Source organism: Arachis ipaensis, chromosome B1, assembly GCF_059453495.1.
Source record: "Arachis ipaensis isolate K30076 ecotype BB chromosome B1, ASM5945349v1, whole genome shotgun sequence".
NCBI classification, from domain to species: domain Eukaryota; kingdom Viridiplantae; phylum Streptophyta; class Magnoliopsida; order Fabales; family Fabaceae; genus Arachis; species Arachis ipaensis.
The window spans coordinates 9,830,997-9,966,136 of NC_142436.1; the positions used below are offsets into that span (position 1 = coordinate 9,830,997).

At 34.3% G+C, this 135,140-nt stretch overlaps 5 protein-coding genes, 1 long non-coding RNA gene and 1 pseudogene across 9 annotated transcripts; 6 read left to right on the forward strand and 1 right to left on the reverse strand.

The window, feature by feature from the left end:
• The first annotated feature begins 15,136 nt into the window (after nucleotides 1-15,136).
• On the forward strand, nucleotides 15,137-15,688 carry LOC148575683 (uncharacterized). Its single transcript, XM_088502493.1, has one exon. It carries the CDS (start codon nucleotides 15,137-15,139, stop codon nucleotides 15,686-15,688), a length of 552 nt encoding a protein of 183 aa, XP_088358619.1.
• A 2,649-nt stretch (nucleotides 15,689-18,337) lies between these two features.
• SVL1 (SHV3-like 1) lies at nucleotides 18,338-27,239 on the reverse strand. Its single transcript, XM_016326196.3, has 9 exons — nucleotides 26,880-27,239; nucleotides 24,901-25,194; nucleotides 23,718-23,833; nucleotides 23,133-23,634; nucleotides 22,184-22,222; nucleotides 21,787-22,071; nucleotides 21,302-21,447; nucleotides 19,184-19,670; nucleotides 18,338-19,031 (listed from the first exon to the last, which is right to left on the reverse strand). Exons 1-9 carry the CDS (start codon nucleotides 26,989-26,991, stop codon nucleotides 18,730-18,732), a joined length of 2,283 nt encoding a protein of 760 aa, XP_016181682.1. The 5' UTR covers nucleotides 26,992-27,239; the 3' UTR covers nucleotides 18,338-18,729.
• A 16,403-nt stretch (nucleotides 27,240-43,642) lies between these two features.
• Nucleotides 43,643-44,668, forward strand: LOC107646044 (uncharacterized; annotated as a pseudogene).
• Nucleotides 44,669-73,122: 28,454 nt separating this feature from the next.
• On the forward strand, nucleotides 73,123-73,456 carry LOC107623654 (uncharacterized). The gene is made up of 3 exons (XR_002358303.2): nucleotides 73,123-73,147; nucleotides 73,239-73,335; nucleotides 73,427-73,456. It is a non-coding gene; the product is annotated as an uncharacterized LOC107623654 (long non-coding RNA).
• A 13,287-nt stretch (nucleotides 73,457-86,743) lies between these two features.
• LOC107623572 (oxygen-evolving enhancer protein 1, chloroplastic) lies at nucleotides 86,744-88,340 on the forward strand. Its single transcript, XM_016325926.3, has 2 exons — nucleotides 86,744-87,166; nucleotides 87,403-88,340. The coding sequence occupies exons 1-2, from the start codon at nucleotides 86,924-86,926 to the stop codon at nucleotides 88,159-88,161; spliced, it is 1,002 nt and encodes a 333-aa protein (XP_016181412.1). The 5' UTR covers nucleotides 86,744-86,923; the 3' UTR covers nucleotides 88,162-88,340.
• Nucleotides 88,341-90,028: 1,688 nt separating this feature from the next.
• Nucleotides 90,029-96,212, forward strand: NHX3 (Na+/H+ (sodium hydrogen) exchanger 3). 4 transcript variants are annotated; one of them, XM_016325671.3, is made up of 14 exons: nucleotides 90,029-90,433; nucleotides 90,778-90,896; nucleotides 91,126-91,223; nucleotides 91,340-91,408; nucleotides 91,996-92,042; nucleotides 92,141-92,332; nucleotides 93,175-93,221; nucleotides 93,329-93,395; nucleotides 94,458-94,558; nucleotides 94,633-94,734; nucleotides 94,918-95,065; nucleotides 95,162-95,224; nucleotides 95,335-95,418; nucleotides 95,777-96,212. In XM_016325671.3, the coding sequence occupies exons 1-14, from the start codon at nucleotides 90,281-90,283 to the stop codon at nucleotides 96,062-96,064; spliced, it is 1,578 nt and encodes a 525-aa protein (XP_016181157.1). In that variant the 5' UTR covers nucleotides 90,029-90,280; the 3' UTR covers nucleotides 96,065-96,212. The 4 variants fall into 4 exon arrangements, with proteins under 4 accessions (XP_016181157.1, XP_020972884.1, XP_016181230.1 ...); XM_021117225.2 differs by having other exon boundaries at nucleotides 92,029-92,042; XM_016325744.3 differs by having other exon boundaries at nucleotides 91,340-91,399.
• A 12,192-nt stretch (nucleotides 96,213-108,404) lies between these two features.
• LOC107623315 (proteasome subunit alpha type-6) lies at nucleotides 108,405-113,271 on the forward strand. The gene is made up of 9 exons (XM_016325556.3): nucleotides 108,405-108,721; nucleotides 109,458-109,552; nucleotides 109,634-109,715; nucleotides 110,001-110,097; nucleotides 110,468-110,526; nucleotides 110,683-110,765; nucleotides 111,819-111,914; nucleotides 112,524-112,583; nucleotides 112,942-113,271. The coding sequence occupies exons 1-9, from the start codon at nucleotides 108,646-108,648 to the stop codon at nucleotides 113,032-113,034; spliced, it is 741 nt and encodes a 246-aa protein (XP_016181042.1). The 5' UTR covers nucleotides 108,405-108,645; the 3' UTR covers nucleotides 113,035-113,271.
• The last annotated feature ends 21,869 nt before the right edge of the window (nucleotides 113,272-135,140 follow it).

Here is a 135,140-nt window from a genome sequence, read left to right on the forward strand (position 1 = left end):
TCCCGAGAGTTGTGCCAAAGTTGTGCCAGTTTTGTGCTTGGGGCGCAAGAGTACCCACGCGTATACGTGGCTGACGCGTGCGCGTCGTTTGGCTAATTTTCAATCCGCGCGTTCGCGCGTATGACGCTTGCGCGTCGATGAGTTTTAAGGCCATCCACGCATGCGCGTGGAGTGCGCGTACGCGTGGACCTGTTTTCATCCCAAAGTTGATTTTTGAGTTTTAAAAGCCAAATTTCATACTTCTAAGCCTCCGATCTCACCACGTATGTCTTAAATCATTATGATATGCCTAGCATGAGAAAAAGGGCTAGTGAATGTGGTAACTTGCGAGTGAAGTAAGGGGAAAAATGAATGATCATTGAGGATCAAAGATGATTATGTGAGATGCGGAGGATGGCGGTGGAAGTGCTTGTTGTGCCATGGGCCGAAGGGCCGTAATTGTTAATGAATTGGCTGGTTATGGATTTAACCATGAGCCGGATGGCTAGATTATTACCGTGTTACGGCGGAGCCATGATTATGGCTAAGTATAAATGCATATATGCTGTTGAATGAATTGTGAATGTTTGCACTTCCACCATCGGAGATGAGGGTTTCCCTGGGTAGTAGCAGTGGCTAGCCACCACGTGCTCCAGGTTGAGACTCGAAGCTCTGTTAACCCAATGTCGTAAGTGTGGCCGGGCACTGTGAAAGGCCCGGATGAGCTCGCCCCCGTAAATATTCACCAGTGAGGGTGATGGATATGGATCATGATTATGATCATGTTTATGACGAGTATAACTCGAGTTGGAGATGCGCGACAGAGGGTCAGTCCAATGGTTAGCTACCAGGACTTGTCGGGTTGGCTCTATAACCGACAGATGATATCATCAGCCACTAGGGACAGGCATGCATCATAAGCATACTACATGAATTGTTTGAGATTGCCTATTTGACTGCATATTACTTGCTATTTGTCTAAATGTCTTAATTGTTCTTATTTGTAAATCTCTTGTCTGATATAACTGTGTTTGCTATATTATACTCCTGCTGGTGGTTGGGAGGTCTGAAGGAATTGGAAAGGGAAGTATTAGTTAGACTGAAGAATCTTTAGTCAGTTGCCACTTACGGTTTAGCTTGTTTATAAGCTTTGATATTATCTGGAGGAAGTTCTAGGATTGCCTTCGGCTTTCCTCTATTATTATGTATTATATATGTGAAAGCTGTTACCGTGCTGGGGACCTCTGGTTCTCACCCATGCGGATTTTGTGGTTTTCAGATGCAGGACGCGAGGCTTCTCGTTGAGGCATGCTGGAGACTTCTGGATTAGCGAAGATCCTTTGTTCTCGGGACTCTGTTTTGGGATATATATTTTGTTTAGATACTTTTATCTCCACTAAATAATACAAACTGTGATGACTCCTTCTAGAGGGGGATTTTGGAGATTAGATTTCTGTATTTGTGTCCCTTTGGGTTTCCTTTGGGGTTTCCCTTATTTTATTATATGTATATATTGCTATGCTCGAACCGGTTATCTTCGCCGCCGGATTTTGAGTCTTGATATTCCTGTTTTTGATACTCTTTATATATACGATCTTGCCTTAGCTTATCCTTTGCTCGTTGTGTTAGTGATCGGAGTGTTGCGCTTTCGAGTTGCGGTTTTTGTCTACCCCTTTTTCTACAAGGCTCCTAGTTATAATCAATCATTCATACTACTATACGTACTAAATTTTTGTTTTAGAGGTCGTAATACCTTGCCATCTCTGAATTATGACTTAAGCATAAGTCTCTGTATGGTAGGGTGTTACACCTTTGATGTATCTAAGGATCCTGTTAACAATATTCCAATGCTCTTTACCCAGATCTGTCATAAATCAATTTACCACTGCAACTGCTTGAGCAATATCTGATCTTGTACAGATCATAACATACATAAGGCTTCCCATTGCTGATGTATATGGTACTCGAGATATTTCCATCCTCTCTACTTCACTATTAGGGTACATACTTGATGATAATTTAAAATTCATAGGAAGTGGGGTTGAAATTGGATTATATTCTTGCATTTTGAAGCGTTGCAAGATCTTCTTCAAATAATTCTTTTGCGATAGCCAAATCTTCCTATTCCTTTTGTCTTGGTGATTTGCATCCCTAAAATCTTGTTTGCTAGTCCCAAGTCTTTCATATCAAACTCTCTAACCAACTGTACCTTCAATTCTTGGATTTGATATTTGTTGGGCCCACCATCAATATACCATCCACATATAACAGTAGAATAATGAAATTATTATCACCAGACCTCTTGTAGTAGGTACAATGATCTTAACTAAGTATGTTGTATCCAAGGCTAGTAATGAAAGAATCAAATATCTTGTACCAACACCTTGACACCTACTTTAGACCGTATAGAGATTTAGTTAACTTGCAAATCAAGTTTTTTTTCTTGTTCTTCAAAACCTTCTAGTTGGAGCATATATATCTCTTCTTCAAGTTTTCCATGAAAAAAAGCAGTCTTTATATTTAGTTACTCAAGTGTAAATCAAATGCAGCACACATAGTCAAAACTACTTTAATAGTAGTTAGTCTCACCACTTGAGAAAATATTTCATTGAAGTCAACACATTCTTTCTGAGCATATCATTTGACAATCAATCTTGCACGATATCGTTCCACCTGATCATTACTATATCGCTTGATCTTGTAAACTCATTTGTTACCAATGACTTTCCGACCTACTGGATGTGTAACAAGTTGCCAATATGGTTCTTATGTAATGCCTTAATTTCTTCTTGCATTGCTGTCATCCACATAGATCGACGAACTTCTATGTCATTAGCCTCTGCTTCTTGTTCTTTGTGCTCTAGTTCTATTTCAGAAAGATCACCTTCTCTGCATTTTTAATTTCATCTATTTGAACAGTGGTTATTTCTTTAATAGTGCTATCATTTTCTTGTTCTCTTTAGAATTCATCTTCTACAAATATTACATCTTTGCTGACAACTATCTTGCAAGCAGTGAGATCCCACATGCAATATCCCTTAACTCTGTCAGCATAACCTAAGAATATGTATTTTCTAGACTTTGGGTCCAACTTTATTCTTTTTTGAAAATTGTACATTACATACACAGGACAACCAAATATATGTAAAGAAGGATAATTAGGTGACTTACCTTGTCACATCTCTATTGGTGTCTTCAATTCAATTGCAGTTGATAGTTACTGATTTATCACATAACATGCAATTTTATAGCTTCTTCCAAAAAAGACTTAGCTAAACCTCCAGTTTGCAACATAGCTCGTATCCTTTCTAAGAGAGTCCTATTCATTCAGTCTGCTACACCATTTTGTTGAGGCGTATATGAAACTGCGAATTGCCGTTGAATACCTACTTGCTTGCAAAATGTTAGAAAGTCACCATTAATATATTCTTCTCTATTATCTATCCTTAAATACTTGATCTTCTTTCCAGATTCAAGTTCCAACTTTTCTTTGAACTCTTTAAACATCGCAAACACGTCTGATTTCTTATTAATTGGGTACACTCATAGCCTCCTAGAATAATCATCAATAAATGATACAAGATATTTTTCTCTTCCTAGGGACATCTCTGACAATTTTCACACATCAAAATGAATCAAATCCAATATGTGCCTACTCCAAGCAGTTGATCTACCAAACGTCAATCTATGTTGCTTGCTTGTAACGCAGTACTTACAAAACGGTAAGTTTACCGATTTGAACCCGGAAATGAGATTACGCTCCACAAAGATCTTCATGCCTCGTTCTGACATGTGGCCTAGTTTGCGATGCCATATCATCGTCATTTCTTCTTGACTTGCTGAAGCAACTGATACCTCTACCTCTTGCATAGTATCTCCCATAAGCATGTAAAGATTTGCAGCAATCTTTTCTGCTTTTATTACCACAAGAGCACCTTTAACAACTTTCAAGATTCCACCTTTAATATGGGTCTTGCAACCAAGTTTATCCAGTTGCCAAATCGACAAAAAATTCTTCTTCAAGTCTTTCACATGTCTTACCCCTTGAAGTGAACGAATAGAACCATCATTATTTTCACAGTACCTATTCCAATAATTTCTAAGGCATGATCATTTTCCATAAATACAGATCCTTCAAAGACAGGTTCATATGTACAAAACCAATCACAATGAGGAGTCATGTGCCAGGTTGCTCCTAAATCAACAATCCGAACATTAGTGAGCCGTTTGCTGTCTTTAAAACCAATTGTTGCTTCGACATACAAGATTTCTCCATCATCATAGGTACTCACAATACATCATTGAGAACTTGATCTTTATGGAACCTTTGCTATACTCTTCTTATTCTGACAATCTTTCTTGAAGTGCCTGCTCTTGCCACAATTGTAACATTTAAATTGCTTCTTTCTTTGTGATTTTGGTCTACTTTGGCTCCCACTGGAACCACGCTCCATTGATCTCCCTCTCATCATCAATAACGCCTTTGTTTGCTTTGAGCTCTCTAACCTATCTTCCTTATTCTTGTTGTGAAGAGTACAAAGTCTTCTCTTCAAGAATATCTTGTTGTGAAGTGACTTGACTTCATATAATTTGGTGAGAGCATCCCAAATTTCTTTAGCTGTTATTTTTTCTGCTACACTTGACAAGACTGAAGCATCTAGTGCTAAGTGTAAGTTCGCAATGGCATTGTCATCCATCTCCTTCCATTTTTCATCTATAATCCCAATGGGTCTACTTTCAATTGCTGCCGCGCAATTGTCTTTCTTCGTAATTGCTTTTATTTTCAATTTTCATAAGAAAAAATTACTCTAACGAAATTTCAGAATCTCATACTTTACTACCATTTTTTTATACACGGTAACTCGCAACAGAAGAAAAAATTATTAATAAGCATCCTTTGGCTCTGCTATCACTGTTAGGTACCAGACAAATGTCGCAGCAAAATATAGAGATGAAAAAATTAGAAATTTGTATAGAATAACTTTATTTGAGAATTACAATTTCTCTCTATCACAAAAATATTACAATAACACTCTTTCTTGATAAAAGGAGAATACACCTCTCTCTCTAAATATAGCCGAAAACATCTCAAAGAAAAATCTCTCTATGTAACTCTATGCTGCTATTATTCTTGTTGGATGAATTGATTGAAATGAATTAAGAAAAAATTCAATTTATAGGTGAGTCTTTTCAATATAAAACATCTGTCAATTAAAGATATATAATTCTTTTTCTTTCAACCATTAAAATTCTATAATTCTAAAATAAGATTATTTATTACCTTTCATTTTATTTAGTTATTATTTATTTATTTTCTAAAATTAGTCTTACTAATTTTCACAGAATGTATAAGTACTGAACATATCTTCTATACAGATTGGATATTCCATTGATATAATAATTAATTTGAGTTAATAGTCAAAATTGTCCCTAAAAGATACCCCGATCTCCATTTTGGTCCTCGAAAGACAAAATTAATCGAAATCGTCCCCGAAAGATACACGACTTGGTCACGTTAGTCCTTCCGTCATTTGGATGATGACGTGTCACGTTAAGTGCCACGTGGCATAATGACGTGGTGTGTTAATGCCACGTGTCACAAGATGATTGGTTGACGTGTCAGATAAGTGACACGTGGCGTGCCACATGTCACTTGACACGTAAAAAAGTTATTTATAATCAAAATAGTCCTTGAAAGTTCTGACGTAAGTCATTTTCATCCCTAAAATTTTAAAAGTTAATCAAATTAGTCCTTATATATATATTTTTTATTTTTTCTTGATAATATTAAATTTAAAATATTTTTTGATACTACTAATTTTAATAGAAATGTAATTGACAAACAAAAAATTAGTAATTGTATCTTTTCTTCTTAAAAATTTTTTCAACAAAATTATCTCTCTCTTTTAATTCTTCTCAAAATCTCTCTTATTCTTTTCTATTCTAAAACATTTTTCTTACATTATTACATTTTGCTGGAATATATATATATACTCAAAATTGAAATGTATGTATTTATTAACCTAAACAAAGTTATATGCTCAAAATCAAAATTTATGTATGTTAACCTAAATAAAGTTATACCACTATTTTTTTCTACTACATCTTTTTTTTTTTCCATTACGGTATTACTTACATATAGAATGTAATAGTAGTGATATTAAAAGTCAAAATTCAAGAAGATCCACAAATTTTGCTTCAATTTCAAACTTTACAAAATATTAAAAATTTGTTGCTTAATTATTATTATTATTATTATTATTATTATTATTATATATGCTAAACGAATTGCTTCTTAAGCGTACTACATGCAAAGATTATAATAAATTTTTGTGCGTTTCATATATTTGAGATAGATTATATAATTTTTCTTTTAATATCACAACCATTACATCCTATATGTAAGTAATACCGTAATTGGAAAAAAAAGATGTAGAAAAAAAATAGTGGTATAACTTTGTTTAGGTTAACATACATAAATTTTGATTTTGAGCATATAGCTTTGTTTAGGTTAATAAATACATACATTTCAATTTTGAGTATATATATATATATATACATATTCCAACAAAAATGTAACAATGTAAGAAAAAAGTTTTAGAATAGAAAAGAATAAGAGAGATTTTGAGAAGAATTAAAGGAGAGAGATAATTTTATTGAAAAAATTTTTAAGAAGAAAAGATACAATTACTAATTTTTTGTTTGTCAATTACATTTCTATTGAAATTAGTAGTATCAAAAAATATTTCAAATTTAATATTATCAAGAAAAAATAAAAAAATTATATAAGGACTAATTTGATTAATTTTTAAAATTTTAGTGATGAAAATGACTTATGTCTTAACTTTCAAGGACTATTTTGATTATAAATAACTTTTTTAAATGTCAAGTAACACGTGGCATGCCAGATGTCACTAATCTGACGTCAACCAATCATCTTGTGACACGTGGCATTATCCCACCATGTCATCATGCCACGTGGTACTTAACGTGACACGTCAACATCCAACTGATGGAAGGACTAACGTGACCAAGTCGTGTATCTTTCAGGAACAATTTCGATTAATTTTGTCTTTTGAGGATCAAAATGAAGATCGGGTTATCTTTTAGGGACGATTTTGACTATTAACTCTAATTAATTTGGTTAAGAAATTGTATCGAGAATTCGAGATAGAATTTGTGTGAGAAATTAACTTTATGATTATAAAACTCAAAAACCAAATTAATTAAAGATTGAAAATCCAAAGACCAAATTAATTATATCTATTTCATTTAGGTGTTTGCTTCGGTACGATGATAAATTTATACGTATCGTACAATAAAAATATGGATAAATTAAAATATGACACGTGGATTATATTTTCTACGTCAGTAATTAATTTTCTTTCTTTAAATTTATATCATATCAATACATTTACTAAACTATCCTTATAGACGGTTAATGTATTGATGCAAAATTGAATCGAGCCATATATTTAGATGATAGAAAACTTTATTTGATGTGATTGGGTAATTGGAGAGGAACTTGTTAGTACCTTTGATGAATAGGTTCTAAAATGTTTGTTTTGTTTCTGGTTGGCAGGTTTGGAAAGCAGGTAGTGAAGATCCCATCATTCATGGTCAGGGTTGATTCCCAGAATTTAGAAAATATGTTGGGATTTCCTGAAACTAACTTAGTTGTATCACCATGTTTATTGTAAACTTGTCAAGTGAATCCAATTCTTTCATGACATGTTTTATTCGTTGTTTTAAGTGAAAATATATTCCTTCTAAAAGATAGACATTGTAGATACAACTTTCTTTTGTTATTTCCTTTGACTTTTTGAGTCAAACGTAAGATACTATCCCATATAAACTTGAGTTTGGATACTATTGAATATGTTTGGATTCAATAACAGATATTTTGCATATCAGCACCAATACATTTGTTACCTCTTCTTCCTTTGGTCCTATGTATGTATTACAAATAAATTTTGGTTATTTAGTAAAAAAGTAACAAGTTTGTTTCATATTTCGATCTACTTTGATATTCTTTTTCCGGTGGTTCTAAATCTTGACAAACATAATTATGTAAATATAGTTTTTTTTTAGGTAAACGCTACCATGCCCTCTCTAAAATAAAGGGTAAATTACCCCCTGTGATATATATAGTGTTTATAATTATAATTAAGTTGAATATTAACTATAATAATTAGGTATATCTTCTCTACTTTTCTTTCTCTCTCGTGATTATTTAAATTTAGTTTAGCACCACAAATTTATGGTGGTGGTGGTGGTTGTCACTGCCGGAGAAATCTCTTTGTGGTAAACTCACAAACCCATCAACAAGATGTATACGTATTCAGCTCGTTACACGTGGCAATATTTGTGCTACCGAGGTACGGAGAATCTCTGCTACATAAACACAACTCCTTCCCAACCTCAGCGTACATCCACTGGGTCTCCTCCACCCTCTTCTGTATGGTGATAACATTCTCGGAGTTCACTATCCGCAAAACTTTTGTCCCATGAAAGTGATTAAATTCTTGTGCATAATTGTCACCTCATCTTGCGAATCCTATTGTTTGCAATTGAATTCGATTTGATCACCACCTTATCGACAACAATGTTTTTAATCTCATGAGAATCCAAATGTGCCATCCCTTGAAACTTGTATTTGATATCATCAACAACAATGTCTTTAACTGTGTTTATGACTTGAAGATCTGAAAAATCTTTTCAAATGTCTTTATGACTTCTATCATCACGGACTATAAGCTCTCCTCTACCTTTAAGTGCATCAATTGCATTCATAAAGATCTCTTCCACTTCATAAAACTCATCTGGTGAATCACTTTCAATATATATATCATAAGGGGTAATTTACCCTTTATTTTAGAGAGGATATGATAGAATTCACTTTTTTTTATTACTCAGTAAGATCAATTGAAAAACCAAAATACTAACTATAACAACCAATATAAGTGATACATCATAGCATTCAACTAAACTAAGCTCTAACCACTCTTATATTCAACTAAATTACTTAATGGAAAAAATAAAATAAATTCTATTAACATGAATCCTTTTTTGTGACAACTTAACATGTATTATACTTTAATAATAATAATAATGTACACTGAATTTCCAAAGAAATTTGTCTTCCTTTAGATAAAAGTTTACGCTAATGTACCTAAAAGAAGAAGAGCAGTTTATGTTTAACATTGAACTTGGTATAGGAAGAGAAGTTCTATACTTCTATAGCTATTGAATAGATTTCCACATACAATATCAAATGTTGAATACTTGTCACACCATGATATTCTAAAAACTAAATATTTCTATGTACACATTTGGGTGTGATGTAAGCCTAAAACCTAGCTAGCATATGTTCAAGGTTTGAAGATTAAGACTTGTTGGGTTCAGTGCGTCGCTTTGGGTACAAAGAACCTATAGCAGGCACTTCAGAATGTGTAGATACGATTGCTGAAAGAGGTTGAAAGTTGGTGTTCCCAACAAACTAATAGAGAGCTCATTTCAAATTGCAAAGGGTGTACTTGAGAGCTTTTGTCCAGTTTTCCTGCTTATTGAAGCTTTGAGTGATGGAATAGTTTTTCACTTTGTCATTATCAATCCTGCAAATCAGCCCAAAAATCTGTCATTTGTTAAATACCACAAACTAACAAGTATACCTAATACTGGAAATAAACAAACAAAACAAAAAATAAATAAGAATGGCATGAATCGTCGAAATATGAATAATTGGATGTATGTCATTAAGCCCTACGTGAAAGAAACAGTGAAGCTTTACTTTACAATGAAGCAACTTTTGACCCATGTGAAAGTTTATTCTATTTTACAGTCAACTTTGGGCTCTCCAGTAAAGAAGAAATTTGTTTGGATAAAATTTAATGCAAGAGCCAACGCCCAAATGTAAAGGTCTTGAAAAGGCAAACCTTCAGAGAAATTTCAAGAACTATTATTAGTAAAAAACTCAGCTCACGAACTATTTATGGATAAGAAAAATTTATCAATTACTAAACATGTGATTTAGAGATCTGATATGAAGGCATGTAAAGAATTGTTCATGAATACCAGTCCACACCAAAGCACAAACATAGTAAAGCTTAGCTCATCCCCATTCTACAGTGCACTGTCTATATTTTTGTATTTAATAAAGAAAGGGAAGAGCAGAGATGGAAATCCAACCTGGATATGCACCAGAAGATATTATGGACACAGAGCAGGCTTAGTTTGGTTCTTTCCTCTTTGCGAAAAAGACTCGAAGAGCTGTAAATCTCATGTATTTGTTCAAAAGCAACATAAATTCCATCAGCTATGACTAATTAAACATGTTCATGGATATCATAAGTTATGCCTTGAGTCACATCAGATTAGCGAAAATGAACCCTTGGGTATTATTCCCTCCATAATTCTTCATCAACATACTTAGCAAAAGACATGAAAAGTAATTCAAAAAGATTTAAATTTGATGACACCAACACCAAATTTCTCTTCATTCGATAATTAAGAGTAATGATGATCTAAATGTGAAACAGTGGAAGGTAAATTTTTAGGCATTTGAACTCACTACAATTAATATGTATCAGTATTATATGCGATAGTACTTACTTGTATGGAAGTTTGAAACATTTCTCAGGTGGGATATTATCTTTTTGATCTTTGGACTTGGCAAATTTTGCAAAATCCTTGAGGCATGCCAAAAACAATGTCATTTTTTTTGTCTAGCGTGTACTCCAGAACAAGTTCACTGGACCGAACCTGCAAAATCAAGGATATATTGCAATTGAGGATCCAAAGCAGTTGGTTTATATAGATATAATATAACACAATAAAATCAACTAACAAATTAAAGCCTTGGTAATTATTCATGGAAATTAAAGATCAATAATTCTTAGCTACAATATATTCCACCAAGTCAATCACTACAAGTCTACAAGCTAAGTCAATAACAGTTTTTCATTGGTGCTCTGTACATTGCAAAAATATAGAAAGTTAATATTGAATCACCAAATAAAACACTGAATTATTTGAATCACCAAATAAAATACTGAATTATTTACTTCAATTTAAATGCCATGAAATGAACTAGGTATATTTGTTACACACCTTTGGAAACTACCATGTTACACAGAGAGTGGCAACTGCAGGGAGGAATGGAGGAAGGCACGACGCTGGAGAGCGATACGGGGTTGCTGCTACGTGGAGGACGATACGATGGCTGCACTGCACGGAGGGCGACATAAGGCTGTTGATGCGTGGAGAACGACAAGGCGGTTGCTGGTGCGTGCTGCTATTGCGTGAAGTGTGAAGAACGACGGAGAAAGAGCACGACTGCGAGGAAGGGAGAGGGTGAGGTGCTGCTGTCCGGGGAGGAGATTAGGGGAGAGGTTGTACTTTATTGGTAGATTGGTATTCAATTATGAAGAATTATGAATAGGATACCAGATATTAGATTAGGGTTCATGAAAAACTATTTTAGTATATGAATAATTAAATATATTTTAGTTTTAATTTTTAAATTGGTTTAAATTTAAAAATATAGAACTAAAGTTAATTGAATTTTGAATAAATTAAAAGGATTAAAGTAAATTTTGTCCAATATAAAAAAAGGATATTTAAGTTTTTTTTTAATAGTAAATAAAACATATTTTTTTATTTTTATTAAAGTATGAGGATAGTTTAATAAATGTATTGATATGATATATATTTAAAGAAAGAAAAATTAATTACTGACGTGGAAAATATAATCCACGTGTCGTGTTTTAATTTGTCTATATTTTTATTATATCGATATCTATAAATTTATCATCGTACCAAAACAAACACCTTTTATTTATTGTTATACGATCTCGTTACATTACCAACAGTATATCTGCCAACTTCTGCCAACTCTTATTTATAACTGTGTTTTATAAAAGTGTCTTCGTGGATGTGTCTAATAAAAATGTCTTTTTTTTGTTGTGTTTAATAGAAGAGTCTTTATAGATATATTTTCTGGATGTGTCTCTTTATATATGTATTTAAAATATAATAATTAATTATTGTTGGCAATAAGTTGGCAGATAATATATTAGTACCCTATACTTTTCTAATGTTATAATGTATGGTAATACTTAAGAATTAAGATATTGAATGCTAATAACCGTTGTTATCATCACTATGAGGTATTTTGAATGCTAATAACCATGGAAAATTTTGCTTTCTTGACTAGATAGACAGACCACAATCGAAAGAAGGTATGGATATATGATTATGCTTGCAATTTTGCATACACCAATGGTGAAAGATTGATCAAAACGGTAAATTTGTAATAACCTCTCTATGTGATCTATGATGTGTGTAATATTTGTATTAGTTTTTGCTACAGCTTATGAGAGATTGATTAGCAAAAATATCTTACACGCACTATGTTAAACTTGATATATGATGTATTAAAATAATCTAATAGGGCTCATCTAAGAGTATATCTTTATATATATATAGTATAAATCTAATAAAATTATGGGTTAAGTATGATTTTGATCTTTAATATAGAGGTCAAAAATTTATTTTATTTTTGGCCTTTTTTCGCTACAAAATGGTCCTGAAGGTTCCAGTTTGTTTTAAAATCGTCATTTGTGCCAAAAAATAAATTTTAAAGACAAGTTTGCCCTTGTTGGTTTATTTCCCTTCATGTCATTCCCGTGAAATCATTTCACCTTCCTCAAATAAGTCAGTCTTTGAGAAAACAATCGGTCTCTGAAATGTTTGTATCAAACCCTATGAAAGCGTTCCTATGAGAACGATCTAGGCTAGTGGTTGAAGGCCGTTCATTGTTGGTAGTTCGAGTGAGGTTGTTGAAGACCTTCTTGCATTGGTCACTTGCCTTCGTTGTTGCAGATAGCCCTTTTTGAGGTAAGCTTTTTATCCATGCAATGTTACCTTCGTTTATGCATCTAACTGGTGTAGGGTTTAATCTAGGCTGCGTGAACCTCTGTACAAGGCTAGGTTGTTTTTGTTTTCCTTGTTATTTGGTTTAGTAACGTATTGTGTTGAATAATAGGGTTGTTTGAGTAGAAGATGGTGCTCTTTAACACGAGGGTGCATCATGGGGTGCATTCGGATATGAGAACGGTGTCTTGAAGTATTTGAAGGGTCAAGCAACAGTCATCGAAGACATTGACGGCGATCGGCGGTCTATGTTTGAGGCATACGAGAAGCTGAGGCAGTTTGGATACTTGAAGTCCACCATCGCAGCGTTATGGTACAAAGATCCAAATGCGGATGATTCTGAGAGTAACTTGAAGTTGTTGAAAGGTGACTCGTATGCAATTGAGATGTGCAACATAGCCGAGTTGAGGGGCTTCGTTAACTTATTTGTGGTGCATGAGGTTGGAGATGCCGATGGATTTTCGGAAGTTGGTTATATTGATGTGGGGGGAGATACTGGGAGCTTCGAAAGTGAAGAACCTAATGGTGGTGGTCTTGAGATAGTGGTATTTGAAGGAGACCAAAAGAAGACTGATGTTGTTGGCGATACGGTGGAAACCGAATGTCAAAATAAGGGTGTTGGAGAGGAGTTAGGCTAGGAAGGACAGATTGGAGGCGGTGATCATGAAAGTAGTAGTGAATACAGTGATGACCTAACATACTTTCCATCTAATGACGAGGGAGATAGTGCCAAAGACATCCACTTCACTGACAGTGAGGAGAAGTATGACTATGATAGTGGATTTGGTGAAGAAAATTATGTGCCAAAGGACTCTATTGTGGACAAGGGTAAGAGGGTTGTGACAAGTGATTTGGAGGATGAGGAAGCAGCAAATAGTGATGACTTGGAGAACGATCACATGATTGGAGGACATGACTTGGTGGCTGATGATGCAGAGGAGGATGCTGATTGTGAAGGGCTAAGGTTTCCAGTCCATAAACCTGAAAAAGACATGAGAAACTACAATTGGAAGGTGGGAACACTTTATGAATCTAGGCAACAATTTAAGGACATCGTGGCAGCCTATGCAGTTCAGAAAACTAGGACTATTAAGTTTAAGAAGTGTGACTTGGTAAGGGTCCGGACTGTTTGTCAAAAAGACTGTCCCTTTTGGCTGTATGCACACAGGGTTGGAGAGGAATCAACATGACAGCTAAGAAGCATGAATTTGCAACATACCTGCATGCAGACACACAGGGTTGGAATAATACATTCCAAATGGCTAGGCAACTAGTTTAAGAAGAAAGTGGAATCCAATCCAAGAATCAAGGTAAAAGATCTCGTGGCAAAGGCACACAAAAAGTGGAATCTGACCGTGACTAGGGCAATTGAAACGAAGACCAAGCAAGAGGCATTGAGCCAAATCCAGGGTGCATTTAGGGAGCAATACAAGAGGATTAACTATTACTGTGGTGAGCTACTAAGAACAAATCCAATACCATCAGTGTACCTGAAAGTGATTCGATCCCCATATTTTACTCAGGAGAGACAGAATCCAAATTTAATGAATTACTGTGTCTTTCAAAGATTGTATGTCTACTTTGATGCATGCAAGAAAAGCTTCCAGCACTGCAAACCGTTTATTAGATTAGACAGATGCTTCTTAAAAACTCCTCAAGGAGGACAACTGTTGACTGCAATTGGAAGAGACCCAAATGAGCAGATTCTTCCAATTGCTTATGCAGTTGTGGAAGGCGAGACAAAGGACTCTTGAGTCTGGTTTCTGCGTCATCTTGCCAAGGATTTAGGTCCAGAGAAGATTGGAAAATACACATTTATGTTTGATCAGCAGAAGGTAATGTTACATTTTACACTAAGCTTGTGCTTAAACAAATATAGGTAAGCCTAAATGAAATAATGATTTATGTGCTAATCAAATTCATGCTCACATTCTGGTCATAGGGTTTATTGCCGGCATTTGAAGAGATTATACCAAGGGTGGACAACAGATTCTACGTCAGGCATCTCTATAACAATTTCAGGAAGAAATTTTTGGGTTTAGAGTTGAAGAAAAGAATATGGAGGTGTGCTAAGGTAAGTCATTGGAAGGATTGGGAGAAGGAAATGAAATGTCTGCGAGTTGTCAATGAGGGGGCATTTTGACATCTGAAGGGCATTCCACCCAGGTTTTGGTCCCGTTTCAGGTTTACTTTTCATTCAAAATGTGACACCCTTGTTAATAATATGAGTGAAAGTTTCAATACTGTCATAGTAGAGGAAAGAGAAAAACCTATTATTACCATGTTAGAAGATATTAGGGTGTATCTGATGATTAGATGGGTTGCCAATAGAGATAGGATTCACACTTATCAGGAAAACATTATGCCACTAATTAGGAAGAAATTGAAGAAACGGGCAAGCTTAGCTAGGGACTGGAGGCCATACTGGTTAGCTGATAGTAAATATGAGGTTATGTGTGGATTGGATAAATTTGTTGTGGATCTGGCTGCTGCTGAGTGTTCTTGCAGGAAGTGGCAAATGAGTGGCATTCCATGTCCTCATGCCATCAGCTGCATCAGCTTTAAAGGACTTGATTTGGAGTCCTATGTGGACGATTGCTATAAGAAGGATGCTTACCTGAAGTGCTACCAGGAGGTGATACACCCTGTTAATGGACCGGATCTATGGGAGAGAACTCAGTATGATGATGTCATGCCACCTCCCTATAGGAGGCCAAGCCACAGACATGTGAAGAAGAGAAAACGAGGGCCTGCAGATAAGGAGAACAGAAGCTAGAATCACCTATCACAGAGGGGTCAAATTCAAAGATGCTCCAACTGTGGTGCAGTGGGACACAAAAAGGGGCTGTACAAAGCCTAAAAAGAAGGTATGTAACATTATGTTCTAGGGTTTACTTCATATTATGCTTTCTATTTATTTCACTACTTGGTTATGTATATAACTCTCTGTATAATTGTCATTTCCTTGATAGGCCTAAACCTCAACACAACAAGAAGGGGGAGCTAAAAAAAGAGGGAAGAAGGATACATCCAAGCTGGCCCTTGGTCAAACAGTTCGAATAGGAAGAAAGAGAAATATTTCAGCATCACTACCCAACCTTCCAGCAACTCAGCCCAAGAAACCAGTAGCTAAGCCCAAGAAACCAGTACCTCAGCCCAAGAATGTATCCACTCAGCCCATCACTCAAGCCCAGTCCATTCCAAAAGCACCTTCAACCCAATCATTGGCCAAGAACAAGGGTGCAACAGCAGCAACCTTCTTTAGCAAGAAACCGTCACTGAGCCAGCCATCTGAGAGGAAGATGTATTTTCTATCATCCAAAGTGGTGCAGCACATGTTCCTCTACAAAAGCTGAAGTTGATGGCCAAATTACCTCCAAGTCAATGGGGGACTCTTTAGATATTGCTTGTTATGCTCTTTTGTTATCAATGTCTTATTGATATGGAAACAAAGTTTAGTTTTAGAACAATGCTTTATAAACACTAGTTTGATGTCTGTATTTTGGTATTAGGTGTTTCAGCACACTTTGTTGAGTACTATTTTTTGTTTCAGTGGCATGACATCCATTGTAATCTATGTTATCCTCTTAGACTTATGGAAACCAACATCTGATTTGTGTTTGTTTTAACTTCTCTTCAATTGAAACAAGCCATTAGGTCAATACTGAATTCATAAATCTCATTCATGCGTATTGTACTTTACTGCACTTCTTTATTAAGATTGCCAATTAAAACATCACACCTGATACACCATTAACCAGGTTCATATCAGATACTCCATTAAACATCACTTTCATTCATTAATTCAAACAGGTTCACACATGATACACCATTAAACCATTGTAACATCACAAATTATCCTCAAACTTTAACCCTACAACACAACAAATATCCTAAAGTTCCCTAGCTAAATCATCTATAATTTAGGTGCATTCCATATGGTTGCTTTAACTTATATAGATTCTGCAGCAATAAGAACAAAAACCCAATCCAACCAACAATCCCTAATGTAGCAACAATCTTAAGCTTCCGTTCAACATCCTTCAATCTTGATTTTAAGTTTGTAATCTTCCTCTTGGTTCTTGCAATTTCAATCTCCTGCTGAGCTCCTCCAAGTTCCGGATTTGCCCAACGGAAAAAATCACAACCATCCTAAACCTGATAAAAGCCAAAAAGATAGATGAAAAACCCCCAAATTCACAGACCCAGAATCGAAAACGAGGAAGAACAACATACCTCATAGTATACGCAGCCCCAAAATTTTCGTCCCAGCTTACGTGGATGAAATTCACAAAATTGGCATCTTGCCATATCCGCATAGCAACTCCTTCGCATGTGAACGAAATCGTGCAGCTCTTGAACTCTGGGAAGCCATGGACGCTGTTTGTTGAACCCTAGCACTACTGCACTCCGTTGAGCTTCCGAAGAAGACGCTCGTGTTGTCCACTCCACACACTGCACCCTTATTTAGTTTCATTATTTATCTATTTATTGTTTTCTTTATTATTATTATTATTATTATTATTATTAATTAATTAATTAATTAATATTAGAGTAAAATATACTTTTCGTCCCTAAAGTTTGGCAAAAGTTTCAAAAATACCCTTAAGTTTTATTTCGTTTCAATTTTATTTCAAAAGTTTTCGATTTGCATCAAATATACCCTTAATGGCTAAATTTTCAAAAAATTTAAAACCAATCTAACAATAATGCATGAAAATTATGCTTGATTTGCTTGTGTTGAAGGTTGTTCTTATGAAATTGTTGTTGAATTAGTCTTAAATTTTTTGAAAAATTAGCCATCATGGGTATATTTGATGCAAATCGAAAATTTTTGAGACAAAATTAAAACAAAATAAAACTTAAAGGTATTTTTAAAATTTTTGTCAAATTTCAGGGACAAAAAGTATACTTTACCCTTAATATTATATTTGTTAAAAAGGGTGTAATGGAGACTAATGAACTAAGGGGTCTCGAACGATTTTAAAACAAACTGAAACCTTTAGGACCATTTTGTAGCGAAAAAAAAGCCGAAAACAAAATAAATTTTCAGCCTCTACGTTAGGGACCAAAATCGTACTTAACCCTAAAATTATCGATATAATATTATGCTACAATCTATAATATTAGGTTCTCTTGACGCATGATGTACCAATTCATCATTGCAATGTCCTTGATTAGAATACTCATTGAATTAAAAATATACCCGAGGATCAACAATTATGTTAGATGACATGATGAAAACCATCATTCTCCCCACCATATGAAGTGTTACCATGATTATATGGTTTTCTACTAAAGAAGTATTTGCTAATGTAAATAGCGGGGGATCAAAAAAGAGAGTAGAAAATCATCTAATATTTTAACAGCTAGGAAGCTAATAATAATTTCCAGAAAACACAATTTGGACATGATGCCATGCTTGTTTATCTGACGACAAACACAATCCATAAATATATAATAATGGTTACAACTTACAGCAGAAGATACAAAAGGCTCACCTAAAAAGATATGTACCCCTCATGATGGTCCATAGAATTAAACCAGGAAGAATAGATTGAGGAACTGGGAATGCACATAACTAGTGCTACAACAGTTAAGGGAAAGAATTTACTACTAGAAAAATAATTCTGGATTACTCATATGGGGTCTGAATTCTGAAGTCAAAACAGCTTCATGCTACTTAATCCAGAAAGAGATGGGCAAAAACTAGGGGCTATAATAACAAGCACAATCAGCTCTTTCTTCTTCTTTTCTTCCCTTTTTTTTCCCTCAATTTTTGTTTTGTTTGATTTTTCGTGGGAAGTTGCTCAAACCTCAAAGCAGAAGACAAGCTACAAGCACAGCCAAAGGGGACAAAAGGAAGGAGATGGTGACCTTAACCTGCGCATTTTTCGGTGACTGAGCTGCTGAATTGTTTCCAGCAGAAGATCCAGATGGTGTTGGTGATGGGGAAGCAGAAGGCAAAGGTGGTTCTTTCACTTCAGATTCTTTCAGAGGAGGGAGTGGAGCTGAAGCCGGTGGCAAGTAATCTTTGGTAACAGCTTGTAGAAGACCACCTATTTGAACAGGTAGCATGTAAACAGGCATGTTGTCACCCATAGTCAAGCATTTGTTTCCTGCAATAGGAAGAAGAATAAATCATATCAGTATATCAAATATGAGATTTTGCAGAGCTGAATTTTACACCTATGAAACTGGACCAGTACATAACATGGAACATTGGATCCGCTAGTTCCAAGAAAAAGAAACATGTTTTATATGAACTTACTTCTGTATCTGTCAGCTGTTTTTGGGAAATCTGTGATGACTCCATCAACTAATCCTTCCTGAACAAATGTATTGATTTCCACAGTTGGATCCGAGAAGAAATCCCATGCCTGAGATACGAACTCATTGCTAAATGTTTGTGCATAGACGGAGAGATTGGCATGATGGAGAGTTGTTACAATATTCGTAGAGACAGTAAGGAAGAGATCAGAATTGGTAGGATACACAGATTTCTTCTGGAGAACTACAGAATTTGCAAAGCTTTTGATGTCGTTTACTGCCGAAACAACAGCATCACCAACTAGCTCATCGATTTCGTAGACACGTTCATAATTTGTTTTCCCTTTAAATTTCATTAGTACAGAACTATTGGTGGACTGAATCATAACCCTTGGGGCCCCAGTTTTATCATAACCAGCTTTGCTCAAAGTGTTCATGACAGCATCAGTCACACTCAAATCTTCTTTCTCTGCAAGATAGGCAGCATTCTGACAAAAGTAGAGAACAGCATAATGTTAGCAGACTTTAAGTTTCTACTTGGATGCTAATTGAACAAAGTAATGCAAGACAATTTTCATCTTTTCCTGTTCTTATTTCCCTCACAGCTTCACATCTTTTAAAGCAATACAGTGCAATATGTAAAATTGATTATTAAATTAATAGGTGAAAGTTCTCATCTCTCAGTTTCTCACTTTCTCTATTGATGTACTGATACTAAAACGGAAAACTATAACTATGAACATAATTGAAATGGCATCTCTTAAAATTTCAATCAGCAATGCTTTTAATTATCCAAATTTTAGCACAATTACCAATTGAGGAACAACAATAATAAGACAGAAAGCATTTCTCTAAGATTTCACTTGAAATATTATTTGAACATGAATGTGACAATTTTGTATTTTCTGTTCTCTTACTGTGGCATGAATAAACCAATCCAATCTCCAAGACATAATCCTATTTAAATCTGTCTACCTTTGCCATTTAAGAGTCAAAAAGCTATTTGCAAAATAACTGAATCATATATTCTTGTGAATATCTTAGAAGTGATGCTTGAGACTTATGGATGTGAACTATTCTTCCCTTCCTTTATCCCTTTCATAAGATATTCTCTTAACTAGACACCTTAATTGAAGAGTGAGTAACTGTAAACTGTTCTCCTATTAACCCCAAAAGTTGCCGTTTGCAGGTAAAGAAAAGCACCCTTAACCACATGTAACTTCTTAGGAATGGAAATCCTGCATAAAATATTTAGCAACTTCTATATGTTTGGAGAAAACATCTACTAAACACACACACCGTGGGAGAAAAGCTACTTTGACTAACATTATTTCTCATCAAGGAATCTTGAAAAGGCTTACATAAACACACATCATCCAGGCACTTCATGTGTGATCCATTCATGTAAGAATCCAATATTTGGTCATATGTTATGTAATTACAGAACATAGTAAAGACCGCATTTACATTGATTTTGCGTTTACAAAATTACCAATTGCAACATCATTCGCGTACTTGAGATGTTGCCCCTCATTTTTGCCATAATAAGTAGAACTGTAAATAAAACAATGGTTACCTTTTAGTGTTTGATATTTATTTGATCTCATTTAATGATGTTTTTCTATAGTGCATGCCTATAGCAACAAGGGAAAAAAACATCTGTGGTTGCATTTGATGCTAGTCAGATCTACTTCTATAATTTTGATCTCATTTTTATCCAATTCATTAGACATTTGGAAGATAGGGAGTCTTGGAGCAACGGTTGAGTTGTCTCCATGTGACCTCAAGGTCATGGGTTCAAGCTGTGGAAACAGCCATTGATATAATTATCAGGTTAAACTACGTATATTACACCCTTTGGGTGCGGCCCATCCTCGGACCCTGCGTTACGTGGGATACTTGTGCACCAGGCTGCCCTTTTATTACACATTTGGAAGTAGTTTCAAAATATTAGCAACAATTTTTTACTCTCTTCTCAGTGCACTTTGGTGTGTACAAGGATGATACTGAGGTCACTCGTTAATCATAAGATCCATCACAATGTTGAAATGATTTAGCAGATATGACCAGGTAATGGAATGAGCTGTAAACAGAAATTGCAGGCATGAGCATAACGTACCTCAATGATGATCACGACACTCGATAGGGAAGTCTTGTTTCTGGCCAAGTCCAAGAAATCTGACAGACTTAAAAAGTTGATATTGCTCTTGTCATATTTTGGGTTCCGGAATAATTTGAATTTAGAATAAGGGCTTGATATTGAGGCTGCAAGAAAAATAAAAGAAAGAAAAACACTAATATCATATACTTGTCCACAAAAATTAAATATATCCACAGCAGGCAATGGACAACAAAAACAAATAAGGAGAGTCTTTTTAGTAGCTATAAAAAGAACTTAAGATGAGTAACAGGCTTGCAGCAAGATTCGATATGGCCCATGCAGCCTTAAAGCATGCCTTATAAGACATATCTGTAACATTACAGAATATTTAAGTCTTTTTTTTTCTTCTTAAAGTATGATATGTTTGTTTTGAGTTTATATATACCTCTTTCTATATGAATCCTCACTAAATTGAATAAAGCATATCTGACTATTTGACTTACGGGTCAAGGTTTGTATATCTTCCCATGTCAAGCTAAAGGTAAATATGCCACTGCCAGATTTGATCTCTGGAATAGACTTGGCAAGACGAGCGAACCGTGTTTGAGCGACTGTTGTGCTCTCTATAAGATCAGCAGAGCTTAAGCAAAACGGTGTTCCATCCTTTGACATTTGAACAGGACAGTCAATGACATCTGCCCCATCCGATATAGCCTTTTCATATGCCTTGTTGGTGCAACCGGGATAATCTCCGCTTGCTCCACATTTTGAAATGACTGTGGTGTTAACTGAAGAATGGGCAAAATGGGAGAAGTAAATCATCAATGATGGAACAGCAAGGAAAAAGGGTAATGAAAAATATAAGAATACATGTCAATGAAGCATAAGATAGAAATGTACTTGTCTTTTTAGCATTGGCGCCTAGGAGAGCAAAGCAGCCTGCTCACAAAAGAAGATAATTCAGTACATACTCAAATAGAGGTCGAGTGAGAAGTGCTTAAGTGCGGAATCCACATACAACTTAAATCAATTATATACAAATTTTGGGCGCAGAAACGTAGTAAAACAACAAGACAGAATTTCAACATGGGGAAATGATGAACAGCAAGAACTCGAGCAAAACATAAAGATTTCTGTTCCTCTTTATTTCTGTTAATGCGGCATGGAAAATGAACATAATGATGATTTTGCAATGTTTGCTTAAAGTATGCAGTTGAAACCTGCCTAAAGGAGTGTAGTCTAAATTGAATGTTGAGTCAAAGATTGAAGAAGAAGAAAGTTAATAAAAATTCTACTAGTGTTATTTCTTTGAATTGCACATGATAATATGATATAAATCTCAGTTGGATCATCTTGGAATCTGCCGATGTATATAGACCGATAAAATATATCCATACCAATTATTTTATGCTTAAGGTAAACCAGGTTATAGAGGAATCAATATTAAGGAAGCTGTCTCTGAATTCCGCCATCATACATCATGAGGCATGGTGATCACATTATAAATCCTAGGTCCTAGGCTTAACGGATGCATGGACATTCAGACAATAAAAAATTTGATAAATTAAAAATGCATGAAATGAAATTTCAATTGCTACACTGTCCAAGAAAAAATGATAGAATTTAGCCAGAATTTTCCAAAGCCGAAGGGTGATTTATAGATAAGTCAAAGTCACAGGCACCACTCATCTATCAAATAGTCAATCAGATGACAACTCATTCAGCCAAAAATATTTTAACATATGCAACATCTCAGTGGAAAAAATATTAGGTAAACAAGATTTGATCAGTTCAAAGGCATTATATGTATGCAAGGCGACACAACAAAAATGATGAAGACACAACTCACCTACAGCTTCAGCTGGTGTTATGGGGAAGTCAGACAACACACCATCAACAGAGAAGTCTCCATTGTCAATGAATTGGAGGTACTCTGCTAGAGGGTCATAACTGTAATTAAAGGCAGACGGAACATCATTCACAAAATTCGATGCAAACACTTCCAGCCCCGCTTTATGTGCATCAGCAACCAAAGAGGTATGAGGTTGTAGATAAAGGTTTCCGTCTACAGGCCATATGTAATCCTTGGGAACAAGAATTCCCGAAGCAAATGTCTTGATAAATGTTAGATTCTTTAAGTAAGAACCATAAGTCTGATTGGTCGATGGATCTACAACATCTTTATCCATAAACCTGAAGACCAGTTTTGTAGTCTTTGCATTAAAGCGCGAAACTATACCTCTCAGAAAACCAGCTTCAGGTGATGAGATATAACTGACAATAACTCTTTTAGAAACAGTAAGTACAAAGTTTCTCATGCTCAAATTGTGCTGTGTATAGAATGCATCATGCTGCAAAATGTCAATTATACAAAACTTAGTTTCAGGACTAACACCCAGACAGAATGACAAAAGTGTACTATGCCTCAATTTACCTGAATATTCAACCACAGGGCCGGTGGCTTTGTTTCTTTAACTAACTCGTCGACAGTTAAAATAGAAAACAGATTACCATCAAAGTCGTTAGTTCTGGAGTAAACTCCTTGAACCACTGTCCAGAAACCAAAACAATTGTCAGCAATATATATGCATCTATCTATCTATAAATATTATATGAATAGTCAACACTCCATAAAGCAAGCGAAGAGAGCAAGAAGTTCAACAACAGCTGATCAGGAAAACTGATTTAATTATGCTGGCGCAACACAACACAGCATCTAAGTGACACAATTTAATTAATGATCACTGCCTGAATCTTTAGTAATTGTTTTGAAGAACAAAGTCAAAAATACCAATTTATTAATAATTACTGTACAACTCATTTCAGCTCAAGCTTGTCAAAAAATCAGCTATTGCTACATATCCTTGACCCATGTCCCATACTCCCATACCTAAAGTATAATGAGAAGATATAACTTTACACATAAGCCTAAGCGTCTAGAAAATTTCAATCACCAAGAAACAATATCCCCTTCTAGCCTTTTTTTCAAGGAAGACATTAATGGTCATGTACCAGTTATAACTAGGAGACATGTCTTGTTACAGTTTGTTCCACTTTGCATAGGTTAGTTTTTCAATAATTTGATAATATGATTACCAAGTACACTATAGGTTTAGCTTATGAGGTGTTTCATTTGGATTTAATAGCAAGTTACTAAACTAATAAGGCAATAAGTTTTCTATCTCATAGGTAAAGTCTAGAATTGTTCCTCCCTCTACATGGTGTACTCTAGGATAACTAAAGGCTAAAAGAGTTTGAAAGTGGAGATACAATAGCCTAGTTTCTGAATGTTTTCAGCACTATCTTCAAGGTCCTGAAGTCCAATAATCCCAAATCTTCCTAAGTTTGTTCTTCTTCACTTCGTTCCACCATAATCTGAAGTGTTGGCTATGGCAATTTTCAAAAATATCATAAATTGAAATCTCGTAAAAACTTCCCAGAGTTACATGCTTATATCGATTAAAGACCACTATATCTTGCAACCTCACATCATCAATCAATTAACATCTTCCCTGCTTGATCTACTAGATCTTAACATTAGTAACTAAATAGAAGGGTATGACTTCAAATTAGTATATCAATTATTAAGAATCGAATTAATATTTAAAGTTACTTACAAAAAACACTGGCAAGATCCTTGAGATTGTAATCCACAGAAAAGTATCCACGGACTGGTGCACCGTTAACTAGGTAGGTTTGACTTTTGTTTTGAAAAGCTTGAGCAATGTTTGTAGCATTATCAAGTTTGATATCCGGAATGCAAATCCCAAATGAATCTTTTGTTAGTTGAACATCACACCATGCAATGTAATTATTCCCGGATGTTTGTCCTACCAGACTATAGGCTGCATAGCTGGAATCAGGAAACACTCCCGAAAAACCACCACGTGCTATGACCACTGGTGGACTTCCTGCAATATAACAGTACAAGTAAGTTGCAAGAAACAAACTACAGAATTGAAATTTCTACTATGCTGGTGGGCAGAGCTGCCAGATCCCACCCACCATATCTACCTACCACTTCTCAATTTGTGAAGTTCTTTCCATTGCTTACTAAATTGGATCTTTTATCCATAGAAAAAAGTATCTAGCATATCTCTATCTCTTCATTTTTTTTTTTTACTTCTATATTCTATATTCTATGAAGTTTTTTTGTTTGCCACAGCTGATAAAAATCGTAGTTTTGAACGATATATATGTACAAAGCCTTTTTTTCTATAATGAAGATAGTCGCACGTAATGACAGATCATATGGCCATATTATTAGAAGCTTCGGGTAAAAACGGATTTCGTTCGAGTGCCCAAAACTAATATTCTAAAACTTTTGTATGTTCTCCGTTACTTGTGTGAATAAGGTCTATGTTATAAAGTATATAACTTCGATCATTGGGATCGATTTCCAGTCGACAGCTTATTTTTTGCCGATCATTTATGATTATGTTACGAATTTCTCTTGTTTTTTCTCTCTTAATTTGGTTACTCATAATTTTTCTGTTATTAATTTATATATAGGCGTAGGCCAATCTGGGTTGAAAATCCTGAATTGTAAATTTTGCAAAATGTGTCCCAGAAAATTAATCTGATAGAAAACAGGATACAAACTTCATAAGTTTTGATTAATCCCATGCAAAGTAAAGTAAATTGATCCATTTTCAATTACACCAACTTCTTTCCCGAACCATCACTTCCCTACTCAACTCAAGAAAGCATCAAACCTACGATGCACACATATTCCAAAATGAGGAGTGCTAGGGAGCTAGCAGATTTTGTGATTTGTAGCCATCAATTAGCCATCAATAGAGTTTTTAATGATGTAAGATTACATCTAATAGTGTGAGATTACTCACTTTTCTTTTGATGGTTAAGTGCTGGCCAAATTCTAATAAAAGTGCTGGTTCTCTAGACTTTCTCTTCCAAAATTGATGGCGTATTCGTATTATATACATTTATATCAACTATCCCACTATATACATCAAAATTCAGTGACTCAAAAAATTCAGTATTAACACACTAATTTTTTCCTTAATAAATTTTTTTACAATCTTATCCTTGTCAAAATAATCACTAAAAATAGCAAACATTTACCCCCCCCCCCTATCTCTCTCTGAAGATTTGATTGTAACAGTTATAGTTATAATTTTTTTTTTTTACTATAATTTTGTAACATTTTATAACTTTGCAATACATCTTTCTGCATAAGCATCTTTTCTTACCCAAAAAAAGAAATCTATCTTATTTGCACATTTATGACATCCAACTACTATTTTGTAAGCACCATCAAGCGCTACAAAATCTCAGCTTCAATTGTTAAATATCCGTTTTTCCCGCACCAAAATGAAAAAGTAAAAATAAATTGAGAAATAATTAAAAAAAAGGAAAATCGTATTCATGAATTGAACAGATCCTCGTTTCGGTAACCGAACAAACACAGTAACACCTTCCCAACAAAGCTCAAAAATGTTGCTACAAATTAACATTTCGATTTTCGAGTAAGCTAAGCTAAGGTAACTCTCTAAACAGCACCAAGAACACGTGCGTCTTCAGCTTAATTTCTTAAATTAAAAGAAAAAAAAAGTAGTGAAAGAGAGAGACTCACCGGTGAGTGTCTTCCATGCGTTTGTTTTAGATCCCTGAGCAGAAGCCAGAGCAAACAATGAGCAAAAGAGAAGCAGAGAGAGCGCGTGATCAACGGCGCGTGGCTTCCACATTCCGACGAATTTTCAGTCTCCGATTAAGTCCCGGCCGCACTAGCCGGAATTTAAAAACTAAAAAAAAAATATTATATATATAAAACAAAAAACAACACAAAATGAAGTGTGCGGTTCTCGGGAACTGCGTGAGTTAGATATAGTGCTAGTTGCACAATGGCTTTAGAGAGAGAGAGAGAGAGAGAGAGAGAGAGTTCGGTTGGTATTGCATAGAAGCTTTACAAGCTGGCTTTTCTTCTATATTTGATTATGAGTCATTATATTTTTTTTATTTATAGGCGGAATTATTTGACCTCTATTATGTACGAAAGTAACATTAGTTAATTTCAATTATGGTAGTTATATATTAAAATTAGTTATTAATATTATTAATTTAAAATATATATAAAAGTTTTGTTGTTGGATAGATATTTTTTTTTTTTTAGTTAATTGTGATTTGGATGCCGTTGTTTGTTGTTGCTACATTAAAGTTCTCTTAAAGTCTATTTTTATTTCCATTTTAGAAGGGAGTAGGTGAGGTACATAAAAAGTTTTCACTTTAACATGTTCTTTGAATAGAGAAATTTAGACGAGAAAGTGGGGGAAAAAATTATTTATACTTCTGAAATTTTTTTAAATATTTTAATCATTTTAAAAGTTAATTATAATTAATATATATTATAATATTTTAAACATATTTAAAATACTTCTAATTTTCTTTTTTTAAAAACGGTTTAAACAGTTAAACTTTAAAATAAGAAAAACATGTGTCAGTTGAAATTGAAGTTCAATATTTAAAAAATTTCGAGTTTAAATTTTAAGAATGCCAAAAAACACAAACTAAAAGGATTTACTATTTAGTAATTATAATCAAATTGAGTGGATTAATCAAATTCTTCCTATAAAATTTGAATGTCACCCCCCCCCCACCCAAAAAAATGAGTAAGTAATAATATAACTAAAAACAATTATATTATATTTATACAAAAAATTAGTTTTATATATAAAATATTTGTTAAAATATTAAATAACTATTGAAAATATATAAAATAACACATATATAAATATGCAATATCTGAATTTTAATATATAATTTTTTAATTTAAATTTTTATAAACTCAGCAATATTCGACTTAACTATAGAGCATACTTAAAATCGCTTAAGAGAAATAACCAATGGAAAAAATCCAGGGAGGGAAAAAGAACTTAAGGCACCTAAGCAAAGCAACTATCAAATACATATCTTTTGCAAATAATTTAATAAAACTCAACAAATAATGTAATAGAAATATTTTGCAAGAATATTTTCACTTTAAAAATATTAAATGAATACATACCTTCACAAAAAAATTAGTGTGCGTTTACCTTATATTTTTTTCTTCTGTTTCTGCTTTTCAGTATTTTCTTTTTTAAAAATTTTATGAATAAGAAAGAATAATAAAAATAATTAAATTCTCTTTTTATTTTTATTTTATAAAATCCTAAAAATAAATTATATTAAAAATAAAAAATATAAATATAAACTAAACACGTTCTACATTCTTCTTCTTTTGTTTTGTTTCAAAAATTTTTCTCCCAAATATATATATCTTAAGTACAGGATGTTGATTAATTTTCAAACGAATATAATATTTAATAACCACACATGTAAAAATTGAAATGATAAATAATGAACAATTATGTATTAATTCTTATCATATATAATAAATAACTATGTTTAAGTAATATCTATTATGCAGAGACACTGACACTGATACGGAACACGACACGACACAGAACACGTCGACATGCAAATTTTAAAATCTTGCATGATACGAGGACACGCATACATATAAAATATAAAGTATTTTTTAGATAAATTATAATGATATTTTGATATTTTATTGATAATAAAATATAAATTAAAATTTTTAATTATTTTTAATATCTTATTTTAATTATATCAAGTATTTAAAATATTTTTTTGTTTTAATAAATAATAATATATACTATATCTAAATTTATTTTAAGAATATATGTTAAGAATAAGACTGGACACGCTGACATATGATGGTATTTAGGTGTGTCCAGAGAAGAATTTTTTATTTTTTATTAAGACACGGTTGGATACAACAGACACGCGTGTCGGACGAGTGTCAGTGAGTGTCGTATCCAAAATGTGTCCGAAATGTGTCCGACATGCAGACACGACTGTTTCATAGAGTAATATACACTAAAAATCAATCTTTAAACTAGTCATTTGTATAGAATATAAATTAAAATATAAATATATATTAAAAAATAAAATAAAAATGTATATTTATATTATACACAAATATATACTAATTTATTTTTTATATGGACATTGTGTTCTTGTAGAACGAAATATTATATTTATGTAAATTGTGTAACACATGAAAACTACTCACGAAAATTCATGTCTGAAAATTTATTTATAAGTAGAATGAATTACCCAAAAACATCATATCACAAGCAAAATTACTCATTACATATTTTATTCTTTTATAAGAGATTCAATACTTCATTCTAGCATTTAGAAATAGAAAGAAAGGACAATTTATTTATTTATGCAACAAATGGTCATCAAGAAAATGCGTTTTTTTTTAATTAAAATTGTGGAACAAATTATCGTGATTCAACAACAAGAGAAGAAAATATTTATCAGAAACATATTTATTTGTACCTCCAAATAAAAAGTATTTCTTTTATATGATTAACTATAGTTGTCATAAGTTAGTCGTTAGACCTTTCAAAATTAATTTTGAATATAACATAATGTCTGTTTCTTCCCCGTCTGAGTTGACTTCAAGTCTAGTGTTTTTTTGTGTATAAACTATAATGTAACGTGGTCTCTACTTGTATACCTTTCTTTTCTTTTCTTTTTTTTCCTATTCCATTAAAATGTCATTATTCTTGAAAATGAGATAAATGTAAAATAATATATGCTACTTATCGGTTTTAATTTATATATTTTATTAAAAAAAGTTTATCATTAATGATTAATATATATATATATATATATATATATATATATATATAGTAAACCTATGTACACAGTTCATCCTTAAGTAATCATTTACATACATTAATTTTTATTTTTTTGTGTTATTTTTTTTTTTACGATCTTCTTCAATCTGACAGGATAAGAACTATTCATCGCGAATTCAAATTCTATTTAAAGATTGGTCGCTTGTTCAATGAGTTGCTGCATATATAAGACAGGATTCGAATTTCTAACACTTATTTAAACAGACTAATGAATTAACTAATACACCAACCTAACTTGATTATCAAATAAATATATTATCAAATATTAATTCTATATTATAGGTTTTGGCCCCCGGGATATGGAATTCGGGAGAAATTTTAAATAAATTTTTACCAAAAAAAAAAAATCATCTGTGACTGTGTATTAATTATTTATATATTTAAATAAAGCAATAAGCAAGGAATATTCTTCGAAGCAGCCTTAAAGAAAATTAAATGTGTTGTTTACATAATCATAGAGAATTAGTTCAACTGTTCATAAAAAAATAAAAATAATAATAATAATTAAAAAATAAAAATTAGTCCAACTCTCCAATGCCATTACTAAACCGCTACGAAAAGTCCAGAATGGAAGTTGATCACAAAAAATGCAGAATTTTCTATGAAAGTAGTATATATCCACTTAAAATATGTTTGGCGTTTATTGTTTTTATTAAGCTATAATATTCAAATTTATTTATATTTTTCTACATGAATGAATGAATAACTTAAAGAAAGAAAACAAAATTGGATGAGCGATTTCTCGGTGGACTCCGTCAACGAGCTGAGGTGATGAGCAAAAGAGTAAAGACTAAAGAGTAAATAAAATAGTTATTGTTTTGACTTTTGACTGATGCAAGGAAACGTGTGCTTCAAATGTAATAATACAAACCGTAATATTATGGTGACAAATAATAATCAATTTAAATTTATTTTATTTAATATTTATTTATTATAAATATATTAAATAAAATTAAAAATAATAAATTTTAATAATTTTTATTAATATTTTTTGTTATTAAATATTTTCATAATACAAATATTGTAGTTGTATTGTATTTAGTTAGCAGTAAACTAATTTAATATAATATTATATGTACACTAATCATCAATTACTAAAACAGTTATTATATATATAGTTCTATTAAAATGTAATAGTACAAAGTATTTTTTAAATTATTAATAAATATAAATAAAAATAAAATTGATCTTCTGTTTTTAAATAAAATAAAAAAATAAATATTTTCTTAAACAAGATATTTCAGCTTTATTTTCTAAAATACGATTTTTTTTTTGTAATAAAGGCAAGTTCGCTGTACCCCGCACGAACTCTATAATTTATATAGAGTTCGACACACCTTCGGAACTATATGATAGGTTTTCACGATAAAAGCATGTCTGTTGGAGAGTAGATCATAAAAGCATAATATTCTTGTTTATTTTCTTTCTCTTGCTGTTGACATTTTCTCTACGATGTCAAAGAATCTATTGTTATCCATTCATCACGATGGTGAAATAGTGTATGACGAAGAAGGTTCTATCGTTTTTAGATCGGGGCAACCAATAATTACCTATATGACACTGGAGGTCGACAGTTTAACAGCTTTGAAAAATTTGATATTGTACTCCGTCGGGCAACAGAGACAAAAAGGGTGAAGAAAATTTACTACAAATATCCGACCGAAGTAGATGGCAGTTTGTTTTATAAAAGATATATTACAGTTGTATTGTTTCTGTCATTATTATATTTATCAGACCACGGTTGTGAGAAATATTTTTATTGTCTTGAATTAGGTATCGTTTGCGCGACGACGAGGACGTACGGCTTATAAGGTCGTGGCACAACCGATGGACAAATGTTCATCTGTTGGAATTATTAGTGTATCTTGTTGAGGTGGGTAGCCGAGGATCATCTGCAGATACTGTCGATGATAGTCCGTTGAGTGGAGCTGTTAGACGAACTATCAGAAAGACTATGGTGGATCTAAATATGCCACCTGAGGGTAGTCAGGAGGGGTCTAATGTTGAAGTTCGTAATGTTGACTTAATGGACGACGGTGTTGAAAGTCATGATGGTTCTGCTATCAGAGATCCGATGATGGAGGAGTATGAAGTTAACCCCGATGACGGAGACGATGCTGATGAAGAACCACCTGAAATTCCTGATGATGGTGACGAGGAAGAAGGGATGAACTACTACAGTGACACACAGATTGCTCTAACACAGCCTGCCATTTCTCGACCATATGACCGACCGGATCATTTCACGAAGTTGAATCTCGATGCAATGACTTTGGATTGGTCATTTACTCAGGGAGGCCCTGAAGAGGATCCAAGTAACGAGTTTGAGGTTGGACAACAATTTAAGAACAAGGAAGAAGTCATGTTGGCTGTTAAGCAGTGCAGCATCAAGACGACTGCGGATTACAAAATAGTAGAGAGTGACCAGTTGAGGTACAATGCACTTCGGACCCGGTTGTAATTGGAGCATACTCATATCATATCGCCGAAAGCAAAAAAAGTGGGAGTTAGGAGATACAGTGGGCCTCATGCTTGCATGCAAACTTCGATGGGACAAGACCATAGTAGGTTGGATTCGAAGGTGATTGCGCAACACATTTTTTCGATGGTCAAAGCCGATCCAACAATCAGTGTCAGGGTTCTCCAAGGAGGTGTGGAGAATCACTTTGGTTACAAGACATCCTACAAAAAGGTTTGGCTTGCAAAACAGAGAGTCATTGCTAGAATATATGGCAATTGGGAAGAGTCGTACAATGAGCTTCCTGGTCGGAATGTGCTGCAGGGCACCGAACTGATGTACTACCCTGTCCACCTGATGCCACTCGACAATAACAAAGCAAATCAGCGGACATACAACACCGCCGAGGCCTCTACCTCAGCTATCGCCGGTGGAACTAGACCAATCAACTGTGGATTAGCATACGGCGTCCAGTCAACCTGTTCACAAAAAGCATATAAATGACGACATTCAAATTTCAAATCAAACAGGTATTTAAGTAAATTAAACTTAAATATGTAAAACTTAAATATTTATCACTTACATTTAGCATCCCGATTCCGTTCAGCGTACGCCTATAATGCCTAAGTCTGCTCTCGCCTCTGGCATTGTCCGGTCGGTACTGAACCCACTTGCAATGCCAACCACAATATTATTTTATCGCTCAGTTTAATTAACTAAGTAATAACAATATGAAAGGTTATTATAAGTATTTATAATACCTCTCCATTAGGGGAAATTAACAAGTATCAAAACCGTCGGGCCGTAGTAGCGGAATATGATGATAAGCCAAGGACAGCAGCAAGCTGACGCACCCACCCAAATTACACTAACCATGCTCCGTGACCCAGCACATCTGGCGGTACAGCCATGCCAGCACAGCCGAGCCCCACAATAACGGGCCACACAACTCGAGGTCCTCCAGTACGGGGAGCCACCTGATGTGCACCCGAGAGTCAGATGCATCTGGAAATAGGAGACCCCCTATCAAATGCATGATGTACCCTCTCGTGTACCTCATCAGGCGCTCCTCTGTGGTGTCCTGCTCCAGCTCTCCACAAACCGTGTTGTGGAACCAAGTGAGATTCACAGTCCACTTCGTTTGAAACTGTCTGTCATCTGGACCGGGAACAACACCCAGAATCTGCTCATATAACTCCTCAATGATGCGTCCCTGATGGTGCTGCTCCTACCCACCAATGCATCCACTCACAGGATCACCGTCGATCCTGAGTCCCAGCTGATAGGCCACGTCCTGCAGGGTGATAGTCATCTCCCCGTACAGTAAATGAAACGTGTGGGACTCATGCCTCCACCTTGTCTGAGATATGGCCTAATCTGCTCCAACGGCTGTGTCATCAAATTCCGCCTGGTGCGCAATATCTGAGGAGCCTACCAAACGGAAACAAAAAATAAGAAAAAACCGGAACCTTGAATATATAAAATAACAAGTTCACTGTTTATTAATTACAATAAGATAAAAAAATAGTTAAAAAAGTGTACCACTCGATCAAGCCTGCCAGCAATGTGCTCAGCGTGATTCAACATGTACATCTCACTCTTATAACCCAATAACTGCTGTTGCATCTAACACACAATCTAGTAAAACAAAATCACACACTGGGTCAATTCTTTTTATGTTAACTAAATTAATAAAAAAAAATATTCACATCCAAAATAGCTTAAAAACTTAGTAAATAAGTAATTAAACCCTAAATTTTACTAATCAAATTTGTTTAGTCCAACTTAACCTAATTAATTATTCAACTAATTACCTTCTGATTCACAACTTAAACTAATTATTCTCACTAAACTTGCTAACAATTTACTTTGTTATACTAATTAACATATTATAGACAATAAACAACAACTATACTTAAAAATAATAACATAAAAAATTTAACTAATATAAAAACAGTTAACAGTAAGTCTAACTAACATGTAAACAGTAAATCTGTAACTCTAACTAACATGCAACCCATAACTAATTATTTTATCTAACATGAAAAGAGTCACTCTAACTAAGCTAAAAAAAATTAACTCTAACTAGGGCTGGCAATGGGTAGGATAGGTAGGGTTTGGACCCTACCCTAACCCTACCCGCAGGTTAAAAATTTTATTAAAATTCTACCCTACCCTATCCGCGGGTTGAGAATCTCTCAACCCTAACCCTACCCGCATCCTAAAATTCTAAACCCTATCCTACCCGCAGAAATATCAATTTTTTTCAAAGTAAATATAAAATTCAATCATTTCAAATTTTATACATATTAATAACATAAAAAATAAAAAACTAATGCTCTAAATTACTAAATTAACTAACTAGTTTTAGTGGTTGCTCATTTATTATAAGTCATTACATAAAGGAGATTGTGGGTTCAACTCTCACTTCTTTCACTATATACCTAATTTTTATAAAATATGTTACATATGAGGTGCGGGTAGGGTAGGGTATGATACACCCTAAACCCGTATTCTACCCTATCCTACCCGCAGGCATACCCAGACCGTAGTCTATCCTAAGTAGGGTAGCCTACCCTATCCGAACGGGTTGGATCGGGTTGGATACCCGTAGGTAGGGTATGAATTGCCAGCCCTAATTCTAACTAACCTATTATTTATTGACTTAGAACTGAGAATATCGTCTGCAATGAACTTCACTAGCGTCAAACCGACAAAAAAAAAGACGACCAAAATGAATTTGGAAGAGAGATTGAAATTGGCGAATTGGAAGAGAGATTGGAATCCGCGAAGTTGCAGAAATATTTATTTTTTTATTTTATTTAAAAAAATCCTCTGTTTTTTATCTCCAAATTAATTGAAATGTCCTCCTATTATATTGGTTTTGTAATAATATGACAAGGTTTTACATAAAATTTCTGTTAACGTCATTAATTAGGCAACAAAGGAAGGACCTAAGTTGATTCAAAATTTAAAATTAGAGAATTGATTGATCAATTTAAACATTAAATATCAGCTTGATAATTAGGTAAAAATTAAAAGATGAATTTAAGTATTTAACGGTTAACAGCATGATTAAATAACCAGCAGCATACGAAGTCTCTCACACAGATAGTGGTGGGTCATATGAGTGTGGAGCACAATCGCATGCAATTGGATAACAGGCTAGCAGCTATGGTCTGTGATAATATGCAAACTGTGGGGTCCACCATACGCTATGGTGTGTGGGCCATCATTTGATTGGTGTATTTGTGGGCCCTCCACTTGGTGTTAGTTAGTTAACTCAACGCGCAAATCCATAAGCACTTTTTGTTTATATATTGAAATGGCAATCTTACTTTTTTGGTTAAATTACACAGTTAATTCCTATACTTTTAGTGAAATTATAAATTGATCCTTATACTTTAAAAGTTTGTAATTGAGTCCCTAAAGATAATTAAAATTTGTAATTTAGTTCCCGCCATTCAAAAAGTATTTGATTTAACAGAATATTCTCAACATATTCTCTATTTTAAACATGTGAACTGCACATGTTTGTAATAGGGATCAATTTGCAACTTTAGTAAAAGTATGAGGACCAACATTGTAATTTAACCATTTGAAAATGACCAAAAACTTCTTAGACTATCTGAATCCACCCTACCCCTCCCCATCTCTCTCACTCTCACTTTCTCACTTTCCAAAATGGCACTCAAACCTCAACGCTCTCTGTCTCTCACCTCGGCTCACCATCGTCGTGCCTCTTGCCTCCATCACCGCGCCGAATTCACTAATAAATTGAGTTGCTATTTTTGTGTTGATTTGTTGCTATTTTTTTTTTAGACATTAAATTGTTCTCTTTGAGCATGCTTGGGATTGGAATTGTTCTCTTTCATTTATCGTCAGTGTTCAGTATTGGATTGGAAGAGAAGAAAAAGTTGTCGAAAGAGAGAGGCGAGATGGAAAAAGGAGGCGAGACCCGACTCGTGAGCACAAATATGGTGGATCCGGCATAGCGACGGTGAACCGAGGTGAGAGATAGAGAGCGGTGGGGTTCGGGTATCGTTTTAGAAAGTAAGAAAGTGAGAGTGAGAGAGTTGGGGGGGGACGGAGTAGGTTCAGATAGCCTAGAGAGATTTTGGTCACTTCAAATGATTAAATTACACAGTTGGTCCTCATACTTTCACTAAAATTACAAATTGGTCCTTATTGTCAAACATGTGCAGTTCACATGTTTAAAATAGAGAATATTCTGAAAATATTCTGTTAAATCAAACACTTTTTGAACGGCGGGGACTAAATTACAAATTTTAATTCTCTTTAGGAACCCAATTATAAACTTTTAAAGTGTAGGGACTAATTTATAATTTTATTGAAAGTGTAGAGACCAACTGTGTAATTTAACCTAATTTTTTTTAAATATTGATAGTTGATGTGTTATTCTCAAATATAAAATTGTTTAATTAGATAAATAAAAATTAGATTGTCTAATTTATTAAAAATACAGAAATTGAATCATTTGATTGATAACAATATAAAAATTAGACCGTTTAATTTATATTAAAAAAATTAAAAAATTTAAAATACAGAAAAAAAATATATTAAAATATATCATTATTTTTACTCTTGATTTATGTATTTTTTATAATTTTAAAAAATATAAAAAATTATAATATTAAAATATATCATTATTTTTATTTTTATACTAAAAAATAGAACCATAGAAAAGAGAATGGTATTTTAAATAAAAATAAAAAAAATGATAATAAAAAATAAGATAGAGAGATATTAATTATTTAAATAAATACTAACAATTTAAATTTTATTTTATATATAATAATTTATTCATCTACGATAAATTTTTAAGTAAAACTCAAAATATATAATAAATTAATTTTTAGTTTGTCAAATTAAAAGATGCCTGTATATACATGTTGAGTTGATTTTGATTCTAATGGAAAATGAGAGAATGAAGGGGTCACATACTTGGTACTTACATAGTGTATGACTGTGTGCTAGATCCTTAGACCTAGTCAATGGAGGAACAACACAAAACACATAGTACCTTTCTTCCTTTAATTTATTTTGTCATAGCCGTTGTCAACTATTTTTCTTCCTTCTTCATTTGACCGATTCTTCGCCTTCTTTTAATTCACAATTTTTAAATCTACATTTAATTAGTTTATCACTTTATCTTTTTGAGATGTGTAATTTTAAATAGATATTAAATCTTATTAATAATTTGGTCATTATAATTCGATAATAACAAACTATAATTTAAAAATTAAATAAAAAAATATTAAAATTCAGTCGTTATACTTATGATTAGAGATGATAACGGGACACGTAGGAACGAATTTTGTGGGTATTCGTCCCGTTCCTATTTGCCCTTATAATTATTAAATCCAACAAATAAAATTAAATTTTAAAAATTATATAACCATCATTTATATACATAACATAAATTAAAATAAAAATTTAAATATGATATAATATTATTAATTATTTTATATATATTATATAGGGGCGGATAGGGGCGAGTTTAACCAAAACCCAACTCTGTCCCGCCCCGAACGGATAGAGGCGGGGTAGGTACCCGCGTGTTTGGATAGTGTTGCCATCTCTACTTATGATTCAGTCATTACAACTAGTTCGTTATGAATTATTCGATATCTGTTATTTATTGTTCGAAGAAAAAAGTCAAACAAATAGATATTGATCCATTACTTATAATTTGGTCAATGAAATCTATATCTCGTCCCAAAAAAAGTTATAACTCAACTCATAACTCAAAACACACGATAACACTCACCACAACAATATTATTATGACTCCATCACACGTCATCCCTGACAACTCAGTGAAATAATCAAAATCGTAACTGCATTGTGGTTCTCATCACAACCGTAATTTATGGTTCGCTAACCAAACATATTCAAAATTGCTTAGTCTCTATTGAGCCTGTATAAGGTAACATCAATCAAGGTAAAGGACATCTAAAAACCAAACACTTAAGTCATTTTTACTCTCTTCTTTAAATTATTACTGACTTGAATATCAGACACTATAAGAAAATTGTCAGATATCATCAAATTTACTGGTGGATTTATCAAAAAAATTCGTCGATAATCTGTTTACCATCGGAATAAATCTGACGGTATAAATCTCGCCGGTAATTATTTACCGGCGAATTTTTTTATCTGTCGCTAATTACCATAAAAAAATTTTTGCCGATAACTTTTATCGTCGAATTTCTCTCTCTATAAATCTGACAGTAATATGTTATTTACTAATAACTAAATTAATAATTATTGGCAGATTTATCCGACGGTAAATTCATCGATTAACTTAAATTTTTTTTTTTTTAATTTCACTCATCATCATCCTCCTTCTACAGCAAAAGAGAACAAAAGCATATATAACTAATACCAACCAATCAAACAAGTAAAAAAGATAAAATTAAAGTACAAAACAAAAAACGTATAATAACTAGCTGCACTATATAATAAGATAATAACTCTCATAATCTGTAACCAAAAAGAAAAATTAAGTATATATCCACATTATGACTAGAAACTTGTCTTAAAATATTGTTTGCACACTAATAAAGTCAATTAAAAATCTTTTATGTTCAATAAAAGATAATCCATATATCATATCTTATTACTCTTGATGGCCTATGCACTTAACTTAATAAACTTAATCTAAATTAAAATTCTACTCACTACCAGCTAAATCAACATATAAATTTGTTCACATTTTTTCGAGCATTAAGATTTCTAAAGAATTGAAAATAGACTACAAAATTTATAGAGATTGTTCACCCTATCAATGTTTGGTATCATCGTATTCTCTGGATTTTCGTTTTGTATGCGACTTCTAATTTTTTCTGAAAATAAGATATGAACAACTGAATATTAGTTTTATAGGCATAATCAACCGAGAAAATGAACAAAGAATAAGCACAAAACTAGAGAGAAAATAAAAGTGGAGATAACCAATATGTGATTGAATTTTAAGTTTCAATAGACCAATAAGAGAATAATTATAAAAATAACAGCAAAAACCAATCATCAATTACAAAACAAGTTAAAAATAAGTAATTGGTTTTTACCTACCATCACCAGCCTTACTAACCTAATTATTTTGAATCTGCAACGACAAAAGAAGTTAAAATTCAAACAAGTTAAAATAATTTAAAAACAAATTCAAATTTTTTAAAATAAGTACCGAATAATATTCTACATAAATAAACACTCACAACGGTAACGAATTTGTTATTTGGATACTCTTTTTTGTACTATTCTCTGAACTTAAACTTGCAAAACAAAAATATAACAAAATATCTCAACAAAAAATCAAGAACAAACTAAAAATCATAACAAAAATCAAGAACAAAAAAGTTAAGAATAAATCAGAACAAAAATCATAAAAAAAAAAATAATGAATTCAAAAATAAAAAATTTTAAAATTAAAATAAAATAATAAACCCAAAATAAATCCTAAAATCGAAATCATAATAAAAAAGGAACAAAATCAGAACAAATCCTAAAATCCAATAAAAATATAACAAAATCAAAATAAAATAGTAATATATGTATACACTATAAATTAGGGTTCAAAAAGGGGTTAGAAATTTTATATTTAAAATGAAGTAAAAATGGGAATGAAATAGGAAAAGGGATGAGGGCAACCTACCTGAAAGAGAGAGGAGAGACACAGGTCGGCGATTAAGAGAGAAACGACGGCGACAACAGTGGCAGGAGGATGAAAATGACGACGACAAAGCAACTAACGCGTCACAAGGAGCACCTAACTGAGTTCACGTAGTCTTTGAACGCAGTTGGTGGTGACTGACGCTGGTAGAGGGGCTGCCAGAGGTGGTTTGGGGGGAGAGAGAGAGAGATAGAAAGAGGAGAAGGTTAGAGAGAGTAGTTCGAAAATGAGGGGGGGAGAGTTTGCAGTTCGAATTTAGGGCAAGATTACCGTAGGATTTATTGGCAGAAAAATCCGACGATAATGCTTTGAAAGTGACCAAAACGCTGCATTACATTAACCAGGGATTATTGGCGGATAAATCCGACGATAAATCCCATGGTAATCTCGACGCTAATTTTTCTTGTTTTTACTCAAATTATTACCGACAAATTTACCGTCAGAAAATCAAATTCGACAGTAATCTTTTTATCCAATAAATTTATTCTCAAATTTGACAGTAAATTCATTGATAAATCCACCGCTAACTTCTGATATTAAATTCGATGATATTTCATATTTTTTTTGTAGTAAGAATATCTTTTGCAGATATTAACCCTATCTAAAAATTTTTGAAGTCCGGTGTATATCTCATTCGTAAAAAAAATAAAATGACGTTCTCTTTTATGTGACGAGATATATCTTGAACAGACCTTTACTAACAAGAATAGCTAGATAAGTATTGTAAAGACATTATTTGATATTGAGATATCACAAAATAAATTATTATTTTAAATTATCATTGAAAAGGAAATAAATTATTATTTTAAATTTGTATCTATAAAAAATATAATTTAACTCAATATCTATCAAATGAGAAGTGTTAGAAGCTAAGGTCAATATTATTTATCAATATTAGCCAATACTTAATTAATACGTTATTTTTATACTATATTAAAATTTAGAGTTTGTGATTTAAGGTTTTACTAAAATTTAATATTTAGAATTTAAAATTATTAATAAAAAATAAATTTTATTGTTCACATGATATTGTTCTTATCAAATATATCAGATTCGTTGGATAAAAAATTATCTAAAATAGGTAGTTTGTTGCATAGTAATTTATTCGAAAATATGCTTAAATTAAACTAATTTTTTATGGCAATCGAATTAATTTACATCTTTTATAGTTAAAATTATCGTCACTCAAATATATTACGTAAAAATAATAATTTATTTATTGAAAAATCCAATATTTTTTAATTTAATTAACTTCCTTAACTAATACATTTAAGGACTTTTTAGTTAAATAATAAATTGTTATGTAATCATGTTGGCTACATATTTCTAAAACAAATGTTTGTTCTCATTTCTCAACTTTCACATCTGTATTGCTTGAGAAAAGATATTCTAGATTGCAATACATAATTAATTAAGGAGAAAAGTTTAAGAGTTAGCTAGAAATTTTAATTTATATTAGTTAATATTTTTTTGTCAGTAGTCTAACATTTTTGGTCTAGCAATTTAAAACCATAATTTTAATTTAAAATCTCTTATTAATTTTGAAGTGGAGTGGGAAGAATTGGAAAGTGAAATGTCACTATTAAATATCTTTTCCCAAGATATAAGTACGTACATGTTTGTATTTTTAAACACAAACGATGGTTTAATAATATACTTGAACTAACGAGATATACTATTATATTAATAATTTAATATTAATATCACAATTTTGTATAGTCGTCGTTGATTAATCTATACAAGCCAATTATATAAACCATTTAACAAGCGCAGAAATACGTGTCCGCGGTGATGATGGTGATTAATTATTTGTGTTATAATGATGTTTACATGTAATTTGGTTTATTATTACGAAATCTAATTCAAGTCTTTGAGATATGTATTTAACTCGTCCTGAGACCAAGACTAGTTCAAATTAAATGACCTTTCTTGCTAAGCAATGAATACCAACGAATTGTAAGCAATATATAATAGATAAGAAAATGATGTTTGTTATATATTTCCACACAAAAAGACATTTAGCTGAGACGAAGATTCTTTAGTCACCCGTTATTGTCGAATTATCATGCATAATGGAAGGGTTTAATTATTTTTTTAGTTTTTATAGTTTTGTAAAATTTTTAATTAAGTTTATATATATATATATATATATATATATATATATATATATATATATATATATATATAATTGAATTCTTATACTAATTTCTCTTTAATTGAATTTTTATATTTTTTTTATTTAGGTCTCTACACTACTTTTTTTTAGTTAAATTCATATAAAATTAAGTCAATTATTGTTAAGAGGAACCTAATTAAAAAAATTGATACAAAAATTCAACTAAAAAAAAATTATAAAGATCTAATTAAAAATTTCATAAAACTATAAAAATCAACCAAATAATTAAACCTATTGAAAAACAAGAGGCTTTGATATTGGCAATAATGATCAATTTGTAGGAAGTGCAAAATGCTAAGACCTATTACTTGAGATTCTACTATTCTTAAATAACTATAATTTTTTATTTTGACGTCAAACTATAAGTGTGTTAAGTAGGATTTTACGAGAAAGTTATTATTATTATTATTATTATTATTATTATTATTATTATTATTATTATTATTATTAAGCTTTTCTATGAAATATTTGTTTTTTATTATATAAAATTCCTATATAACGTTATCATGAGTGACCTAATACATACTGTACCCTTCTACACTAACTACACGAAACAACGTTGTTTTAGTTTTTGTACTAAATATTTGATGAAACAATATTATTTTACCTTAATGAACCACAATATGTTATCCGAAGAAAAAATGTATGACCATTAATGTTAATTATGTTGTTTCATCAAATATTTAATGCTAAAACTAAAGTGATATTTTATTTAGTCTAATATAAAAAGAATGTTATTCGGTGGTTTGTTGAGTCGGTTAGTTGTAAAGTGTTGGAATGAGGATTAGAACTTGAGCACTGGTTCTGAGGTGGGAAGCTGCGCCAGCGGGTTGTCGGTTGGTCGGCAGATGGAGCCACCTGCAATGACACTCTGATGCTTAAATTAGTGTTCGTACGTTGAGGCGGTTAGATTAGAGTAATGATGACGTACCTGGAGAGAGGGATCTCTCTTATCCTTATTCGCTCGGATGGGCCTCCCTTCCTCTAAGGCCCAACCTTTTCGAAGTTTCTACTAGTATAGATTAAAAAAATTTTTCGCCTCCAACATTTTTTTACATACAAAATCGTCCATATGATTTAAAACCAAAATTTAAAATTGTCTTTTTTTTAGTTTCACTGGAAAATACTAAACGTCATGCAACCAGAACCATCGCTTGAAGAAGCGGACCAAATCAACGGAACAAGAAGAAGATACGAAATGATGTTGGAATTTTTGGAGGAGAAACGTCGAAAGTTCCGAGAAAGGAGCCCTGGATGTTTGATAAGACTGCTTTCATGGGGGAGAATGGAAGAAGATGAACATATGCAGACTTGTCATCCATGGTAGTTTGGAGCCACAATCGGTAGAATCGGAGGACTCTGATAAAGATGAGGGTATGTTTGAAGACTCTTCAGAAACTGACTCTAGGACAGACATGGGTGAACTGGAGATGAGTCAAGCTCGGAGGGAGGCTATACGCCAAAAGAAGAAAAAGGAACGTAGTAACCTTTCTATCTCAGTCGAAAAGCTTCAAGACAGCACCTTCAGCATTCGTGTGAACAAAGCTGAGAAGAAAAGGTTGGAGAAGCCTTGGAAACAGGCGCTCATTATCAAGCTTCTAGGGAGAAGGATCAGTTATGGAGTCCTCAAAAGGAGACTTGATACCATGTAGGCCAAAACAGGAGGTATGGACTTAATAGACCTTAGGAATGAATACTTTGTTGTCAGGCTATATAATGAAGATGACTATTGGCATGTCATGGAGGGAGGGTCATGGCTCCTTTTCGACCACTACCTCACTATCCGACAATGGACACCAGATTTTCATCCTTTTGGAGCGGCCATCAATAGGATCCCAGCATGGGTACACCTCCCAGATATCCCTATTGAATACTATGATAAGCGGTTCTTGGGTACGGTTGGGGATCAGATTGGAAAAACATTGAAAGTTGACATGAACACTGCTAGTCAGACCAAAGGCAAATTCGCCCGTCTTTGTGTAGAGCTGGACTTGGATAAGCCTTTTCATTCTAAATATCTAGTGAATGAGAGAAACTATCATATAGAATATGAAGGGTTGCATATGCTCGGCTTTACATGTGGAAAGTTTGGTCATACTGAAGGATGTATAGAGAAGGCACAAAGTGCAACATTCAAATGTACAAGTGGAGACCAAGATACGGGAAATAAGGCAAACTCGCAGGAGGAGAGACAGAATGGTACTGGAGACAGGAGGATAAGGAGGGCAAACAACAAGGGTAAAATAGTAATTCAAGGGACTCTAATGTTTGGGCCATGGATGGTGGTTAAAAAGCAGAAAAATGACAAAGAGATAAACTAATAATGAGAGAGGGAACGTGGCTGGAGGTGCTCACCAGGCAGGTCAAAAAGGACAGAAGGAGGTAGTAGGAATGAAATCAAGGTACGAGGTTCTTGCTGTGGAGGACGTACATAATCAACCCGACAGCAATAACGATAATGTGCAGGGGCCCATGCAGGAACAGGTGGAAAGATCTCCCAAAAAATTTGTGTCAGGTAGCCATATGAGGAGAGCAAAAGCTTTGAGCATAGCCCAAAATTCAGAACGGACCTAACCAGGCCCAAATCAAGAGCAACCTGAAGTAGCCCAAAATGCTTCTTACCAGGCCACCTTAAGCAAAGCATCCAATCAGAAAAAGCCTATGCATAACCCAGGTAATGACAATATGACTCTAACTAAAGTGTGAAGAGCCTTTCCTCAACCCTTTCTTAATAATAGTAATCCCAACTCCTTCCCTGACCGTCCACCTGTTACTAAGGAGATAATGAGCTCAGGAGACACTTTTGTGTTAGAGACACCTACTGTGCCTATACCCCACCCTAAACCACTGGACCCAGAAGGAATGCATTTTTTGGGCTCCAAATTAGATGAGATTATGGCAGAGTGAACTGTTGTTGTGATGAATAGTGATAACAGGTTTGCCCCTTTAGGAAAAGATGTAGAGATAGCCTAATTGGGCTTGGTCTGTTTTTCTCCTCCTTGATCCCTTTGGGCTTATACCTCTCTCGTTTATTGGATTATGAATATTTTCTGTTGGAACGCTAGAGGGGCTACAGGCCCCAACTTCTTCAAGACCTTAAAGGGGTATGTATTACAATATAAGCCTAACTTAGTGGCTATACAGGAGACTCGTTGTAGTGGTGTTACAGCTTTGGAGTCTATCAAAAGAGTTGGTTTCAATAATCATGTTGTTGTGGATGCGCAAGGTTTTGCAGGGGAAATTTGGCTACTCTGGAACGATACTAGCCTGCAGGTTAATGAGATCCAAAGGCATGATCAAGCTCTCTATGTTAAAATCGCTAATATCTCTGGCCATTGGGAGCTCACGATTGTGTATGCCAGCCCTCATGAAAACAAGTGAAAAGAAGGGAGACGGTTCTTGAAAGACTTAGCGACATCAATGCAACAACCCTGGCTTCTTTGTGGAGATTTCAATGAGATTGGGGATGTCTCTGAAAAGAAAGGGGGAGCTCCCTGTGACATGCTCCAAATTAGAAGGTTTAGGGACTGGATAGATGATTGCAATCTCATAAACCTGGGGTTCAAAGGCACCAGATTCACCTGGAGAGGTCCGCTATGGAGTAATGGTTGTCGTATATTTAAGAGGCTAGACAGGACTTTGTGCAATGCAGAGTGGAGTCTGCGATTTCAGGATGCAATTGTAGGAACTCTTCCCAGAGTTCGCTCAGACCACTACCCCTTGTTGATAAGATGTGAGAGGAGAAGTGGATGTCCAACTGCCAAACCTTTCAGTTTTGAGTACATGTGGATGCAACACTGCGAATGGAACCAATTGAGGACTTCACAATAAAAATTAAGGAATGAAACCAATTAGTTTTTAGTAACATATTCAAGTAGAAGAAAACTTTATTAAGCAGATTAAGAGGTGTCCAAAATTTTTCCAAATACAGAAGATGTGATTTTTTGGACGAACTTAAAGCAGAACTAAATAAAGAATTGGAACTAATCCTAGACAGAAAGCAAATACTTTGGCTTCAGAAGTCTAATATCGGGGCGAAGACATTCATAGAGAGAGAGACATAGTCTTCATTCTCACTTTAAAGTTCCTTACAAAGAGATTTTTATCCCATCCTTGATCCCACAAGTTTTGTGATTTTTTTTTTTATTTTTTCTAATTTTCATCCTGGTCTTTAGGTATCTTTAGGTATTTTGTCATATTAGTATTTAGTGTTTGTTTAAATACCATTAAATTTATAGAAAAAGATTTTAAATAATTTTTTAAATTTTTAATATATTTTATGAATTTTTAGTAGTAAAAATAAAAATATTAAAAAAATTAAAAAAATTTTGAAAAGTTATAATTTACATCCTTTTAAAAAAATTTCTTTTAAAAAATATTTTTTACACAATAAATAAATAAATAAATAAATAAATAAATATTTTTATATTATTATACCCAAATATAATTGATAAATAAAAATTTTTTTTTACATAAAATATCCAAAAATAAAATTATTTTTATTTTTCTATAAAATCTTTAAAAAAATAATTAAAAAAATCTTTTTTTAAAAGTTCACCTAAACAAATTTTTAATAAAATAAATTAAAAATAAAATTTTTAAATATTTTGGACAAAAAATAAAAAAAGAAAAGATATTATATAAAGACCAAAAATTTATTTAAATCTTATTATTATTATTATTATCAGTAAAAATAAATAAAAAAAATAATAATATTTGAAAAATAATAAAAATTAATTTAAATAGTTTAAAATTATGTTATTTAATGTTTATTAATTATTGATAGAATAATTATATAATTTTAGATGTAATAAATATATAATTATAAATATTATATATATAAAATTATAGATATTATACAAAATAATTTTAAATATCCTCTCCGTAGTATTATCGAAAAAAATTAAAAAAATAAAAAATAAAAAAAGGAGGGATAGCAGGGGCACTTTAATGTAGGTCAATTTCAGTGTAAGAAAACAGGAATTATTACTTTATAATTAGTAATCATGCAGGGTAAGCCAATAAAGTGGGAATCTAACATGGCTAAGTAGAAATTTATAAATTTCAATCGTTATAAATTTATAGCAATGCCACTTAGGCAGCTATAAATAATATACATGTGGTAAGTTGATAACCACCTGTCAACTAAAAGCTCAGAGAATAGATAAAGACTCTCTACTCTCAAAATAATACTGTGTTTCAGCTTTGAAAATTTTTCTTTAAAAATATCACAATTTATTTCTCTGTAAAATAAAAAAAAATTAGGATGCTTTAGTTTACGGGAAGTTAATATTGTTTTTTTTTTAATTTATTACGTTACTTTTTTATTATATATTATTTACAAATTTTTTTTTTAGTAAATTTTTTTTTCATTCTGTGAAAAACAAATAAGTAGTGGAGGTGGAAATTAGAAAGTAATTTAAAAAAAAAAAATAATGATAATATTATTTTTTTTAAAGGTAGGTTATTGTATTTTTTAATAAAAAAAGAATATACTATCTAAAGAGGGACAAAATAATAAGATTGGAGTTCTCCCATAAAATCTTACCAATAATAAAAAACAAACCCAGAAACACTTAAAGAGAGAAATAAACTCGAGTGGAAGGTTGAGACACTCAGAGGCTTGTGTGTTCTTCTTTGTCATGGAGACCGCGGTGCATCCTCTTCACCAAGAACATAATTTATGTCGCTGGTATTTGTTTACTTTCAAAGATCTCCAAATTTTTTGTCTTTAAAATGCTCCAGGTGGTACATGTAAACAGTTCCAAAAAAGCTTCTCCACTTGATCTGATTCTCATTGCTGCTAGCCACCATGTCCCAAAGTCTGACTGGGTCTGATTTAGCAAATCACTCCCAAATGGATTGTAGTTTCATACTTTAGAAGCCGGGCCACATCTCATCAGGCAACGCAGGATCGATTCTTCAGCTGATTTGCATCTAGGGCATATTGCTAAAATTTTTTGAATCTTTGATGCACTAGTTTCAAAATATGTATTTTTCATGATTTACTCTCCACATGAACAATCCATTTTTTGTTGGAATCTTTAATCCCCAAATTGTTTTCTATATTTTGGGTTTTTCTCATCACTGGTGGTAGAAGTTCAATTGGGTCATGGAAAAATTTATAAGCAATCAAGTAATTTGACACAATGTCATATTGTTTTCTCTTGTTCTAAACCCACTGTAATTTGTCAACACCATCATGGTTCACAGTTACGGAGAGGATATGGGAGCTTAAGTCTGGAGAAAAACGTTGGTTGATTAGAGTTTGATTCCATTGCCTTTTTTGAGGTAAGTATGTCTTTCACCCACATAATATCTGTACCAGAATTGTTGTTACAATTGAGCTGAAATGGGTACAGGACAACTAGGGATCTTGGTATATTCGAACATATTCTCCAGACTCTATACTCCAATTTAGTCCTTTTTCAACTACTTTTCTCCTTTCTAATTCATTTTGCCATCCCCATGAAGGTTGAAACCCTTTCTCTGCCAGCATAGTTATAGAATATCGATGATACTTACCCTTTAGCATCCAAGCTAGAAGAGAATTAGAATTTATTGTAATACGCCATAATTACTTGCCTAGTAGAGCTAGATTCTGCACCTTTAGATCTTTAAATCCCAATCATCTCTTCTTCTTTGGTCTTGTCATATGATTCTAGCTAGTACAAGATATTTTCCGTTTTGATTCTCGTTGACCCTACCAGAATGGTGTCAGTATTCAGTGAATTTTCTCCAAAAGTGTATCTGGCAACTGAAAGCATGACAAGGTATAAATTGTAATAACTTCTTCGACTGCCTTAATAAGCACATGTCTTCTACCAGCTGACAAAAGATTTCTCTTCCAAGCCTATACTTGCTTTTGGACCTTGTCCTTGATTTCTCCAAATGTAACCCTTTTAGATCTTTAAACCACTAAAAAAAGTCCAAGATATTTATCTTGGATCCCTTACATGTCCAATATTAAGCAAATCAGCAAAAATCTGTCTGAGCGGGATAGGGGTGTTCTGACTAAAGAAAATGGAAGACTTTGTCAAGTTAACCTACTGGCCACTAATCATTTCATATTCGTAAAGCAAAGTCAATATATTAGAACATGATTCTTCTGACGCTTTACAGAAAAGGATAGAGGCAAATAGGAGATGATTAATTGATGGACATCTCCTATGAATTTGAATTCATTAGATACTTCTGTTTTGCTCTGTCCTGTGTAACAAATAGAAAAATTCTTCCGCACAAAAAAGAAAGAGATATGGTGACAGGGGTCTCCTTGCCGAGTGCCCCTTGTTGGCCTAAACCTTCCACAAGAATAGAGTAAAAAACAAGTAACAAGTTCTTTTTATCCAAGTAATCCATTTCTCCCTAAAACCTATCCTCTCCATAATATACCATAAAAACTGCCATTCGACTCTATCATAAGCTTCGATCATATTTAACTTAATGGCCATCTCATATGATAACCCAGTTTTCTTTGTCTTTAAGTACTGCATGCATTCATGAGAAATGAGAATATTGTCAGAAATAAGTCTATCCTTTAAGAAAGCACTCTGGTTTGGGCAAATGATATTATTCATGAAACTTTGAAGTCGATGAACTAGAATTTTTGAGATAATCTTCTAAAATACTGAGGATAAACTTATAGGTCTGACCTGTGACATATTTCTGGCGTTGGGATCTTTGAAATCAAACAAATCTGGATATGGTTAAAGCCTTTTAGAATTTTTCCTCTTCCAAAGAAACTGCATACAACTTTAAACACATCACTCCCAACTATATCCCAATAGAACTTAAAGTATTTTGCTGTGAATCCATCATCTCCCAGAGCACTGCTACTATAAACACTAAAAGTTTCTCGCTTTGTCCCTTCTATTGATACCGACCTCGTCAGTCTGCGGTTCATGGAAGTTGTCATTATAGAGTTGAAATCTTCAAATCTATCCCTTAGATCAAAGTGATTAGTGGTTGAAAATATTTCCTTAAAATAATTCTCTGCCACCGTCGCTATGCTTTCAGGGTCCAAAGCAATCTCTCCATTATTCCCTACTACTCCCCAAATTTTATTTTTCGGGTTTCTGGTTTGGAACTTCTGGTGGAAGAACTTCGTATTTTCTGTCACATTTTTTTAAGCCACTTGCATCACAACTTTTCCTTCCAATATTTCTCTTCTCTCCCTAAAGCTTCCTCCAATCTATTTTTCAGCACTATAATCTCATTATCCCCTGTGGTTTTCTCTTTCATGCAGCTGCTCCAACAACATTGTTAATTCTTCTATTTCTTTCTTAGAATTGGTGCGGCTTTGTTGTTGCTACTGAACCAACTGGTGACGACAAAGCTTCAACTTTTGGGCTAGATGAAACATTAGTGAACCTTGAAAAACTGTACCCCAGACTTTTGAAATCAAGCTCTTCACTTCATCCATCTCGCACCACCTTTCTTGAAATTTGAAGCGCCTCTTTAATTTCTATTTTGGTGGATTAGTATCAAGAAAAAGAGGTGCATGATCGGATCCATTCTCTGTTAGCCTCTGAACCACAGCTGCATCATACCCAACCCTCCACGTGTCTCCCACCATGAATTTGTCAAGCCTCTCCCTGATTAATTCATTTCTCATCCTCATATTCGGCCAAGTAAACCTCCAACCAATCATACCAAGGTCCATAAGCTGACCCTCAATAAAATCATTAAAATGGTCTATCGATGCTACTGATATGAGATTTCTTCTCTCTTTCTCCTCATTACTTTTGATCGAATTAACGTCTCTTATAATTATAAAGTTTTGCCTAAATTGTTGAAGCTGACAAGAGAGTTTTTCAAATTGTTGCAAACGTACCTGCTCATTAGTGTATAGATAAACTCCCACCAACTCCCATGTTAGATTTTTGTAATCATCCTTAATGGTAGTAATTAAGAAAAAAGAGTTTTGAGCTAGAATCCTCACCTCCATATAATCCTTTCAAGAAAGAGCCAAGCCTCCTAATAATCCACTCAGATCTACAATTGTGAAACTCAAATAACCACATGATCTAACCTTTTGCTCCACAAGGTGAGATAGATTTTTTCTTTACAAAAAAAAAAAAAATTATCTCGGCATAGTGGGATTGACACATCCCTTTAAGGGTTGTGGACTATCAAGGGTCTTCCCAAATCTCGACAGTTCTACGTGAGGATTCTCATGATGCTTTGGATGCCATTGAATAGCTGGCACCCTCCACCATCTCAAGCTCCATAGGCTGCTCAACTGAAGTCATATTCCGGATCCCTCTATCTTCCTTATCTTTTCCTACTCTTCGCTTATTCCCGCTCCATGTTCCAGTTTTTTCTTAACCACTTCTTGCCATATATTTAATTCTCTTGAACTGACTAGTGTGATCTCCACAATTAGAGCTGTTAGTATAATTTTTAGTGAGGATTCCATCACAGGTTAGCTTCTTGATTTTGTGAGCATAAGGAATATGTTGGCTTGTTATCACAATAGCATTATTCCTGTTGCTAGCACTATTTTCTTTATCATCTGATGGAGCTTTATTGGCTGAGTTGTCACCTGATTCATCCTTCGTAGTCTCCTTGACACTCATCCCTGAAAAACCTTCAATAATACAATCTAAGATGAGTATTTTCCGATAAACAGCACATGCAGTTTAAGCTCCCTTCCCCTGTTTCGTAATTTCAGCCTCTTTTGATTGCACCCTTATGCCCACTGGATCATCCAGCACACACTCCCCAATTTTATCTTCCTTTAGCCTATTCTCCTTTGAGTCCTCCATAAAATTGGGACATATCCTGTGATCATGGACTATTCTTGCACAATAGGTACAAACAATCCTAAGTCTTTTATATCGGACAATAACTTCAAGCGAGTTTTTATCTAGTCCAACCATTCTAAGCAAGTCTTTCACAATTTTTCTTCCATTGATCTCAACTATCGCCTTAATAATTATGGATTCTCTCCCCCTTTATGTCGAAAAGACCTGCATCTAAAATCTTTCACAGCCTTCCACCGAGTTTTCTTGCTGCCTCTATAGTCTTGAAAGTTTCTAGTACCCCCAAAACTAAGTCCAAACTGGTATAGAGGTGATCAGTTCTTCTACTTTCTTCCCTCTCTTCCAGCGTTGAACCTGTAATGCAAAATTTTTATAAAGTTATGGGGATCCATTTTTAATTCTCAAAACATCCCATTCTTTCTCAAAGAAAAATTGAAAATTATTGCACCTAATTTTTGCCACCCTAAAACCCTCCAGACGCCCCATATGGCCTTAAAGGCTCCCTCCATGTCCCCTTAGAAAAGGTTTTCTCAACGAATAATCTTTCTATTTGACTTTTGATGGAATTGTTGATCCCTCTCCTTTTATCCTCCTCTCCCAATTGAATTACGTAATCATTCTCTCCTTCATTTACGAGCATCTGACCTTGCATGATTTCTCTTTGGTGTGCCATGCAGCATACACAAGATCAGACGATTTGGCGTTGAAAAGTTCTGACCTTGGAATTGAGAAACTCCTAATTTTTGACGTTGATCTTAACGGTAGAGGAATTCTGTTTGAAAAACTCTAGCGGAGCATAAATACTTTGACGGAACAGTTTATATTTGCCACATAATATTAAATTTGAGAGTGATAATGTTACATTTCTAATATTTTCGACAACTACTTGTCTTAAGATGGTTGGTTAGAATGATGTTGAAGATAATAATCGAAATGTGAATATAACTTAAGATAAATAATTTAGTCAAATAAATTCATTATTTAATAATTAAAAATTATTCTAACTAGAGTTAATATTCAAATAGGTTTTTAAAGTTATACTCGCATCTCAAATTGGTTCCAAAAGTTTTAATTTATTCAATTTGGTCCTTCAATTTGACATTCGTGACTCACTTTATTCTATGGCCTTGTTTTCGTTACTGAATCATTAATGTCTACTGAAATAAATTGACGAATGTCATGCTGAATTTTTTAATGGTTATTTGATATGCCAATTAAAATTTTTTGCCTCAAGTTTTTTCCTAAAAAACTTTTAAAACACTTAAATAAAATTAAAACAAGGGTTTAAAGGCTTTTAGGGAGAAAATTAAGGTTAAAATATTTTAATTACAATATCAAATAGCCATTAGGAAGTCTAACATGATGACTGTCAGTCTATATCAATATGCAGTTAATGATTCTGTGACAAAAATAAAGTTATTAGCCAATGTGAATCACAAATATTAAATTTTGGGACCAAATTGAATAAATTTAAATCTTGAGAACCAAATTAAAGCGCAAACGTAACTTCATAGACCAATACGAATATTACTGTAATACTAGTACTATTACTCATTCTAATTATCTTTTTGTGAGTTTAAAATATATTTTTTGTTGTACTGTTCTCTTTTTTGTCATATAGGGCCGGCCCAATTTTATGCACTAACTTTTTGCAAATTTCTATGATCCATTCACAATTTATGTCAAACAAATCTATAAGTAATTAAACGAAATATGCCGAAATTTTTAAAAATAAAATAAAACAGAATCCCTTGCTATTTTTTTTCATTGACTATTCATTGGAAAGAAATTTTAAGAGGTAACATTTTTATTTAATCAATTATAATATTATTTTATTCTAAAATTATATATTGATTAATTTCATGAATTCATGAGTGTTTTGGATATTATTCATGAAGTTTTTGCCTTAAATCTCATTGCCATTAATATAAAAAAAATGTTAATCAATTGAAATCCATAAAAAAATTAACCTATTTTAAAGTTGTTCAAGTGTTTTTCAGAAAAAAAGTAAAACACAAAAAATACTAAATTCATATATATCTTTCATTAATGATTGAAAATCAATTATCGCTCTGATTTATAGACTAAAACGATTTCTTTTTCTTGACCAAAAATTCGATGTCCTTCTCTTCAAGAGGGTTAGTAGTTCTTTTCTCTATAATATTTAATCAATAATTTCATATTACACTTTATGCATATTTATCAAAAATCAAAATTAATAAAATTTATTTTTACCAGTTAATATTTTTCTTTTCCTTTACTAATACCATAGTTTTCTCCCATGAAAAGGGGGAAAAATGAATAGACAAAAAGAAAGGAAAAAAACCTGAAAAATGATTATAATTATTATGGCCTGTCATTGCAATAAACTCAGCTGAAAAATCACCAATAATTATTTGTAATTAATAAAAGGGCTCTTTTGCCATTCTTCTGTTATGCTGCTTCCTCCGCCACTGTTTTCAACACTTTTTGAATTGCTGCCTCTTGAAATTATTTATCTTGTTAGAAGCTCTTGGATCATGGTGATGTCAAAGAATTAATTAAGGCTAAGCAACGATAATGGTAGTGGTGGAAGGGTCGTTGATATCGACAAAATTGCAGTGTGAACTATAAATGACATCAATCTTGGCACAAAGAAACTATTATAAAGAGGGATGGATGTGTTATAGTTATTAAATTAAAGATCAACACTAGATAATTGAGAGAAAAAAAAAGCAGTAGAATTGTAAAAAAAATTGAATTTAATTAGTTTTGAACTTTTGTCAAAAATCACAAATACTGCAGGGTCATTTTTTAAATATTATAGCAAGTGCACCAATAACCCCATGTTCTTGTATAGCTTGATTCTTCTGATATGTATACTACAATAATTCATGCAGATAGTGACGGAAATTTTGCGATAATTTTATAAAATCGCTGCTAAATGAATAACTCCGGTGCATATTGCAGCGGTTAAGAGTGGGCTGCAATCAGCCTTATATTTAGCATCGGTTTGCAGTATGTAATTAGGGTGAATTATTATTTTACATTTTGCAGTGGTTTTCTTTTAACCGCCGCAAAATCGTTTAACTACATATTTCAATGTTTTTTTTAGGAATAACCATCTGGGTATAATCTAGTTAAGTTAACATTACTACTTTTTTAAACTATATATGTTTAAATCATTGTTATTTAAACTCGTAACACTATTTCTAGATTCGTTTTACCTAAAAAAGTTCACCAGTTAAATAAGTTATATATGTTAACTCATGCGAACAAATTTACCAATAAGATTTTCTCGTTTACTATATTATCATTTAAATTTGCATTCAAATATAAATGTAAAAGAAGAAAATAAAGTCATAGTCTGAATTTATAAATTTAAAATAAAGTTCTAACGAGCATAAATTAAAGTTACTCTTGTTCAAAGTTATGTCTTACTAAATCTAAATCAAGAAATTCTAAAAGTAGATAAATATGTAAAACTGCAACCCAAACCATTAAATTAAGGGAATCAACGTAATTCTTATAATAAAAGGTCAAAATTTCTCTTCAACATCGTATTGACCTGGCTAAAAATACTCTGTTAAGAATCTATGGCCTTCACGTCTTACAGGATCTGATATGTCATCTCCATACCATGGCTTTTGGTTCAGATTAAAGCACCTTTTTCGTAACATGTATATCATCTTCTCTTTGTTGGTCTTCTAAAGTTTCATTATCTTATTGAGATCAAACTGCATAGATCTGTCAATTCCAATGGAGGAGATATCATCTAAATTGTCTTCTGAATCAGACTCTTCCCCATCTAGACTGTCAGGAACTATTTTCTCAGAATATTCAGGTAATACTGAAAATATCAACATGCATACAACAAAATAATTATACCCAGAAGAAATTGAGAACTCCCAATTCATTAGAAAGTGATTTAGAAAAAAAAAATGGACGACAATATGCTAAGATAATTTTAAAATTAAACGCAAATAAACAACAATTACCATCTCCCTTGTTGGTAGTTTGGGCAAATTTCTTAGACAGAAGCTCTGTAGCGAATGTTGTGCTTGCATTGCATGATGCAAAGTCCTCAATTTTCATTTGTTCTGTTCTACCGTCATATTATGTTCACTAATGTTTAAAAATCGTAACATTATTGGAATTGATATCGAATATTAGATATCAAGATTATCAAAACTGCAATATTAAGAACAACAACAACTGAAACAACATTAAAGATCTAACGTAAACTAACTTTTGATGGAAAAAAATCGTTGAAAGAAACGGAAAATCTTCTTTTATTCATGAAAACCCACAATACATTAAAGACTTAACTGCAAATTGAAAATACACAAGTTTTTTGTAACTAAAGAAAACAACATACATCGTTGAGTTTATTTAACTTATTCATGACACAAAGATCATTTTTAAATTACGTTAACTTTCTTCATATAAGCATTACGCAACATCATTGAAATTCTCTGAAGCATTTTCTGTGGGGTGTTCTATATCATCCTCCCTTGTCAACTATAAATCTCCAATGTTACCTTTCGTTGACATGTTCAACCCTGGATGTGGAGAAAAACCAACTTCAGTTTCTTCATTCTCTTCTCCCATGTCATACAAATCTCGTGGTTTCACATGAATCACAACACTCCATTTCTTAGCTACTTCATCATCCACATAGTATACAAGATGAGTTTCTGATGCCAATATGTCCAGTTCATCATCTTCTCGATCACCAGTGTGTATCGGACGAGAGAAATTACCGCTGGTAAGGCCCAAATAGTCTTGTTTGATGCCTCTGCTGGTAGTGGTATCAGCCCAAACTCATTTGAACAATACCACTGTGAAATGACAGCTATAATTTAATTCAATTATGTCCACAAATTTTCCATAATACGGAACACTACCAACAGCCACTCTATTATCACGCATGCTTGCATAACTTCTTATATTAGATGATACATATACTCCACTATTTTGGGTTTTCATCCCGTCTTTCTTTGTAATAGTTCTAAACTTGTATCTGTTAACGTTGTACGTCACAAAACATCTTGCCTGAATCATGGGACCACATGCAAGCAACTTCATTTCTTTCAAATGAAGCGTACTTTCCATTGGAACCTAGCACCACATAACATTCATGCTTTAAATTAAAATCAGATTTCATAAAGTACGAATTCTAGGCTAAAAACACATTGGTCAGTTTAATATTCTATTAACCTCATGCTTGAACCAACGAGGAAATACCGCATGCACAACATTGTCTATCTTAGATTGCGACCTTGTTTGAGCCCGTAATCTTCGCTTTGTTTTTTTCCTAAATGTACTTTATGAGAGAAAAGAAAATTAGTCCAACTAGTCACTGGGTGAAAAGAGTTATATTCGTGTTTTAAAATACATGTGTATACTTACTCAAGAAACGGAACCACGACCTCGTAATTGACTAGCACATGACGATGTGCTTAATATTTTTCCATTGGAGTGAGTTCGAAATGTGAAACAGCCCCTAATGCCTTTCCAATAGCTGGGAACATAGTTTCCCCTAAATTATGTGTAACATCAATGGATTGATCATTAACTCGCCCTGGTCGGTTGATTCTAGTCTAGATATTATCCAAATATCTAGAACAAAAAGTCAGAATTTCCTCAGATAAATAGTCTTCCGCAATTGAGCCTTCTGGTTGTGCCATATTACGAACATATCGCTTCAAACGACCTAGATACCTTTTATATAAATACAACATAACGCTCAATATATACACAATTAATTGAACTGATTGTATTAATGGGGTTTATTAGCAAGCTAACCTTTCTATTGGATACATCTACCGATAATGTACTGGTCCACCAAGATTTACTTCATCAACGAGATGCATCGTGAGGTGAACCATGACGGTGAAGAAGGATGGAGAGAAAATCATTTCCATCTGACACAGGGTTTGCACAACATAATTCTGAAGGTCAGCAAGCTACATAGGGTTTATGGCTTTCCCACAAAGTTGTCGAAAAAATGATGACAAAGTTGCAATCACATTGGACACTGGACTCGGAAGTGCATTCTTCACCAAAATCGGAAGTAATTGTTCCATTAGAATATAGCAGTCATGACTTTTCAACCCAGACAATTTGTGCTGTCGCAAATCAACACAATGGGCAATATTGCTAGAGTAACCATCTGGAAAGACCACATTCTGTAGAGTCTTCAGGAATACATCCCTCTGTGAATTTGACATTAAATTGTAAATATTGTAGAAAGATATTTACCACCTTCACCCGGCCACAATTCAGGCCTTATGCCCATGCATTGCAAATCTTTGCGAGCTTTAAGATGGTCTTTTGATTTGCCACTATCGTTTAAGATAGTGAATACCACATTGTCACAAACATTTTTCTCTATATGCATTACATCAAGGTTATGACGCAACATCTGATCCTCCCAGTATGGGAGGTCAAAGAAAATACTCTTCTTTTTCCAATGCGAGTCATCTTCATCTGCATCTTGACCATTGCGTCTTTTTTTGGCTGTCACAGTTGAAATCTTCCCAAATGAAACGTGCACATTAGACTGCTGTCTCAAGACATCTATTATGGATAACTTCTTTGGTGGATCTCTGCCTTCGACTTGCCTGTCAAATCTATTCCGAACTTATCTGTATTTGTGTCCTTGAAAAGTTACACGTATGACACATCTTGAAAGTTACACGTAGGACACGCTAACCCATTGTGCGTATTCCAACCAGATAGGTTTCCCAATCCTGAAAAGTAGCTGATAGTCCACATTAGTACCGCACATATCTTGAAAGTGTTTCCCTCTTTGGCATTATACGTTTCAACGACATCCCATAATTGCTTCAACTCATCTATCAAAGGCTACAAGTAAACATCTATGTCGTTACCTGGCATTTTTGGCCTAGGAATAAGCATGGATAGAATGAAAGATGTCTGTTTCATGCAAAGCTAGGGCGGAAGATTATACGGAATAAGAATCACAGGCCAGATGGAATACTTTGTGCTCATATTCCCAAAGGATTAAATCCATCGCTTGCCAAGGCTAGGCAAACATTGCGCAAATCCTTAGAAAAGTTAGTATACTTTGCATCAAACTTTTTCCATGCTTCACCGTCCCTTGGATGCCTCAGCAAACTATCGTTATTACGCGCCTCTTTATGCCATAACATGTCAGTTAATGTCTTGCTGCACATGAATAACCGTTGCTGTCGTGGCATGAGAGGAAAGTAACGAAGAGTCTTGGCTGCTATAGGTTTTCCATTTCTCTTTACAAGTACTTTGAGCCTAATAATAGAGCCTTTTTTAGTCTTCTACTTCCATCTTGAACACCCATATTGTAAAACCCGAACGATTAGTGTAACACCCTACCACACAGAGCCTTACACCTAGGATGTAAAACAGAGGTGGCGAGGTGCTACGACTTCTAAAATTAAAATGCATACATATAATAGTAGAAAGATATATAATAAACTAGGAGCCTTGAAAGATGGGTAAAACAAAATTGCGAAATAAAAAGCGCAACACTCCAGAAACGGAATAACTTGCGTGTGAAGAAAACTATAACTATCAAACATAAGATAATAAAAGTAGGAATAGAGAGCCAAGGATACAAAATAACAAGCTCCTAACTCAACCCGCGAAGCTAAGGCTGGCTGGAGAATATTTACTCACACACACACACACACACACACACACACACACACACACACACACACATACACACACATATATATCCAAAACCCAAATGAACATAAACAAAATCCTGTCTCTCCATAAGCCTCTAAGAGGATCAAAAGAGTAAGCTACACACACACACACACACACACACACACACACACACATATATATATATATATATATATATATATATATATATATATATATATATATATATATATATATATATATATATATATATATCACTGTACAACAAAATAACCCAGTAACCACTTTGCTTCAGGAGTTTAGACGCCTAACGAGATACCTTTCGACCTGCATCTGAAAAACAACAACATAGTATGGGATGAGAACCAGAGGTTCTCAGTATGGTAAAGGTGCCACACACATAATATATAAGGTCCTGAGAATGCCAGAGGTAATCCTAGAATGCCGACACTCATTTTATAGAGCTTAAAGTATTAAACAGAAGCCATAAATGGTGGTTTTCTAAGAGTATCTAAACCTAACTTAACTTAACCTTAAAATCTAAGTCCCGTACTGCCATTCCTCCATACCTCCATCTCTGTCAGTATTTCACAGACAAATAAACAGATAAAAGCAAGCACAAGAAGGTTACAAATACTGCAGGTAACAAATATACATTTAGCATGGCAAGTGCACTTAGGCACACCCATTTAATACACAAACAAGTAATTCAAGTAGTATGCACATGATGCATGCCTGTCCTATGGCTGATGAGGCTCATTTGTCGATTATCCAGCCAACCAGACGAGTCCGAAAACCTTAGACTGTCCCTTGACGTGCATCCCCAAGAGTCTATGCATAGCTTTTTCTCAAATAATTAATATTGCTCAATGGGGGTTAACATTCCCGGGAATTTATAAGTGCCCAGTCATCCTTACGTCATAGGATCAACAGAGTATCGAGCTTTCAACCTGGTACACGTGGTGGCAAGCCATGGTACTTTACCCAGGGAATCTTGTATCTCAGATCATTTAATCATTCAAGCTAAGTATCATACATGATCATTCATTTGATTATCAAGCCAAGTATCATACATAATTATCCGTAACATTTCATAATCAATTCATCACTTTCCTTTTTAGCTTTACTTCACTGCCAAGTTATCCCCATTTCCTAACTTCATCTGATTACCAGGTCTAATACTATTATTAATGACTAAAGGAATGAAAATAGAGGTTTAGAGGTTTGAAATAAAGTTTAAAACTCCAAAAATCATGTTTGCTGAAACAGGGGCCACGCGTACGAGTGGGAGTGTGAAAGTGCAGCTCGCGCGCACATCCCTTGTCATGCGTATGCGTGGGTGAAAACTTCACGTCACGCGAGCGCGTGGGTCACGCGAACGCGTGGACATGCTTACTAACCCCTTACGCGTGCGCATGGCATCAATCGCGTACGCATCACCAAAATCCCATTCCACACGTACGCGTGAGCCACGCGTACGCATGGACGTACGTTCTCTTAAATACCAGATTTTGGTAGCAGAGCTGCAGAATTATATATATAGCTTCCTGCATTGTTTAAATTACATATTCCATATCAAAATTTTTGACGGGCATAACTCAATCGTTTTAAATCATTTTTCTTCCGTTCTTGAAACGGCATAAACTTCATGAACCAAATTTACATTTAAAATAAGCTGAAATTAATTTGGGGTTCCGGAAGCCAAGTTATAGCCTGTCGAAGTTCAGTCTAAAACCAAAGTGCAATAAATCTCATAAACCTCCTTTCATTCAAAATCTCAATTACCATTCATCAACATACCTACAATTCTCAACTTAACAAGTTCTTCTACATCATCAAGCAACCACCATAACAATTTATTACTTAAATCAACAATGATACACTTTCTTTTTCCTAAAATCCATCAAGCATTACCAACCAACCAACAAGCATCAAACCACAATAATTCATCAAATCTTTAATTATCCACCAAGCCAAATCAAATATATCCAATGTTAAGATACTAAACATTATATATATATACCTGCTTTCTAACTTATCCTATGGTCATCTAGCCTAAGTTTTCATATAACATTATATATTAAATGCAAGAAACCTAAACTATACCTTGGCTGATTCCCACGTAACGATCAAGGTAATTTAATTAAAACAAACACAGCCCTTCCAAAACAAACATAGCGCTTCCAGAATTCAATAAACACTAGGCTCAGCTTCCTCCAACTTCCAATATTCACAATTCCAAGCTCCAATTATTTATTCACAACCCAATACACATTTATAACACATATATACCCAATTTAATTCCCAAAACATAAATTCAACAAATTAAATAAGATTTATGATATCCTCACCTTACCCAAGCTTCACATAAGTAAGAGTGAACGTTTTCCTCAAGCTAATTGGATCCTAAAACATCGAAGAGTAAAGAAATTCAATACCCGTACCATACTTTCAAGAATTTAGGGAAAGGAGTGGCTGGGAGTATTTAATGAATTACCTATAAAATTATTCCGGTAGAAACGTAGAGCTCGACGCGGTGGACGTGTGGCCGCAAACGGTACGGCGATCGGAGCTCGGACGGAGAAGTTACGAGAAGTTGAATTTACCATAAGGGTTGAAAACGTTTTCCCCTTCCTTTCCTCCCTTGTTTGCTTTCAGCGTTCCTTTCTGCTGAATTGGGGAGAAGAAAGGCTTCGATCTACTTTTAATGCTGGGCCGGTTGGACCGACGGGTCCGGTTCAACCGGTTCGGTCCAATCTTAGATCGATTTCTTCAAAATTAGTGTCAAAATTCTCGTTTCGATGAGCTCTATCCTAATTTAATATTATTTTTGCATTTCTAATATTCTTTATTAAAACTAATTTATCAACTAATTATTTACTGATTTAACGGGGTTTACAATTAGTAAATAATTAGTTAATAATTATTTATTAATCAAGAAAATTAGAAAATGAAATTTTATGGTTTAATAGAGTAGAGAAAATTAAAATTAGAATTTTGACACTAATTTTAAAAAATTTGGCCCAAAATTGGGCCGAACGGGCCGAACCGGGCCCGTATTGGGCTCAAGACTCAACCCATCTCATTAAAACACATGAGCTTCAGCTCATTGTTCTTCTTCTCAAAGAGAAACATGCTGAAGCAAAGGGGGAAAAAGGGGGGAAACATCCAAACCTTCAATCCCACGTCACTTTTGATCTAGAGTTCTGATTGATGAGCCTTCAGCGGCCACGCGTTCGTCTCGGAATTCTCTACAAAGCCCGCTAACCAATTTGGTAAGAAATTTACTTTTTTTTGCCCAAATATTCCCTTCACAGTTTCGAATTTGAGGTTTGGAAGTTGAGGATTTTTAGTTGTTTTGATGTTCTAGGGTCAAATTAACTGGAGAAAATTAGTGGGTCTTGTGCAACTGATGCATAAATAAGGTAATAACTTCAAGCCCTTATTGATTTGTGGGTTAGCAAGCTTGAATGTTGATTATAGTGATATGTTGTGGGATTAGATTGAATGTTGTTGATTTGGAGAACATTGATAATGTTGGGAGCTTGATTTTGGGACCTTGGTGGCAGAAATTCAGTTTAAAGAGGCTCTGGGGCTATGAATTCTTGAGAAACATTGACATCGAGGTGTCTTCAGGTTTTACGAGGAATTGGCTAAGGTACAATTTAAGTTTCATTTAAGTACCGTGTGATATGATGTGAATTCCTAGGTTAGATGCCCCTAGGATTAAGCTTGAATGGTATGATTGATTGGTATTACATGTGTAGTAGATGATATTAATATTGGATAAGGATTGTGGAATTGTGCATTGTTGATGTGTCGTTTGAAATTGGTATTTGATAGTGAATTATGTGGTTATGAGTTTATTTGATAAAATATTGGGCTGCAGGCAGTGAATTCGGGCCGAAGGCCGAAAAGAGCTAAGAACGGTAAGTGAACGGTAAGTGATGGTTGATTATTGGTGATTAGATGAATGAGGATATTAAATGTGAAAGTTGAGTCTATGATGAGAATGTGGCGAATCATTGATGATTGATAAGTTTTAATAATGATTATGAATAATGATAATAATTGATTGTTGATTTATGAATAATGTTGGTTAGTTGTGAACTTGTTGGATTGAAATTGATAGAATTGAATATTGATATGTAGAGAGAGGGGTGATAAGGGTATGGAAGCATTTTGGTTGGACATTGGGTTGTTTTAGGTTGAGAAACTTTGGTATGAGAAAGAAATGTTGGAAAATGGACGTTTTGAACTTTTGGGTAAAACTTGGTTTTTTATGAACTTTGGCGATCCATAACTTGAGCCTCAGATTTTGGAATCGAATGAAATCTATTTCAAATTAAAGATAATTTTGAAAGCTTTAAAACGGTATAGATTTTGTGGAAATTAGAGTTTTGTAGAGGAAGTTATGGACGTCGGAAGTTAGGTGCATAAAACTGAATTTATGGACTTAAGAGCTTTTACCTATTCTGCATAACTCGCATACGTGAGCCTTGCACGCGACGCGACCAACCCTTTCTGGTTTGGTATCTCACGTACGCGAGCAAGGTGCATGCGTACGCGAGCAAGGAAAAACTCACCCACGCGTACGCGTGGCCCACGCGTACGCGTGACCCTGTTGTCAGCAAATATGACTTTTGTGTTTGTAAAACCGAATTTCAAACTTCTAAGCCCCTATTTTCATCCTTTAAGTCTTAAATCATAATAGAATGCCTAGTAATGAGAAGAAGCTAGGGAAGGTGATAACTTGTAGATGAACTAAGGGGAGAATTAATGATGAATCAAGAGTAATGATGATTGTATGAGTTGCTGAGGATGATGATGGAAGTGCTGTGTATGTTATGGGTCGGATGGCTATGAAAAGCGTCGATTTATGGCTAAGTATGTATATGTATATGATTGATTATTAAATGATTATGATTAATTGAGGAAGCTTGAAAATGTGGCGAGTATGCCGGAGATGCAAATATGATTAATGAATGAATGTGAGTATGCTTGTGTTTTCTCTCTGGTTGTAATGGTGACAGGGCACATATACCCTCTAATGGTGACAGGACACAGATACCCTCTAATGGTGACAGGGCACAGATACCCTCTAATGGTGACAGGGCACGGATTCCCTCTAATGGTATTAATGTGTAACAGAGAGAGGATATCTGGGTTAGCTACCGGGTGTGTCAGGTTCTGGCAGTTAACCGATACGTGAGCTCATGGCCAGTAGGATAGACATACATCATATGCATTTATTTGAATTGTTTGGGTTTGCTTAATTGCTTTGGATTGCCTAATTGTACATGTTTCCTGAATATTTGCTAATTTCCCTACTTGCCTTACTTGTGTATTAATTGTCTGTATTATTTGTGTTTGATTCGGTCCTTGGGTTAGTAGGTTGGGAGGTGGAGAAGTATGAAGGATTTTGGGTTAGAATTAGAATCCTCTATGATAGTTGCCAAGTTATGGATTAGTGAGAGCTTAGGTTGGATATGACGAGATAAGAAGTTTAAGATGCTTAGTGAATTTATATTATAGTACATTGTATTTATTTGGCACTTTTACCGTACTGGGAACCCATGGTTCGAGGGTTCTCATTCCGTATATATCTCTTATTTTTCAGATGCAGGTCCAGGTGCTCAGCAGTGGGTTGTGATTTATATGAAGAACGGCGAAGACCTTTGAAATTCTCTTATTTACATTTTTCTAGATTCTCTTCGCTTTTGTTTTGAAAACTTATGCTATGTATTTAATCCTTTGAAACTTGCATATAGAGGCTATGATGTATTTTGGGAGAGATAGGAATTCCCGTTGTCAAACTGGTTTTTATTCTACACCCTAGCTGGCCTAAACTTCGCAGGTCGCGACTAGCGGCTATTTGTATATATTATACAATTATATTACGTCTTTATCTCATTCTGCTTTACTATTTATCCTTACCTTCGCTTTCTGATCGCGCTTTATTTATATGTTATCGATACATAAGAGTTCCCATTTTCGCGATTTTATTTTTACTCCTTTTCAGGCTTGTCGTTTAATATTTTCCTTCATCATATATATAATTACGTATTATAATCCACCTTGAGAGTCATACCACCTTAATATCATTGACTTATGACTCGAGCATAAGGATCTGTATATTAGGGTGTTACATACATTGCTTGCACCTAGTTAAGTTTTCATCATCTCCTCGATACAACATGCAATCATTTGGACAAGCATCTATCTTGTTGTATTCAATACCCAATTTTCTTATCGTCCTAGCTTCATACACTGTCTTTGGAAGTTTTGCTTGTTCGAATGCGTCCTACAATAAATCAAGAATCATTGACATTGCCTTATCACTCACACCGCACATACACTTAATATGATAAAGCTTCACTAAAAACGATAATTTGGAGTACTTTAAGCATTTGGGATATAACTCCTGCTCTCCATCTGCAAGTAGATCGTTAAAATCCCACGCCGCGTGACTTGGACCTTCAAATAGTACGGCAACACGTCTTCATCATCTTCGACATGTTTGATTGTTGTTGTGTCCTCACTCCCATGTTGTATTGTGAAATTGAATGCCTCGTTGACCATTTGGTGCATCGAATTTTCTTGGGATATAGGATTTTCATTTAAACGTCTAAATTCAGGACTCTCTTCAACTGGCTTCTCACCATGACGCAATCAAACAGTATATCCAGGGGAAACGGCCTTATCAATAGATCGTTGTATGTATCCTCTCTTGTTTGTATAAGTTGAAACCCACATTGAAGACATAGACACTTTATCATGCCATCGGACGATGCATTAGCGAATGCAAAGTCCAAAAAACTATTCAATCCTTGCCTATATTTCACACTATTCTGTGGCTTTGAAATCCAGCTCTTATCAATATCTATTATAGTAAACAAACATAGTGAACAAAATTAATAGATGACGAGAAAAATAAACTTGTGAACAATGCACTGGCCAAAAGAAGCCCAAATTTATTTATTACTTTGATTATCTTTAGCAAATATCAGTCACCATAAAATGCACAAAGGCACATAATCTTTAAAATATCTTAACTTCATTTGATGGTGAGTTCTACTGTACCCTTCCGATTTTAAAGGGTAACTTACCCCCTTGTTACATATCACAATATTAGTGGTTGAATTAGATTGATTTGTCATGGTTAAATTTAACCTTTTATTTAAGTTAAGTTTTGATAATCCAACTAATCAAGTATGGTACAATTTTTTTACAATTTATAAACTTTATTAAAAAAAATCTCATTCTATAATTTATTTTTTCTCAAACCACATCTCTATTAATCATTTTCAACGTATCTATTTTGATTGAAAATAATTACTAAATATCCGGGTTAATAAAAAAAGATTATAAAATGATTAATAAATGATTTTTTTTATGTTTGTTTTATTTAATTTTTTGAGATTTTCTCTGTTTGAAATTATTAATAAATATGTGGTTTGAGAAAGAAAAAATTAAATAAGGAGATTATTTTAAATGATTTTTATAATTTGCAAAAATAATTATACCATAATTAGTTGTAGTTGGTTTCTCAAAATATAGATTAAATAAAGGTTTAATTATTCTGTTAGTCCCTATACTTTCGGGACATTTTCAATTAGGTCTCTAAGCTTTTTTTCCTTTTAATTGGGTCCCTGCACCAAATTTTTTTTTCAATTGAGTCCCTACACTTTTTTTTCCTTTTTTTTTTGAGTTTCTGCACTAATTTTTTTTAGTTAGATCCCTATACAATTAAGCCAATTACTACCAAGAAGGACCTAATTGAAAAAAAAAATTTGATGCAGGGACCCAATTAAAAGGAAAAAAAGTATAGGGACCTAATTGAAAATTTTGCGAAACTATAGGGACCAACAGAATAATTAAACCTTACATAAAAAGTTAAACTTAACCATGAGAAACCACTTTAATGCAACCACAAATATTTTAGAAATGTAATACGGGATAAGTTACCCTTTAGAATTGGAAGGGTATGATAGAATTCACCTCATTTGATACTCCTCAAATTAGAAAAAGTGTGACCACTAGTACTAAAATATAATAAAATGTGCAATAGAGAAATAATAATCTTTTAATGATTTTAAATTGATATTATTAAAAATTGTTAACTGTCAAACTGGTCGAGAACCAGACAGTTGAACCAAACCAAGACCTGGCCGGTTTGGTTCAAAAACTTCCCCAAACAGTACCGTTTTGTTCAAATTGTCTTTGCAGCGTCGACACTACTCCTTGATTCTTCCTTCCAATTCACTTCCTGAAACCTAAAGAAACCCTAGCCTCTGAACTCCAAAGGTTGACACGGCAACCATAGCCTCCACTCAATCACTCACCCTCTTTTAACGTTAACCCTAAAGGCCTCCCCATTCCCGGGATTTAGCAACTCGTCCTCAACACTCATCAGCCACCCACCAGCAGCAGTAGCAGGCAGTTGCTCCAGCCCTTAGCAATTTACTCTCCTTGGGTAGAGCTCACTGTCGCCGCCGGTATTTTTACTGACAGAGGGTGCCGTCACCGCTCTTTTCTGCCACTCACACTCTTCTCCTCGCCGTGGAATCTCTGACAGAGCTCTTCTCGTCGCACTCTGGAACTGGTCATAATCATCTGTCGTCTCCTCGCCGCAATGAGCTTTGGTCCCGACGTCTCTTTCTTGAAACTCTCGCTCTATCTCTACAAGGTAACTATCAGCGGTGTGTGCCGCTATGATAACACTCTCGCCGAGCTCACTCTATCACCGCAATGACTCGCTCGGAATCTCTCTGGTAAGCCACTTCTTTTTCAGTTGCATGTTTGTTTTGTAGTGAATTTTAAAAACTTTGAGCTCAGTTTGTGTTCTGAAATTGGATCCTGAAGGTATCGTTGTAGTGAAAATGAGGTTATTGTTGGCATGAGGTTTTTAGGTTGATCCATGTGATTCTGTTGTACCCATTGAGTTTGTGTTGCTGCATCATTGTATTTATTAAGTTGCAATCATATAATTTTTGTTATTTAAGATTTTAGATATGAAATTGTGGTTTATAATTACCTAATTAATGCTTGATTCTGGTAAGATTGATGGTGTCTCTGGTTGTTAGTGATGATTGCACCATCTTACACTTTTTCCTTCTATAAATTGGTGGGAAATTCTTGGTGCTAATTAAGGTACATATATTTTTAGTTTACTCCTGATTTTTTTGGGGTTAATTTTTGGCAAAAGATTGTTAATCTTTGTCCAAAACTGTGCTCGAATTTGTTGAAATTGTGATGAGATGCAAAATGTTTTTAATCTTTATTAAAATTATGCTGAAAATTATAATAAAAGTTTTTCAGAATTTGTGTTTGTTCACTATGATCAGTCCCTTGTTTAGAGAAGAAATAAATTATGCGTCTTTAATTTTAAAGAAAAAAATACATGAATTGATTTAGCTCTATTATCCGGATAAGTAGATGTTGGTTAATTTAATGAATCTGAAATTGTTTTGTGTGATTATTTTATAATTTGGATAATTTTATAAATTTTATTCGTATACAAATTTTGGCCTCTGATATTTGTCTTTTTAAAATTTGGCTGATGTGTTATATTTATATTTGATTATAAAATTTTTATTAGAATTATACTTTTAAGTTGTATTTTTTATAAGTTGAATATGTGTATATTTTTGTATATTTATATATAAGTTTGATTTATAGTTTTATTATACTTCGGTTTTTTTTTTTTTTGTGTACTTTTAGTTACCTCATATTTGGTTTGAATTTTAGTGGAAAAAAGTATAAAATAAACGATAGATGAAGTAATTTTAATATGTATCTTTAATTACAAGACATATACAATACCGAATTATTTTAATATTAATAAATTCATAAATTTTTTATAAATTTTTAAGTCTTGGGTAGGAGGCATTAAATTTTTTTTAAATTAAATTAATTTATTTATTTTATTAAGTATAGTTTTATGTGCATATTACGTTTGTAATTCAAATGTGTTTTTAGAAACTATCTACGTATGTATATTTTGTGTTAGTATTTAAAAATTGATTAATGTTCCATAAATTAATAAATTAACAAAATATATAAACAGATCAAATAAAAAAGGAAACAACTATAAAATGGTCAATAAAAAATATACATGAATGTTAGATAAATTTAGACTAACCTGGTCGAAGATCCATTCAACCTACTATAGTCGACACCTTATACATATGAATATGTGTCTTGTTATGACGTGTTAGATGTGGAAATTGAGGCCTTCAAATACCTGAAAAAAAAAATCAGGATGTGAAATTAAAAAAATTCCTTTGAAAAAATTAACTCATGAACCACAACAAAAGAATACGGCACTGAGATACATCGGAGGTGCCTATGATTAAATTAAAAAAAATTAATCATAAAGGTAAGGATATAAAATTAAAAACAACAGATTAAATTTAATTATAAATACTCCTTGGAGAAGGGCACAACACATTGAGCACCAAATAGGTCTGTAATGGTTGAGAAAGCATGTGCTGATGAAAATGTGTAATCCTTCTTATATTAGTTATCATTCAGGTTTTTTAATTTGAGGTAACGTATTTATATAGCATTTAGCAACAAAGGTTATTATAACTGAGTAGTTTAATATGGAATTCAAATTATCGAATCCTTTATCTTTTAGTTTTAACCACATTTTAAGCTGATAAATCTTAACTTCCGTATCCTATAATATTGCTAGAAGTTGTAAATAATATTTTCAAATTAATTCATAAAAAATTAAGATAATTAAAAAGCAAAAATTAAAAGAACACGTGTGCTTCTGGTTGCTAATTTAAATTGATAAAACTAAAAAATCATTTAATTCAAACGGTTCCCATTAAATGAATAGGTCAATTTTAGTTTAGCATTTCTCCTCCCAAATCTCAACCGTTTGGATGCTCACCAGACCCCCAATATTAGCATAACTCTGAAATTGTTACCCAAAGTAAATGTCAATCTCAGCTCCCTTTCAAACCGTTTGATAATCTAAGCCCCAACCATCTCAATGGAGCACAACTCTGCAGCTCCTACTGTTGAACCAACCTTAATCCTCCATCCATTTCTCTGCAAGAATCCTGCCTCATTAAGATATCTCTGCTGGTAGCGCTCTGTTACTCCCCCTTTCTCGCCATCCAACTTTTATATTGTTTCTCTGGGTTAACTTTCTCGAAGACAGTTGGGTTCTGCAGCGATCAAATACAAAATTTTATGGAAATTACTTCAACTACTTATTAAAATTTATGTTGAATAAATAATTTTCATACTTGTTTGTGTCTTTGTAGTGATGAATTGGAGAGCCATGAGGACTAGCAACTGAATCTGGTTACTCATCTTGTTGGTGGTTACAAGGTAAATTTGGTGTGTATTGTTCGTGTTGATTATGGTATATATGTTTTTTAGTAAACTGAAGAATTTTTTTTGGGTTAATTTTTGGCAAAGAATGTTAATCTTTGTCCAAAACTGTGCTGAAATTTTGATGAACTTGTAATAAAATGCAAAACGTTATTAATCTTGAGTAAAATTAACCTGAAGTATTTTAGAGAAACAGTTTTTCAGAGTTTTTATTTGGTCACTATGATCAGTCTCTTCTTAGAGAAGAAATAAATTTGTCATCTTTATTTTTAATGAAAACATATCTGAATTGATTTAACTCAGTTATCGGGATAATTAGCTGTTGGATAATTTAATGAAATTTAGATTGTTTTGTGTGACTATCTTAAATTTCATATAATTTTTTAAATTTTAATCGTACATAAATTTTGACCTCTTATCTTTGTTTGTTTAAATTTGACTCATGGGCTATTTAGATTTGATTATAAATTTTTTTGTTGAAAATATACGTTTAAGTTGTGTTTTTTAATTAATGTATATCAGAATATGTTTCTGTTTTTTGTATAGTTATTTAAGTTTTGATTTGGTAATTTTATCATACTCCAGTTATTTTATTATGCTTTGGTTATTTAAATTTATTATAAATAAAGTGGATACTCTTAGTTCGTTATAAGTTTTTCAGATATTCTATTAACCAAAACTTTTTCTCTTATTTTGGAATCATACCTTTTAGGTGCTGTTGACAAAATCTGATTGGCATTGCCACAGAGAATTAAAGACACTACAATGATTAATTGTTGAGTTCATTTCATGTTCTGGTAAATAGCGGTGGTTAAAATCCAATTAATTAAATTGGTATAGTCTTCAATGTGATTCCATAGAGCTTAATTTCATCTGTTCACATGTTTTACTCGCTTTAACATATGTTAATTGATATTATTTTTCCATTCACGAAATTCTTTCCTAGTGTTAACATGATGTCTATCAAAGTCTGGCAATACTTTCATGAAATCCCACTTTAGAAATAACAGAAGCACAGTAGAGAATAAATACTTTACTATAAACAATAACTGCACTAATAATTGCTTCTATTGGTGTTTGGTGCAGACCTATTTGCTAATTTGGCGGAAGAAGACTAAGAGGAAACCCAGAGGATTTTGCAGAAAGAAAGGAGGTGCAAAAGAAGTCTCTTAATGCTATAGTCATCAACTACAAGTAAATGTCAATTCTGTGTACTCTTACTTTTTTAGTTCCATAGTATGTCTGCCATGGTTCGAATAGATAAAAATCACCTGTTACATTTACATTTGTTGTTTGTAGTGATGCTGTAATATTTTAGAATGTGAATGCCATTTCTGCAGGCAAAAATCTTGCTTTAGCCAAAGAACAAAAAACTTATGAATAGGCTATATAGCCATTGGCTAAGGCTTCATTCATTTAATTCTCAAGTCTGAAGCCTCATCAGAACTTATATTCTGTTCATGAATTCTTTGGGGTAGTATGACACTCAATTCTATGGATGATATAACCAAGAATCTTGAAATCGGCTTTTTTTTTTTTTGTTATTGATATTCTTCACATTATCCATAGTCTTATGCTTGTTGATTGGTTTTGGTTAATGACAATGGCAATTTAATTTAGCGGGGCCGGAGAAAAAAATAAAGCGGAGAATTTTGCAAAGGATAGCAAAGAACTGGAAGGATATAAGACACAACTTGTATCATAAGTTTTACGAAGAAACAAGGACTTTTGAGAGAAATGTTAAGCATCGCCCATTAGGAATAGAAGAAAATTATTGGAAATGTTTTCTTGAATATCGCCAGAAGGAAGAAACAAAGGTAACCCTTGGTATTTTTTATTATTTCCACGAAAACATACATATGTCTACATAATAGACTCTTTACATTTTATATTCAATATCCCATTCTCATTTGTATTTGTTCTGTTATTTGTTCATAGAAAAATTGCAAACAAAATGCTTTAAATTGGAGTAAGCAACTTTACACACATAATCGGGGCTCCAAAACACTGGCAAGAACAAAAGACGAAGTGGTAATAAATAATTATTTGGTTTGAGTTTTCGCTTAATTTTCCTAAATATAGTGTTGTTATTTATATAATTATGTCGATATCAATGTTATAGGAGAAAGTACGTGGAAGGCCCATTGGTAGAGGAGAGTTGTGGACCATCACTCATAAAAAATGGCTCGTATATCTATGCAGATGTGCGTGTTGTTGGTGTAAGTAATGTTTGAAATTTTTAAACTTCTCTTATTGTATATATCGTGATAATTTTAAATAATCATAACCCAATTTCTTGTATATCTGTAGGAAGCAATTGCGAATATTGAAAGCCAAGATGAATTCTCTAAGCACCTTTCACAAAATGATTCGCTAGCACAAGTTCTTGGAAAGGAGCACCCAGGACGAGTTCGTACCTTAGGTGTTGGTACCATGTCCCACCCAAGTTTTTGGTAATGCTGCTGTACAACCGTCGGGTTCTGGTGTGTCAACTGAAGAGTATCAGAGGACGATTGTAGAATTAAAGGCTGAGATTGCAGAAGAGAAGGCGAAGAGACAGACAATGGAGAAGCTTTTGGGATATCTAATGCGACAGTAAGGAGACAATTTGCCAGCTGACGTTACTACAAAGCTGGATCCTTTGGGCAGTACACCGACCTCATCGCACGCAAGGCACCTTCTTCTGGCAATCATGACCCGCAACAAAAATAATGACTTTCAGTCAATGTTATTAGATACTATTGAATTTAAATTGTTTTATTGTTTTATATTTATTTTCTTAATTATCGAATTTTACTTTATATTGAATGATGCACTTATGACAATCTCATTATATATGTTATGTTTGCATATATATAATTTAGTTTGTTATGTTATTTTGTTGTTTCATTTGGTTGGAAGTTCTTTAAATTAATCGATAACTAATAAATTAAAGTTGAATAAACAGATAACTATAAAAGAGGCAAATAATAAAAAAAGCTAAAACTTTAATGGGAATCCGAAATTTGGGGGCAGTTTCTAACCGCCGTAAAATGGCCATTGTTTTCATTTTCCTGCTATTTAGCGGCGATTTGCAACCGCTGCAAAATTGACATACATTTTGCGAACCCCCTATGGTAGCGGGTAAAAACCGTCGCAAAACCATTTCTTATTACGTTGCGGTTATTCCAGCGGTTAGCTTAAACCGCCGCTAACCATTTACCCGCAGCCTATCTTTCAGCGGTTATTTAACCGCTGCAATATGTTTAGCGGCGGTGGGAAACCGCTGCAATATTGCTCCAGAACTGCCGCCATTTGCTGGTAGTGTTGTAGTATATAACTTGTCCGAAGAAGATTTATTTAGCAACTTCTTTCTTAGTGGTTGAAAAATACATCGATAATGCAGAATATAAAGTGTGTATAGTTACAAAAGGCACTCTAAAATTAAGTTAATAAAGTGTATTTTTATTTTTTAATATGAGTATCACATTTTCAAAAATATTGATGGTTAAATTTGTTTTTGAAAGATGAACTATTCTTCAAAATCATCTTAAAAAAGTTTACCAATTAAATTAGTTTTTTAAAGATTAAAAATAAAGTTTCCACTCCTTTTAGCCATTGTCTTAAATAATTAATGATGTAAAACATTAACTAACAAAATACATAATATCTCGCATGTCATATTAACTCCAGTGTTCCAGCTCCTCCGCTATCTCCCTCTTGTTCCTCCATTACCAAGTTCTACACCATTGGCAACATCACGTGTGCACCTTGGGGCCTCAGCTCCATTGTTATGCTTTGATCTACTGGTCAGCACTATCGAAATTATTTGGAATGTTTATATACCAATATTTTTACTATTTTTTCTAAACATGTTTTATATATAAACCGAGTCGGATAGCGTACCGATTTTCGATTAGTCGAATCGAATCGACTGATCTATCTGGTCAAGTTCTGAGAACATTGGTGAATATAGTTATTAAAATTGGACCACATTGGTTGGTTCGAACGAAAAATCAGTGAACCGGACCCCTACGACGCTCCAGCGTTCTGCAATTCCATCGTTCGATCCTTCATGCGTATGCAATGGGTTCGAACCCTTTCCTCAAGGAATGAGGCATGCTTGAACAGCCACTAAGCTGCCATGCTTCTTGTAAATATATGTACAAATTATAATACATATAGAAAATTTTCATCAAATAGTTACTTCTATTTAATTAATTTTAATTTTAATTATAAACTCACTCATTCTTAAATTAATTATATTTTTATTTAACAATAATTATCAATCCACTTATTTTTTCTTTTCATAATTATATGATATCTGTTCTTGTGAAGGTTGGTTGTGGTATAACTCGTCCTCCGATGATTATCTTTTAGTCTTCAATCAGGATGAGTTATACCTCGACACCAAGAGAACATAGAGGATGAGCACCTACAAAAGGTACTCCTTCGCTCAAATTAGCATATGAATAATCAATTATTCGTTCTTGTAATATCTATATCAGTTTCTTATCTCCCTTTTTATATTTGGGATAAGTATCAATAGTTGTTTAACTAATTGATTTACCTTAATGGGAAATAAAGGCGTTATAGACCATTTTGATATAGTTTTGATGTTTGTCATTGATAACCAATCTATAACATTTATAGCCGAGTTATAACATGTAATCGATTTATAATGGACATATCATAACCCCCAAACTTGGCCTAGTGATATTTTGATAAGGCAAGTTGAGCTTTAAATAATGAGTTATAACTTGGCATTTTTTAGTTATAGGTATAGAGCCCCCATTTCAACATACTTTATTAAAATTACTAAAAATGTTTTGAAAAAGACAAAGGGTGTGTTCAATGAATAGGAAACAGCTACCGTTTCATTTTCCTATGCCATCTGAGCCGTTGGTTTAAGTAAAAAGAGAAACGGTGGATGGGATTTCAAAATGAAACTGAACCGATTCAATTAATTTGGACGAGATATTTATTTGGAATCCTGAAAGGGTGATATCATTAAGGAAACTTCTATCATCAAAAGGCTTTTGGGAATACGAGAAATAAAAACATGAGTAAAAGAGGTGGGTATCCTTTTCTCTCACTCTGGCTACCATGTCTTTTTATTCTATATTTTCTGAAAGTGATGGCTATGAAAAAATGAAAAGAGTTACAAAAAAAATGATGGCTCGTATAAATAGGTTAGTGAGTATGTGAAAATTTGTGGGTCCTTGTTCATAGATAGTGAAAGTGTTGAGGAAATAGACAAATCAAAAGTGGTGAGGGATGGGTCTAGTGTTCGCGTTGAGTTCTTACCATGCAGTAGAGTTGATCTAATTTTCCATAGAAAATTGATTTTGAATTTTTTTTACATACATAGCTGTGTTTTGGAAAAACTTCGAGTCAAATTACCTTTTACTGAGTTTGAGTGTGATATGCTAAATCAGTTAAACTGTGCACCGTCTCAACTCCACCCAAATAGTTGGGCTTTCTTAAGGTGTTTTGAGATTTTGATGGAGTTTCTGAAAGTGAAACCCTCGTTGGCGTTATTCTTTTCCCTTTTTCAGGCTAAAGGGGTTTGGAAGGGGGTTTGGGTTAACTTGAATAGCTCCCTTGCTTTTGAAGTATTTAAACTGTATAAATCTTTCTTTAAGGATTTTAAAGAAATATTTTTTACGGTAAAGTCGGTAGATAAAATTTTTTCCTTTTATTTGGATGAGCATCTTGGTGAGAAATTTTCTCTCTATTAGTGTTCACAACCCCATTATATTTTGAGTCTAGAGAAAATTAATGCACAAAATAAATGTATAATTGATTATTTGGTGAAATTAGTTGATAGGAAAAATTTAATTTATGTTTCTAAATTGCTCCCACGGGAGGAGAACAGAGTTTCAGTGGTGGAGTATCTTGGTAAGATTTCAAGAAGATGGTCTGTAATTGTGGTGTATACTATTATGTTGATATTTTTGCTCTTTCATTTTTTGTAGGTGAAAAGTATTTGAGGGTGTCTGCAGCAAGTTTAAGAGCTCGTTTAAAAATAAAAAATATTGAGAAGGAAGGTTCGTCATCTAACCCGGATAGAGACGAAGAGGCTGAGGTTAATCAACCAGCCTCAAAGAGAAAAAACATTGTGTTTTAAAAAGAGATAAATTGGCTTGATGACCAAAGATACGGGTTACGACTTATATGTGAAAGTAAAAGAGATTCATGTAGAGGAGGTTACTGCTTTTGTTAATAAACAAGAGAAATTGCATGGTTTTTCGGAGGGAGGTGATGGATCTTCAGTTTGGGATCGCAATTTCTCTTTTATGGTCGTTGCTGATGAGGTTTTTCAATCAACATCCAACGTGATGTTAGTCAATGAAGTCTGTGATATTGGGGTTGATTAATATCTTCAGGTACAGTTTAATATTTATATAGTCAATAATATTCATGGATGTAGAGTGTAACATATTTTCTTTTGACTTAGTTCTCGGATTTCGGTTAGCAAGAATTGGCCGAAGTCAAGAAGAAAAACATAAAAAATGTTAGAGAAGAGTAATGATTCGAAGGGCTTGAAAGAAGATTTAGATTTGAAGAAGAAAATGATAGATGAGTTAAAAAATAATTTTGCAGAAGAAAAGGAACTAAAGGTGGTTAAGAGTTCTTATGAGAAATATGCAGAAAGAAGGTGATCTTTCTAGCATGAAAGATCAATTGATTGAAGTGACTGTGAAATTAAAAAATTTAGAGAAAAATAGAGAAACGGAGATTTTGGATGCCTTTGTCGAAGGTTTTGAACGAGCAATGACACAAGAAAAATTTTTGGTGCCAGACCATGATTTTTTCCCAAATGGATCTGGACAAATTAGTGTGCAATGGAATGCTCATGGATAATGATGATGTTGCTGAGGAAGGAAATGAAAATTCGGTAGATTGATTTTTAGTTCATGTTTGCATAATACTCTATTTTAATGCTTTTAAATGTTTGATAAGTTGTATTTTGAAGACATTCACTCTGTTTAATGAATGCAAAACTTTGGTCATTGATCTTGTGATGATTTAATTTTCATGATTATCAAACGTGTTGGTATGTTGGATTGATACAAATTTGGTTTATAAGTTTATCACTAATGGATAATGTTTTGACGATTTTGAATGTTTGATGTATTTTGAAGAAAGTTGATCCGGTAAATGAAGGAATCATGGTTACCGAATTTTTTATGGTTGATAATTACCAATGAGTTGGCAAAATTGAATTAGTAAAATTTAGTTAGGTTTTGTACCAAATTGAAAGTTTTTATCATTAATGGATAAAACTTCATTGGTTTTGAATATGTTATTAATAGGATATTGATTGATAGATATAAAGATGACGTATGCGTTGTAGTCTATTTTGATGAGCATAGGTCGGATATATAGAGATCATTTTATTGAATAATCAGTGTATAATTTGGTTTCATAAAACTGTAACAAAGTTGGCTAGACCTTTGGTTACAAAGGTGTAGGTAGGCATTCCTCGTTAAAATCTCTCCAAGCAAAACCTTCTTTAGAAAAATCTTGTGAGTAGGAAAAAGAGTACAAGTCTATCCTTGTCTTTTAACTATAATAAAGCTTTAAAGCAGAAATATTCCAGGTATTGGGTAAAACTGTACCATCTAAAGATTGAATACAATATGCTCCATTTTTGAAGACTTCAATAACTCGAAATGGACCTTCCCATTTAGCGGCTAGTTTCCCATGAGATGGAGGTCATCTTGCTTGTTCAGTTTTTCTGAGCACTAGGTCGTTCACTTGAAATTATAGGGGATGGACTTTTTTATTGTATCGTTGAGCTATATTGTGTTACATTACTCGGTGCCAGAAAGTAGCTATATCTCGAATTTCCTCGATAGAATCTAAGTCTATTCGCCGAGCTTCTAAATTTTGGTGATGATTGATGAGTTGAGTGCGTAATGATAATTGAGAAATCTCTAGAAGGATCATGGCCTCAGACCCATAAACCAAGCGTTAAGAAGTTTTCTTGGTGGTAGAATGTATAGGAGTATTGTATCCTCAAAGAATTTCTGGGATTAATTCGGCCCAAAGACCTTTAGCATCATCCGATTTTTTCCTTAAAATGTGCAAGACTTTATTTGCTGCTTTAGCTAATTTGTTAGTTTGTGGATGTTCAACCGAAGAAAAATATTGACGAATCTTAAAATTCTGTAAAAAAGAGGTGAAATTATGATAAACAAACTGGCGACCATTGTCAATGATAATATGTTGAGGTATACCAAATCTACATATAATACATTTCCAAACAAATGAAATCATTTTTTGAGATGTGATTTTAGTTAATGGTTGTGCCTCAATCCATTTAGAGAAATAATCAATAGCAACCACTAAAAATTTGATTTGACTTAGTGCAATAGGAAAAGGACTGAGAATGCATGTCAATGTAAAAGGGCCAACTTACTTCAAAATTATGTAAAAGCTCGGCTGGTACATGTATTAATGGAGCATGTTTCTGGCAGTCTATACAGGTCTTTACTTTGGCAAAACAATCTTTTTGTAAGCTCGAACAATAAAATCCTGTTCAAAGTATTTTTTGAAGATAAACTCTAAGCTCCGACGTGTGTACCACAGATTCTTTCATGAGCTTCTGCTAACACAAGATCGGCTGCCGACCTGTTTAAACATTTTAAAAGCAAACGAGTATAACATCGTTTATAGAGGGTATCATTCAACAAGCTAAAGAAAGAAGCCTGTTGCCAAAGTTTTTTTAGATCGTCTATGCCTGGTGGTATATTTTCAGTTTTCAAATACTGAATATAAGGCCATCGCCAATTATGAACTTGAGTAACACTTAAAATATCGGTTAGATTTATACTTGGTGTGACCAAGATAGATTGCAAAAGAGTTGAAGTGTGTGATTGTATACTTGCTAACTTAGATAAAATGTTAGCCCTATGATTTTGTTCTCTCGAAATATGATGAATTTCAAATTTGAAAAAACGAAAAATGAGAGATTTGACAATATCTAAATATTTAACCAAAAAAGGGTCTTTGACTTGAAATAATTGGATTACCTGTTGAACCACTAATAGAGAGTCACAATTTACCTTTAGCTCGGAAATGTGCAGCTCTATTGCTAACTTCAAGCCAGCTATGAGAGCCTCATATTTGGCTTGATTGTTACTTGCCTTAAAAGAAAAGTGTAAAGAATGTTCTAAGACAATTCCATTATCATTTTCAAGAAGGATTCCAGCTCCGCACCCTTGTGGGTTTAAAGCATAGTTCTGAAAACCGAACCGGACTGATCGGTTTAACCCGGTTAACCAAAAACGGTCACCAAGCCGGTCCGGGTGAGCTTATAAACCATCTGGAAAAAAATCGGTTATAGAACCGGTCGAACCGGTGGTTAATCGGTGAACCGGTAGAACCGTCTGATTTTTTGGAGGGTTTAACTTCCAAACGGCGCCGTTTTATCCCTTTTTTTAAAAAAAAAGGAAAAATTGAAAAACGGCAAAACTGAAGTGAACCCTAAAGACCTAAATCAATCCCTGTAAGGCCGTAACCCATATTTTTCACAAACTCATCTCTCCTCTCTTCTCTGAGAATCACGCAGCCACCAATCGCGCCGCAACTGCAGCCCGCCGCCACCGCATCCCGCAGCCACCACAGCGATGGGTTTGACCACCGCAGCCCCACTGCATCGTTGTCACTGCGGGGATTGCCTTCTCTGTGTTCGCCGGTGTCACGTCCTCTGTCGTCACCGTTGCTCACCGCCGGTAAGTAATACTGTGTTCCATGTTTCGCACTTCACAGCCATCTCCTCGGCATCTACTTCCTGCTCTGTTCCATGTTTTTGATTTTCTGTTCAAGTGTTTATGATTTTTTTTTTTATGAGGTTATTGTTTGCTGAGGTTATTAATTTAGTTTTTGCTGAGGTTATTGTTTGCTGAGGTTATTTTTTTCTGTTCTGATTTTCTGTTAAAGTGTTCATGATTTTTTTTTGTTGGGTTAGTACTTTTTTGCTGAGGTTATTAATTTATTTGTTATTCTATTCATGATTTTGTTGCTAAGGTTATTGTTTGCTGGTTTAGTAAGTGTTTGCTGATGTTATTAATTTATTTGTTATTCTATTCATGATTTGGTTGCTGAGGTTATTGTTTGCTGGTTTAGTAATTGTTTGCTGAGGTTATTGATTGCTGGTTTAGTTTTATTGTGGGGTTGGCTGAGTTAATTTTGTTCATAATTTTCTGTGGGGTTTGCTGATTTTACTAGGGAGTTTGTTGATTTAAGTTTTACTGTGGAGTTTGTGGAGTTTGCTGAGTTTTACTAGTGTAGACGAGGTTTCTATCAACTTTGAGAGGAACAAGAGCAGGGTATTGATTAGAGTTTAGGCTTTTAAGTTTCTTGTTGAGATTCTGTGCAAAAGCTGAGTCATTTCTAGCAGGAAGTTGAAGTTGAGGAAGAGAAGGGATCAGTATTTGAGATGCCTTTGTATTGGAATATAGCTGTGGTGGTTTTGTTGTCAACTGAGATTGGAGCATCCATAAAGACCCTTTGTAGCCATGAAGTACCTGCTTGGAACAATGTTGGCATGGACTAAAACATGTGGTTTGCCCTAGTCCAATTAGTATGGAACTTGTGGTGAATGGTTTTGTTAAAAATTGATGGATAATAGTTGATGGTGTTTTATTAAATTTTCTGAAATAGTTTTATTGATGATTGATTATGTTTTTTTTTAATATTTGAAATTATATATTTAATTTTTAATAATTTTATTTAATATTTAATTAAACCGGTTGAACCCCAGTCGAACCACTAAACCAGTGAACCAGTCACACTATCGGTTCATTGACCGGTTTGGTTCTTGCAACCTTGGTTTAAAGCACCATCAATATAAAGGGTCCATTCACTGAAGTGATCCTCGGAGTTAGGAGCATTAAATTCGACAATGAAGTCTGTTAAATATTGTGATTTGATTGATCCTCGACTTTGATATCCAATGTCAAAATCAAAGAGCTCTACAGACCATTTTATAAGTCGGCCAACTAACTCTAGTTTAGTAAGCACCTATCGTAACAGTTGCTTGGTCTGAATGTTAATCACATGACTTTGAAAATAAGGTCGGAGATGTCTAGCTGAAAATACCAAAGCCAGGGCGAGCTTTTCTATTTTTGTATAACAAAGCTCGGTATGTTGTAGTGATTTGCTGACAAAGTACACAGGGTGTTGGACTTTGTTCCTTTCTGTAACAAGAACAGAGCTAATTGCCCAATCAGTGATGGATAAATAAACACAAAGCTCCTCCCTATGCTCAGGTTTTTGTAAGATGGGGTTTTTAAAAGAATAGCTTTAATATTTGTAAAAGCATTTTCACATGCATCATCCGAATTAAAATTATTTTCCTTTTTCAGTGTTTGAAAGAAGCAAGAAGATTTAGAATCTAAACAAGGTAAAAATCTTGATAAAGCAGCAAGTCTTTCTGTTAATAATTGGACCTTCTTTATTGTTCGAGGACTCTTCATCTCTAGCACAGCTCGATATTTGTCAGGATTGGCTTCTATACCTCGGCTTGTAAGCAAGAAACCAAGAAATTTACCTCCTTAGACACCAAAAGCACATTTTTCAGGATTCAATTGCACGTTGTACTGTCTGATTTGAGCAAAAATTTCAATAAGGTCAGCCACGTGAGGTTCACCAATCTTTGTCTTGGCCACCATGTCATCAACATAGACTTCCATGTTTTGACCAATTTGTTTGGCAAATACCTTATCCATAAGTCGTTGATATATAACCTCTGCATTCTTAAGACCAAAAGGCATGACTTTATAACAAAATTACTATATTCAGTTATAAAAGAAGTTTTATCTTGATCTGAGGGATGCATCAAAATCTAGTTGTAACTAGAATATGCATCCATGAAGCTTAAAGTTCTAAAACCAGAGGCATTATCGATCAGAGTGTCGATAGAGGGTAAAGGATATACATCCTTTGAGCAACATTTATTCAAATCAGTAAAATCGACGTACATGCGCTATTTACCATTATACTTTTTTACCATGACCACATTAGCTAGCTAAATTGTAAACCTTATTTCACATATGAAACCTGCATCAATGAGTTTTTTGGTTTTCTCTAAAGATGTTTGTCGCTTATCTATGCCAAGGTTGCATTTTTTTGTGTTATAGGTCGGACAGACGGATTGAGTGTCAGCTTGTGAGAAATTACCGAAAGGTCGATGCTTCGCATATCTATAGGAGTCCATGCAAATAGATCTGCATTTCGTTGAAGGAATTGTCAGAGTTCATCTTTTTCGTGTTCCTGCAGAACTGTACCTACATAGGTGAACTTATTTGGATCATTAGTCAAAGAAATCTTTTGGAATTCCTCCATTAGGGTAGGTCGGTCCTAGAGCTCGGCCCATGGATCCAACTTGGCTAATGATGGAAGATTAATCGAATTTTGAACAGCATTAATCTGTGCACCTATAGCTCGGTTAGAAGCAGACGTTCTCATATTGACATTGTAGCATTGTCGAGCTTCATGGTGGTCACTATGGATGGTGGCAATAAGGGGTTCCTTCACATGAAAAAATTGACACACAGATGAATTGTAGATACTATAGCACCAAACTTATTCAAAAAAGGACGGCCAAGTATTAAGTTATATGGACTGAAACAATCAACAACAAGATATTGGGTATCTAAACTCTTGGTTAGAGGATTTTCACCCAGTATAGTTTGTAACTGCACAGATCCTAAAACTAGTACACGTTCACCTGAAAACCCCACTAAGTCTCCAGTGGACGGATGTAGAATGTGATTTCTCAGCGTCATCTTTTGAAATGTAGAGCAACAAAGGACATTTGTGCTGCTTCCGAGATCCAGAAGTGCTTTCCCAACAATTAGATCCCCCAATTGAATATAGATCACGGATCATCTAAGTTGGTTACAGTTGTATTAAAATTATATAGTTTTAGTACCATCTCCAGAAAGGTAGGAAGAGGTTGAGGATTATTGACAACACTGTATACTAAGAGCATAGCTCAGTAGGTGCATTTATGAGCAGAGCTTGTAATTCCACCACCAGCAAAGCCCCTAGATATGCAATTGATAACACCTCGGGGTTGATCAAATTGAGTCTGCATGATTTTATCCTTTTAACGAGAAACTTTTCTGGCAGAAGAGTGGTTGGTAGAGTTTCCTGTGCGCTTTTGAATGTGGCCGCTGATTTATTTGTCTAAATGCCCCTGCCAAGCTAATCGTTCTAGCAGGTCTGTGGCCATAATACATTCGTCAGTAGTGTGTCCATGATTTTTATGAAAGGTACAATACTTCGACTTATCCATATTCTTCACATCTAGATAATTTCCAGCCTTCCGATGAGCTTTAATGAGTTTTGCATTCAGTATCTCCTTTATTTATTTCTTCCCTCTTAGTATTAAATTGTATGCAAGAATCATAACGTGGTGTTAACCGAAAAGGCTTCTTACTGTCCCGAGCTTTATCATTGTCTTTATGATTGTTGCTTTTTTCTGACCTCCGAGCTTGCCAAAGCTTTTCAATCTCCATTTGTCCTCTGGCTTTCTCTCGAAACTCAACCAAGGTTCTCAGCTTAGCGACGGTGATAGTTTCTTGAAACTTCCCCGGGCAAAATCCACTCTTAATAGCATGTAAGTGCACTTCGGGATGGAGGTTTGGAACGCTCATAGCCACCTTAGTGAATTGGGTAACATATTCTCAAAGGTTTTCATGTTGTCTCTGGTTTGATTGTGTTTAGATAATCACACAAATAAATAGAAGATGCAGCAAATTGATTTTCAAATAGTTTAGCTAGCTCCTGAAAATGTGAAATAGATTTTGCAGAAAAAGAAGAAAATCAATAAAGTGTAGGGCCGTCTAAAAAAGTAGGAAAACAACGATATAAAATAGGGTCAGAAGCACCGTTTACTATCATTATGGAATGAAATTTTTTTACGTGTTTTTTCGGATCTCCCATACCATCATAAGGAGTTAAAGTCATTAGTAATGCAAAGTTTTTGGGTAATTGAAAATTTATGACATCTGTGGTGAATGAACCAACTGCGGTGTCCAATTCAGCTTCTTCATTGGCTAGTTGATCCTCCTCTGGTTCCTGAGTTTCAGAAACATAAGTTGGATCAGAGTTTGCTTCCTCATCATTCGATTGTTCGTGGTGATCATCATTATGAGTTATCCGAGCATTGGTAAGCTCGGCTATTTGATTTGTCATTCTTTGATTTTCTTCCGCCATGCGCTGATTAGCCTGTTGTAATTTTGTTACCATCTGAAGAAGTTCGAATGGCGTTGGAGGAGGTCGATCAGTCATAAGCAAATTTGAAAGTTTTGGAGCTTAAAGAAAAAGTTTTAAATCTTTGGCCAACGGTGGGTGCCAATTGTTCTTATGAAGGTTGGTTGTGGTATAGCTCGTCCTCCGAAGATTATCTTGTAGTCTTCAGTCGGGATGAGTTATACATCGGTACCAAGAGAACACAGAGGTGGACACCTACAGAAGATACTTTGACGCTCAAGTTAGTATATGAGTAATCAATTATTCGTTCTTGTAATATCTAGATCGGTTTCTTACCTCCTTTTTTATATTTGGGACAAGTATCAATAGTCGTTTAACCAATTGATTTACCTTAATGGAAATAAAGGCATTATAGAGCATTTTGATATAGTTTTTATGTTTGTCATTGATAACCGATCTATAACGTTTATAGCCGAATTATAATATGTAACCGAATTATAATAAACATATCAATATCTATTAATATTATTTTTTTAATAAATATTTATAGTATAAAATAGTATAATAGGTATAAACTAATCAATAAATTATTGAAATTTAAAATTAATAGTTATTTTAATATAAAAATAAAATAAAAATATTCATAATAAAAATAATAAAATATTTATTATTTTTATTTTATATTATTTTAGAATAGTTTGATTATTAGAATAGTTTGATTATTCTTAAATTGTTAGTAAAAAATATATTTTTTAAATTTTAATTTTAAATTTTAATTATTTTATATTTTATATTTATAATTTATATAGAATCGAATTAACCGGTTTAACCAATAGTTCCTCGGTTAAATCAATCAGCTAAGGAGACCACTTCGATAAAGATACTAAAAATATATTTTTAAAAAAAAATGTTTACATGTGTCATGATATTATTGGACATCTTTATTAAATCGGTTAATAATTTATTTTTTAATAAACCAGAATAAAATCGGTTTATTATAGCAACAATAATAAATCCAATTGTCCACAGTCCACACTATAATTATTAGACCCGATTTGATCCGACCGATTTACATAATCTAAACCGAATTATATTTAAATTTTTTGATAAAAAGACAAATATATCTCTGATTTTTATTTTTAAAAAAACAAAAAAAACCATGATACAATGGATTATGTTGGTCGGTTCGACCGAATCTAATAATAATTGAGTTTATTATTATTCTTATAAAAAAATCAATTTTATTTTAATTTGTTAAGAAATTCAAAAATAATCAATTTATTAATACGTCCAATAATAATGCGACACATAAATATCTTTACAAAAAGATGTTTTACGCGTCTTTATGGGAGCATCCTCCATAACTCGATAGAAAACTGAAAACCATGTTATTTAATAGGAAAAGTATTTAGAATCATCCCACGTAAGGCAGATACATTAGCTTGAAGGAACCAATAGGCGATGACCTTATCCTATCGAAATCTTACTCGCACCACAGCCACCAAATAATATTGTGGCTTCTCGATTCTCCACCAACACACAGAAACACTAAAAACCGAAACACACCGTCTTCAACAGAGATAGAAGCAACTAACAATGGCAGCGTCACTTCAAGCAGCGGCTACACTGATGCAATCCCCCAAGTTGGGCATCAATGGCCGCAACAGCACTCTTCACCTGAAGCCCACTCACTCCCTTTCAAAAGCCTTCAGTTTGGAACCCGTTGACTCCAAACTCACTTGCTCTCTTCAGACTGATCTCAAGGACTTGGCTCTCAAATGTGTTGAGGCCACCAAAGTTGCAGGATTTGCCCTTGCCACCTCTGCTCTCGTTGTTTCTGTATGTCTCTTCTTTGCTTGAATCTTTTTATTCTTCAATACTTTCGGTTATGTTATCATGTTTTGTTATTTTCTAGGAGCGATTCTGAATAAATATATAATAATATACTGTCCAACTTGATTAGAGTGCTAATTAATGTGACAGTTCTATATTTCCATACATACGCCTTAATAGGTTAATTTGTTGAATTTTGGTTAATTGCAATCATGATCTTAGTCACTATAATTATTGTGAAGGGAGCAAGTGCAGAAGGTGTTCCAAAGAGATTAACCTACGATGAAATCCAGAGTAAGACATACTTGGAAGTGAAGGGGACAGGAACCGCAAACCAATGCCCAACAATAGAAGGCGGAGTGGAATCATTCGCCTTCAAGCCAGGCAAGTACAATGCCAAGAAATTCTGTCTTGAGCCGACTTCCTTCACTGTCAAGGCAGAGGGTGTCACCAAGAATTCTCCTCTGGAATTCCAAAACACCAAGCTCATGACACGTCTTACCTACACCCTCGATGAGATTGAGGGACCCTTCGAGGTGTCCTCTGATGGCACCGTGAAATTTGAGGAGAAGGACGGCATTGACTACGCTGCAGTGACTGTTCAGCTCCCAGGAGGAGAGCGCGTGCCGTTCCTCTTCACCATCAAGCAGTTGGTGGCATCAGGGAAGCCAGACAACTTTGGTGGGGAGTTTTTGGTGCCGTCTTACCGTGGAAGCTCTTTCCTGGACCCTAAGGGAAGAGGTGCTTCCACTGGGTACGACAATGCAGTAGCATTGCCGGCAGGTGGAAGAGGAGACGAGGAAGAACTCGCTAAGGAGAACAACAAGAGTGCTTCATCATCCAAAGGGAAGATCACGTTGAGCGTGACGCAGAGCAAGCCAGAGACTGGAGAAGTTATTGGTGTGTTTGAGAGCATTCAACCATCAGACACTGATTTGGGTGCCAAAGCTCCAAAGGATGTTAAGATCCAAGGAGTGTGGTATGCTCAGCTTGAGTCATAGACTTGTTTTATATGGTTTAATTTGTGTCTTATTTGATTTAGATTTTGTTTGTAACTCCCACACGGTGTTGCTGCTGCTGCATCGATCTCTTGTGGAATCGTGAACAATGAGAGGTTTATCATGTTTGTATATTATATTGACTTCAAATATAATGCTTCAAATTGTGGTCTATTCTACAATTCTCGGTGTGCAATTCTGGATCATCAAAACTGGTCCTAATATCATGTCACGTAAAATTTCTTTCGAAAGCTTAATCTAGTATACAAAAGCCAACAAATTCTTCTCCGTTTGTTGTGCTCTCTAGAAGATCTATAGGATAATCTCCATTTTTAGAGATTTTTAGCATATATCATGTTGATACTTTTTAACTTGATTATTTACCTGTCAATATTAAAAATAATTTTAAGCATTATGATCCAAATAATATTTATTTAATTATAATTTATTTTAATATAAAGATCGACAAACATAAATCATGTTAATACAAATTTATTTTTCATCAAAATCAAAATTTACAAAATCAATTTTATGTATACTCCCCGTTTTTAAACTATAATCAACATGCACTAAGTTGCACCTTGTTTTAGAATCAGAATGTGATGCAAGTTGATATCAGAAGGCATAGTATCTATAATACATGCAAGGTTGCGTGACATTCTGCATCAAAGAATAATTATCCAAATCATTACTTAAAAATTTTAAAAATAAATATTTTAATTTTAAAAAAATTAATACACAGATTAATTTTTGATATTTTTTTCATCAGACATAATTGTCTTAGATTTATTTTCCAATATGATTACTAACAAAAATTACTGAATTAACATATTAATTTATAAGCAATGTTAGGGGATCAATAAATTTTGTAATTAGTAGCCATCAAATAGCCATCAATAATAATTTAATGGTGTAAAATTGGTGTGAGATTTCATCTAATGGCTCACCTTTCTCTTGCTGGTTACATGCTGGCCAAAATTCAATAAAATTGCTGCCCTTAAACATTTTCTTAATTTATACATGTGTCTGTAATAAGTGTTCACATATACAAAGAGAACAAAAGTCTCTAGTCATTTAATAAAAAACATTGTCATATGGTGTCTTCTGAGATCGAAAGTCCCGTTCTTCATCCTTGAAACTTTATGTTAAAACCCTAGTTCATCATATGCTCGAATCGAAGCCTCTAGGTTCAGTTGTAATGACGCCAAGCAAAGGAACTTCATCTTCTTCAAATCGCCATGGAGGGAGATACCGTGGCTCTAATGGCAGCAGTAGTCTCGAACATGGTGACATGAGCAGCCTAGACAAACTTGAAATGTCAACACCCAAAATACTTATGTGGTTTACAAATTACTCCGTATTAAATTTACAAATTACAAGAGAGTAAAATACAGACATTTCTAATGAAAGACGAAAAATTACTCATGAAAAAACACAAATTCATCGTAATAATTAATTTCAGCTGATACTATAGTAGATTACTAAATAAATTTATTATAAAATTTATTAAAAATAAATTTATATTTGAATTTCAAATATGTTTTAATTCAATTTTAAATATTTTTTATTTTTTAAAATTTCAACTTTTTCTTGTGTTGAATATTAATTAAATATCGACAATTTTTTCAATCTAAAATTTAAAATACATAAAATAATTTTAAAAAAATAAGTTAATATTAGTTAAATAAGAGATATTATTTATATTTAAAAAAATCTAACGATTGTGTATGTTATGTGTCAGCTATAGGAGCTTATCATAATTATGAAAGGACACATGTTACCACATTTCATGCACTCTCTACTACGTGTTCTTCCTTCCTCTCACCGCCTCAACCTCTGAATAAGTAATCCATAACATGCATTCTTTCTTTGTTTGTTTCTGTTCTTCCCTCGTGAACAAACACTGCACTTATCAAAAAATAGTCCAGCAAAAACAATCAACCTAAATAAAATCTTTATAATAAGTCTTTGATTCTATCACACATATATAGCTTGCTACCCTTCTTGATTAGATATACGCAAACAAACAAGAAGAAAAAGCTAAGGCTGGTGTACGTGTATGTGTGTGTAATCATTATTATTACAATAACTTCTTCTAAGTTTGAGAAGAAAGCAAATAATAATGATAAATAATTTGTTGGTTAATTTTGCTCATGAACACAAGAAAGTGGTCCCAATATCACTGTTTGTTGCTGTTCTGTGCCTTTGCTTGGTCATTGGTCACTTGCTTGAAGAAAATCGATGGGTTAATGAGTCCATTGTAGCCATTTTACTTGTAAGCAAGCCACTTTCACTTCATCTCTGTTATTTCAATCTTCTACTTTTGTTCTATATTTTGTTATATGTATGCATGCAACATTTGTTGTTGTTAAAATCAATGAATATAACAAGCAAATGAAAAAACTACTGAATTTTGGGAGAAGTCTGATAAGAAATTAATCAGTAGTATGTGATGATGATCCTATATCATCTTATTTATTTACAAAACTAGTGCAAAGAAGAATGATTAATCACTATTTTATTTTCCCACTGAATTATGCATGTCATTACAAATTTACAAGAACAAGAAATAAAAAATTAATTTGTTCTATTTAGTGTCTGTAACATTCTCCTTGGTAGGGATGCATAGCTGGAAGCATACTCTTATTAGTCACCAAAGGAAAAAGTTCCCACATTCTTACCTTTGATGAAGAACTCTTCTTTATATATCTCCTTCCTCCCATAATCTTCAATGCTGGGTAAAATAAACTTCTCTCTGTTCTCTTTAATTTCTTGTATATATATTATATGATGAAACTCACATGCAGGTGGTGTCTTCAGGTGAAGTTGATAGTTGATAGTTGAGTTATTAATTATCAATTATCAACTTCGTATGAATTGCATGTGAGTTTTTACCATATTATATAGCACTTGATTAATTTCTTTGCTGCCAAAAGTTTTGATGTTTTGATCTTTCCCTTCAAACAGATTCCAGGTGAAAAAGAAACAATTCTTCCATAACTTCTTAACCATCATGATGTTTGGAGTGATTGGTGTTTTTATTTCGACTTCTATTATTACGGGCGGTAATGCAAATCTCTTAACTTTTTCTGTGAAATCTATAATAGCATTAGTATATTGGATCACCATGAAATTTTGTTTTGAAACTCACCTTCAAATGTTTTGTATTTGGTCCACCTAGGCAGTTGGTGGCTGTTTCCTAAGTTGAACTTCCTCGGCTTGAGTGCGCGGGATTACCTCGGTGAGATTGGTAAACTGAGAATTAGAGCTTTATTTTCTTATTTTACCATTTTTTTTTAATTTTAGAGAAGTTTTTCTATGTTTAAATGTGCCTCTAATAAGTAATAATATGTCCGGTAATGTTAGGGGAAAAAAAAAACAGCCAGAACTTATTTTATTTAGAATTAATGAATGATAAATAAAGTAAGTTCTGATTGCTTTTTGGCTAATTTTCTTTGGTTACCAAATATTTTCGAATATGCCTAACATTTAACAAGGAAAATTGGTCTTTTTGGGCGCTTTAATTAACGACTTAAAAAGAGATTAAGTCTAATTGGTTTTATTTTTATCTTTTTTTCTTACTTTTAATATTTTTTATTTTTAAAATTTCATGAAGAAAATTGATTTCACTATTTTTCTTCACGTAAACTGAAGATAAAATAGAAAATGAAAATAAAAAGCAGTCGGTTTGGTTCAATTTTTATTATAGGTGTTGTGTATATTGACACATTTGTTTGTAGGATATAAGATGCCTGTTATTGTTCCTTTAATCCTTATTATCATATTGTAATGATAATTAATTATTGGCTCACCTTAATTTAATTTAATTGAATTCAGCTATAGGAACAATTTTCTCATCAACAGACACAGTTTGTACACTGCAGGTTGGTTGAAATAACCCCCCAAGTTGGGGTCAAATGAACATTAATAAAAAGGACTAAAATGCAAATAGAGTGAAGTTAGAAAGTTGGTTGTGTTGTAGGTGCTGCATCAAGATGAAACTCCTTTACTATACAGCCTAGTGTTTGGGGAAGGAGTGGTAAATGATGCAACATCAGTTGTTCTCTTCAATGCTGTTCAAAAGCTTGATGTTTCCAGACTCAGTGGCAGGGCATTCCGCGTTCTCGGAGATTTCTTGTATCTCTTCTCATCAAGCACTGCTCTTGGAGTATTAGTAAGTTTCGGATGTTAATAAAATAGTTATATGATGACATGTAACATAATCATTTTGCAATGTGTTACTGTTTAATTAGCAGCAGAACCAATTTGTTTACTAATTTGAAACGTTTAACTTTGAGTATCAATTTGGTGAATACGTGATCTTTAAGGGGCATTTTGACTAATAATCCTAATAAGTTTTAGAAATGTGATTTCATACTATACAAAACTTAAGTGAGATTTAAAAAATTGAGTAAAGTTTGAGACTAGCAATTTTTATTTATGCTGATCAGCATTGTATATACTTTAGCACTATAAGATAGCGTTTGTTTTGAGATATTGGGACGGAAACTGTGAGACTGGGACTCAATATCATATTTGTTGGCCCTGGTATTAAAATTTCAGTTTCTGTTTTCAAAATTTTAGTATTTCAGTACTTTCAGGATATTGAAATTTTTGGAGATGGAACTGAAACTTTAATAACATTTTATACCTAAAATACTACTCTATTAGAGCTTTATCTTTATTTCAGTCTCAGTCTTCCACTTTACAACAAATACAATATTGAGACTTATTTTAGTTTCTATCTCTCAATCTCAGTCTCTCAGCTCCGTCTCTCTTCCAAACGCTAACTAAGTATATTGGACTTTCTTTTGACATCAGTAAGTTTGTTGGCTAACTGCGGTAAAAAAAACATTGCTAGAGAAAGTCTTGTATGAAAATTACACTTTACAAAATTAATTAGGAGAGTCCATTTTCATTTCTGGTAAGTTTCATTTTTTATTAAACTAGCTTAGTAGCTTTTACATGTACTTAATAGTTTTGATGGACAAATTAAATAATCGGATTATTCCACAGACCGGACTTCTCACAGCATATATCTTGAAAGGCTTAAGTTTTGGAAGGTATGTATGTATGTATGTATGTATGTTTTACAAGAATGGTGTGAGATTGGAATATCAAAGTTCAGTGATTGCATACACAATAAATTTGCCTCTGCATATGCCTGCAGACATTCAAGTGTTCGCGAAATTTCATTGATGATGTTAATGGCATACCTATCTTACATGTTGGCCGAGGTATTTGAAGTTCATGCAATGCTATTATTGTTTTCTGTAGAATAATATATGCAGGCCATTTACCTTAGGCATTAAATTAAATTATCTTATAATTAATCTATTAGAGTGAAAGATAGTACAGAGCAGAATTGAAGTACACATTTAATTTCTTCTTTATGTTGGTTCATCACTATAGACAATAAACATTAAAACAACTATAGCTCAATGTTTTAAAGAATTCATAAAGTTGACTATTTTAGAATTTTTAGCACTCAACTCGACTGGTTTGACCAAATTTGACCAGATCATTATACATTGCATAGATATAAACATAGGTATAGAAAAATAAATTAAAAAGGAAAAAATATGTTGGTTACAAAGTGTATCCATATTATATGGATATAGAGTAGAATTAAAGTATACTAAATTGAGCCAATGAGTTATAGCTCAAATGGCATAGTCTCCCCATACTCAATTAAGAGGTTGCGGGTTCAAGTCTCATATCTTTGGTAAAAAAAAAAAGTATACTAAATTGTGTATAAATATATTTATTTAACTTATTTTCAATGTGTATTTTGTATTCCAAATATGTATTTTATACTAGTGGCTGATTTTAGTATATATCTAATACGATTAGAATAAAATAGATGTAACAATAATTTTCTCCTCATTTGATTTTTCCTGCTTTTTTCTTTTGGAGTGAGAGATATTTTAACAAAACCTTGTATTTTTTATTTTTTGGTTACATTCGTGGCAATGAGATTCTTTTGACCTGCATACCAATCTAGTTTCATAGTGTAGATACAGTGAACTTGGGAGTGATTTTCTTTTATTAACATCCATGTTATTATTATAACTCATAGGTAATGTTAGAGAAACAGTATTTAAAGTTAGAATATATAACATAACATTCATAATTTCATATACATAACATCAGTAATTAAATCTAAAATTGCACAATATTCTAGCGATAATTAATGAATGATAATTAATGAATGCTAAATAAGGTAACTTTTGGCTAATTGGGCCGATTTTTTATTGTTCCCTAAACATTAATTGTAATTCTATTAACTTCTTATGCAGCTACTTGAATTAAGTGGAATCCTCACTGTTTTCTTTTGTGGGATACTAATGTCACATTATGCATGGCATAACGTAACTGAAATTTCAAGAATCACAACCAGGTATCAATTAATCATTTCAAGATTCAGAGCCTTCAAGTATACAGATTCAATACATGTGTTCCTCTCCTATACAGGCATGTGTTTGCGACAATATCGTTTATTGCAGAAACTTTCATATTTCTTTACGTGGGAATGGATGCACTTGACATTGAAAAGTGGAGGATGACCAAATTAAGGTGCTAGTCCCTAAGAAAATGCTTTTTTTCTTTGGTTAATTTAGATATTGAGTAGATATTGCATGAATTAGATCATGTGATAATATTATATAGTATATTGCTTCAATTAAATTTCACACTCCTTTTTTTGTCAAAATAAATAAACCACATAGGCACATACTAATGATGATTCTCTTACTGCAGTTCCGGAAGTTTGATGGGAATTTACGGTTGCTTAATCTTACTGATATTAGTTGGGCGTGCTGCATTCGTCTTCCCGCTCTCGGCTTTTGCCAATTCCATGATGAGTAGGCGCGCCGGGAGCGGGTCAAGTATCACATTCAAACATCAGGTCATTTAACTAACATGTTTAGTATATTGTTTCCAATTTCTCATGATGTTCTAGTTAAAGGATTATTTGTTATTTTCTTAATCTTGGTTATTCCAGATAATTATTTGGTGGGCTGGTCTAATGAGGGGAGCAGTCTCAATTGCTCTTGCTTTCAAACAGGTACATACATGCATGAAATTTTAATAAATTTTGACATTATAATTAAAAAGAAATTGTTGTCCAATGACCAAGAATACAATTGGATTATTGTCTCCTTTTTATTTATGCAGTTCACATTCTCTGGTGTTACCTCTGATCCCGTGAATGCAACTATGATTACCAACACCATTATTGTTGTTCTTTTCACCACATTAGTAAGTTGACTATTACTCTATTTAATAGTAAATCTTTTTCAACGCTGTTGAATAGAATTGTTTGTTCATGTGCATATTTTCTAATTATTTTAGGTGTACACAAAAGACCAGTCACAAAATCAGTCATCCGTATAGAGTATATATTGGAATATAAAATAACATTAAAAATGAGTTAAACAACACATATATTTATACATAAATTGATTTGATGATTGATTTTTTGTATGCATATAACATTCTACGTTAACACACGACCATAGATTGTTCATATTTCGGCAAATTCGACGATCATTTAGAAGGTACCACAGAATTTCCCCAAATGATTTAGAGAATTGATATTTTGATAATATCCTTGCAGGTGTTTGGTTTTCTAACAAAACCACTGATTAGATATATGCTTCCCCACAACAATGGAACAAGAAGAAACACAAACCATGAAGCAGGAGGGACACCTGGTGAGGACTTGAACTTGCCTTTGTTGTCTTTTGAAGAGTCAGCAGCAACAAACATAAGCCGTGCAAAGGAAAGTCTTTCCATGTTCATAGGGTCTCCAGTATACACCATACATCACTATTGGAGAAAGTTTGATGATGCATACATGAGGCCTCTCTTTGGTGGACCTCACCATAACAGGTCGCGGTGCTAGTCAAATACTATGTCATATATAAAATAATTTAGTCAAATATATTAAATTATTTAATAATTTTCAGTTATTATTTTATGTCCCTGCATGAACAGTCCTTTAAAGCAATGAAACTAGTGAGCATCTTTAACATTGATTTTCATTTGAGAAATGAATATATTAATTTAAAATTAGTATTATCACCCCTTTTTTTAAACAGAGATCAAGCCAAATGTAGAAGCCAACTTCTTATTGTTGTACAATAAAATAACCTTGTTTAATTTCATGTTCTTTAACATCTCTCCCATAACCTTTTTTATATCATTGGATGTGAAAGTATCTTCAACTACCAAAACATGCACTTTCTTGTCTATCCCAATGTAACTACGACCATGTGTAGTTGTCACTTTCCTTTCGAGGATCAGATGGCATCCTAAAATCTAAACTGAGAAATCTAATTCTAATGAGTTTATGGTTGATTTTTTTTTTGTTTAAGTTAAAAGCGAGATTCGAATTCGAGAATTTTAGATGGGAAGACCGAATTTTAGATGGGAAGACTATGTTATATGTTATTTATGTTATATGTTATTTGAATTATAGTTCATTGATAATTTATAATTGATTTTAATAAAGTAAAATTTTTAAACATAATAAAGTTCAGTTTAATATAAATCGAGTTTAATATAAATCGAGCTGAATTTCATGTGTTTTGAGTGTTTCGACTAATTTATTCTTATTATAGTGATACTTAAATTTTTTTATATTGTGTTTGACATATTTTATGTCAGTAATTTTACTTAATTAATTACTTAATTTTATTTATTCGGCAAAACTGGAAAATCAATTAATTATTTTCTAGTAAAATTTTTTTATCTATTATTATTTAGTTAAAATATAAAATATTAATTAAATATAATAAATATACATTAAAAAGTGTTATATATAATTTTTAGTTATAAATATTAAAATTTTATAACTTATATATGTTAATATTTTTATTATTGTATTATTTAGTTTAATGTATGTTACATAAGATTTTACTATTTTTTATTTTTTAATTTTTCACATCAATTAACAAATATTTTTTTAGGTAAGTTTAAATTTGTCATATTTTTTTATTAAATACATTCAAATATATAATGATTATAAAATTAATTCATAATTTTACATTATTTTTTTGTGCTTTTTATTTTAAGACTTGGTTTTTGATTCTTCATCTTCATCATAATCGTTTTTCAAGTTTTTTCAAGAAGCCATGAGTCCCTTCTTCTTTCTCCTTTTCGGCTTCTCCGCCTTCTTTAGTTTAGGGCAATCAGATTTGAAGTGCCTGGTTTCTTTGCAGTTGTAGCAAATCACTTTGCTGAAATTCATTTTCCTTGAGCTGCTTCCTCTGTTTTTCTCCTTTAACTTCACTATTTTCCTGAATTTCTTAGCAAACAAAACAAAATCATTTTTAGATGAGTTATCACTGGATTCATCATTCAGAGGGTTAGTAACAGATTTGAGGGCTATTCCTTTTCTTTTTGAATCTTTTTCAAATATGTGTTTTTAAAGGCAAGTAAATTTTCTTTCAAATCATCATATGTCATAGAATCAAGACCCCTACTCTCAGATATTACTATTGCCTTAGTTTTTCACTCTTTTGTGAGACTTCTCAAAATTCTCCTCACAAGCATAGATTCAGGATATGTGATCCCCATAGCATCCAAGCCATTGATGATGATGTTGAACCTTTCAAACAGTTCATCTATCGATTCTCCTTCCTTCATTGAGAACATTTTATATTCTCTATTTAGCATGTATATTATGGTTTTCTTTACTAGGGTGTGCCTTTATGAGTGATTTGAAGTTTGTCCCATATTTCCTTTGCCGTTGTGCATCTTGATATCCGTCGATATTCCTCGAAACTGATTGCACAGTTGAGCAAGTTGATAGCTTTGGCGTTGAGCTCCACCTTTTTTCTGTCTTCTTCAGTTCAACTGGCTTCACCCTTAAGAGAGACCACACCATCAGCTCCTGTAGTGGTTGGAAATTGAGGACCTTCTAGAATTATCTTCCACTGTAATCTACTGATTGGACAAAAATCTTCATTCTTTCCTTCCAATAAGTGTAGTTCTTTCCATTAAAGAGTGGAGGTCTGTTGCTTGACTGCCCTTTTGTCAGAGTGTAGGCCACCAGATTTGAGCCACTGTTTTCTGTCATCAGGATCTTTTCTCCAAGCTGAAAAACTTGATCTCTTTGAGACTTTGCTCTGATACTAATTGATGGTAATCAGTGGCTAAGAGAAGGGGTGTTGAATCTTAGCCCCTTTTTGTACTTTAATACTTGCTGCCTTTCAAATTAGCTTCAGGAGATTTTTCTGCGTTTTGTCTCATAACCAGACACGAGACATTTTTTTTTGTCTCGTACCCAGTCAAGAGATATTTTTTAATTTTATCTCCTTAGCAACAGAAACTGAAATAGAGTAGAAGAGAAAGAGAGAACCACACCAAGAAGTATCTTGGTTCAGCTGATAAGTGCAATGCAGCCTACGTCCAGTCTCCATCACAACAATGATGGAATTTCACTATAATCAAACAGATTACAAACGCCAATTCTTCCCTAGGAACTACCCTTCCTATCCAGGACAAGTCCAGAGTCTATCCCCAATCCTGAACTTGACTTGGTCACCTACCAAGCTTTCAACTGCTAAGTGCTAACCCAACTTGCAAGAAAATTTCTACAGAATCATGATACACAACTCATAGATGTACAAAGGACCTCTAAGGCACCTATGGCTTTTTCTTTAATTTTGTACACTCTGTCTTTTTTCACTCACTGACTTTTTTTTACAAACCTCACACTGTTTGCCTTTTTCACCATGAGATTCAAACAGACAAAACTAAAGAAAATGCAAAATAAAACACATTGAAGGAGAAGAACTTCTGTTAGCTTGGGTAGCAATGAGAACTCTGTGCTTTCTTCCCTTGTCTCAAGCCTTGACTGTTCACCCTTATTATAGAAGGGGAAGTCTCCAAGGTTGAAACGGTTCAACCGAGCCAATTTTTTCTTCTTCAACACCAAAAAATCAGTTCGGACAGAGAGAAGAGAGAGAGAACCGAAAGCTAAAACCAACATGCAATTATCTCTCTCTCATCCATTTTCTTCAAGCTTCATCAATCTAAGCCTTCCATCTTGACTTGGTCCCCAAGAAGGATTTCTGACTCTTGATGAATGCTTGATCTTTGACAACTCTATCTGCTCCACTTTTGCTTCCTCCTCCACGTAGCTACAGTAGCTACCTTCTGTGATGGATGAACAAAAAGTAGAAACGAGCCATACCACAGGGATCTTCTTCTCTGACCGAATTGGATTGCTACCATTTTTAGGTATGAAGATCTTGAGACTTCTTCACCACATCTTACCTTTAGTGGTAAAGATCTCAATCACGCCATACTGTAGATCTTCTTTTTGCAAGGGCCATCATCACCTTGGCCGCTTGCTTCTTCATAGCTTCTATTTTTCTTCCTCTGATAGCTTGCTTCTACTAGCTTCTTTCCTGTCAGTGAAGTGATCAAAAACTAGAGAGAGAAGAAAGAGAAGAAAGAGAAAACTTTGGAAGTAAAGAAAGAAATTAAAATCAATTAAAGTCAATTAAAACCCACTTCCATCCCCTATGCCTAGTAACTTGTAACTCATTAAAGGCAATCAAATCAATTTCAACTTTCTCTTTCCTGTTACCAATGCTTGCATTAAATTCAAGTTAATTAAATTTGAATTCCATCAAAGAGGGGAGTGGGTGACCGAACCAAACATGCACTACTCCTTCCTTCTTTCTTTTCAATTCGAACCAAGCCTTGTTGGTCTTGCAACAAAGATTTAATTGGGCTTGCTCAAGAATTTTCTGGCCCATCTAACATAGTAATAATTCAGCCATTCTTCAAATAGAATTTTGTACAAGGCTGGATATTACATTGGGTTTTGATGTGATTTTTCGGCCCAACAAAAATCTGCAAATTAACAAAATTATTAATCAGCTAATTTTGAATTAAAATTTAATTTAATAATTTTGTAATTAATTATTGTTAACAATGTTTGATCATCATCATATTTCAAGCTTTTCAAACTCAACAATCTCCCCCTTGATGACAAACATTATTAAAAATTGAATTAAGAAAAAGGTAAAGATTAAGAGTACTCCCTTGAAGATTTTTGGATCCTCCCCTTTCTATTTGTCACATAACTCCCCCTTGATATGTGCCATTTTTATCAGTGGAAGCATTACTCGTAACAAGCTTTATACACTCCAAAATGTATTCAACATATGATACAAAAGAATGTTGAACATTTTGATTTTTGAGCATATGTATTAAGATAAATAAAACCTGATTTGTTATCTTCTAAACAGTTTTTCTGTTCACAATAAATAACCATAAAGTATGCCTGAGTACAAATTACATTGCAACCAAGCCTCAGCATACTTTAACTCAACATGTTTTAAACAGATAATTCCTATAAGAAAATATTTGCTGTCAAAACATTTGATCAAACAAAAATTATCTAGCAACATACAGTTCATCCAACATATCAGATCAGTTATTGGCAAAAGGTATCAGAACATGATAATGCAGAAATCGGATCACATAACCTCCTTTAACCATAAAAACAGAGCATGAACTAATCATCAGAGAATAAAAAATAGAAATTTAGAGCACATATTTCCAACAGGTTTCAGCCCTATTTCTTTTTCTTTTAAATCCTTCCCCTTTTGTCATCAAGGAGCTAAGGACTTGCAAAACAGATGAAAGAAGCATGCCAAAATAATAGATTAATAACCAAAGCAAAAAGGATCCAAATTATCCAAGTATAGTCAACCAACAAAAAAAACAGTACTCAATCCAAAAAGAGCAGTAAACTAGAAATTGTTCAAAAAAATGGGCAGCAATAAGCCTAACAATTAGGCATCAGACAGATTCACATCAGAGTCAGAGAGATTATTATCTTTGTCGGAGGGAGCCATATCCTTTTCAAAGCTTTGGAGAAGCAGATTGATCCTTTCATTACATTTGTTCCAAGCTTGTTCATTTTGGTAAGCCTGCTTACGAGCTTCTTTGTAAGAATGTGCCATCAGTTTGGACATATGTGAAAGCTCATTTACAACGTCCTTGAGTGACTCAGCAAGCTTAGATGGCTCAGAAGGACGACTTTCAAGATCACTGTCAAATGACATGGCTGGCATTGAGCTTTTTTCTTTGTTTCCTTTCCCGGTTCCAGAAACTCCGCCTCCTTTGATGGTAGACACCCTGTTTCTTACAGGCTCATTTATTAAATCAACATGAAAATGTTCAAAGATACATGTGAGAAAAATACCATAAGGCAGATTTGCCTTCTTATCACTACGCACACAGTCCCACATGTGACGCACCATTAAATAAGTAAATGAAATAGATGAAGAAGTAAGAATAGCAAAGAGAACTAGGGTATCGCAAACTGTTACTCTCTGATAAGAACCGCTCTATGGCATTAGAATGTGGTTGATAATTCGGTGAAGCAGAGCTCTCACTGGCCCGAGAGCTTTGTAAGTCAGCACAGTCCCATCCAATGCAGAGAAATTTTCACAGACTTGAGTCAGAGCAATCTGATAAGAAATTCCAACTTGAGAATCCCACTTTCCTGACATATATGCTGTGGCTCCTTCATCAGTATACCCTAAGGCAGCGCTAATAGTCTCTCTGTTCAGAGTCAAACATCTAATCTAATAATATACAATTTCATCATAATTCAACATAGGGTTCACTAAATTGGAAATTCACCAAGGTTTAAGATCTTCTTACCTTACCCACGGACTAATGGAACAACACCCAAAAAGCCAAGTGACGCCTGTGCGTCGGCCACGCGTATGCATGGGTGCGTTTTATGCCCCACGCACAAAACCAGCACAACTTTCGGGAATTTTGACTGGACAATTGATTTATCTCATCGACGCGTACGCGTTGGCCAGGCGCACGCGTGGGTAGTGAACATTTGAAAACAACGCGTGCGCGTCGGCCACGTATACGCGTGGGAGTGCGTTCTGCCAAAAATTTTACTAAGTTAAAAAGTTGCAGAATTCACAGTTTCAAACCCCAATCTTTCGACGGGCATAACTTCTCCGTTTCAAATAATTTTTCACCCGTTCTTGGAACGACATAAACATCCCGGAACTTCGAGGTATTTGTCCAAATTTCGGACGAAACGGATGGAGGACACCCCAGGAAAGATTTTTTTGTCTTTGAAACATTACGAAAACACAGCGCTTTAGACTTCTCCACATTAATCTTTATCCCATAAGCTTTACAAAAACTTTTCAATACTGCCATCATATTTTGAACTTGTTGTTTCTCTGCTTTACAGAAGAAGTAAATTATCAGCGAATATTAAATGAAAAATTCTTGGATCCCCTCTAGAAATAGCAACTGGCTTTCACCTCCCATAACAACTTGATGGTTAATCATGCAGGACAGTCTCTCCATACACAACATGAATATATGGTGACATAGGATCTCCTTGTCCAAGACTCTCTCTGGGAGCAAAATTGTCCAATCTATCACCATTGCAAAGAATAGACAAAGAGGATGAAGTGACCTAGCTCATAATCAAGTTGACTGTAGGACTAGGAAACCCGAATTTCATGAGGGTCTACTTTAGAAACCTCCAATCAACTCTGTCATACACTTTCTCCAAATCAATGTTAAATGCTAGATTTCCTTTGTTTGTCTTATTCCTTTTCATGAAATGAAGTATCTCTTGCGCTATAATAATGTTGTCCGGTGCTCCCCTTCCAGTAATAAATTCCCTTGAAAGGGCCAACAGTATTCGTGAGATGAGGCAGAGTCTGTTGACTAGAACTTTAGTGATAACCTTGTATACCACATTACAGAGACTGATAAGTCTAAATTCCTTCATCGATATCGATGAATCCACCTTGAAAATTAGAACCAGAAGAGTCTCTATCATTCTGGAATCAATTGTACCCCCAGAAAAAGTTTTCCTAACTTTTTTATATATATGCTAATTGTAATAACGTGATTCATTTTATTAATTTAGGCAACATAACTTGATGCTCAAAAAAATAAAATCGGAGATTGGGTGAAGTCTGATTAGGTAGGGAGAAGAATTGAAGGTAATGCGAGGAAATTTTACAATAAATCAAAAATAGCAAGCTCAATTTCGCCTCAGCCAAAGAAGAAACCATCTCCTTCTTGGCTTATGAAAAGCTTATCAAAACTCAGCATGTTAAATTAGGGGAAAAAACCAAGAACTCATAAAGCAGCAAAATAGGGGCAATTGTGGAGGCTTCAAATGATGGTACTAATGATTCATACACATCAAACTGATGTAAATGAAAATATTATAATTGCTACCATGGCTGTTAAAAAAGGAAAGATCTCTAGGCTGAAGCAAATGGCAAGAAAAGGAGGTAATAACATAAAGCAAGCTGGAGAAAAAAGGAAGAATGTCGTCAAGGAGAATAATGATCAGCAGAAAAAGATCTGGCTTGGTATTAATCAGATGTTAGAAGATCAAGTGGAGGGTGTCAACCTTCAATTGGCACTCAAGGAGATATGAGACTACAGTTTGAAAAGACCTCTAACAGTCTAGAATTTAAAAGGGAGGTCAAGATCTCACTTTTCCTAGCTTGGTTTCTTTTGCGAAACTAAAAACCAAGCTTACTAGGTGGAGAGAAAAATAAGTATAACTGTATTTAATAATTGGTTTATTGTGGATCCTGAGGGTACGGCGGGAGGTTTGGCATTAGCTTGGAGGGAAGGCGTGACAGTGTAGTTTGTGCAATCGGATCGGTTATTTATTACCGCAAGAATTACTGATCAGGACCTTAATGAGCGTTGGGGTTTGATAAAAGTGCACCTAAGTACCAACGAACAGGTTCGGTTACTGCAATTTTCACAATTATAGTTGGTTATCCAATAATTCATAGGAAAGGTGATGGTCGTTGGAGATTTTAATACCATTACTTTGCAATCCTAAAAGTTGGAAGGTACTAATAAATCCGAATCCTCTATCACTGCATTTCAAAACTTTATTAATGATGGGAATCTCGTGGACATAGGGATAGAGGAAGACCTTTTACTTGGTCAAATAGGCGTTACGGGTATAATTTGGTTCAGGAAAGATTGGATAGGGCCCTTATCGGAACTGATTGGCTGTTAGTGTACGCTAATCTGGTGGTTCTTAGGCTTTCTGAGTTAGGTTCAGATCATGCCCCACTTCTGATAGATTTTAATCGGAGCTTAGAGAGATCTAAGAGAAGATTTATATTCCAAGAGAAATGGTGTTTAAAACACGAGGTCCGGCAAATTATTTGTGATACTTGGAAAGAAGAAATTCCAGGCTCCCTAATGTTATTCTGGCGCAAAAGTTAAAAAGGTGTAGATACCACCTTGTTCAATGGTAAATGGAGGGCACTTACAAGTCACAACTCTAAAAAAGATATTTAGAAGTTAAATAGTCAAACAAAAAATTTGAGATAAGCGGGAATTTTTGTTGCAGAGGATATGCTGGAGCTAGAGCGAAAATTAGAAAGAGCTTGTCATGATGAAGAGATGTATTGGAATACGAAGTCTAGGGATAAATGGCTTCAAGAAGGGGACCGAAACACTCAATTCTTCCATCAAAAGTTCAGAAACAAGATGAGAATAAACAAAATTTAGAAATTGGAGTCTCAATGGTGAAACAGCTACTACTAATTCAGAAATTGCAGGAGTGGCTGAAGGGTATTTTAAGGAGATTTTCTCTTCCACTTGCCAAACTGATCCGGAGCCTTATTTCACTAACTTTGAGCCAAAAGTTACAGCTTTCATGAACCGTAGGTTGCGAAGACCAATTACTATAGAGGAAGTTTAGAGAGCTACTTTTAATGTGCACACTCAGAGTGCTCCAACAGAAGATGGTATGATAACCAAGTTTTTCTAGTACTACTAGGAGTTATTAGTGGTGTATTTCATGCAGTTCGTAGCTTCTTTGCAGGTGAAGACTTCTTTAAAGCTTTAGTCATACTCATATTTGTCTTATACCTAAAGTTTCAAATGTTAGCAATATGACTCTGGTAAGACTTGTTAGCCTCTCTACAGTGGTTTATAAAATTATTTCTAGAGTTTGGTTTTAAGACTTCAAGGTTTATTGACAAATTTAGGTGAGTCTTAATCAGAATGCATTTATCAAAGGCCGCTCGATCTCAGATAATATTTTTATTGTACATGAATATATCTACTATCTTAAAAATAGGATGCAAGAGATTGAGTCTGAAATGGCTATGAAATTAGATATGAACAAGGCTTACGATATGGTGGAATGACACTTTTTCTGGTTTATGTTGTCTAAAGTTGGTTTTGGTGGTACTTTGATTACTCGGATTTGAAAATTGGTCAGAATTGTTTCTTATTTTATTATTGTGGAAGGTCAACCGTATGCTTTCTTCAAACCAAATAGAGGTATTTATCAAGGAGGTCCTCTATCTCCGTATCATTTTCTATTTTATGCAGAAGTCTCTCTTTCTTACTATACTAGGCAGAACAAAATAGTCTGATTCAAGGTATTCAAGTGTCAAGGAGATGTCCTAGAGTCAACCACTTACTATATGCAAATGATTTGATCCTTTTTGTAAAACCTATATGGATTCGTGTGAGAACATTTTGGAACTCTTACATACATACGAGGGTTTAAGCAGACAAAAGGTAATTCTCAACAACTCCTTAGTCTTTGTTAACTGCAACACTCTGGATTTACTCAGAAATCAGTGGGCAACAATATTAAACATTAATCATAATATGGATAAATATTTGAGTTTTTCTTCCATTGTTGATAAATCTAAGAAGGCTACCTTCAACCTCATTAAGGAGATGGTCAGGAAGAAGATTATCGGCTGGAAAGGAAATTTATTATCCGTAAGAGGTCGGCATATTTTACTCAAGGTAATGGGAGAAGCAATCCCTATATATACCTTCTCATGTTTTAAGTTTTCCGACACTCTCGCTTCAGAATTTCATACTATGCTCTCTTAGTTTTAGCGGCGACAGCAGAGTACAGAGAAAAAATAGTATGGATTAGCTAGAATACAATGATTAGAGCTAAAAAGGAAGGATGACTTGGGATCAAGGACCTCACAGCTCAGAATAGGGAACCAGTTTTGAAGAATAACAATACAACCAAATTTACTCTTATCTAGAATTCTGAAAGGCAAGTATTATAGATACTGTGATGCATTAATAGCTGAAGTTGGAAACACATCATAGAGGTGGTGCAACTTGTTAGAGGGGCGTAAAGTGGTAGAAAACGGGTTGTCTTGGAGTGTTGGTACAAGCTTAGAAATCAAAATCTCTGAAGACCCGTGACTTCCCCCTCTTTATCCTTTCTCCATTCCTCCACAATTAGTTCATCAAGTCGCAAATCAAAAAATTTTTTGGGTTAAGAATTTGTTTATTTCAACCGGCCAATGGAACAAAAATCTAATTCAATAAATTTTTATGTAAGACATTAGTAGTAAAATTTTGTCAGTAAAGATTGAAGGGGACATGGATAAAATCAAATAGGCCTTGCACAAATCAAATACTTACAATGTTGTTTCAGGTTATATGATTATCTACAACTTCTTTCATGAGTCCCTGGAGCTTTGACCTCCAATTTAGAGTTTGAGAAGTCTATGGATGTCCTTGTGGAAGCTCCCAGTCCTCCCACAAAATTCAAATCTTTCTTTGAAAAGTTTGTTATGAACGCCTATCAATCTCTTCTCTTTTCCATCATTGATTTGTATTGACTAGTGAAAATTTTTCTTGTTGTCATGAAGAAGAAGAAATTCAGCTTTACTACTTGGTCAGATGTAGAGAAGTTCAAAAAATTTGGGGACAATCTCAACTCAATTGGTGCTTACCTGATCCTAAATTCCTTATGTACTTGAATTCAGCCCATGGTGGTTGATGGCAACTTAACTACCAAGTGGAACAGGTTGCGATAACCCTCTGAATGGTCTGGAAGGAACGTAATAGCTGAATTTTTTAGCAAAAATATTGTCCCCTAGCAAAAGTGGTAGCTTTGGCAAGAAAGCTACACCAAAAATTGAAAGCTCTCCTTGCCGCTTTCGTTCTTAGTTTCTTATTTACTGATGTTCACTTTCTCCTTTTGATTTTGCTTTCTTTTATTTTTGATGATTTATTGGGAGACCTTCATTGCTTTTTCATTAGGAATGACAATATGCACCTTGTCTGCAGGTATCCAACCCGATCCGTAGCGGGTAAGATTCTTGTGCGGGTTGAATAGGGTGCGGGTTGAACCTCAATCCCATCCGATTAACCCGCACCCTATATATGTATACTTAATAATTTTTATTTAATGCATATTTCAAAAGATTATTTTTATTCAAATTTTAACTGTGTTAAATTAGTCAAATGTATGATTTTTTATGCACTAAAAGTGTGCAAAACTTATTTAATAATATATGAAAGAGAATAATAAGTAATTTATCATCTTATAAAATAATTATCAACAAATAAAATGAGTTGGTAAACTTAAATCTTAACAAAAAATGTAAATTAAATATTTTGTGTATCACTTGCATATCTACACATTTGTTTTTATATTGAATTATGGTTAAGAGTCACAATTTACTCTTTAGTTGCTTGGCGATAAATTATTGTTTTCATCTTTTTTTTTTTAATTTTAAATTATAATTTACATATAATTTAAAAAAAGACAAGTAATTAAAATTATTTTAGGAGAATATGATAATTTTATTTTTTTAATTTATTTACATATAAAATCCAAATAATAATAATAATAATAAAATTTGATTATTTTGTTGGTCTTTATAATTTTATTAAATTTTTAATTAGGTCTTTATATTTTTTTAAGAAAAAGTCTAGGGTTCAGCAACTTTGTTAAATTCTGGCCAGCATGTAACCAGCAAAGAAAAATGAGCCATTGAATAAAATCTCACACCAATAAAACCATCATTGATGGCTATTTAATTGCTACAAATCACAAAAGTTGCTGACCCCTAGCATTCCTCTTTTCTTAATTAACTCTTTACATTATTTCGAATTTTGTAATTAGATTATTTTCATACCAAAAATGTTAAAATTAACCGAATATTTCTCCTAAAATGTATGCGGTCAAAGATCTAATTATGTTTTCAATTATGAATACCAAGAAAATTCAATTAACTCTAACATTTTTTGCACTAAAAATGACTTAATTATAAAATAAAAAATAATATAAATATTCAATTAAAAAAAATATAAAAATTTAATTAAAAATTTAATAAAACTATAATAACAACAAATAACTAAACAAAAAAAATTTTAATACTAATAAATTAATAATAATATAAGTGTTAATTATGCATCGCACTTTTTAGTTTTCTTGAAGAGGAAGAAGAGACCCAACTCTCACTGCAGAAAAGCACAAGCTCCGCCATTGGTTTATTTTAACACATTCTATTCTCTCTTCTCTTGTTGCTTCTGTAATCTGCCACTGCAAAATCAAAGGGACACTCTACTCATAACTCAAAATCCCAAAAAAGAGGAGAAAGAGAGCAAAACCCTAAAACGTGAAACCCTAGTAATCCTCAAACAATGAGTCGAGGGAGCGGAGGCGGATACGATCGCCACATCACTATTTTCTCCCCTGAGGGTCGTCTCTTCCAAGTTGGTATGTAATTTCTTCTCTCTTATTCGAATTCATTATTTTGCTGCAGTTTTTTTTTTATAAATGAAAAAGTTAAATCAAGTTTAGTGTTTGAATTTTAAAATGCGTAGATTTCTAGGGTTTTTCGTGTAGTTGCTTCGATTTTAATGCCTTGCGTTGAAACGTTGACGTGTTAATGGATCAAATATAGTCTAGATCTTTTGTATAGTGGACTGAGTCCCAAAATAAGAAAAACAAATACTGGGTTCGATTTCTGTAACAATTTGAAATTGAGGAAAGTTGTTGTGTAACTTTTTGTTCTCTTACAAAGTTCTCTAATTTTGAGGGTGATAATATCACTGCTACTGTTATTGGGATCATGGGGTAGGTTGGTTCAGTAAATTAGGGGTTTGATTTAATTTGAGTGAGTGAGTGACAAACTATGCATATTCCTGATAACTTTGCATAACACACAAACTATGCATATTATGAATAAGGGCTCATCACACAAACTATGCATTTTATTAGTTAGTAGGAATGCCGGAAATGTAATTATTACTTGAATATGAATGGCTTGTATCTACATATGTTTGTGCCATTTTTCCCACTCTAAGGATTTCATGACAATCAGTGTGATGATCCCTTATTTATCATATTCATTGTCTTATGAAATGTTTTCTTTTGGCTATTTTGGAGTGGAAATAAACTGATTGTAGTGTAATATGTTTTAAGTTGTGGCTTTTTTGGATGATTGTAACAGAGTATGCTTTCAAGGCTGTTAAGGCTGCTGGGATCACCTCAATCGGTGTACGGGGAAAGGATTCAGTTTGTGTTGTTACTCAGAAGAAGGTTCCGGTGAGTACTGAGAGCTAGTTGTATAATTCTTTTCTTTGTGAGTATTTCTTTTGGCTGCTTAATTGTGAAAGTGTAATGCAGGACAAGCTATTGGATCAGACAAGTGTTACACATCTGTTTCCCATCACCAAGTATCTTGGTTTACTGGCAACTGGAATGACAGGTTTATCATTCATCATACCTTTTCAGCATTTCTCTGCTCGCGCACTTGTGAACTTTCTTAGCTACCTTTTTCCATCAAATGAAATAAATCTTTAGTGATGACAAATTTGGGTAACATTTCTAGGATATGATACTTAATCTATAAATTGAGGTTTGATATATGAGAAATGCTTATATTTAAATCAGAGTAAATAAATAACTTATTAATTGATATACTCTGAAGAGAGGTACATCTTTATGTTCTAAGTTCACTTTTGCTTTATCTCATTGGAATACCTTTGTCCAGCTGATGCTAGGACATTAGTTCAGCAAGCAAGAAATGAAGCTGCTGAGTTTCGGTTTAGATATGGATATGAGATGCCTGTGGACATATTGGCTAAATGGTAAGTGGTACAGTTTTATAAAAGATATTCAGCTACTAAAACAATTATTAGCTACTTATTGCTTTGTAATATCTGCAAATTTAAATGTTATTATTCTCTTGTGTAATTGTCGGTATTCAAATTGTTAGATTATTTTCCTCTTGTCATCTCCATATTTTTCAATTGCCTCAATGTTTTAACATATACATCTACTGTGGCTACTGGAAGATCTATTCTTGGTGGTTGATGCGAAATAAGAATATTCAATTGAACTTCATAGTAATTGGAAAAGGAATCATCATTCTGCCCCCTCCCTTACCTGCGGCCCCCTCTATAAATTTCATATTGCCATCTTTTGCCATCCGACTTCTGAAATATTTTTCACCAACAGGATTGCAGACAAATCTCAAGTCTATACTCAACATGCTTACATGAGACCACTTGGAGTAGGTGTGTTTTCCTTACCTGTTTCACTACTGAATAAATTTTCAGCCTGGAGAATCGTACAAGTAGTTTTGTGGGATCACAACCATTTTCTGCTTTTATTACTTCTTGTTGTTACTACTGATCTCTTTTTGTGATTTTTAAATCTGTTGTGTTGTGAAGTTGCCATGGTTTTGGGTATTGACGATGAATTTGGTCCCCGCCTTTACAAATGCGACCCAGCTGGTCATTACTTTGGTCACAAGGTAAACAGAGGATCATCTCTCACTTACATTGATGTCAAAATTCTTCATTTGATCTAATTTGAGATGATGGAAAAACTATGATTCTGAATTCATCTACTTTAATTATTTACTATGAATGTCATCATGTCATCATATAGGATAGAGGGTTTGGGACGATGAATGCAAGTTTTTTTTTCTTTATACTTCATGATCTTTTTTCTTAGTTACTGTGTAAAATAAGATTTCCTAGTGGAAAATTGCTTTCTTGGTTTGTTATATCACCAGAATGAGGTTTTATATTGTGTGTATTTAGATGAATTATATGGTTGAGGAATTAAGAAGCTAATAAAAATTCTATGGTGGATTGGTGATAATTTATCTGAATATTTGCTCTGAAAACAATGTTTAACTGTGTGTGTGTGCTTGTAATTTGATAAAAGGGACTATTTTAGTATTGTTAGGCAATAGGTGAAAAGGGATTACATAAATAATAAAAAGATAAAGGAGTTTAGCATTTATCTCGTTAAAAGGTGAAAGTGGCTGTAAGTAGTATGGAGGTGGTGAGGGAGATTGTTGGAAAATTTTATGTTAAAAATCATTTTTGAAGTTGGTGCCGTTGATTTCTACATGAAATTTTTTTTATACGTATTGTTTTCATGTTATAAAATACTTGATGTCAAAGTACATGAATGAGGCTTAACCTGTGCTGAGTTTTTCTTTCCATTTCTGTTTCACTTTTGGACCAAGTTTACGTTCCTTCTATGAACTATGGACGCTGAGAAACCTATCTATCTTTGTTCAGTGGGTGAATTATTTTAATCTATATTTTAATTGTTTGTGCTGTCTGCTTTGGTGATTGCTTTATTTTTTTCCTCCCAGAAAAATGTTTTGTTTTCTACTCCTTCCGCATTCAAATAATTGTGATGTACATTGATTTTGAAATTTTAAACGTTAAAAGGATAGTTCTCTCTTGGGGCCATCTTTATCATTTTTTAATCAAAAGTCTGTAGCTTCATGTAGCAGTACACAAGACAAATATTCAATGTGTCTAAGAATCTATTACCATGTACTCAGGCCACAAGTGCTGGATTGAAGGACCAAGAGGCGATTAATTTCTTGGAAAAGAAGATGAAGAGTGACCCTTCATTTACTTATGAGGAGACTGTTCAGGTTGCGTTCTTACTTTTCTTTTAAATTTTTCATTACTCCCATTTTGCGGGATAGCACCTGCATTTGTTTCGATTTTCAAAGATATCTTGCCATATGATGACGATCCATGCATAATGAGATGAACACCCAACTCAAGTGTAAACTGCATATAGACATTGGGGAAAGCAGTGAGAGACGTGTGTCTCTGGAGCATATAATTTGTGTCAACCATTATAAAAGCAACCCTTTCAATAAAGGCTTTGATTTTTGAGGGAGCTTTAGAACATCACGTGGTTCCTCCAAGTTACAATATTTCTCTATTAGGAGGGGAATTAAGCATTGGAAAATATGATTTGCAAGTGAAAACTAATTAACTGTCTCAGTTCTTGAGACAGGGATTTCAAAAAGTTGAATGGAATCAAGCGAAGGACAATGTAACTTAGTGCAATAACCTTTCTATCGTGAGTTCATGGGGGAATAACGAAAGGTCATAGTTTATTATCAGAATTAAAAGGTTGATGATGCAAAAAATATCAATTTTATCAAAATCATTTATTTATTAATCAGTTTATTGAACCATTATGTGACATTATTTTGTTTCTAACTGTATAGTTTCCCTTTTTTTTTCAGACTGCGATCTCTGCTTTGCAATCAGTTCTTCAGGAGGATTTTAAGGCCACTGAGATTGAGGTAGAAAAAAAACCTTTATTTTAAAGCTCTAATATCTTTTGTAGGACATCATGGTATGGTAAACCCAAGTTATTTATAGATTCTGCGCGAGTCACTTGTTTCTCATTTATTACCTATATTCAGAAATCTTGCCTGATTTGGCTTCTGCCTTGCTCAAAATAGTAATCGATTCTATTGCTTAGGTGGTTATAGTAACTCAAACAGCTAAGATTGTGATAAATTGGAGCATTGCATTATAATGTGGGCTTTACATGATTAGTTGTGGTGGAAATCAGAATTAGGGATGATTTTTATTTTAATGGTTTAAAGAGAAAAGATATTGTGTGTTGCAATTGATTATATTTTCATGTTTTGTAAGGTTGGAGTTGTCCAAAAAGAGAATCCGGAATTCAGAATTTTATCGACGGAGGAGATCGACGAGCACTTGACTGCAATAAGTGAGCGCGACTGAGTTGGGTTTAGATGAAAACAAGGATAGACTGTTGAAACTCTCTTGTTAAATTATCATCATCACCTCTTTAATTTCGGGGATCATTGAATTAATATTGGAGTGTTAACAAAGTCTCGTTCAACTGCAGACTAAGCAAGAACCGAGGTTGTTTGTTTTCACCTTTTTCTTGGATGATTGATCATGTTTATTTCCCTTTGTTATCTTGATGGATAAGATATGTCAAAAGCCGTTATACCACGAGAACTGAGAGTTTGTACTTCGTAGGGCTGCACTTAATCTGTTAGATGCTTGAATTTTTGAAGGAGGGATAATTTGGAAAAAAGAAATTGAATTTTGACCGAAAGACGTTAATATGACGAAAATAAAATGTTGGCGTGTAAGTAGAAGTAGAACAACAAAACTGTCCGGATAATTTTGTGATTTATTCCAAATGCTGAGGGCAAAAGTGATATTTTTTTCTTAATTTTAGGCCTAATTTCAAATCTAATTCACATAAATAAGTTCAAATTTTAATATGTATTAATAACATTTTTAATTTCATTGTGGTAAATAAATAACTGTTAATTGCATATGTTTACTGATTTGAGAGGGTATTGTGTACAAACTATGAAGAGAGGGACAAAATGAAAAAATAAAGGGTGAGTTCTGGGCTAATTTTTTTAAAAATAGAAAAAAATGTATGTAACTCAGTATTATAGTTAATTGGTGTGTTTTTTTTATATGAATTAATTTTTTTTTTAAATAACCAATCGGACCATCAGATTTGAAAAATTGGAAGATCATGTTTTTATAGTGCACATATGGGAGGGTCAGATTTGTAGTGAGATAAAGTTTCTTTTGGATTTAAAAAAAATAAAAAATTACAAATCTGACCAACCAATGGTATCCATACAAAAAAAAAAAAAACAATAAATTCTTACATTATTAAAAGATACCACTAAAACCCCAACACTAAAAGTAAAAAGCACGAGTTTTTTAGTGGCATGGCCTATGGTGGCTAAGTGTGGCCAAAGTTTGACCGCCAATGGCATTGTAACATGTGACAAGAGAGAAGCTTGAGAAATAGTGGGTTAAGGTATGTAGGTTCATTGCAGCGTGTTATTGATAAGCACAGTAACTCTCTCTTGTTTACCGCATTGGCAGTGTGGAAATTTTACAGGCTAAAAGCTCTTTGAATGACGTGAGTCTTAGTGTAGGTGGATCGAAATCCACACAAAAAGAAAAATAGTTGTCCAAAAAATAGTTCAATGGACTGGTCTGAGTTTTAAAATGAATTGCATTTAATTCCATACCTAAAAAAAAGATCAGGGGCAAAATTATCGTCAGCAATCTCCAGAAAAAAACTAGACCGAACATTAACTTTGAGCAATGGCGACCATGGTTACCAGGCTTTCAGTCATCAACAACGACGATATCTTCGAGGTTGCACCCACGAGAGAATCTCAACAGCGTCGTCAAGTCCTTTTTGAAAAACCTCGTCTCACAACCAATTGACAACGGCGGTATCAACAGCTGATGGCGATAGGGAAAAATGTTGGAAGCGAAGGCACTCGAAGAGTGGTCTTTTTCGTAGCTTGGCAGCGACCATGAAAAAGGAAAAGAAAAGCGTTGTCTTGCAGTTTTTGTCGGGTCGAGTTGGAACAGGAGTTCTACCAGTTCGAACATGCTTTAAAACCTGAACATTCCAAGATCTATGTTTAGCTTTTTAATTAATTTTTATTACATACACAAAATATTTATCCAACCTTTATTAAAAATTCACCATTCTTAACACAATCAATATTATTGGTTTTTGCTTTCTAAAACTACCTTGGCCACTGCTTTGCTTTGGCCACCAAAATAAAATCCTAATCACTTTTGAAATAATAATCGATGTACATACAAAGAAAAAGTTATGTAAGTGGTATCTGTTAAGAGAAATATTAGAGTCATTAGAATTTATTGTTTTGGTTATTACTTAGTCATTATTAATTTAATTTATTTAGTTTAATTTTTTTAGTTTAATAATTTAATAATATATTTTATTCCATACTTTTAAATATTAATAATTAACTGATAGTAAAAGATAATAAGTTCTCATAGTTCTTTAACATTCTTTAAAAATATATTCAAATTTTAAGAAAGTTTTAAAATTTGGTAAACTTGACTATTATAATATGACATGATTCATCAGTTTGATTGACTAATTTTATTAGCGTCCATAAAAAGTTATTTAATGGTCCATAATAAGACTTACACTGTGTTTAAGCGAATCCCTTGTTTATATCAAAGTTGTAAGAACCGGACCGGTCAATAAATCAGTTAAATAACTGGTTTAATGATTCAACGGTTCAACTGAAGTCGAACTGGAGTTGAACCTATTTAATTAAATATAACCTAAAATTATTAAAAATTCAAAGTGACATATATTGTGAGATAGAATGCAGAATAATGAAAGCATTGTATGAATTAAACAATATCAGTTTCTTAATCTTCATGTATATATAACATATTAGCAATAGGACTTCTAAACTTGGTCAAACAATATCATTTTTAGATATAACAACAGAAGATAGGCAAGCAAAATTTGAGGCCACAAATTTTAGTATGGTGCAAGGTGGAAAAGAAATCAGTATAGTCTACAATTTGAGCTGGAAGAAGAAATTCCACAGCACAATAAGAAGCTCAGAACATAAAAAAACTGAACAATTAAATTAACTAAACAAGATAAAAACACAATAAAGAAGCATAAATAACCTTTATAAATTAGGTTTCCATTCCTGAATTTTCCATTTTCATAAATTAGGTAATCTTTTTGTTCTTTGCTTCTTAACTTCATTCGCTTTTCCTATGAGTAAATCATCTCCTTGTCTGAACTTCACTCAACCCTTATTTTGAAGGCATATAGTAAATCCAACATAGAATTGTAGCCATGTTTCTCTTTTGAATCAATGATAGCAAAATAACAAGTAAAACAGATCGGATTTATAACTCAATCTCAGCAGAATTAATTCATATCAATCTCAGCAAAAATCATTCTCAACAAAAATCATTCTCAGCATAATTAATAAATTAAACCTAAAACAAATTTAATTTATAACTCCATCTCAGCAGAATTAATTCAACATCAACTGACTCAATTCAAATAAAACTTAAGAAAATTAATATCTCAAAACTCAGCAGAAACATCAATAATACATCATATGTATATTCAGAACAAAACGAAGAAGAAAATAATATAATACAATTATAACAAATTGAACATTATTGAAGAGGATAAAAGGGAGGTTTTTACGTTATCTGAATTGGTAGCAAAGGGGAGGAAAAGACAACATAGAGCCAGAGAGCAGAGAGACAGAGAAATTCAAATTCGGAACTTCAGTAACGTGAAATAGGGAAGCAATGACGGTGAGACACGGTGTGGAGCAGAGAAGTAGCGACGACAAGATTGGCAGGGAGTAGAGAAGGGGCCACAGCAAAAAACAGCGAGGATGGGAGAAGCAGAAACGACGCACCACAAGGAAGGGAGAAGCAGCGACGACGCACGGCGAGGAGCAGAGAAGCAGTGACGACCAACGGTGAAGGAGCAGAAAAGCAGCAACAAGGGAGTTCGGACAGGGAAACGGCAACGCCAACAACAGCCCCGAACCGACCTTAGCTTCTGGCAATGCGAGGAGAAGAGCAGAATGCAAGAAAGGGGAGATGGTGATGGTGGCTCTGATAGGGTTTAGGAGAATCTAGGGTTGGTGAGGCTGTGTTTGTGAGAGAGAAAGGGGGAGGGGGTGTCATTCAGCACTGAACTCGTGTTTCTCTGGAATCAAAACGACGCTGTTTTGATTGTTGGATCAGCGAATCGGGGCTTGAAAAAACCCAGCCGGTTCGCTCAGTTTGCCAGTTAACCACCAGTTTAGCCGGTTTTTTAAACCAGTTTTTTGCAGAACGGTTCTGGAGGTCAACTGGACCGGGCAAATGACCGATTTTTGGTTAACCCAGTCGAACTGGTCAGTCCGGTCCGGTTTTCAGAACCTTGGTATTTATCGGAGACGAATTATGGCTTTTAACAATTTGACCGCCGTTTACTGCGTCCTTCCTTTAGTGGTTCCAGGGGTGATCAGTCCCGGGGTATCGTCTCGTTTTGTTTTTTATATAGTAATTTGGTCGGGTAGTTCTTTGAACGCGAAAAGAAAAGACGACGAGTTTCAAAATAAAACCAATTGGGCATAAAATGGTAACGTCAAGTAATATGAACACAAGGTAACTGGAAATAAATAACATAAGGCAAACAATCCCACATATAGCAATATAGATCTTACTCGAAAGGTTGAACCGGTAGGACGCTTGCTCGCCTAGTGTGCCCCGGCTGCTAGGGATAGAATCTCTTCAGGTTACCCGCGTTCCATGTCCTTGGTATTTCTTTTCCATCAAGCCGTTCCAATTTGTAGGCGCCGTAGCCGAGCACCTCCTTCACCCTGTATGGGCTTTCTCATTTCGCCGCCAGCTTTCCTTCCCCAAGTGTCAGTAGCCCGACATCGTTACGTTGCAGGACAAGGTCGTTCTGCTCAAACTCTCTCTGGAGTACCTTGGCATTGTAACGCAGTGCCATCCTTTGCTTCAATGCCGTCTCCGACAAGTGGGCCATCCCCCTAGCTTCGTCTACCAAGTCCTTCTCCACGGCTTCTTCGACTCCTCCCAGGAGTTGCCGCGGGCTCGGTTCGCCGATCTCCACTGGTATTATTGCATCTACCCCATACGTGAGTCGGAAGGGGGTCTCCCCGATAGATGACTGCTGGGTTGTGCGATAGGACCAGAGGACTGAGGCTAGCTAGTCTGCCCATGCTCCCTTCTTCTGGTCAAGTCGCTTTTTGAGCCCCTGCAATATGACCTTGTTCGCCGCCTCGACTTGACCGTTGGTTTGGGGGTGCTCAACTGACGAGAACTTTTGTTGTATGCCCAAACCGGAAAGGAATTCTCCGAATCTCTTATTGGTGAACTGTGTTCCATTATCCGAGATGACGACTTCTGGGATACCGAATCTGGCCATTACCTGCCTCCACAAAAACTTCCGACAGTTTGCCGAGGATATGCTAGCCAACAGCTCGGCCTCTATCCACTTTGTATAATAATCAATGGCCACTATTAGGTACTTGACTTGCCCTGGCCCGACCGGGAATGGTCCCAACAGATCGATTCTCCATTGCGAGAAAGATCGGGAAGCCGTTAGTAAACTCAGTTCGGTCGCTGGCGCTTTGTGGAAGATGGCGTTTTCCTGGCATCTTCTGCACTTTCTCACGAATTCCTTAGAATCCGCCATCATAGAGGGCCAGTAACAACCGGCTCTGACGAGCTTTCTGACTAGGGCCTTCCCCCCGATGTGGTGACCGCAGCATCCTTCGTGGACTTCTCTGAGCACATAGTTCATTTGGTCGGGACACAGGCACTTCAACAGGGGTTGGCTGAGCCCCTTCTTGAACAACTGGCCTTGTATGATTGCATACTTGGCCGCTTCTCGCCTTATTGTCTTTGCCACCTTCTTGTCGCCGGGGAGTTCGGCCCTTTCCAAGAAATCGATGATCGGGTTCATCCGGGAAGGATCTGCCTGGGTTACATGTAAAGCCACTGCTGGTTCTCTTATCAAGCCCTGAATGAGAGACCGGTTCCTCATTCCTGGCTTTGTACTCGCCATTTTTGACAGGAGGTCTGCCTGCGTGTTCCTTTTTCTCGGGACGTGCTAAACCGTAACTTCCTCGAATTGGTTGCTCAACTCTTTGACTTTCTCCAGATATTTCTGTAATAATGAATCTCTGGCTTGGTATGTCCCATTGATCTGTGAGGTCACGACCTGTGAGTCGCTACATATTTCTAGTCTGGTAGCTCCGACCTCTCTTGCTAGAGCTAGGCCACCCAGCAGGGCCTCGTATTCTGCTTGATTGTTCGACACCGGGAATTTGAACTTGACTAACTGCTCATATACAACTCCAGTTGGGTTTTCTAAGATGATTCCCGCTCCTCTGAACATTTGGTTGGATGCTCCGTCCACGTGGAGCTTCCACCGTGTGCTCAGTGTCTCGGTAGGGTTCCCTGTGACCTCCACCAGGAAGTCAGCCATGGCTTGAGCCTTGATCGCATGCCTGGGATCATACTACAAGTCATATTGGGAAAGTTCAATAGCCCAGGTCATCATCCTACCCGCCAGATCGGGTTTCTGGAGTGCTTGGTGGATTGCCTGATCGGTCCTGACGATTACTTGGTGTCCTTGAAAGTACTGTCGCGGCTTGCGGGACGAGGTCAAGAGCGCACATGCTACCTTCTCCAGCTTGCTGTACCTTAGCTCCGCTCACAAAATATACTGGTTGCTAGATCTTCCCTCTTCTTGCACCAAGACTGCCACCAATGCCTCATCGGTTACTGCCAAGTACAAGTACAGTGCTTCTCTACTCCGAGGCTTCCCCAGGACAGGCGGTGCCGAGATTATCTCCTTGAAGTGCCTGAAGGCTTCCTCACATGCCGAGGTCCACTCGAACACTATCCCCTTTTTCATCAAGTTGAAGAAGGGCAGAGCTTTGGCCGCCGACACACCGAGGAAGCGGGATAGCGCGGTAAGTCTGCCTGCCAACCTCTGGACATCTTTCACACATCCCGGGCTCTTCATTTGCAGGGTCACCTGGCACTTTTCCGGGTTGGCCTCCACTCCTCTTTGGGTTATCATAAATCTTAAGAATTTCCCGGCTTCCATGGCGAAGGCACACTTGAGCGGATTAAGTCTCATGCCGTGTCACCGAAGAGAGGCGAACACATTCTCCAGGTCACCGATGAGGTCCTCAGCTTTGGCGGTCTTGACCAGGATATCGTCTACGTACACCTCCACCGTCTTGCTGATGAGGTCTTTGAATATCTTGTTCATCAGCCTTTGGTACGTAGCCCCTGCGTTCTTTAGCCCAAACGGCATCACCTTGTAGCAGTATGTCCTTCCTGGCGTTATAAATGCCGTTTTCTCTTCATTTGGTCGGTGCATCGGTATCTGATTGTACCCAGAATAGGCATCCATGAAACTCAAATATCGGTACCCCGCCGCCGAGTCAACAAGAGCATCAATGTTGGAGAGGGGGAAGGAGTCCTTGGGACATGCCTTGTTAAGATCGGAATAATCCACACACATTCTCTATTTCCCGCTGGGCTTTTTAACCAAAACTACATTCGACAGCCAAGTTGAGTAGTCAAGTTCCTGGATGAAGCCCGCTTCTAGTAGGCTGGCCGTTTGCCTGGCCACCTCTTCTGTCCTTTCTTGGGACATCTTCCTCCTCCTTTGAGCCACCGGCTTGGCCTCTGCCCTCACGGCTAGTTGGTGTAACATGGACTGGGGATCTATACTCGGCATGTCGGCCGACGTCCAGGCAAACAGGTCACTGTTAGCTCTGATCATTTTCATCAGGGGTTCTTTCATGTCATGAGGCAGGTTTCTGTTTACGAATGTGAACTTCTCATCCGACTCACCGACCCTGAACTTCTCGAGGCCTCCTTCGGGTTTCGGCCTGGGTTTGTCTTCAACCCTGGCATCCAGATCGGCAAGAAAGACACTAGATGATTCTTTGGATTTCTTCCTCAGGGAGAGGCTGGCGTTGTCGCACGCGACCGGCATTTCCAAATCTCCCCTGATGGCCCCCACTGATCCATCATCAGCAACAAATTTCATTAATAGCAGTTTGGTGCAAATCACTGCTCCAAACTCATTGATGGTCTTCCTTCCTAGGATGAGGTTGTAGGCCGTGGAGTCTCTTAAGACAACAAACTCTACCATTAGCGACCTCTTTCCCCGACCTCCGCCAATGGAGACCGGGAGGGAAACTACTCCGTCGGGCTTGATGAAGTTATCACCTAGGCCGACCACGCCGTGTTGGTGGCCCCTCAAGTCGGCATCCCATAGGCCCAGAGCATCAAATACATTGTGAAACATGATGTTCGAGTCAGCTCCCGTGTCTACGAGGATCCGTTTTACCAGGCCGGTGCCCACCCTTGCTGTGATCACCATCGGAGGGTTCTCCATCACCTCGTCAAACCATTGATCTTCGGGGTCAAAAAATATCGACGGTACCCTCCGGGAGGGAGGTGCGGAGCCAGAGGACATAGCTAAGACCTTGGCGTCCTTCTTGCTAGCCGACTTCGATCTGGGGGAAACATCTCTCCCGATCACTACGTTTACAATGATGAGGCCGCGCTTATTATCTTCCTCGGGCTCTCGTCTTTGTCTCACGGCGCGGCTCTTGTCTTCGTCAGATCGGTCATGATCCCATCTCCTCGGCTCGCTTATAAGGTGGGAGAAATCGACCAACTTTCCCTCCAGGATGGCTAGCTCCAGAGCGTCTTTCAGGTTGAAGCAGTCTTGGGTCTTGTGGCCATAGCCCTTATGGTAGTTGCAGTAGAGGTTTTTGTTTCCTCCTGTTCTGTCCTTGAGTTGTCGGGGCTTCGACAAGATGCCCTTGTCGGCAATCTGCTGATAAACTTCTACAATCGGGGCTGTCAAGGGGGTGTAGTTGGTAAATTTACCTACCCAGGAGAACGGCTTGTAGGTCTTGGTTGAAGCTTCGTCCTTGGAGTGCTCCTTTGACCTTTCCCCGCTACCGGGTTGTTGAGCTTGACTGTATGCAGGCTGCCACTTATTGGCCGCCACGACCTTGCTGACCTTTTCGTCATTGATATACTCCCAAACCACGTTTTGGATCTCTTGCATAGTCCATACGGGCTTGGTGGTAAGATGCTTCCTGAAGTCCTCGTTTAATAATCCATTCGTCAGGCATAGGCTGGCCATCGAGTCGATGAGGCCGTCAATTTCCAAGCACTCGTCATTGAACCTATCTAGGTACTTCCTAGTCGGTTCGCCAACTTTCTGGTTACCCCTAGCAGGTTAATCGGGTGCTTCGCCTTTGCGATACGTGTAGTGAACTGGGTTAGGAAAGCACGAGATATGTCCCCAAAGGTCGTCACAGATCCCTAGGGAAGGGCGTTGAACCAACAAATTGCCGGCCCCAATAAGGTTACAGGGAAGGTGCGACACCTTACTTCATCACCCACCCCTTCCAGGTTCATCCTGGCCTCAAAGGCCGTTAGGTGTTCCTAGGGGTCTTGGGTCCCATCATACTTCATGTCCGTTGGCTTATCGAAGTGCTTCGGTAGCTGGACTTCCAGGATTGAATGGTGGAAAGGAGTTGCCCCCATGACCACCAGTTGTCGCCTTCTCCTTGGTCTTTCTCTACTGTCTTCCCCGTGTGGTCGGCTTCTCCTTGGCCTCTCTCTGTTGTCTTCTTGCTGTGGTCGGCTTCTCCTCGGCCTTTCTCTGCTATCCTCTCGATCTTCCTCTATGGTGTTTCTTGTCGGTGATCGGGAGTAAATCACGGGATCTCGTCGTCTCCTGGGCACTTCCCTACTTTTCTGGGTCTTTGACCTTGACCGGGGACTCGGGGTGCGCCTAGAACGGCTTCTTCGGAGACTTCTCTTTCTCATTTGAGGGGATCGGGAACGCTCTTGACTCGGAGTCAGTTGATGGCGCTCTCTGCCAGCCACTTCCCGCTCTAGGTTTTGCACTCTGTGGCGCAGTTCTTGTATTATTCTGGCACTATAACTACCTGTTTCCCCAAAGGGTCGTCTCTCGGGTTGCCGTGGGGGAGATCTGGTGCGCTCGCGAGAAGGGGCCCCTGTGGCTACTCTTCTGCTTCTGGGGTCCATCCTCTCCCCGCGGGGCTCGCCTCCATCGCCCGCCTCCATTGGGCCCAAGATAAAGTCCATATCGGCTAGTCCCCACAGACGGCATCAATGTATGGTTGGTCGGATACCATGCAGTTCAGAGGTGTTCACTGGGTGTGAAGGTGGATCCTAGCCTCGATTTGGGTCTGGGGCATGAGAGGCGGGGGCAGCCGACGTCCCGAGCTCTTTGTGAGGTGAGGGGGGTGCCACCTGCAAAGACACTCCGACGCTCAAGTCAGAAAGATGTGCAAGTGGTATGGGAGTAAAGGGTATGATGATGTACCTGCGGGGGAGGGTCCTACCATATATACCCTGTCAGAGGTAGGCCCCCAAGGACATACCCACCTTCCTCGAAGTTTCCCCTTGCCAGCTCTTGCCAGGTGAGCTGGCTCCCTGGAGGAGAGGTACCCAGGCCAAGGTCCGAGCGTGCGATGCTCCGTAGACCGGCCGCCCGGGTCGGATGAAGGCGTATGCGGGCCGGGTCGACCATGAGGCCAGCTGGGCTGGGCCGCAACAAAACTAAAACAAATGATGAAAATTCAATTTATTCTCATTTTTTCTATTCAAAAAAATTTGGAAGAAAAATATAATAACAAAAATATAATTACAAAAAATGAACAAGAATAATGAAAGAAAAAATAAAAAATAAGTTGTATCTCTTATTAGTATCTCTTTGTTTTCCTGCCAAGATAGATACAAAATACACTAATTCAATGTCTCTAAACATAATGTCTCTGTCTATGTATCATCTGCCAAGCATGATTTGTAACAAGAATACCTCTCTATGTAGTCTGTTGAGTTAGTCGGCCGAAACTCCACAGACTGCGACTAATTTTCTTTTGTGTATTATATATATATATATATATATATGATCCTTTGTTTACCTTTACGCATTTTTTTTTGTTGCCCACGGTATCCCCCAACCCGACAGGTCAAAGACTAATCTGTCGTGAATCTGAGCTCCATTTAAGGGTCTGCTGCTGGTCAATAGGTTGCTGCATGCACAAGGCGGGATTCGAACCCCCGACACTTGCTTAAGCGGACGAATGAGCTGACCACTCGACCAACCCAAGTTGGTTACCTTTACGCATTTAGTTATCGGATGTGAATGCTTCATGCTTTGTACTTCTGCTTTATGTGACTTTGGGCTTTTATTCCTTCATCGGGCTTTTAGTTATATAAAATTCTTGGATATATACTATATTATGAGCTTTAGAACTATCGTGACACTTTATCACCCTTTACTTTACGGCATTAGGTAAGGTTTAATGGAGTTAAACCCCAAAATAGTCCCTGAAATTGGCGTCGTGCACTAGAATCATCCCTGAGATTCCAATTGCACCAATTACGTCCCTAAAATTGACAAAAGTGCACCATATTAGCCCCTGACCCATTTTTCATTAACGATGTGATGACATTGCTTGATGATGTGGGCTGTTAGTGACACATGTCACTCCATAGTTTGGCCACGTGTAATGGCGTGATGATGTGGTGACCAGTGACACGTGGCATGCTAATGTGGATGGTTGTGCCACGTGTCACAATACTATTTGGCTACGTGTTCGTTTGTGCCATGTGTCGCAACAACATTCGTCCACGTGTCGTTTATTATGTCATCATTGTAGATACATTAAATTAGTCCCTCACTTTGCATTAAGTGACTCATTTTAGTCCCTGAAATTGAATATCATGCACCAAACTAATTTCTTCACTAGTTTTTTCTCCTTTTTTTTCCTATAAATTCAAAATTCTCAATATCTTTGAATGCATTAATTTCAATTCTATTTTTTCACATGTTATTCAAATACAAGTGCTTTTATAAAATATTTTTTCTCTTGCGGATGCCCTAACTGCCATCTTGGAGTTGATGTGAAAGCATTTCAAGCACCTTCACTACCATCTATGACCTCTTTCAGTGCTTTATAAAATATTTTTATTCTTGCGGATACCCCTAACCGCCGTGTCGGAGTTGACTAAAGGTATTTCAAGCGCCCTCACTACCATCTCTGACCTCTTTGGTCTAGACTGAAGAGGTCGGAGATGATAGTGAGGGTGCTTGAAGTGCCTTCAGTCTTACCCATTTATACACTGAAGGTTGTAAAAGGCTTAGAGAAAGGGGGTTGAATCTATGACCTTCTTTTACTTTAATGAAATATGGCTTAACTTATAAACTTTCACTTGGATTCTGTTCGAACTCAGTAGCGAAAAATTTATGAGACAATTTCATTTTGTCTCATGAATATCAGAAAATAGAACAGAGAAGGGAAGAGAGAAGCTGATACCATCATGTATCCTGGTTCAGTTGCCTTGTGCAATGCAACCTACATCCAGTCTCTACCACAACAGTAGTGGAATTTTCACTATAGTTAAAATATTACATACACCAATTCCACAGGATTGACACAATTATTTTCTTATCAAGTTCTAACCTAACTTGACTTAGCTATGCTAATACCTAACTCTTCACTCTTAGTGCTCACCCAACTAAGAAAGGGGTACCTCACTAGTACAAGATACAAGACACAGAATCAACCTAAAGAAATCTGAAATCACTCTAGGCTTTTCACTCAAGTGTTTCTCTCTACCTCTTTCCACTCTTAGGCTCTTTCAAGAACTCTCTCATTCAGCCTTTTACCTCAAGAAATTACAGACAGATAAATATTGAAAAGAAAATTACAATCTGTAAAATATGAAGGAGATTGATGCTTCAACAGCCTCTTTGCTATGTGATGAACCAAATTTGCATGCCTCTGATTTAGTTCCTCATTTTGGCGGAATACTCATTTGATTAGGTAACATTGTCCAAGTTGATGAACTTCTTCAGAGAACTCTTCTCAGAATATAAACCTCAAAAACTGGTTATCTCTCCTTACCTCAGTATGAACAACAATTTTTCCTTTTGTATTTCCTTGCATGTTATTGAGTTGCTCTCTCCTAGGTCAACTCCTTGAGCTGTGTGCTACCAACTTACCACATCACTTTTTCAGTTAATCCCTAGATTAGAAATTTAAGTCTGATTTTCTCTTGCTTGACTGAAAGCCTCAGGAAAACATTCAAGAACAGTATTTCAATGGCAATCCCACATCTGAACCCTTGAGATACTACTTTGTCCCCAAGAAATAATTTTGACCATTGATTTACAGCAATGGTGAACAGAGATTACTTTCTTCATTTATCTCAATTTGGAGTAGCAGAGAGTTTGAGAAAAAAAGAAGAAAATTGGATGCATGCAAAGGAAAATAAATAACCTTTAGCTTCAAACTTAGCTTGATATGGTTTGATTTTTGGAGATTAGACTTTTACTTTTTGGATTGACCTTTCTCTTTCTTTCTTCTTCGATGAATGGCTTAGGGATGAAGCTCTCTCTCTCTTCTTTGAGTTTTGACCGAATGAAAAAGGTGAACGTTGCTTTTGGTGAAAGCACTTTGGAGGGATCAGCTTTGAATGATAAGTTCGGGCTTGGGTTGGCTTTGTCCATTCAGCCCGTTTGATTTCTTTGTTATTTGCAATTGAGCTTTGTTTGAAATTGTTGCCCACAAAAAATATATTCAACTTGTTCCATATTGGGTTGCTACAACAATGAATTTTGGCCTGCAACACTTAATCAAAAATAATCAACACTAATTGAAAAATTAGCCCAATAGAATAATGTTTGTCATCATCAATTAATTTAATTAATTTCTTAACTCAACACACACAATGGAAATGTGTATTTCATAAGAACTAAGAAAATATTTATTTAATTATTGATTTCTTGTTAAAAATACATATTTTTTTATGAAAAAATATATCTAATCAATCATATAATTCTTTTTTTTATAATAACATACTTATATATTATAAAATTTATCAATGTTAAATTATTATAAAAAATTATATAATTAAAACTAAAATCTTAAAATTTTATATAAAAGCACTTGTATTTAAGCAATATATAAAAAAATAGAATTGAAATTAGTGCATCCAAGATATTGAAAATTTTAAATTAAAAAAATGAGAAAAAAATGGTGAAGGGACTAATTTGATGCACAATATTCAATTTTAGGGACTAAAATGAGTCACTTAATGCAAAGTGAGGGACTAATTTGGTACATCTACAATGATGACATAATGGACGACATGTGAACGAATACTGTTGTGACACGTGGCACAACCATCTACGTCAGCATGCCACGTGTTACTGGTCACCACATCATCATACCATTACACATGGCCGAACCATGAAGTGACACGTGTCACTAACAACCCATGTTATCAAGTCATGTCATCACGTCGCTAATAAAAAATGGGTCTGGGACTAGTATGATATACTTTTGTCAATTTCAAGGACGTAATTAATGCAATTGAAATCTCAGTAATGATTTTGGTGTACGACGCTAATCTCAGAGACCATTTTGGGATTTAACTCAGATTTGGTGTGATAGGGTATTACAGAGAGCGTTTAGTATGAGATTTGAAGGTTGGTTAAAACTAGTAAAACAAAGAATATTTTGATTTTTTTTAGTAGTTTTTAGATTTGTTTAATTTTTTGATATGAATGATTAATTAGGATTTATGGAGGATCATCAATAACATTGAAATAATCTCTTTTAGCATAGATAAATAAATAAATGTGTTTTTGTTTTTATTTTTAAATTATTTAAATTTTGAAATTATAAAATTAAACAATTTGATTAATTTAAAAGAATAATTTTTGTCTAACATAAAAAAGATATTTAAATTTTTTTATAAAATTAAATAAAAAATATTTTTTATTTTATTAAATTATAAAAGTGTTTTAATAAAAATAGTGATATGATATATATTTTTTTTTAAAAAAAAAAAGAATACTAACCTAAAAAATAAATTCTACATATTATATTGATATTTGTTTATATTTTTAAATATCGAATACATATAAATTATTATCGTAACAAAGTAAACACTATAAAATTTTGGCTATTACCTGTGTGGTATATCTTGCTGAACAGTAGTGCAATCGGTAAAATTATTAATGTTGGGAATGAAATTAAAATTTATTTTAAATATTAAGAATAAAATTAAATCAAATTAAAAGTTAAGAATAATTTTAAAAAACTAAAAATAAAAAACACACTTTATATATATAAAAAGGGTTTTATGTTTTTATTCTTGCATTGTCCAGGTTGAAATTTAGTTTTCTTTTTATGTTTAGCTCTATTTTTTACCCTTAGCACATGGTATTTTAGTGTGGCAGCAGGCAAAGAATTCGATAGTCCCAGAATATTTGGACTATTAGATAACTTTATAACAAAATATATTTTTTAAAATTTTTTAATAACTCTTAAATCGTGTTTATTTAATTTTACTTACAAATTAGTCTTTTATATATTATTTAATTATAAAATTTATTTTTTATTTTATAAATTATTATTTTATTATTCATCTATCATGTTTATTGATAATAAAAGATTAAAATAATGCAATAATAAATCAGATCTTCCATTAATTGTAATAAATATTTTGCAATTTTAATCGATAATAATTTTATCATTGATCCGGTTACGTATGTATTGGGTTGGAAAAATTGGATTTGTTAAAAATTCAATCGATTGGATGCACAAATCGAATGAAATTCAGGTTTTCTAAACTCCAATCGAATTGGAATTGATACACAATCGATTGAATTTTGCAAGGTATACGGGGTTTTTCTTATTCCATCGATTGGTCATATTAGCTAATCAATTGGTCATATTACCCAATAGATTTTTTTCGAAATAAAATAAAAAAAGTATTATTTTTCAAAATTTCAACTTTAATTTTTCAAATACAAGTTTTTTTTATGTAGAGAAAATTCGCCACACTCTGACAAACTTCACTTCAAATTCTAAAAAAATGACTAACTCAAATTTTTAATTTTACAATAGACTGACAACTATTATCATCGTCTCCAAAATATATAGGAGTACACAAGAGTACACAGGAATAAGTATTATTTTTATTGGGAAAATAATATTTTTTTTAATTTATAATGAGAAAAATTCTTATTAAATATGGCTTATTCCCGTGTATAGAAGTATGAATTGGACGAGAAATACCTCTAAGAATGTTGATCATGTGTTGGTTATTTTTATATATAACAGAACCAATCGATTGAATTAACTAAACCCAGATTGCTTTAATGATTTCAATCGATTGAATAAGAAAAACCTCACATCACTTGTAAAATTTAATCGATTGTGTATCAATTTCAATCTATTGAAGTTTGAGAAACCTGAATTTCAATCGATGGATTTATGCATCCAATCGATTTAATTTCTAACAAACACTATTTTTCCAACCCAATATTTATGTAATTGGATCATTGATAAAATTATGATCGATTAAGATTGCAAAATATTTATTACGATTAATAGAAGATCTAATTTGTTATTGTTTTAGTTTTTTATTATTAATAAACATAATAGATGAATGATAAAATAATAATTTATAAAATAAAAAATAAATTTTATAATTAAATAATATATAAAAGACTAATTTATAATTAAAATTAAATAAAAACTATTTAGCTATTATTAAAAAACTTAAAAAGCATGTTTTATTTATTTAATGGTCCAAACGTTTTGAGATTATCAAATTTAATGTCTTGTTAATTTAATAATAAAAAAATATAATAAAAGTGATAAATCGAGAATAATGTCTGTAACTTATATTATAATTTGTTCGTCACGATGAAAATGAATATTATATTGTAACGTTTCAACAGAAAATGAAAAGTCATATTCGGACTTTCATTTAAAAAAAATATTAGGAGTCATCATGATTTATTATTTTTTATTATTAATTAATTATTAATATTTAAAAATATAAAATAAAATATATTATTAAATTATTAGACTAAAAAAATACTTGTTCAAGTTATGGAGTTGAAGCATCAATTGGGAACAGGAACTTGTAATAATTTTCAAGCAACTTGTTCAGAAAAAGTTTTACCTGTGTACTTTTTCTATGCAATATTCATGCAACCGCACGAAATTTTTATGTCAAACATGGCCTACAGCTTCCACTTCAACCCTGAATTCTTTTTTTGCTTGTCCCCTGTGAACTCAATAACCAATTCAATTAGTTAGGTTGATAGAATTTACCTTGGTTACTAGTCAAGCCCTTATCCACTTGAATACCATTTTACTTCAAGTCTTCAAGATTAATTTCCATAGTTGGAGTAGGAATTGTACTACAAGAAAGAGAACAAATAAATACATAACTACTCTTTACATGCATATATACTAACTGGCAAATTTAAAGACAGTATATACTTCATGCTATAAAAGTTCTGATTTGAACCCAATGAGCAAAGGCTAAGTTAGAAAAAACTCAAGTATATTAGTATCTTCCTTAATTACGAATTAAGAAAAAGAATGAATGAAAAGGATGGGAGCAGAGACCATGTTCTTTGCTTGAGAAGCTAGGGTGCCTTGGTTGAAAGAACCTACCTATATGGAAAAAAATCAGCGAAGTTGTCACCATTAAACAAACCTTAAATATTCATTTTAATTAAATCTTTATACTTTTATAAAAATTTGGACATACTCTCCTCTAAAAATAGGACTTAGCCATCTTTATGGGTTCCCTCTTCCTCAACATTTCACCAGCCTTTTATCAGCAATTGCCACAACAATATATTATTCTCCAAAATATTTGATAATAATAATATAGAAATTTAGTCTTAAATCCCGTATGCAAGGTTATTACCAGAAAAATAATTTCAGCAATCTAATTTCAATTATGTTTTCAAAATACCAAATGAATTTAAAATTACACAAATTTTATGTCCAGGTGACCGTCTCGGATTAAGCTTTCTAATAAACTAAAACCCATAATTTTCTGATCACTCTAGCCTCGGGAATAGAAGGAAAACTGTGACTACTCTCCAGTATTTAAAAACCAAAAAACAGCAGTAGCATTCAATATTCAAAATTCCATATAAAATCCAAATTAAATTCAATGGCCTTCAAAATTAATGTGGTTCAACTTAACTTATTCATATTTCTTTCCCAATTAGTTTCATGTTAATACCATTTAATAAAAAAAGTTACATAGCTTGGAAGTTAGGTAGAAAAGAGTCAAAACCTGTTTTAGAAATCAGCAAGCTTGGTATCTTTCAAATTATATAACTTTTACTACAAAACATCAATTAAGCTAAATTTTGGTTTTGAGACTCCTAACTTATCTAGCAACAAGTGTGTCTTAGTTGCAATCCAATTTCCATTTAATTCTAAGAGTTCTAAGCATTGGAAGTTGATGCATAACTTGCTGAAAACTGATTCTTTCCAGCTTTGACCACCAATTTTCAAAAACTCACAACCCCCAATCCTTAACTCCTATGATGGTTTCAGTGGCTAAGAGAAGGGGGGGTTGAATCTTAGCCCCCTTTTTTGCTTAGTAACACTTGCTGGCCTTAGAGATAACTTCAGGAGACTTTTTGAATTTTGTCTCGTCCCTAGCCACGAGACTTTTATTTTTATCTCATCACTTGGCACGAGACTTTTCTTTTTGTCTCGTCACTTGGCACGAGATATTTTTTTCAGTTTGAGCTCTTGTGCAATAGAAATAGAATTGGAGTAGAGAAGAGAGAAAATTACACCTAGATATATCCTGGTTCAACTGCTAAGTGCAGTGCAGCCTACATCCAGTCTCCATCACAACCATGATGGAATTTCACTATAATCTTCTTGATTACAGACTGTAAAGTGCTAACCCAACTTACAAGGGGATTCCCACAGAATCATGAAACACAACATAGATGAACAAAGGAACTCTAAGACATCTATGGCTTTTTCTTTTAATTTTGCACTCTCTGCCTTTTTCCGCTCTATGACTTTTTCATACAAACCTCACTGTTTGTCTTTTTTCATGAGACTCAAGACATGACAAAATTAAACAGAAAAATACTAAACAGAATACATTGAAGGAGAAGAAAAACTGCTAGCTTAGGTAGCTCTGAGACTTCTGTGCCTTGCACTCTCACTGCTTACTTCTAACTCCTTGCTCCAAACAGTGGCTGTTCTCCCTTTTTATAGAAGAGAGAAGCCTCCACACTTGAAGCCAAAACCCAAGCCAACTTCTTCTTCTTCAAGAAACAGAACCGGTTCGGCCACATAGAGAGAGAAGAGATAACCATGCAAAACCCAACATGCAATTACCTCTAGTCCTTCCTTGGTCACCACTCTACATCAATCCGAGCTCTCCATCCTTGGTTTGCTCTCCAAGATGGATTTCTGGCCCTTAATGCTTCATGATGATGATGACTTCATCTGCTTCAATCTCTGCTTCTACCATCACTTCGCCACTCTAGCTACTTCCTGTGGTGGTTGAGCAGAATCAAAGACAAGTCACGCCTCCAAGAGTCTCTTTGCTGGCCGAATCTTCTTCTTTCTTTTTGAGCATGAAGAGCTCGAGATTACTTCACCAAATCTAACCATATTTGGTGAAAATCTCAGCCACAGCACACTTTTATTTTGTTATGTTTTCTTGCCATCATTGTGGTAGCCTTGTAGCTTGCTCTTTCTTCAATTTGGTAGCTAAGTTTTGCTTTCATGGTTTCCTGTGTAATAACCGAAGAAGAGAAGCAAAGATGAGAGAGAGGAGAGAGAAATTTGAACACTAGCTAATGGGTAATAATAAAGTGAAATTAAAGTCCAACTTCCCTTGCATAAGGTAGCGTGTAGAGTTACTGAACCCATCAAATCAATTTCTCTCTCTTACATTTATGTTTCCAATGCTAGCAAATTAAATTTGAAATCCATCCAAAGAAAAGAAATGGGATCCGTGGGAAAGCATGAGGCAAATGATAACATTTGCTTTCCTGATGGATATTGGATCAAGCATTGGTTCTTGTAGCATCAAAATTAATTTGGGCTTGTAGCAATAATAGTTTCAATTTGGCCCAAATAAAACACAACATTGTTTCAGCCACTATGATCACAATTAGATTAATATCAAGACTGAGTGTTCATAGGCATATTGGGCTTGCACCAGAATTTCATTTTCGGCCCAATATTAAAAACCTGCAACAAAATTATTAATCAATATATATTAAATGGGAATCAAATTAATAATTTTGTAATTAATTACTTTTAATAATGTTTAGTCATCACAAATATTAATTTAGAGTTTTCCAAACTCATCATCCTAAAATTCTGAAGTTTTAGAAAAATAAACCAAGTTAATCAAATGTTTAAACAAAATTGGTTTCGCTCCAGAACTCAACTCGTAGGAGTCGCAGCAAGACAAACAAGTTGCTGCTCTGTTCGAACTTTTCTGCAGCAGGACAAATTCAATGACCTGACTTTAAAAAATCGCCATAAATTGTATATTTAATGAAAAAGCCTCAAATTTTTCAGTCCAGCTCCATCTATTCTCAAGTATAACCCAGACTTAGTCTCACGCAATTCTGATCATCATAGAATTAGTTATAACTTTTTAAAGTTTCTAACTTCGTTTAAAAGTAATACAGAAAATCAGGCTTTCAACAAAAAGTTTAATATTTCAAGATTCAACCTTCAATACTTCTCAAAATCAATTTCAAAACATTCACCCACCAAGTTCAAAACATTCACCCACCAAGTTCACCACCATTATAATATATCTAATAACTATATCAACAACAATCAACCAATATAATCCATCAAGATTCAACATTCTCAGCAATCACTCATCAACAATTCATAATTCACAAATAACCAACCAATTACACAAAATCAACAAGCACAATCACATTCACAATCATAACTCAACATCCATATAATCAATCAATTATACTCATAATAATTAAACCTATTTGCAGCTATTCAATAAACTTTGTAGGCATTCTTAAATTAAAATCGTTTAAATTAAACCCCCTACCTTAATGTCGTATTAATAACACTATGAGGACAGTGTCGGCAACATTAACCAGAATAACAGCGACATCAGTAGTTTCGGCCAAGAATGGCGATATCGAACAGATATAATAATGATTTGTAGCTAGGAAAAATCAAGAAAATGAAGCAGATTATCATCAAGGCAGCAGCAAACAAAATAGCGACACAGAACATAATTCAATCCTACCAGGGGAAGGCAGAATAGAGCAACAATGGCAACCTAGACAGTAAGGGTTTTCGGCGAACGGCAATACCCACACTGGCAGAGGCTTTGGCATTTCCAGCAGCAAGAGAACAACTGGGTTCATCTCCAATGGCGGCGGCAGTAACTAACTCCAGCGGCAGCGACGCTGGGCAGAAACGACAGAGAAGCGACGCTCACTCTCTTCGAGCCTCATTCATGTCTCCCTCTGGGCTTCTTTCACTATGACGGCGGCACCTTCAATCGACGACGGCGGCTCCGACCACTCCAGCGGCGATGGCGACGGTCCCTCTCATCTCTGTCGCAAGCTTCCCTCAGTCACGCTTGTCTCTCTCTCTCACTCTACTGCGAACCTCTCTCTTCCCTTTGTGCTCAATGGTGACAGCGACGGCGACAGCGGCGAGGCCCCCTGCTGGCGCCGTTCCTTCCTCCTCCCTCGCTTCTCCTTCCTCTTCTCCTCTATTTTTCCCTTTTTCATTCTGTTTTCTTTCTTTTTACTCTGAGCGTGCCTGTGTGTGTGTTTTAGAAAGGAATGAAATTGGGAATTAGGGTAAACTATGGTTTTATTGGGTAAAAAGATAAAATATATATGACTAATATAATAATTTTATAAAATATTTATGATAGAATAATAATTTAGAATTTAAATATAATATTATAAAAATTAATTTTGGAACGCATATAATTTTATTTATCAATTTATTAATGAATTTAAATAATTATTTTTAACTTAAGTTATAAAATAAATATATTAATTACATCCTATAAAATATAATTTAAATCCAAAATATTAATTATCTAAATTAAATCATGACATTTCATTATTTTTCTATCATCGAGATTTTAATTTTAATTTATATAAAATAACTTATTATAAAAAAAATTGTACATAAATATTAATTATCTTAAACATAAAATATTTATAAAAATCAATTTAATCATTTCTAACAAATTAATCTCTAAGAGCTCAATTTAATAAAATAAACCGTAATTCAATCATAATACAAATTTCTTAAATTAAATTATATAATACTTCTATTACTGAATTTTAATTTCAAATAACCAATTATAAAAATTTACACAAGAATATTAATTAACTTAACTCTTAATATTCATAAAACTAATTTAATTACTCTTAACAGATTAATTTATAAAATAGAGAGTTCAAATTAAGGGCAATTTACGTTATTAAATTGTTTCACCCTCAATATTACGCAAATGCATTGTTTCCAAATCCAATACGCAAATACATTGATTCACTATTCTATATAAACCGCTACTGGCAGTAGCGGTTTACAGTTGTGCATAAA

What these genes read in the sequence shown, in the direction of transcription:
- LOC107623572 (XM_016325926.3), top strand. Translation starts at nt 86,924, where the DNA reads ATGGCAGCGTCACTTCAAGCAGCGGCTACACTGATGCAATCCCCCAAG. An exon ending in CCTCTGCTCTCGTTGTTTCT is followed by an intron (nt 87,167 to 87,402) that starts GTATGTCTCTTC and finishes ATTATTGTGAAG; the next exon opens with GGAGCAAGTGCAGAAGGTGT.
- NHX3 (XM_016325671.3), top strand. Translation starts at nt 90,281, where the DNA reads ATGATAAATAATTTGTTGGTTAATTTTGCTCATGAACACAAGAAAGTG. An exon ending in CCATTGTAGCCATTTTACTT is followed by an intron (nt 90,434 to 90,777) that starts GTAAGCAAGCCA and finishes TCTCCTTGGTAG; the next exon opens with GGATGCATAGCTGGAAGCAT. An exon ending in TGGAGGATGACCAAATTAAG is followed by an intron (nt 94,735 to 94,917) that starts GTGCTAGTCCCT and finishes CTCTTACTGCAG; the next exon opens with TTCCGGAAGTTTGATGGGAA.
- LOC148575683 (XM_088502493.1), top strand. Translation starts at nt 15,137, where the DNA reads ATGAGTGAAAGTTTCAATACTGTCATAGTAGAGGAAAGAGAAAAACCT.
- SVL1 (XM_016326196.3), bottom strand. Translation starts at nt 26,991, where the DNA reads ATGTGGAAGCCACGCGCCGTTGATCACGCGCTCTCTCTGCTTCTCTTT. An exon ending in CGCATGGAAGACACTCACCG is followed by an intron (nt 25,195 to 26,879) that starts GTGAGTCTCTCT and finishes GTTATATTGCAG; the next exon opens with GAAGTCCACCAGTGGTCATA. An exon ending in GTGTCGTGATCATCATTGAG is followed by an intron (nt 19,671 to 21,301) that starts GTACGTTATGCT and finishes TACTTTTGTCAG; the next exon opens with AATGCTGCCTATCTTGCAGA.
- LOC107623315 (XM_016325556.3), top strand. Translation starts at nt 108,646, where the DNA reads ATGAGTCGAGGGAGCGGAGGCGGATACGATCGCCACATCACTATTTTC. An exon ending in ACTGGCAACTGGAATGACAG is followed by an intron (nt 109,716 to 110,000) that starts GTTTATCATTCA and finishes ACCTTTGTCCAG; the next exon opens with CTGATGCTAGGACATTAGTT. An exon ending in GTGGACATATTGGCTAAATG is followed by an intron (nt 110,098 to 110,467) that starts GTAAGTGGTACA and finishes TTTCACCAACAG; the next exon opens with GATTGCAGACAAATCTCAAG.